At 39.2% G+C, this 102,308-nt stretch overlaps 10 protein-coding genes and 1 long non-coding RNA gene across 16 annotated transcripts; 4 read left to right on the top strand and 7 right to left on the bottom strand.

Moving 5' to 3' along the window:
* Positions 1–9,759: 9,759 nt before the first annotated feature.
* On the bottom strand, positions 9,760–20,832 carry LOC148413821 (D(1) dopamine receptor-like). Of its 2 annotated transcripts, XR_015867664.1 has the most exons (3): positions 20,503–20,832; positions 17,326–19,116; positions 9,760–10,571 (listed from the first exon to the last, which is right to left on the bottom strand). XR_015867664.1 is itself a non-coding variant. In XM_088431918.1 (2 exons), the coding sequence occupies exon 2, from the start codon at positions 18,832–18,834 to the stop codon at positions 17,710–17,712; it is 1,125 nt and encodes a 374-aa protein (XP_088288044.1). In that variant the 5' UTR covers positions 18,835–19,116; positions 20,503–20,832; the 3' UTR covers positions 14,173–17,709. The 2 variants fall into 2 exon arrangements, 1 of the variants encoding a protein (XP_088288044.1); XM_088431918.1 differs by lacking the exon at positions 9,760–10,571 and having other exon boundaries at positions 14,173–19,116.
* Positions 20,833–24,139: 3,307 nt separating this feature from the next.
* Positions 24,140–27,410, bottom strand: LOC148413820 (uncharacterized). Its single transcript, XM_088432201.1, has 4 exons — positions 27,194–27,410; positions 25,759–25,803; positions 25,539–25,670; positions 24,140–24,437 (listed from the first exon to the last, which is right to left on the bottom strand). Exons 1-4 carry the CDS (start codon positions 27,341–27,343, stop codon positions 24,339–24,341), a joined length of 426 nt encoding a protein of 141 aa, XP_088288327.1. The 5' UTR covers positions 27,344–27,410; the 3' UTR covers positions 24,140–24,338.
* Positions 27,411–33,083: 5,673 nt separating this feature from the next.
* On the bottom strand, positions 33,084–35,768 carry nek12 (NIMA-related kinase 12). Its single transcript, XM_088431934.1, has 2 exons — positions 34,774–35,768; positions 33,084–33,289 (listed from the first exon to the last, which is right to left on the bottom strand). Exons 1-2 carry the CDS (start codon positions 35,759–35,761, stop codon positions 33,084–33,086), a joined length of 1,194 nt encoding a protein of 397 aa, XP_088288060.1. The 5' UTR covers positions 35,762–35,768.
* Positions 35,769–36,844: 1,076 nt separating this feature from the next.
* On the top strand, positions 36,845–37,829 carry pin4 (protein (peptidylprolyl cis/trans isomerase) NIMA-interacting, 4 (parvulin)). Its single transcript, XM_088431712.1, has 4 exons — positions 36,845–36,992; positions 37,176–37,243; positions 37,331–37,450; positions 37,636–37,829. The coding sequence occupies exons 1-4, from the start codon at positions 36,956–36,958 to the stop codon at positions 37,792–37,794; spliced, it is 384 nt and encodes a 127-aa protein (XP_088287838.1). The 5' UTR covers positions 36,845–36,955; the 3' UTR covers positions 37,795–37,829.
* A 1,328-nt stretch (positions 37,830–39,157) lies between these two features.
* Positions 39,158–44,153, top strand: faf2 (Fas associated factor family member 2). Its single transcript, XM_088432264.1, has 11 exons — positions 39,158–39,246; positions 39,890–39,958; positions 40,793–40,927; positions 41,002–41,078; positions 41,150–41,288; positions 41,508–41,593; positions 41,738–41,829; positions 41,996–42,173; positions 42,454–42,625; positions 42,708–42,851; positions 43,120–44,153. The coding sequence occupies exons 1-11, from the start codon at positions 39,184–39,186 to the stop codon at positions 43,300–43,302; spliced, it is 1,338 nt and encodes a 445-aa protein (XP_088288390.1). The 5' UTR covers positions 39,158–39,183; the 3' UTR covers positions 43,303–44,153.
* A 39-nt stretch (positions 44,154–44,192) lies between these two features.
* Positions 44,193–56,713, bottom strand: rnf44 (ring finger protein 44). Of its 4 annotated transcripts, none has more exons than XR_015867661.1 (12): positions 56,424–56,713; positions 53,166–53,361; positions 52,823–53,045; positions 51,612–51,779; positions 50,305–50,478; positions 50,065–50,226; positions 49,752–49,867; positions 49,533–49,620; positions 49,179–49,300; positions 48,286–48,385; positions 47,730–48,202; positions 44,193–47,638 (listed from the first exon to the last, which is right to left on the bottom strand). XR_015867661.1 is itself a non-coding variant. In XM_088431902.1 (11 exons), exons 2-11 carry the CDS (start codon positions 53,270–53,272, stop codon positions 48,140–48,142), a joined length of 1,323 nt encoding a protein of 440 aa, XP_088288028.1. In that variant the 5' UTR covers positions 53,273–53,361; positions 56,424–56,713; the 3' UTR covers positions 44,193–48,139. The 4 variants fall into 4 exon arrangements, 1 of the variants encoding a protein (XP_088288028.1); XR_015867663.1 differs by having other exon boundaries at positions 51,660–51,779; XR_015867662.1 differs by lacking the exon at positions 56,424–56,713 and adding an exon at positions 55,073–55,471.
* A 2,874-nt stretch (positions 56,714–59,587) lies between these two features.
* cdhr2 (cadherin related family member 2) lies at positions 59,588–72,482 on the top strand. Of its 2 annotated transcripts, none has more exons than XM_088430898.1 (31): positions 59,588–59,715; positions 61,096–61,152; positions 61,243–61,302; positions 61,378–61,517; positions 61,619–61,669; positions 61,746–61,835; positions 61,912–62,001; positions 62,101–62,223; positions 63,592–63,738; positions 63,850–63,922; positions 64,003–64,112; positions 64,219–64,440; positions 64,518–64,667; positions 65,473–65,637; positions 65,721–65,782; positions 65,879–66,122; positions 67,135–67,374; positions 67,451–67,520; positions 67,602–68,186; positions 68,629–68,700; positions 69,046–69,095; positions 69,167–69,318; positions 69,403–69,499; positions 69,599–69,687; positions 69,811–69,882; positions 70,052–70,187; positions 70,566–70,687; positions 70,771–70,884; positions 70,985–71,068; positions 71,261–71,321; positions 71,397–72,482. In XM_088430898.1, exons 2-31 carry the CDS (start codon positions 61,098–61,100, stop codon positions 71,547–71,549), a joined length of 3,879 nt encoding a protein of 1,292 aa, XP_088287024.1. In that variant the 5' UTR covers positions 59,588–59,715; positions 61,096–61,097; the 3' UTR covers positions 71,550–72,482. The 2 variants fall into 2 exon arrangements, with proteins under 2 accessions (XP_088287024.1, XP_088287022.1); XM_088430896.1 differs by having other exon boundaries at positions 71,394–72,482.
* gprin1 (G protein regulated inducer of neurite outgrowth 1) lies at positions 72,173–78,093 on the bottom strand. The gene is made up of 2 exons (XM_088430899.1): positions 77,766–78,093; positions 72,173–76,947 (listed from the first exon to the last, which is right to left on the bottom strand). Exon 2 carries the CDS (start codon positions 76,924–76,926, stop codon positions 75,136–75,138), a length of 1,791 nt encoding a protein of 596 aa, XP_088287025.1. The 5' UTR covers positions 76,927–76,947; positions 77,766–78,093; the 3' UTR covers positions 72,173–75,135.
* LOC148413811 (uncharacterized) lies at positions 73,292–101,342 on the top strand. Its single transcript, XR_015867565.1, has 4 exons — positions 73,292–73,468; positions 77,917–78,032; positions 78,524–78,701; positions 101,223–101,342. It is a non-coding gene; the product is annotated as an uncharacterized LOC148413811 (long non-coding RNA).
* On the bottom strand, positions 78,793–80,704 carry adirf (adipogenesis regulatory factor). The gene is made up of 3 exons (XM_088430901.1): positions 80,547–80,704; positions 80,402–80,464; positions 78,793–79,093 (listed from the first exon to the last, which is right to left on the bottom strand). Exons 1-3 carry the CDS (start codon positions 80,623–80,625, stop codon positions 78,990–78,992), a joined length of 246 nt encoding a protein of 81 aa, XP_088287027.1. The 5' UTR covers positions 80,626–80,704; the 3' UTR covers positions 78,793–78,989.
* sncb (synuclein, beta) lies at positions 80,929–91,797 on the bottom strand. The gene is made up of 6 exons (XM_088430900.1): positions 91,628–91,797; positions 90,686–90,819; positions 87,112–87,141; positions 86,864–86,949; positions 83,871–83,957; positions 80,929–81,746 (listed from the first exon to the last, which is right to left on the bottom strand). The coding sequence occupies exons 2-6, from the start codon at positions 90,804–90,806 to the stop codon at positions 81,717–81,719; spliced, it is 354 nt and encodes a 117-aa protein (XP_088287026.1). The 5' UTR covers positions 90,807–90,819; positions 91,628–91,797; the 3' UTR covers positions 80,929–81,716.
* Positions 101,343–102,308: the final 966 nt, after the last annotated feature.

The following is a 102,308-nucleotide window of genomic DNA, read 5'->3' as shown; positions in this document are numbered from 1 at the left end:
CACAGAATTTGCCCTTTAGCTTCTACTTTAGCTTTCATTGACTCGGAAATTTGTGCTTTGCTTGTGAACATTTGACCTTAGCATGCAGTTCAGGGGGTCCCCCGCCTTGTGCCCAAAGTCAGCTGGGATAGGCACCAGCAAGCCGACTTGTGAGGATAAGCGGCTCTAGAAAATGGATGGATGGAAGAGTAGAATGGAATAAAATGCCTTTATTGTAATTGCACACAGATTTACAACAACATTTCTCTGATTGTTGCAGATTAAGAATATCAACAATAAATAGAACAAATCATATTCAAATAAAGAATAAATATATATTGTTAATTTTGTTAGTTTCACAGGAGTGCAATCGTTATTTTCTGTGTTCTTGTTTTGCTGTTATTGAGACTCTCTGGGGAGAAAGGACAGCAGTTGCTTAGCCAGCAATTTTAATAAAATACCAAAAGAACTCAAAATGAACAGCGACCTGAATCAGACAGCTGAGCAAATTAAATTGTGCATCAAGTAAGAATAGAAAAAAAATCCATCTACAAAGTGGAGCCGGGCTACATGGTAATCAAAGGTGTCCCTGGCTACCCCTTGGTCACCACTCTTCTTAACTCACTTTAGTTATAGTGATTAAAAAAAAAAAAAAAAAAAAAAAAAAAAAAAAAATATATATATATATATATATATATATATATATATATGTTATATAAATTTATGTCATATTTATTTATGTTACGTTACGTTATGTTATTCGATTGAAAGGCTGTATGAAACAATGACAAATATGCTCCTGTGAGTTTTTCTGCCCCAATAACAGGGGTCCGTTTCACCTCTGTATAAAAGTGCTTGCCTTGCACTAATCATTTTGTTTGCAGATCTGAAACGTTTGCAAACTTCAGCTATTTGCTCATCTGTATCAGAGGATGAAATGTATTCAAAACATGCATCCATCCAGTAATATTCTTCCGCTTATCGAGGACAACAAACATAGACTGTTCATTCTTGATGTCATGGTTTTGCTCATTTGACATCGTTGCAACTTAACAAAAACATTTGGAATAAAACAAAATGGTAGCACTTGTACAGCCATCTGACTGGAAACCCCAGGATGTATTATTCAGGATGAACATTTATTACAAAGATTGTGCTAAATAATTAATCGATATGGTAAACGTGAGCAATCACGCAACTGATCAATGATCTATTTTTATAACTTACTGTTGAAATATTGACACAACTACTGCACGTGTTTAGTCTTCTTTGCAGCAGCAAGCCTGCGACCCTTGAAAAGATAAGCGGCTACAGTAAATGGATCGATGGATGTTTTTTCTGCAACAGCACCGCTAGATGTCACAACATCCCATCTATTTCTCCATCATTTCAGTAGAGACTTCTCAGACTTCTTTTTTTCTTCTTCGTCTTTTATGATTAAAGTGATTGTAATCCCGCTAGGGACAAAGTAACCAACAAGCAGAGAATTAAATGTGATAGGTGCTAGATATGTTGCAAACACACTTCATACCAGCACAGAAAAACTGATCTATTGATCGCTCTCTCAAGAGAGGTCCTACAATCGGGGGTATGATGAAAAGAAAACGGAGATGGGAGTCAGGTTGTAGCTTCATACACCGTGAAAACATCAGTGATAGAGAAAATGTGTGTGCTTTTATCTGCTCTTCAAAGCTGAGAACAGGTGTGCGTATGCCCTGTATGATCCTCTGTCCTTCATATGTTCGTACTGACAACTACTCGACATTATTTTCCTTTTGAAAGTGAAGATAAATTATTAATAGTCAGATCCCACGGAGTGTTAATATCATGCATTTTCTCTAGTGTTTTACACACTACTGAGAGATTTTGTGGTTAGTACAACGGCTCAAAAACATTCAAGGTAAGTTAACTGAAGACTCTAAATTGCCATTAGAAGTCTGTCAGCAGAAATGTTTTCGTGTGTGTGTGTGTGTGTGTGTGTGTGTCTTTTTAGAAGTGCAATGATGATCGAGGGTGTTTCATAATCTTGAGCACATTTCATGCCCTCCTATCTACTGAACGATGAATGGAAGTAGGTTAAAACTAATACATTTAAAAGAGAGTTTTTTTTTTTTTAAATAGATTTTCTCTGAGACAGAGTTGGTGTTGACTCGAAGAAAAGCTTTTTGTGTTCAGGATTTTTGGCCTGAATTAGACTCTTCGCTTGATGTGTTCCGTGTGACCAGCTGTGCTCACATGAAATATCTTTGAACATCCCATGTCAAATTTGAGATTAAATGCTTTAAGAAGAGGTCTGGCGTTTTCTTTCTTTTTTTTTTTCGTTTTTTCAATACCCTTAAAATATTTCCAGATACACACCATCAACATGTACTCAACCGTAATAGTTATAATTGCAAAGTTAATTGATTAACTTTTATTTAATTATTAAATTAATCACTGATTATCTTGGATAGTTAATTAATCGTTTAGGTAATTTTCAAAAATAAAATATTCTCAAATTTTTAATGTCTTCCTCATTCATGACAGCAGACTGATTACTTTTGTGTTGAAACTTAGATTTTCTTTGAAAGACCAATCTGCATATTTGCCTTTTTGTTTTTTACCTATGTTACATGACACAAAAGCAACGGAATAATGGACTTGTGAGTTTTTGCTCAATTGCCGGTCATATATAATGATATCATGTTTTGTAAGATGTTGGAAATCAAATGGCTTTCAAAAACCGATTCATCAGTTAAATGACAAAGGCAGTAACAAATAAATACATTATCAAATTAACATTAGTGATTACTGAGAGACGTCACAATATTATAATTATTTTTAAATGACAAACTTTCAACTGCCGCACACAAAAGAATTTCCTCAAGGCAATGTGCTCTCTGCTGGGAGCATGTGGTACTGCACCCATTTCAGTCCAGCATGTGGAGGACATCTTTTGACCACGACTTTTGAATCCAGTGCCCTACACACTCCGAACCTACATAGACCCCTCCATTTTTAAAGCCCCAGAACACGCTGGACGTGCTTCTATGGCTCTACGACCCTCTATTTACCCAGGATGGATATCAAAATGGTCATTTCAACCACATCTGGTGGATGGACTTAAATGTTTGGTGGGCAGAGTCAAAGGTTTTACTCCACTCTCACATTAAGCCAGGCTTACTTGCTGCAATTTGTCACCTTGCAAGAGATGCATTTTGACAACCAATTTTTTTAGGTCACGAAAATGTTAAATTGTTCAAGTACCCAGCAAGGAATGCGCATGCTTGTGCAAACACAAGCAGATCTCCCAATCGCACCTCCAGCACTTTCTTGTCTATTGTGTAGCTCTTTTAAGTGCATCCAAGAGACGGCCCTCGTGATGTGGCTGGCCAGATATGACCCATTTCAACATAAAGACATGCCTAAATAATGTGGCTTTGAGGTCCAAGTTCCAGCCAGCTGTAAAATATTATTTATTTATTTTTATCTCGGGTTGAAAATCTCCAGAGAAGCAAAGGCATAGATTTGTTCAATGGCTTCCTGCTCTGCTGTTTTTTTTTTTTTCAGTCTCTCCTTTCAAAGATGTCATTGATAGGGGCAACTACTCACAGATAAGCATCCAATATTAGCATCCATGACCCCTGTGGAAAATTCCACTGAAAGTTGAACGTTTCCTGCAATAGTCTATATTTCTTACCGCTAGCTGAAGCTCTGACCACTGTGAACGTGTCTTTAGAGATGCGTGTGTGCAGCTAATTTTTGTCCTGACTTACTCCCATGCGGCTTCTATAAAGTGAAACAGAAGCCCCCACCCATCTCTCCAAGAAATAATAACCACACATTCACAAGAGATTAAATTCCACAAATGTGCTGACCTCTGTAGTTGTAGTTACAGTAAATATGAGCGGGAAGAAATGCGTTAAAGCTTTCCGTGCAGAATTGTTTTGTTCTCAAAAAATGTATAATCAAAGCTTCATTATTTGTATTCTTGTGGGCATGTTAATAGTTGCTTAATTTTTAGTATTGGCCAACAGACAGCAATTGAGGTTCTTGTGAAACATATTTATCCATTCAAAGCTTTCATATCCTTTTTGGCTTCATATTGATTTATTGATAAACAGGTGGGCCATGCAGGGGAGCAGACTTCCAGATGGGACAATTAAAGAGGATTAGCGTTGTATTCAGAATAAGCAGTCATGTCCACTTCCGCTCCCCTCCTCCTCCTCCACTACCATCAATGTTTATGTAAAGAGGTTAGAAGAGGCAACTGAATGATGTGTGTTTTAATTTCACAGTGTTTTTTAGCCTCCGCTCTTGACTTCTTTGACTCAAGTCAACATGTGTTCATTTTGGAAAACTGGTTTCATCAGCTAATCGATGTTGTGGGTTGAGAAATGGTTGGGATCGGTGGTGGGTGCTTGTATTGTACTTGTGAACTAGTTTGCGATCATTCCAGGGGCAGAAGACACTGAAGCAGCTACTAGCTATCTTAACGTGTTTTTGCCTTTTCTCTCACAGTGATTGAAACCAAACACCACATGAACTCTTTGTAATCATCCCGCCTGCTCTTTTGGTCCACAGTAAAGCGAAAAACTCATTTTGTGTGAGAAATACAATTGTTTTGACGGTAGTCCTGGAGTTTTACTGAAGCATGTGTGATTTGTATGTGATTTAAAGATTCAGATTCAAATTTGCGTTAATGGGGTCAGCACAGTCAGAGGCCGATTCCGACTTCAAACTTCCTGTGTGGAGTTTGCATGTTCTCCCTGTGCTCGATCGGGTTTGCTTCGGGTGCTCCGGTTTTATCCCTCATTGCAAAAACATGCATGGTAGGTTGTTAATAGATGTGTTAGTGAGTGTGAGTACTTGCTAACCTGCAACCCTTGCGGTTAGAAAAGTGGATGGATGTCTAAATGCCGACGTGTCAAATTGGCCCCTTTATATATTTGAGACCTAAAAGGGTGGTTAAGGTCAGCGCACTGTTGTTGATAATCTTTATGCATTGACATTATCCATACATAATCAATTTTCTTCAATTTTCCCATTTGAATCATGCTGTAGACTGTGATATCTTGCCAAAAAGAGAAGGGCTTTGTTCAAAATCATTCACTTAATCGCGACGTCCTAGTCATTTTGCTGTTCCCGCGCAATGCGTCATGGGATTACTTACTTATCTGCTGACAATCGGTTGTTCACATTGTACAGAATTTACCAAATCTTCAAAGAACATAACAAAACAGCCAACCCGCTTTGTTGGAGACGACTGTGAATTGTGGCTAGCGAGTGAACACAGCCAGGGACTTTGTGTAGGATCACACCGTGTCACAGGAGACTTTACTGAGTGCAAGCACCCATCCAGATAGTAATGATGAGCAGACAGATCCTTACCAGTACAACTCACTCTTCCATTAGTGAGCCTGACCTTTGATTTCTGTGCGCGGAATCCGCAGGGAGACATGAGATGTTTCCAGCAGGACTCGAATTACACTGTTCCATGCTGAGTGTAGCCCAACATGGCTCACAGCAACTACATGGGTTGGTTTACAGCTCCATTTACTGTCATGTCATTGCTGGGGGAGTGCAGTTAGATGCATGGCTGTTGGCTATTCTACTGCCATTGTTGTATTTCAGCACTACGCAACAGGTATCAAACGTGTGGGTGCACCCATAATGCTCATTGCAACAAAAAATAAGAGAATCTTAAAACAGATCAGCTCACAATGTTAAGGGATTAATTACAAAGAAATAAAGAGGGTTTGGATATCATGTGTTTTCCTAAAGAGAGTCTTTACACCATATAGTCTATGAGAGAGTCTACACACCATATTTAAATATGCATAATTTCCATTTACTTTAAACTAGAGATCACCATTGCTGGTATTCTAGGGTCTAATCTTGTGTAGCCTATGTGTCATTCCAGCAGAAATGAGCAATGCGGCAAACACCATCGGTGGCTCCAATCAGCGTTTGTCATTTCATAATTGCAGAGCCCTCAAGTGCAGGATTGGTCCATTTTTTCTGACAACATGGATAGTTCAAATGATACACAATTATTTGAGGCACACAGGCAACTCTTAACCCTTTTGTGCTATTTTGTCCAATCCTTCGGCCTTCATATCAAAAGCCTTACACATCTAAGGGAAAGTATAGCAGGAAGTAACTAGGGAACTGAAATTTTACCCAGATGGTGACAACATGTCAAAGTTCAACATGGCACTACCAGTCAGTTATTGTAGTACCAGGAGCATGCCAGCCAATGGCTAAAATACTGCAAGAATGATGAGGAAGAAAATGACACAAGAATAGTCAAAATACTGCACAAGGGTAAATGGAAAACTAACCCAAAAAATTAACAATACATTGTACAGTATGTTCAAGCCAACCATTGAAAAATTGCAGGAGTCCAATATTATCTGTACATAAGGAAGGCAAAGTATTGAAAAAAAACTAAGAAAAAAATGTGGGTTCTCTACGGGGTCAGGGTTAGTGTTGACTTCAGTTAGCTTTTAGCATTCTAGTCATTGCCCTCAAGGAGATATCACATCGACCACACACACAGACGAAAAAATATATATATATTTTTTACATTAAAGATCTATTCAACATGGCCAGGCTTGAAATGCCACAGGCTAAGGTTTAGCACCCACATAAATTGAAAAGAATGTGGTACAATATTTTGGTCCACTGGGCATGTCCAAATGGAACTGATGCTTCCAGCCTTGTTCAATGTGCATGTCCTTGTGGTGAATGGGCGCATCCTGACTTTTCTGAGGATTCACAATGCCTACTGCTATGCTCTTGTGTGACATATACCCTCTCCAAAACAGAATAAATTGTTTTGACTGTCTGCTCCGCTCCTATGGAAGTGAAAAAGGAGCACAAATGCCCAGCTGCAGCACCATCTTCCCACAACAATGAATGTTTGAGGTGTTTCTATTCTTGGCCCATCTGGGGACACCACTTTCTCCCTCTCCTCACGTTATCCGGACCCTCCTCTCTTATCATGTCTTTCCCTCTGCTCATCCGTAGACCTGCCGTGATTCATGGCTTCAAATATCATTTGGCCGCAACTGAAGTGAACAAATCACAAAAGAAAGCTTAAACAGTGGTTTGGAAGTACACACCTTCCAGCAAATAGTCTCCAAATCCCTCTCTAGGGACAATTACTACTTTGTACATTATGGAGCAATTCTAAGTTACATAATCAGTAATATTTTAAATTTATAAGATACTCTGTCAGCACACTGGTGAGTACTGACGCTACAATACACAATTTCATGCATGACAGAGCAGGAAAGCAACCTGGAGAAATGGTGATGGTGCTATGCTGTACCAATGAATACAAAGTACAAGGGCTTCAAAGAAAAACAAACCCATTCTGGCTTTTAAATCAACTATGACAACCTCAAACAAGACTGCTAAGCCTACCAAAATATTCATTGAATAAAACACATTGTTATCCTACTAACCTAGACTAAAGCTTGTCATGCTTTTATCTCAATGGGTTTCAGTGTGAAATGGTTACATGGCAATCACAGTATGCTAGGGGGTTAGCATGTCTAACCCGCAGTTAAACAATTCTTGGATCAAACCTCAGGTCAGGCCCTCCTGCGGGAAGTTTACATGCTTCCTCTCACATTCTAACAACATGCATGCTAGGTTCATGTAACAGTCTAAATTAGATGTGAATTGTTTATTTTAAACATGCCCTGCACAGAGTACTCTGACTCTCACCCCCCCAAAAATTGATGCAATGTCTTTCTCCCATAGTCTTTCTTTCTTTCATAGTTTCTTACTCTCTCTGTGACTCGGCTGGGGATGTTTGTTCAGCTTCACACAGCTGTGAGATGCTGAGTGCTTCAGCACTGCTGTTCCACATTTTCGATCAACACAGCAGGATCTCCAAAATGCATCTAGCCAGTATTGTCTAAACTTCTGCTCACTTTTGTGATATACAGTGTACTGTGTATGTACATTATTCATGATATGTATACATATGTATACATTGTAACATGATCAAAAGAGTTTGTATACCTTTGATAAGGGCCCTTTAAAAAATACATACTATATATGGTCTCATCTTTCTTTTAAAAAAAACATGTACCAGTAATTTCATTGTGAAGAGTGCCTTTGAAGGTTCAGCACATAATAAACACATGCTGTTTACAGTGATTTAATGAAAAGAGACACACTCCAGCAGTTGGCACTTTTCTATGGGAATAAATAAAAAGGTCAAGGTTGTTAGCTTGAGTCATCAAGCCTCAAAAAAGATCCTAGACTTGCCATAATGTAAACCAGTGTCTCTACAAAACTGTGTTAAATCAATTTTTAGTTTTTTCCTTGTATTAGAAGAGAATCTTGATTAAAATCAAACATACTATGCTTACTATGAATACAATTCTAGCTTCCACAATTAGGTGTCCAGATAGATAGATAGATAGATAGATAGAGAGATAGAGAGATAATATAGCAAGAATGATGAATATTCATGAACTTTTAAAGTGAAAGTCTAGTGATGTAAAATGCCGAAAAAATGTATTCGTGTGAATCATGACTCAAAAGCACATGTAGGTGTTTCACTGAAAAATGAAAATGTGTCACGAAGCCAAGCTCCCAGTTCTCTGCGAGTTGCTGACATAATCATGCATCGAGTTTCCACAAATAGCTTTAAGCAACAAAGCACCATGTCACATGCTTTGTTTGTCACTTTTCTCAAAAATATCACTAACCAAAGTTTTTACACCATTGTGTCTTAAATGAGCAGGTCTCTACACCTTTGATGATGGTGATTCAGCTCCACTTGTAATGTATTGCATATTTGAATGTGCTTTTTTTTTTTTTTTTTACATTGCATGAATGTCCTGATTTGACAAGTACTGGAGAAGTTCTCCCAAGATCGTGAGCTGTATGAAAGCTGAAGCTGCATCACTGCACCAATTGCAGACATAATGACACGAATGCTCTGTGGACATAACAGTTCGGCACGCAATGCTTTAATTTGCCATGATTTCTAGGCAGTTGGTTCGGGCTTATCATTGTCATTTGGCTAATGGCCTCTTCAAGTCTAGCACTACACTCTCTGATCACGTTTCATCAAATGCCACAAAAATTTGTTTTTTCCATGCTTCTCAGTGCATGAACAGTAAAGAGCCTCAAACAAAGCCCTTTCCTTTATTTGAAGCGGGAGAAAAATATTATTTGATGTAGTAAAGTGAAAAACAGTGGGGGCCCGGCAGTGCGTCTTTATTGAAGAAAGAACTACAGAAAAACTCCTCTACAACGAAGCATGTGCAAAAATACCGAAGTAAAAATACCAGAAACCGAAGACCGGCTGAAAAGTATGTCAGTAAACAAACCACAAGAACAGCTGAAAGGGTGAAGAGCGGCTCCTCAGAGAGACCTGACTCTTATCGTTCACAGTGCCGTTTAAAATATTCTGTCACATCACCAGTTTGGACCACTTATGTACCATTTTATACAATTCTCAACCATGAACAATATTAAAGGATTAAGCCACTTGTCTCAAAGGTTCACTTCTTGGAAAGTTCAGTGCTGGCTTAAGTACAACCATAGTGGGTTTTCTATACAAACATTTTTAATTTCTTCAGCACATTGAGTGAAAACACATAAAAGAAACATGCTATTTATGCCTGTTTCCGTTTCTTATTCTTTTGCAAATTTTAAGAGAGGGTGCATGATTACGTCACATGAGAAAGTCTCTGCCAGGACATATGGCTAACTGTCAACAAAGGTGTATTGCAGCATATTGATTTTTTTTTTTTTTTTTTTTTTTTTTACTGCAACTGTTGGTCCTGACTACCAGTACAAACAACACTACATTCTTCTAAAATCATATAAAAATGCCAATTTAAGGCTGTAACAAACAACTTTAATCAGCTAATATTGACATTGGCGTACGGCACATGTTGCTGGTCTTCAATGGTGGCTCGATCGATCTGTCTAGTATGAATTAGCCACTAAGCTAGCAGTATTATTTCATCTGCATAAACATGTTAGACTTCAATGACACTGCGCACTTTCTTGCTGACGGCCTGACACTTACTGGTCCTACTGATCACATTTGAACAAACCATGCTGTCTCAAATATGGTCTTTCAGCCAGCAAATCAGTCTCATGGACAACAATTCTTGGGAGAAACTTGAAGGAGGAGGCGGAGGAGGAAGAGGAAAGTAGTGTGCTGCTCAGCATTGTTGAAATTGAAGTTAAAAAATGTTCAATGTATAAAATGTGGTCATATACAGTAAAATGGAAATGTTTTATTTAGTCTTCTGTGCTTATCATTATTTTTCACCAACATTAAGCATCTATTTTTCCCAATCAAGTACACTGTCACAATTTTCCATATGTAAGGTCATCATTCTCGCTATTCTTCAGTCATCATCATTCCCACAGACTGATTGGTTCTCATAAAATACGACTGCCCTCATGCACCACCCTTCATCAGCTACTGCATCTCCTTTTCTGTTGTCATTTTCCTCTATGGTCCCTTTGCCCTCAATCCCTTGCTCCTTTCTCGGTGGCGGGGTCACAGGCGCCGTCCTCTCCACTGGAGCCAGAGTGACGAATGGCGACGCGGCACTGCCAGTGGGCTGCAGCGTAAACAGTAAACAGAGAGTGGGTGGAGGAGGAAAGTGGTGTCATAAGCAAAGTGAAGACCAAACTAGGGAGCGCAGCGGCTTGCTGCAAAGGACAAGAAAGGTCAAAATGTCTTTTTCCACTGCAATATTCAAGCGCCCTGTAATGAAGAGGAGTATTTACCCAACACGTAAAGCAAATTCATGACTGACGCACTTGGGTTCAAATCGCTAACATGCACCCTCTTAATTATGCTTATCTTGGGTGTTATGTGAGTTATTAAAAATGCATTAGGCTCCAGCTCAATTATGATCTGCCAGTTGTGAATAATACATCGTTAATTGGGGGTTAATACAAATATCGCAAATTGTTTGATTGCGTTTGAATCCCCAGAGGATGTGCCTGCGGAGAGTGAGTGATAAGGAAATCATTAAGTGCATTAGCAAGCTGCTCGCATGGCCAGCTGTGCCTATCTATTAGCGGCAAGCAAGTGACAACACAAGATGCTTGGTGATGGACGTGACAGCGGGCCGACCTTGCTGGTACTTGTGGCTTATGTTATATTTAAAGAGCATCCTCTCACTTTCTTTTGCCCCTTCTCCAAGCTGCCATTGTTTGATACTTACATAAGATTTTCTTTCCTCTCCTTGCCCTGTCTCAGTAAATCATTTCCTCAGGGCGGGTCGTTAGCATCATGCGACATCGCCATGTCTGACATCACTTCGCCGATGTGCCAATCCAGGACGACAGCAGCGCTTTAAGAAGCCTTTGAGCTCTCCGGGGAGAACACAGAGAGAATTTCTCCCCGTTTACGCACCGTCTTGGTGACATTGTGAGGATTCTGGGTCAGGCTCAGCAGGTGAAGTCGCTGCAGCGTTGCAGTCGCCACCTCGCTCAACATTCCGAGTGATATCGATCATGTTAATTGTTGATCGCTTCTGGCAGCATGCTTGGGGGGCTTTCATATGGCAAGGATAGTCCAGGGCCCTCTGTGAGAAGTAACTAGTCATCCAACCGTGACAGACGGGGTGAACCTTGGATCGCTGGCGAATCAATCAGGGTTGTATTAACTAAGGCTATACGTTCAGACAGCAGAGCTTTAGACTCAATTCTGATGTTTTTGTAAAATCGATTTCTGTGTGAGGTCCTTCAAATTTCCAAATAAATTTGTGACCTGTATGTGACCTGTGTGTGAATTATAAATGGCCCAAAACTGTCCCACATATTTGCTTGCTCGCTTGCTGTAGACATCACCGTTGAACAGGGCTCAGTAAACGACCAATTACGGCTCATTTGCTTTCATAGTTTGGTCATGTGACCTTTGCAAGCTGACCTGTGATTGGCCATTAAATGAGCAGTGAGTACGATGTCATTTGCAGTTGACAGCAAGTGGCAAAATATGGCTGCCCCTTGAGATGGATAAAACGGTGGATTTTGTTGTTAAATTCCTATTGTACAAACACAATATTCATTTTAATGCTGTGTTTGGATCAGTGGGGCTGAATAGAGCATTTTATTGATGTTTTATTTTTTTTCGAGGGGGTTGATTTGTTATTAAAAAGGACAATATACAATGTTAGATTTTCGATACAGTTTATTCTTTTTATTTTCCATGTTGATTTGGCTGAATAGCTAAAAGCCAATGGTTTGTTTATGTTAAGCTTTTGATAAAAGATGAATGAGCTCTTCTGCCATGGTTTGAGGACTAAGCAAATGTGTTGGCGGTTTTCTGCGTTTCAGGCAGACTGGCTTCTGTTTTCTGGAAAACAATCACTGTTCATGTGTTCACTGTTCTAGTTTCAGACTTAGCATGAAATTAAAATGACTGTTGCTGGGTTCCAAGTCACAGATGCACAAGACACATTTGGCCAGCTTTGCCAGAAGTGGGACAGACGATAAATAACCGATGAACTTTGGATCAATTTATCGCTTCAAGGTTGTCAGTTGCACAGTGACGGATTTTGTTAGGGAACTGTGTGTGAACCTCCTCATCATTCAGTGTCCCCATCACACTTCTGCTACCTTCACCATATCAGCACCTGAATATAAAAGTGCAAAGTTTTTGTGGCTACTGTTACTGATGCACACTAAAGTCATAACTCTATGTCAGTCCTTTAAGGATGAAAAATAGCTTTTGTAATAACTCCAAAGAAACAATGGGAGTTGTAGGAATAAAGCGGCCCCACAGTGGGTGTTCCAGCTTTATTATTCCGGGCTTTTCACTCCTCTAGCTTGAGCCTGTCACGTTGTTAATGACGGCACTACATCACCGGATGCAAGTGACACACGAGCACCGGAGTTATTTGAGAGGGAAATTTTAGATGTGAGACACAGCTGGGCTTGTTAGATTTTGCCCTTTGGAGTGAAACGCGCAACGGCTTGACATGTAGAGGTCATTGTGGTTCAACAGAACGTTGAAACGTCCAAATAGACTTTTATTAAGAACACCGAGGCAATTCCACTTAAGCAGACATTCTTTCGTAAGGAAAATTACCTATTTGAAAGATGTGAGTGCCTCTAATCAAACCCAAATGAAACATGATAAATTTGAAGCTCCAAATCAAGCCATCCTTACATATGTATTTTGGATAGATAGATAGATAGATAGATAGATAGATAGATAGATAGATAGATAGATAGATAGATAGATAGATAGATAGATAGATAGATAGATAGATAGATAGATAGATAGATAGATAGATAGATAGATAGATAGATAGATAGATAGATAGATAGATAGATAGATAGATAGATCGGCATAGCTCATCTGACAACTCAGTGAAAGAGTGGTTAGCATGTCCGCCTCCCTTTTAAGGGACCCTAGTTCAATTCCAGTTGGCTCCGGACTGCTTGTGTGGAGTTTGGATGTTGTCCCTGAGCACTCCTTCCTGGACACACTAAACTGTTACTGTATAAGTTTTAATAATGTAGGATTTATGTAAGCATGTGTACTGCAGTAGTTCGACATCCGAGGAGTGCCCATGGGATGTGCATTTACAGTTAACTCATCTGTCAGACATGCAGGGAACCTTCGCAGCACGTCTCTTTGAATGCTTTTTTTTTAATTTATCTTTTTTTTTTATGATAAATGCACTGAGGGCGCGATAGGAGACGCGTGAAGTGGCGAGGAATCACTGTATATATATATATATATATATATATATATGGTGATCTCTAAGTGCCCCCTTTATAATACATTTACAGTCTTTGCATTTTTTTTGTATGTGTAAACCTTCAAGTCTTAAAGAACTTAAATTACTTTTGTTAGTAAATATAGCGGTTATGCACAAAAGAATCCCCAAACGCAACTACAGTCCACTCGCATGCCAACCTTAACTGAACTTTAGAAACTTTATACCATTATTTTCCAAAGGTTTTACTGGCCACGTTAATTGCTAATGCTAATCTGTTCCAACACAGCAGCCCCTTGCAGCTTTGCCTGTGATTGTGCCGCGACTGCCGCTTCACAGTGGTTCTTTTGCTAAGGAACTGTCTATCCAAGTCATTAGTTGACAATCTCGGCGTGAGGTTGGTTGTTATGTTAATTAGTCCCACTGTTTCATAACAGCGGGACGCAAGTGCAAAATGACACGTTTTCAGAAACAGGCATAGGGCTAAAGACTTACATGCTTGTTTAATGTCATACTTGAGAGGCGGGCAGGCACTGGAGACACACAACTATATAGTTGTATACAAGACACAAAAAAGTCAGCTTTAAAGTTGACATATAGTACTGTATATGTGAGTGATGCCCAGCTAAGTAAAACCAAGCTGCAATAATCCAAAAGTGGTGTTAAAATAACTGTGAGAGATTTAAGACATAAGCGGTTGAAATATAATTCTGTTTTAGACCCCAAAGACAAACACAAAAGCAGCACATAAGGTTGTCTTTGACTTTTCCCATAATACACAGCAATGTGAGACACAGTTTGTAAAACCACTTCAAACAGAGCAGCAGACAAGATAAGGAAGAAGAGGGAACTGTAAAAATCATATTTTTGGGTGAGAACAACGAGACCCAACCTGGATGTTGTGACGCACTTACAGCTTCAAAGGAAAATTCAGATGGCAGGTCTGAAAAAGCTTATGAATAAAATTACAATGTTGTTGTTAAATTTTACCAGATTTTTTTGGGACAGTAGGCACACGTCAAACCTTTTTAATTTCCGATTATCTAATGTATGGACGTTGAACTGAAGATAAATAAAGCTTGACACATTTGCTGTACTGGTTTTTGCTTTCTTAACCCACCGGTGCTTCATAGCTAGAGCTGAAATGATTAATTGATTCATTAACAACTAATGGATTATCAAATTTGACTATTCTAATCCTCTGAATTGAAGTTTCACCCCAGTAAATGTTGTCCTATTTGTGTAGCCCTCCATGCAAGCAGACTTATAATCTTTGTGTTGTGTCAAAGAAATAATAAATTTGAAAAGATATACCTTTACTTTTGAAAAAAGAAACGTTTCTCTTCTTGGGTTTTTTTTTTGTGTGTGTTACAAGCCAAACCAGTAACTGAATCTTAGTTCATTTATGTTTATTTCACTGGGAAATTGTGGTAAGGTCTTGTTTTAAATAAAGGGATGAAAATTCAAATTTTTAATCTGATTTAGCGATTAATTGACAAAAGGAATGGCAGATGAATCGATTATAGAAATAATCGTTATTTGAAACCTTGCATATAAGAAACCTGGTGCACCTGAAAACCCACCGTTCCTGATAAATGGGAATTTCCCCAAATAGGTAAATTCAATAAGATTTAAATTAATAATTTGGTGTGCTTTATGTTCCAAAAAATGTGTTTTTTTTTATCAACATTTTCCAGTGTAAAAGCAGATTGCTGACATACTTTCTTAATCTACAGTGTCTCTCTGTTGTAGTGGACATGCTGATGCAGACTGGCTAAAACGAACAGTGTCTGGCAACGTTAGGGCGTGCGCTGCCCAGTCATGGGATTATCTATTCCGCGGGGCTCTCAGTACCGCAGCGCTCCCTGGCATAACCGCAAAGAGTCTTAATCTCAATCCCCAAATCCCCTGTTCTCATCTGCGCTCTCTTGCCATGCAAAGACATGAAATAAGCGGGCTCACTCTGACAGTCTGACCGCAGTCGTAGTGTTGTCGTTCTCAAAATCATTCTTAAGACCAGTTTTACAGGTTTTCTGTCTTGTCTCAGCATCAAAGGCATTCTTTCTCTGTCTTGTCTCTGTCTCGGATTGGACAGACTCAAGATTTTTTGTCACGCTCGGCCAAGACCACACAACAACTACTGCTCTTATCAGTGAGAAATTGAAACAAATGTGAAACAAATTCGCTTAGATTTGTTCCTTTGTAACTATTTCACTACTGTTTTGCTGCAAATGCAATAAAAGAAAATATTTATTTTTTCTGATTTCTGTTGGCTCCGATTGATGCAGTCTTGGTCTTGCTTCAGTCTTGACCTCCGAAAGACCCAAATTTTGTCTCAGTATCAACCTCCAAATATCTTGGTCTTGTCTCTGTCTCAAGTCTCTCTAACCGCGAAGCACCACATTTTCAGCCTCAAAAACATTTGGGCCAAAAAAATGTATTTTCAGTTTTTGGCCAAAAGGCAATTAAAACTGGAACAAAAAGTCTAAAAACTGATATTTTGATGGCGTGAAAAACAGCAAACATCTGTCTGAATTTCCCATGATCATACAGGAGAAGGAGTGGAGAAGAATTAATGTTAAGGATTTGAGCAGGTTGAATTAAGATCACTGTCAACCTTCCATTTCTTTCCTGGAACTAGCCCAAAATGATCAATCAAGAAAGACAAACAGCATGACGTCATATGTCAATAGCAACACACCAAAAAATACATGGGCATTTAAAAAAAACAAACGTACTCAATCACTGATTAAGGACGCTAAAAATGTGTTCATCAATCACGCTTTCATCATACGATGCAGATGCAGCAGAAGTCTCAAGCCGCAGCGCAACCCGCTAACTGTGTATATGGTTCATTCAAATGCAGTTGGACATTTAAGGAAAGACCACGAAAGGAGCAACACCACATAACAGGCATTGTTGCAAAAGCCAACTTCAAAATAAATACACCAAATAATACATGCAGGACTATGCAATAGCCATAGTAGGATTTTATTCTGAAGTTGGCCTTAGCTGTGTTACAAGAGTGGCTAGCTTGTGTCCTTGCAAAATTTTCATTGCCAACACATCATAGACAACATCAACATATGGCCATAAAAAAAAAAAAAAGTCATACTCAATTGTTGATTAGGGAAATGCTCTGAAAACGCAAATGGATTACACTGCCATTGTATGATACAGGACAAGCCTCCAGCATTAGCATTAGCTGCTAACTATGGTGTAATCAATTGCTTCAAACTCAGACAGAAAGTAAGTCCATCAATGAATAAACCATTATTAATGGAAAATGTTTAAATAATGCAGCCCCCCATCAATCAATTAAAGCGGACTACATCAAGATCGATGGGGTGAACTTACTTTGATTTTTTTTATTACTTAATTACAATAAATGGTCAATACAGTCACTAATTTTACCCAATCAAATATCCTGGCATCTGTCTTGCATCCTACGGTTGGCATGTTGTGAAAAAAAAAGACTAAATCTGCCATTGTTATATTTAAATATTATAACATTTACCACAAAAACAGAAACATTTTAAATGTGTGTCCTTGAAACAGGTGTTAAAACACCCAACAAGAATAATCTTCAGAGCTATAGTATGCAGTTTTATTTCATTTTCATCAGTCGTTTACAGACCTGTGAAAGACGCTGCTTGGGTTGTTACAGTCCGTTCCCAGAGTTGATTGACTGTGGAAAAAGTTCCATTTTTTTCCACAATTCGGGTTTCTCATTTTCGAATTTCGGTTTTGGCCAAACAATTTCATTTCGGTGCGTCCCTACTCTCTAGTCCCAATAACGCGTCGGTCCCGGTTGGTGTGATCTTGACTAGTACACTACAGAGTCAGGCCACTTGCCCGGTACATCCAGGGTCCACGTCGGGTCAGCGCCTTCAGTCACTCTAACACACACAAGATCAGCATCTCTGTTTGCCGGCAATCAGAGCGGCCTTAGCAGGGGAGGGGGATTGCGGGGCGCCCGGACCCCTCCGCGGATGAGTCAGTGCTGCGAGCGAGTCATGAGTCATTTTTTGTTGAGACTAACTGTCTCGATGTTGTGGCCTCCTGGAAATTGTTTGTGGCAGCCCAGCAGGATGGAGAAGGCCTTGCGAAAATCTGCATTGAAGGCATAGATGATGGGGTTGAGGGAGGAATTAGCCCAGCCGAACCACACGAACACATCGAAGGTGGTGGGGCTGACGCAGGGGAAGGCCTGGCCGCCGCTCGAATGCTCGCAGAAGGGCACCATGCAGTTGAGCACGAAAAACGGCAGCCAGCAGCACACGAACACACCCATGATGACGGAAAGCGTCTTCAGCACCTTGGTCTCCCTCTTGAAGGTCATCTTGAAGGAGCTCTCCGAGTCGGCGATGCTGGAGCCCCCGCCCATGCTGTCGTGACGGTTCTTGGCGCTCTCGGCCGCTCGCTCCAAGGCCGAGATCCTCCTGATTTGCCTTTGAGCGATGCGGTAGATTTGGGTGTAGGTGACCAGCATGATGGCGACGGGGATGTAGAAGCTAATGAGAGAGGTGGATATGGCGTAGGTCCTGTTCAGGCTAGAGTCGCAGTTCTCCGACGTGACGTTTGCTCTCAGGAAAGATGAAGGGGGAGAGGAGAGCGAGCCGAAAGACGTCGATCGGGCCTTGTGCCAGTTGAGCTGCACTGGAATGAAGGAAATGAGGACAGACAGCGTCCACGCCGCGCTAATCATCACGAACGCCACTTTGGGTGTCATCTTGCGCTCGTAGCGAAAGGGGCTGGAGATGGCCCAGTAGCGGTCCAGGCTGATCACGCACAAGTTGAGGATGGAAGCTGTGGAGCACATGATGTCGAAGGCCACCCAGGTGTCGCAGAAGGAGCCGAAGGGCCAGAAACCGGCGATCTCGCTCACCGCCTTCCAGGGCATCACCAGAATGGCCACCAAGAGGTCCGACACGGCCAGCGAGATGACAAAAAAGTTGGTGACTTTGGTGCGCAAGTGGCGGAACTTGGTGACGGCCGCGCACACCAGCGTATTGCCCAGCAGCGTGGTGAGGATGAGCAGCGAGAGGAAACAACCGGTCAGGACTCGACTTGACGAAGCCTCGTCCGAAGAACCGCTCTCGATGGCCGTTGTAAAGTTCGTCGCATCCATCCCTGAACGTCTCATTCAAGTCATGCTGTTGGGAGACGGCGACATCGTCGTCGCGCGTTAACATGTCTCCGGGCTTCCCTGCCGCCGAATCACTTTATCTTCCGATAAATGATGAAAGAGGCGCCTCTCAAGGCCGAGCGGCTCGGGGAGCGGTTGGGGCACTTGGACTTGGAGGATCAGATTTGACATAGTTTTAGCTTCACTGCTCTACAGGTAATGGTAATTCAATTCCTCAGTGTAACCAAACCTCTGCAGGTTCAGAGATCAGTTCTCTGCTTGATGAGGTCATCAGCCAGCCTGTGGACCGACAACATCAATGAAATTACACTTGGTTGTGCCCAAACATTCACACAGACCGTTTCGTTCTTGCCTTAAGACGACAATGTTCAGTTTATAAAGCACCCTCTCATTCAGTGTGTGTGTGTGTGTTTTTTAATATTGTTATTATTTTACATTCCCTGAATTGTATTCTAACACAGTACTTTATAAACATGATGAAGAAATATTGATGTCAAAACAGTTTTAGCTTCATGATTTTTTTAAAGTAAGTGCCATTTGCACAGATAACAGCTTTGCCCATATTGGCATTTTCACAGTTTTCAGGATGATGTTGACTCTGCACTCTTCACAGCTGTTGATGTGAATTTTACAGCACTTGAATTTAAAAGTGTTTCCAAACTTTTGATCGGTGCTTTGGAGCAGTGGCTTTCAAATGTGTGTACACAAAGATTCTCCAAAAGGGCTCATTAAATTTTAACAGGAATTCTTCAGAATTCAGCGAATGTAATATTTTTTAATGCCATGACAGGAACAGTGCATTTTTTTCAAAATGAGAGCAAACTAATTGGAATGTGATGCAACTTATAACCAAATTGCGTTATAGTGACTACTTTGCAAAACATTAGATGCACGTTTTCATTTCTGACATGATTTTTTGGCAGATGAGCCACAAATAAATTAAAAAAAAGATGTTACAGGATCTATCTTCTGGAGTTGCTGAATAAAACTGATGAATACAAAAAACAACAAATGTAGTTTTGATGTTTTCTAAATAAGGCATTTGCTGCACAGTTCTCTGTTTAAGTCTTTTTTCCCCACTCAAAAAACCTTGTTAGGGAGTGCTTGGCTGAAAAATATTTCACATAAACGTTCTCAGCGGAAAAAAGGATGAGGACCACTGCTGTAAGTCAATGAACTGGCAACTTAAACTCAGTCAAAATCGAGAAAAGGTCTCTTTTTAATTAATGACTATAGTCGATATTCCTGCTGACAAAACAATAATTAAGTGCTACTTGTGGACCTGTTTATTATCAATAATGATGTATTGATGAATAAAGACAAGAAGCAATGAACAAAATTGCTTTTGTAAACGTCAGATTTTTTTTTTCTTCTTCTTGTACAGTATATTCAAATTCATTGATTTCTGTTTCAAATAATTTGGCTACCTCATTTAATGAAAATTAGGAAAGTAAAACACAACAGTCCAATGCATCTGCATGCAAATTCCTGCCACAATAATATTAACACGTGTTTTGATCTCACTGACAGTTTCGACAAAAGTGAGCATTATCCTTGCACATAATAAGGAACAGCCTGTTACACTGCACTTATTTGAGTGCATGGACATCTAATGAAGTGTCATTTAACAACAACATAGTGCACAACATTAAAGATCCCACATACCTTCATCCGCATCCTCTTGGAATCGTTGGATTCATGGCTCAAATCTAGTACAAAATATAGTAGTTTCTTCCAAAAATCTTCCGCGTCAAGTCCGCGCTGTCACCATCCGCGACCCCGCTCGTCCTTAACACTCCCGCTGCTTGAACGTAAATAAGATCCAATATCGCGGATTGAGGTCTGCGTGCTCCCGCGGCTTCAGTGCATCTCTGCGGACAAGCACAGTGACATGTGCGCTCTTTCACACACTTTTTTTCCCCCCTCTTCCTCTCTCGCGCTCTCTCGCAGGCACGCTTGTTGTCTGCTGACCGCGTCCCATTTAGACACGGGGGAAGTCGCAATTAAAGCATCCTCACTTTGCCTTCCCTTTTTGTTACATACATAAAAACATAAACATTATACACGCATATATAAATGTGTGTATATTTCTTTTTTCTTTGACCAAGCTAAATGTGCTGTACAGTTTAGTTTAAATTAAGATCCAGGTGGCATAACAGAAATCAGGCCAGCAATCCAGGTAAGGAGGGCACTGGCTCACTGTCGTCCTCTTGCGGACAACTTAGTCAACTGCATTAAATAGACAGTACAAATGAAACAGATTGAAGAGTCGTTGAGATTTCATGATTTTACTTATTTATTTTTTATTTTTTCGCCACAATGATATAATTCTCATTGCCGCATGACAAAAATGTCCATAATGTCATTTTAAAATCCTAGCGATATCAGTTGGCATCACGGCAGCACTGGCTTGCTTTATTCAGTGCGTTGCATTGCATCGCATAATGGAATTCGGAACAATCGTGACATACCAGCTGTCGCCCTACATCGATGCAAGTAGTGATGGGAGCTGGAGCGACAGCTTTTAGCCTTTTCCTTCTCAAGCATCCACATTACAAGCAGTTTACAAGATTGACCATGAGGGCAGAGGAGTGATGCAAATAAGCAGGGCTAAAATTAGAACAATAGCTTACAATATATCTTAATCTTCCGTTTGGCTTTCATTTTCAGTACAAATTACGCACGACAGTTAATTTGCATACAGTACAGCAATTTTGCATGAGAGAGTGCATGCTCGTGTCGCTTTACAATATTTACACTAATTAGTGCAATAGCATTCCCGTGAACATAGTGCAGCACGAATAGCAGAAGAACACATGCCTTTAATAGGGCTATGTTGGTTGGCCTGCACGCACACACGCACACACAAGATGCTTCATTTTGCCTCAGACATCCCTGTTTCCTGTCTACTTCTAGTTTCAGTAGGGGGATGCCATGGTGCTCCCAGACCAGCTGTGACATAATCATCCTGGTCCACTCCACACATCTACAATCGTCACAATCATCAGAGTGGACCTTTTCACAATGATGTCATACATGCTTCGGGGTGGTTAAAAAAATAATTAAAAAAGCTTTCTCTGATGTCAACCTTTATATATAAAAAAAAATACATAATTTCACATATATGAAGCCATTACAAATAAAGGCTACATGGCCATATTCATTATTGTTGCATCAATTATCCATGTTTTATTGACCCTTGTTCCACACCACTGGATGCATTAAAGCACGGGTGCTAAACTTAAGGCCTGGGGGCCAGATCCAGCCTGCTGGATTTTGTGTGGCTCCGAAATGCAAAAGCAAATCAAGTAATGCAACTTCCATGATGCTTGATGAAATCGGTAACAAAATTTCAAATCGTCATATTGCAAGTAGGGCTCTGAAAATCGATCAAAATATCGATAGAATCAACACTAAAGTTATCGGTTATCTGCCTTCCTACAACCTGGATTCTTGACTTCTGATTTCATCATTTGTTAGCAATTCCTAATTTAATACAATGAGAACGAGATTAAACATTTATTTGGTTTCACAGTCATAATTAAATATTTTTGGTATACTTGATGTTTTTTAAGTGTTTGAGTATCTGTAGCAGGGTCATGCTTTAGCAGGCAACTATGTGACAGGAAATAGTGTGCTGTGGAAATAGATAATCCAAATTAGGCCCACATTTTTTTAAATCAATTTTGAGGGTCTTTGGCCTCACCCTCTGAGTATACCGGGTGGGATATATTTTTTTTTTTATGCAGTGACGGTTCAACTATCAAAGTTGAACCAAATATGGGTGGAACACAAAGCTGGGAGAGCGATGCTGACACTCTGTGGTGTTAACGGGTTTTACAGGTATTAGTGTCATTAAAAAGTGACATTTTTAGCATCGAAAAATACGTGCTTTGGAGTTGCTTCATCAGTACTCACAGTAAATTATTTATGCTCAACATTATTGTCATGCGTTGCAAATAACAATACAATGAAAAAAAATGCACTATTTCAAGTTTGTTTACAGTGTAGAACTTTATGGTTAACACGTCTTTTTTACAGGAGGTCCCGGGTTCAAATCGCAGCTCAGTACTTCCCGTGTAAAGTTGGCATGTTCTCCCCATGCTTGCGTGGGTCTGCTGCGGGTACTCTCACTTCTTCCTACATTCCAGAGAATGTTATGATGTTAAGGTGGAAAAAAAATAATAAACAGACACAATACTTGCACAAGCACATTTCTTCTGCTATTAGGTCTGCTGAATGTGCAGGATGCTGAAGTTTTTAGCAAACCCTCTCAATGATATCTTTTTTTGCTCTTACCATCTCTCCATCAGTCCCTCCTAATTGTTAATGATCAACGTTTTTTAACAGGTTTGTTAAAAAGTGACCAGTAGAAACAACAACTGTGTCATGCTGTGAGTAACAAAGCCATTCACGTCAATCATGACAGCCTATATGGAGCACTTGAGTTCTGGTAACTAGCGGCTAATTTATTCTAGACACAGTTATAATAGAGTATGGACCAAAGGGCGTGTTAGACCACAGCATATATTTTTAATCCTTTCTTTTCTGAGTCAATTCTATGATAAATTAAAAATAAAAAATCGGTGGTCATTGATACTATTCTGCAGTGGTGCAAATGAGATGAGAAATTTGGTTTGATTTTAGAGGAATAGTTCTTAAGATTTTTGATTCCACTACCTTAATAGTAATAAGCACTAAGTATCGATTTTTTGATTATCTCTTCTCAAGTCTTTTATTTTCAGTTTATAGCAGGGCATAGCAGTAAAAGTTGACTGACTGCGTTAAGACATGATCTTAATGCGAGGACATGCCACAGCTGGAATACTGTTTATCTAGCATAGATGTTTTGCACGCAAATCTTGTAATCAAACTCCATTCTTACAACAAAAAAAAAGACCTGTTCAAGAAAGGTGCAGACGCACTCATTTTTACTTTTTCTCTTGTAAATGATATTTTAGTGTGGGGTTCAGAAATGTGGGCAAGGACACCTACTTAGCTGAGAGCTTCTTTTTTTTTAGATCGTGTAAATTCCGTTTTCCGCCTCTCTTTGCTGCAACACATGCGTGTGTGTGTGTTGTGTGATCACTGTTTATGTCAGCATTCACTGTCAGAATTACCACACCAGCTGCGTTCTAGATGCTACATATAAATACAAGATTAATGCTCACTGCAGAAGCACAAGACAAATGCATGTCGATTTTACAATGATATTATTACAAACCATCATTAATTATTAAACATTTTTTATTTAAAAACAGCAATAGAAAAATAGTTTTCCAGCATATTAACTGCAGATTTTCGTCTGTATCACATTTTTATAATCACAGCTTTAATGATAAAATAAATATTTTCAAATAAATAAATAAACAAAAATGAATACATTCATCATATTTCTTTTTTTTTGTTAATCTTAGCATTAGACTGCCTTACTTTTGGTGTCTTTTGACAAAACACAATCAAAAACTGCACTGCAGCCGCATTGCATTCATAAGAACACTTCATCTTCCACTTCCATTAAGTTTCCACAGAAAAACCGAGTAGGGCTTAAAAGGCGTCCTGCTTCGAGGGTTCGGTTCCATTTTGCAATGGTCGTCAATCTGGAAAAGGAAAAGACGTTTCATGTTACTGGTGCATACAGAGTTCCTAATCGAAAACACCTTATGGAAATACAGAAAATGTATAACACGACTAAAATGCTACATTTGATTTAATTTATTTATTTATTCATTAAGTGGTTAGCACTTATACTGTAGTTCTGAGGTTTGAATCCAGATTCCAGTATCCCTCTGTCCAAAGTAATTAAAAAGTGAAGCACAATTAACTCTTGTAATAGTGTCCGTTTTTTTAATATTTGCTGCATTTGGAAAGACTCCGGAAAATCAAAAGAAATGGTCTGCCTTCTTGCAATGTTATTTGTTTGAGATTCTGAAAACAAATGTTCATTTATTTTCCCCAAAAGTTGGTGGATGGAAGTGAAACATGGTAGAATTAACAACTCAGTCAGTTTTCTCCTTATTAATTAATTAATCAAGTACTTACACACACATACATACATATATACGTGTGTGTATCTGTGTTTGAACTGGGATTGAATGAACCATTAAAATCAAACAAAACAAAACAAATCATAATGAATCATAATTACTTCATACTAACCTTGACTTATTTTTCTGTCATACATGAGTGGACTTCAGATGGTGCAGTTGGAAGGTTTTGTTTAAAAAAATGTAATACATTTTATTGATTCACTTTTTATATTTCTACTTCTTATATTTCACAATATGTTCAGTATTTAGGACATGCAGATCCTATGTTTTTATGGCAGTATATCATTGTGACATGACATATGACATATGATAAAGCCGCACGTCTTTGGTAGAATTTTGAACTGTTGTCATTATGGATTTATAAAACACTCAATCAAATCAAGTTAAAAACTCTAATTGTGGTAAATAAACAAACTGTCTTTTAAATGAATGCATGCTTCATGGGCCTTTATTCTATGGAATTGAATACAGTAGAGTGTACCAGTTTATTGCGTCAGTCAAAAAGTACTTGTGTCCAGATTAAATCGCAATATTGAGAAAAAAAAAACATGAATAAAATTGTCTCGCTATATGAGTGTTGTTATGACTATTGTGATCATTTTTTATTGGGGTAAATGAAAAAAAATTGCACGCATGAGTTCGCTGCCAAACCTGTGGCTGCCGAGGCCTCAGATGCTGCAGATTTGCTTTGAGTTCTGTGAGGATGTGCTCATTCTCTTGATGTACTGACACATTGCTCAGAAGAGTCCCCAGCTCCCGCTTGAAAACATCCACGCAGAAGACCTGAGATGGACAGAGGACAGCGGGGGGCTTTAGTCATCAAGGTTTTTTTTTTTTCCTCTGCCAAGTAGTGAAACAGAAAAGAACTCACCGCATTTTTGTACATGCGTGAGGATGGCATCCGCACTGCGTCTGGCTACGGGGACAAAAACATAATAGACACATGTGACGTTTTAAATTCTCCAATGAACCCAACAGATATTTTTGAAGCACGCACGTATCATACGCAAACTTCACACCGGAGGGTTTAAGCCGAGCTTTGAATGGACGTCGTCTTTACTGTGAGAAAAGCGTGCTAACTTCTAGTTTATTTGTGCTGTCGTTGCCCCATTTAATGATAAACAGGTTCATCGATAAAATGTCGCACATGTCTGTAACCGATTAACTCAACAGTCATTCCTAAAGTGGCTTTGTGTCATCGATTCTACTTTGCCTGCAAAAATATGATAGGGATTATGACTGCAATTAAGGATTACTTTAATACTAGATTCATCTGACAATTCATTGGTGAATGTGATTACTAAAAATACTTTTAATTTTCATCGTTTTGTTATTCACCCTACATGATTTCAAACGATTACAACCTATTTTCAATGTTGGAATACCAACCCCAGTACAAGTACCCCCTAACCAGTGCAAAGCATTTTTAGATTAAAGTAAGAAATAAATAAAGATTTAAGAAAGTTGTGCCATCTATGTCTCATTTAATAAACTTCGGAGCTACATTTGCAGCGGTATCTTGACACATATTTTATTTCAGTAACTGCAGAGTATAAAATAGATCCTGTAACATCCTGTTATTTTGTTTGTTTGTTTGTTTTTTTGTTTTCTGGCTCATCTGCAGGAAAATTGTCACTAATGACAATGCTCTCCATACAAAACTTAACAAAATAAAAGCATGCAATATTTTGCTAACAAGTCACTTTAACACAATTCAGCTTAAAGTTGCTTAATGTTCCAATTCATTTGTCCTTAATTTGAAAAGAAAAAGTATTGTTCGTGTCACAGTCACTGATTCCTGCAGAAATATACAGTAAGAGCACTGTCAAAAAGTTGTGTGCGTGTCAAAAACCCTGTTAATATTTCACACCCCCCGTAGTACCTTCTTATACCCTCAGGGGTATTCATACGTCCACAAGACTACTGCTGCAATAACAAGGATTTAGTTATAAAGACGGAAAATGTTGAATGTTTTTTCTCGAAATAAAAGCAAATGTTTGCAGATGTTTAATTTTGATTAAAAAACGAGTGATGATAAATCTGCCTACATGGATCGTTTAAAACTAAACTAGGTCTCAAACATTCGATTATCAAAGATGACCGTCAATTAATTTGCGTATTGATTCATTTTCGATTAATCGTTGCAAAAATTTAATGTAAATATTTGACTTTATTTTTTAACAGTGGGTTGATTTCCAGAGTCCACAAGGTCAATGTGATAAAATGCAATAAAGTGTAATTCCTTGTACCTTTTCTGACATTGTAAAATAAACATGCAGCAAATTGAAAAATGTATTCTTACTTACAGATGTTATATTGAGTTGTTTGGTCCTGTAGAGTTTGTTGAGTTTGTCCAGTCTTTCGATCATCTCGCCGTGCAGGGTAAAGTTGGTACTGTAGCAGAAATGCAGCAGCAAGACAAGAGCAAACACGCACTTTATCATACCGTACTCCATCTCAGGTCTATCTTTCTCTCTCTCTCTCTTGCTCTCTCTCTCTCTCTAATCTGGTCCGCCTTGTTGTCTCAAGTGCCACCGCTTACTAACAAGACCAGCATCGGCTCATTTTATTTGATTCACAGAGTCACTGCGGAAAAGGAAGCCACTGATGTCATCCCTGTGCACCTACACAAAATGCAAATGTATGGTCAAAATTTTAAATTGCTCAACAGGTCACACGGCCGCATTCTCGTTCACCCGATGAGATTAGATCAACTTGTCGCGAAATTTAAGAGGTGCGATTTCTGCGAATAACTACTTGATATTGACTGTCTCGTGCAAAAAAGCAGAAAAAACACACTGCTTAGTGTATCCTGCAATAATCATGTCTGAAGCACTACATGTGGAAGTCATCAGGCAGAACATAAGAACCGTTCTTGTCACTTTAATTTACACATTTAGGTTGCATGTCATGTCAGTTTGTGCTTGAAAAAGAGGATCTAAGAGGGGGAACCCCTCTGCTTTTTTCACTCAACTCTCCAATGAGTCATCATACATCAAGAATAAAAAAAGTGTAAAAACACATTGACAAATTCAAGCTGCTATTGCCTAATTTATATTGGAGATGATTGTATCATATTTCGCTGGTTGTCTATCTGCTGATGAATAATGGGCCTCGAGGGCTTTCTGATTAATATTTAGAATGAGAGGCTGTTTATCACACAATTCTAAGCAATTTCATTGGCTCTCTTGGTATATATTTAATGCATGATTAACCATTTATTATAGATTGCGATTGTCACATTATATTTTGACTTTGATTTGTAAAGCTTTTATACTAGCGTAATTGTCCAGTTTTAGTCGAGCTGATGTGTTCAGTCTGACTAAGTCCCTCTGGAAGGGTAAATGGCAGGTGCAACTCAAACTTTTATTGCTCTAACTTGTATGCGATCATGCATGTGACATAAGTAGCAGTAGTAGTAGTTTGGCAATGGCAGCAGGTCGCAAACCATCAATCCATCCCGGTCCCAAAACTGATTGAATCAGGTGACCGCTTGCAGCTGGACACTGACATGTTTAAATAGAGCCACACCCACTGCGCATGCACAAACCTGAAATCAATTGTAGGCAATCACCCCACCCACAATAAAATCTTCATCTAGAAGTCTCAGGTAACTCAAATGATCACAAAAACAAAATAAATTGAGGTTCAGTCAGCGGAAAGTTCCACAGTAACGATTCTATCCCAAAGAGATGTTTTTTTACTCAACTAAAGAGAGTCCAATGTGTTGGAATTTATGATAATCCTTTCGATCATACATGGCAACAGAGTCCACGGAAGGCAAATTGCGTTGGAATATTTGTTACCATGCTGATGGAGTAATCATTTCAAATCAGCTCCATTCTCCCATTGGTTTGCTTTGTTTCTCAATTATACTTTGCTAAGGACCCTTATAAAACTTATATACCCCCCCACTCGACCTTAGTCTAAAACAGAAATATAACCAAGTGCATCAAAGTGCCTGAAACTAGCCAGGAGGCTGTGGTCATGCTATTCTATTGGAAAACACACTAACCAAAGTCAATCAGAGTTGATTTTAAAATATGAATCAACATACTTAGTTCTGCTTTTACTCAGTCATTCTCAGTATGACACACGATACGAGTAGAAGCAAATATATTCCTGAAAAGACCAAAAAACATAACGAACCCCAGTGTTACCCTCGTAATTACCGTATTTTTCTGAGTTGACCCTCCGTTTTTCAATTTGGGGGAATTTTACAAAAATGCGAATATAAGTCTATCCCCAATAATAGACGGATTGTGTAACGAATAACATACAGTTGCGGTTATGAGAGGGGAGGGTGTGGGGCAGAAACAATACAAGTGCAAAGTAATGAGCGCATGCGCGTAGACGTAAATGCTGAAGCTAATGTTGCAACAATAAAATGATTTGAAGTTTCAATGCTTTCTTTTTGTTTACACAGCTGAATATTAATATCACAGAAAGCACTAGAAGTTATCATCACTATCTGACACACAAACAATAGCTACTCACACTTAACTCCCTTATGTCCTCTCCCATCTCCTCGTCAGATGTTCAAACATCCTCGTTACTCTTCCGCGGGAATATAATCTTTGGACCCATCCTATTTGCCTGAAATGGAGGTCTTTGGATATAATTTGCTGATCATCTTACTTGGGATATTCTTCACCCAAGTGATGACTGTCCTGAGATCCGAGCGTGGAAGGTTACCCTTCACTGTTTCGACCCTACCTGCCGACATCCATGCCGGCTTGTTTCAAGCACACGTCTCAAGGATGAAGGAGACAAGTCGAGCTGTCTTTTCCTTTTCATAATGCATCAACGTCCACTGAAAAACGTATCCACGCAGCCTCGTTGTTGACAACAAAGAGACGATTCCTTCCGAAAGTGCATTTTTTGTGATGTTTTGTGCAAACACTCTAAAATGGATGCATTTAGAGGTATATATCATCATTTTAAGCCTTGTGAATGACTTGATATTACTTATTTCACACTCAAATTAATGTTATTCGAACACATATAAGTGGAAAAAATTGGTATGTTTTGAGCTATTTGGTTATAAGTTGAACTTCCCTAATATGGGGGTTGAAAATGAGAAAAAAAAAAAACTCGTATTTGGACAACTATGAAGTCTTATTGTGTTCTATCTCCAATAACGTGCTGTATTTCCTTCCATTAGTTCATGGAGTCGCTGCTTAATGACTCATACGATGCAGCTGCTGCATTTGAGTGTCATCCGGGAAACGTGATGCATTTGTCTTGACACCATCACTTTGAGAGTTGTGTGTAAGGAGGGGAATATTTGCAGGATGTACTGACACAACATTTACACTTTTCACACATCTCTAAATGCCCCAAACAACCACCTATGCAAAGTCCTACATGTTAATAATGTGTGGGTTTTGGGCAATGACTGGTCACTTATATATTAAATATTAAACACATTTTCACACGTATAAGGAAGTTTAAAACACTATAAAACAAGCTGTGCGTTTATATATGTATTAGGGTGTCAAGTTAAGGCATTAACTTTGGAGATTAATTTTGATTTTATAAAGCGTGACAATAATAAACTCAGTTCTATTTACTTTCTGTGGCCACTCCTAACTTTGCAATCAAACTTAGAAGAAGGTCACCGGCACAAACACAGATCCACTTAGTTTTCCTTAAAACAGTTGATTGATGACTCCATACTGCACTTTGCAAAGCCAAGTTCACACACACATGCTCAAGGCCCTTGTGGGGACATGCGTTTAAGGAGATGGAGATGTTTGTCAAAAACTTGGTTCAATAAAGCAAAGTGATAGTAAACAGCTAATCATTTGGACGTACTCACGTAACAGATACAAAACCACCTTAAAGTGATTTTTTTTTTTTTAATCAATGTACCCCCTATGAAATATGTAATATGTTTTTGCATCAAGTACTCTTCTAATTAGCAAAGCACTTTTGAATGGGAAAAAAAATATTAAAGCAGAGTGCTCTGCAATCCGAGTCTGAGTTGACAAACTTTGGCTCTATGTTTACTGTGGTATCTCTTGTTATATTTTATTCAGCAACTCCAAAATATACCGTAGCTCATGTAACATCATCTGTGAGGAATTGCATCAGTAATGACAATATGCAGTCATATATTTCTGATTGGACAAAAGAAAAATCCAATATCCACAGAAATGTATTGAAAGCAAGAAAAAGAATAGCACAGACTGTTGTGAATACATGAAAATAATTCCATGAAGTACAATAATATTGTATTAGAACTTAACTTGTAAACATAGGTGGGAACCTCTAACAGTGTTTAGCGTTTTTGTTGTCCTCATTCTCACCCGTGGACCTAAAAGAAAGGAAATGACTAGCTATTCAATCATTATTTACAAAACATGTGGATGATGGATGACAATATGATGACTGAGCTTCTTCATTGAAATTTTGGACTAAAATTGGAATAACATTTTGACTTGAGTACTGTATTCCAATTCTGGGGAGCAACGCAAATTGATCATGGATCACACCGTCACACTCACATGATGACGCATTTGCCATCATTGTGGACACACTCGGCGCCGACACACTCGCCAGTTTCATAAAGGAAACTATGTCTGCTATGAATGATGAATCGTGATTGTATGGAGATATGAAATGAATACATTTTCCAAGTGGGTGAAACTCCCTTAATCTCTTGAGAGATGGTGTGGTGATAAACCATCAATTTCCGTTAAGATATCCAGGCCAGGGGATGGCACTACATACAAAGCTGATGAAATCATCTTAGTGTTTTTGAGACATGAGAATTATATGTATATATATTCCTATATGCGTCGATTTTAATGAGACTATGGTCTATAACTATAATTTATAGTGTGAAATAGTCTCGAATTCCAGCTTTAAGAAAATGACAAAGTGTTTCGCATTAACGTAATTTTGGAAGTAGTGGTATCATGCCTGCAAAATGCAAACCTTTTTTACTTGCAGATGTAAAAGACAATACCCATCATGGGAAAATCTGTTCACGTGAATTAGAATGTTTGATGTTATCTGTTGGATCGCATTCACTGTATAGAAACAGGCTGTCCACCTCACGTGACAGGCGCCATCTTGCAGCCCAGCCAACGTGATGCCCTCAAGATGGCAGTGCTCGGCATGCGACAGCATACGCTACAGTTTTTGTTTGTTTGTTTTTTGACACCCCCCCCCCCCCCCCCCCCTTCTCTCCGCCTTAAATTATTCCAATTTCATCATGAAAACTACTGTATATGGACTGAAGGGCAACCTTGGCGCTGGGTTTACTTATTTTTCCAATTAGAGAACATCTATTGAACCAACAGATGGAGAGTTGCAGAGTGAAAATCCACTCCTTTATTGTCTGAATTTTAACATTTCTCATTTCAAATTTTCACTGTACCCTCTACACTCACCTTACCCTTTTCAGCCATTGTTATCATCTTCATCTAACAAGTTGGCCGTGAGATTTGACAACAGCTTGTGATTTTGCCTGCATTGGATTGGCATTTTTTATACACATGTACAGGGGTACAATAAAGAATGTTCTTCGAAGTTTGTCTTGTATGTCATGACAATGAAAAGTTGCCACGTTTCCGACAACCGTCTCTTTGGCTGGTCGGCATAAAACAATAATTAAAAAAAAAACATGTAATATACCATCACAATTGAACAATCCAACAAAATGCTTAGTGAACCTGTATGCCTTGACTGTTCATTTTCACAGTTTTTTTTTAGCTGACAAATAGAATAAAGACACAATAATCTTACATGGCAAAGAGGTGTTTTTGTCCAACGAACCTGGGGACGCACTTTCTTTGCCTGTATTATTAAAATTTTCAGCAGCGTTTTTTTTTTTTTCTTTTTTAATGGTTAAACGCAACGGCTCGCAAAAACAAAGCAATTCAGTAAAGCCCACGCGACAGCTTGTGATAAACTTCAAGAATACGCGTAAAAAAATCATGGGATCGATTTCGGCCAATCAGCGTTCATAGCTTCGAGGAGTTGCGAGAGCTGTAGTTGGCCAGACTGTTTTTAGGCGATGCTGGCCGTGAGTTGTGTTTGACGCCATCTAACGTTAGAACTGTAACAATGCAGGCCTCTGACCTATAATGCCCTTTTCGTGATGAACCTTTTTTTTATTTTTATTTTAATTTTTATTTTTATTTTAACTCCTCACTCAAACTTCACAGTCTGTTCCGAAATGCAATTTTAGCCCTTCTCCTTCAAGGCCTTCAGCGTAACAAGCATTCCTCCCGCATCACAGAGCTGGAATTCATCCAGGGAATCTTCTTCGACAAGAGAGGAAGAGTGACTTCCATAAGCCACATCTGCACACTCATCCTTTTCCTCATCTTCCTCAAAGTCGTCCGGATACTCCACTTGGTCCGCTGCATCCTGACAACACTGTGAAAACACTGTAAGAGAGAATGAAGAATAGTTTGCTACTATACCACCCAAACTCCCACCTCCAAAGATTACTTAGAGTGACTTTTTGACCAACACCACAGAGAAAACAATCAATAATTTTTAGAATTGAAAATCAAAGGGGGATATACAAGAGCATTTCAAATATTAGTGTTTGAATGACTCAAAGTTATGAAGTAGCTTATGTAAATTCTTGCGCTGTGACGCAGAATTGCATCAGCAAAGTATTTCTTCGAACAACGGCTGAAAAGAGGTTAGCTTTCTTGTTAGAGTGACATAGTTTCACAGGTTTTGAGGAACTGGTGGTTTCAAAGACATTTCCATTTCATTCATGACATATATATATATATATATATATATATAGCAGCAAGCAAGTGTACTTTTAGGTTGAGTTCAAGGTCAAAGATAAATTTCCCTTAAAAAGGGTACTTTTTTTCTGTTGAGACAGTTTTGAGTTCCCCCTCAAAACCTCTAAGAATCTTTCCCTTGTGTAACTCATTTTAAAGCTGTCAAAAGCCAAGACAACCATGATGACAAGGGAAAACCCTAATCGCAAACCACACCCAAATTTAGGAAACAGGTGTTTAGTGACAGTCGTTACCTGGGCCTTTAGCAACGTGATGTCATTTTCAGGTTACCCCAAGGGGCACTACAGGCAATATGGCCACCAAAAATACCACATTTTTCCCTAATGTGGAGGTACATAGAACATAATGTAAAGGCATTTTCAAATTGAGTTCCCGTTTAACTTTTAAGTACTGTACAACCAACCCAAGCAAAAACTGGTTGGAAAAAACATTTACAAGACATCTCTTCTGTCCATCTAAAAGATGTCAGAATCTGGTTGAAAAGAGAAATTTGAAAAGAGGTCATTGTCAGATGAAAATAAAAAGTCTTTAAAAGTGATCGTTTTATGGTCTAAATTTGGTTGAAAAGTGCAATGTCATCGCTGTCTTTTTCAAGTTTTTTGTGTTCATAATGCCTCATATTACATATACAGTAGCCCATGCTCACCTGTATGTCTTGGTTTGCAAAAAATTGGCAAGGAATTTATTGATCTGAAAGGACGTAAAGGACTATTTTGGACCAAATTTGGAGCACATTAGGCAGATTAAACATAACACATTTATGAATGACTATTTTTGTCCTACATCTGGACTACATTGGATGCTAAGAAACACAACACAGTTTTCAAAATCTATTTTTGGGCTAAAGTTGCACCCCATTGGATAGGTTAAACACAACCTTGTTATCAACAACTACAGTATTTTTGGACTACCACATTGGACAGACTATAACACATCTCAGTTTTTGATGACTTTTTCTGGACTAAGTCAAGTATAGGACAGACTTGATTTCTGGTGCTGGGTGGGAAAGCAAAGAAAAGTATTTTTCGAAGTGATATTTGGTGTCAAAACTCCCAGAACCTAATCTGTTTCCCTTCTAAGGTGTTTAATGTTCCATAATGAATTACCAAGAAGCTCAGCAGAATCCCTCCTTGTTGATAAGAACGGATGTTGACTTTGTTCCCCCAAAGAAGAAGAACTTATCACCTCGTCCTCGTCAAAGTCATCAGGGTAGACGCAGCCGCAGTTACTCTCTCCACAAGCACTTGCATCCTCGTTCATAAGGACCGGCTCTGTAGTGACCATTTCATTGCATTGAATGTGTGGTAAATGATCTTGCACAAAGGTGCTGCCAGCTATACAAGCTGCACTTGGTCTGTTTTGGGGTTCAATGTTGAGCATTCTCTGGATTAAAGAGGAGAGGTTTTCAGAGTAAAGTTCAGGCACTGGGTCGTACTCTCCCTTGGTGATCTTGTAAAACAGACTGAGGAGGTTGGAGGCTGCAAATGGGGGTCGAAGAGCACAAAGCTCATACAGCAGGCAGCCTAGAGCCCAGACGTCACACTCGGAACTATAAGGCACATCTTGGCAAAGTTCCGGGCTCAGGTAACAGGGAGTTCCCACACATGTGGAGGCCATGTCAGATGTGCTCGTCATCACTCTGGACACCCCAAAATCCCCCAGCTTCACCACGCCGTGTTTTGTTAGCAACACGTTTGAGGTTTTGATGTCCCTGTGAAGTATTTTCACATGGTGAATATAACTCACAGCCAGAGCTACCTGAGCAAACCATCCCATGACTGTAGCCTCCATGAAGAAGTCATTTGGTTTTCTCTCCTTGACTCTGTCATCTAAGGTCCCGCCATCACAATAGTCCATCACAATGTAAATAAAGCCATCAGCAGGACTTACGAAAGCCTCGCTGCAGTTCACTATGTGAGGCTGTCTCAGTTTCCTAATGATCTCCGCCTCTTGAAGAACAGCCCTCCGTGTATGTACGTTCTCCAGTTTGATCCTCTTCACAGCATGCAGCCTCTCTGACTCGACGTGTCTCATGAGGAAAACTTCTCCTGATGCTCCTCGGCCCAAAGACGTCACCTTCTCGTACTTGTCCATTGTCACAGACCCGTCGGGGCCGTAAAGCCACCTGCTCCATGCAAGACTGCTAGGAAGGTCTTTTGTTTTGCAGTTGCTATAGTGACCAGACGCTGTGAAAGTTGAGAAGAGGGTCCTTTTGTTCTGGTAATAAATGTTTATAGAGTGCTACCAAATAGAGGCTTCTCGAAAGGTGAATACGCTACAGCCAATTGGGTTCACTTATTAACTCAATACACTTATTATTAGATAACTATATGCTGCACCATAATTCATTATTTTTTAAAAATGTCAGAGTCTGGCACTTATGGTAAGGACATTTTTGTGTCACACCACTATTTTGTTTAGTTAATAGAAAAAAACTACGTGTATAAAAAAAAACAAGAAGAACTTGCTGGACCATTGAATGAATAACTTATAGCATTATGTTTTATCATACGTATGATATTGATACTCCTCAAATGGGACCATGTGGAACGATATGAAATAACTTTGAATGATGTGGTATGATGATAAAAATTTAAAGATATAGACAAAAAGTGTAGAATTGTATTAATTGATATGGAATTATTTGAAAAGATGGGGAGTGACAGATACTGATGTAAAATTTTACTGGTAAAAATGCACAGTATGATTGTAAAAATGTGACATGATATGGAATTATGTGTATATATTGGCGAAAAGTAAGTATTATGTTTGTGGAAAAAGTATCATTTTTGATGTATTAGAACATTGAAAATCCTTCCTAAGGTTAACGGAGTGAGCTGACATTTATTATTTCAAATGAGAACGTTGTCTAATCCGTCATTGGCATTGAAAGAGAAATGTTAGTGTAAAAAAATTGGCTTAAAACCACAATAGCCAATGCGGTATGGCTTTTCGGAATATGATGACATTGGAATCAGAATCAGTCAATAAATGTGAATGTTGCATTAAAAATAAATTGTGTGTAGTTTATAGATCCGATAGCGAGGATTAAAAAGCGTCATAAAATAAATCATACAAATATTGAGGAATCGTTTGTGTCGTATGTCAACAACACGTTGTACACTAGATGGCAAACAAACGCGAACAGGCTTCATGATAGCAAAGTGTCATCGTAGAAGAAGACAGACGCCTACTGCGCATGCACAACATAACAAACATGAGCCTTAGCTAAAACTTGCAGTTTACATTTTCCTCCCATTTGTTTTTTTTCGTAGACACTCATTTAAAATGCCACCAAAGGGTAAAGGCGGCAAGGGTGCTAAAGGTTCGTGCTCTTATAGTAGTATTTTTTGCTAAAAATATGTTAGTTTGTCTCAAACTCGTATTATGACCGTATCTTGCTGCTGCAACTTTTATTTCATGCATCTACTATGTTATGTACAGCACACGGGCTGCTTGACAACTGTTACTATAATTTATATTTTTTATTATCCTTATTTCCGCTCAGGGGGTGCATCGGGAAGTGCGGAAGCTGACAAGAAGGAGAAGGCCCCAAAAGGAGGCACTGCTGTTAAGGTTTGATATTTCTTTTTGTTATTTCTTTCCTCTGGCTATCTGCACCGTTAGCCTAATCCAATTTACTTATGTATGCATTTTCCTCAGGTTCGCCACATCCTCTGTGAAAAACATGGCAAATGCATGGAGGCAATGGAGAAACTCAAAGCGGGTGTTCGTTTCAGCGAAGTTGCATCACAATATAGTGAAGACAAAGCGAGACAAGGAGTAAGAACATCATATGTTCAAGTCCTCCCTCAGCATTAATTGCTATACAGCATTTGATTTCTGTTCATGCAATAAGTATGCTTTGTTACACTCTAATCAATGTGCAGACGTTTTGGAAAGGAAAGAGAACTGAAAATTGAATTCATGCTGAAAATATATTGGCTAATGTCAAATGTTTTGGACAGGGTGATCTGGGCTGGATGACACGAGGATCCATGGTTGGACCTTTCCAAGAGGCTGCTTTCAACTTGGCCATCTCTTCCATGGATAAACCTGTTTACACAGACCCTCCTATCAAGACCAAATTTGGTTACCACATCATAATGGTGGAGGGGAAAAAGTAATGAGACACATCAATAAACTGGGACATTTATTTTTACATTGTGCTTTATTGTGAACTTTAAGTACTCCTCTGATGCAGCGCTTCAAGGAAAAAAAGAAAGAAAAAGAAATTATTGCTTACTGCCGCTTTTTCTTTTACACTATCATATTATTCGGTTAACCATTTACATACACATGACTCCAAAGTAGTGAGTGAATAGTAGAGCCCATTAATCATATGCTTTTGCAGAATATGCATCCATCCATTTTCTAGAGCCGCTTTATCCTCACAAGGGTCGCAAGATTGCTGGTACCTATCCCAGCTGGCTGCGGGCAGTAGGCGGGGGACACCCTGAATTGGTTGCCAGCATATTGCATGGCACAAAGTATTCACTCACCCAGTCATACCTAGAGGCAATTTAGTATGTCCAATACACCTGCAATGCTAGTTTTTGGAGTGGCGAAGAAAGCCACGTGGGCTCGGGGAGAACATGCGAGGCTGGAGCCTGCTGGATTTGAACTCTGGTCCCTTATCTGTGAGGTGTACGTTCTAACCTCTGTGCCACTGAGCTGCCCCTTTTACAGAATGTGAATAAATGAATAAAGGTTGTGCACAATAAGAAATTGAGTAGGTGTGTTAACTAATATTAGATGGAATGAAAAGTGCAAAATAAAAGGATGGGGGTGTCCATGAATCATGGAGCAAGCTGTGCTTTGTATGGGCAAGATCTAGAAATGCTGACGTGTGAAGCCTCACTGGCTGGCTGGATCACGTGACTGCTTCAGGAAGCGGTCTGATGATTGGCGCGCATCGCAAATATAAAACGGCTGCAGAACGCAATGGCGATTGCCTATGTCATCTTTTGTGCATTTCGGGCTGTAGTTGCACCTTTGTGTGCACTGCAATCGTTTTTCAGGCATCGTCTAGTGTTACAATGCAACCCACGCGAAAAGGAAGAATTTTGTCTTGGTTGCTTCTAATAAGGTAATGTTAAAAAATTGGAAAAGTTCTGAATGACAATGAGTAACACATTATCTAAAAAGCACTTGTTGTATTCTGTTTGTATATAGTAATATAAGCATATTCATATCATTTTCTTCAACAAATAGCCACAAAATTCTAAACACATTTGGTTAATTTATTGTGAATTATACAATTATTTATAAATTAAATAAATGTAGATTCCTTTAGTAATTGGCTTGTTAGTGGTAATAATGGGTACTCGGGAAAATGGGTACATTTTACGATGGACAAAAGATTATTACAAGCTGCCTACAGCGGTTTAAGAATGTTGATGGATCTGACAGACATTTAGGCATCCAGGCCGCTAGATGTCAGCAGCGCACTTTTCAAGCTTTGCGAATTCTTGCTTTGACGTTGCTGAGCCTTGCTAGGTGATTGGCGAGCTAAGATGGCGGCGCCAGAGGAGCCAGAATTATCGCAGGCGCAGACAGAAAAACTCCTCCAATTCCAGGTGAACCACGACTAATATACGATCCTATGCCAGTTACTTTCCGGCATCAATCAATAGGGCGTCCTCGGCGAGCGCAAGCCGCCACCGTTTGGTTGGACTGCCACTGTTAGAAGCTTTTTTTCCCCCACACAGTCAACTTCGATACTGGTCAACTTCAGAGCTAACGTTAGAACCATAGCTAGCGCTAGCTTGCATATCTTACAAGTAAGCGGACTTTAAAGGGGATTGGATCGATTCGCATAGCAGACGATCGGTTGTGTCTTCACCAGACCCGCCGACACAATGCTCTAGTGTTAAATCAAACATTATTTTGAGGTTGTTGATTTACATCTAAGGTGTCACTATCGCCGACTCCTTGTTTCGATTTTGATCAGTTGATCACTTCTGTCGGGACCGAGCTGTCAATAAAGTTTCGACATTTGTCTTTGATGTCATTGTTCATCCATTTTAGTGTTATTATCTTATTGTAATGCCAATGTTCCCTTGCAGTCGTTTAATCGAGCAAGGTACTGCATTTTCCTTCATATACAGTTAGAAGCTAATACATGTGTTCCCCTCTCGCGCTATGAACTTTAGTTTTATGTTATTTTTTAATTTTTGCTATTTTGTTTGGATACGTCATACATTATTCTGTTTCTGACAGGACCTGACTGGCTTGGAATCAATCGATCAGTGTCGACGCACATTAGAGCACCATAACTGGAATATTGAGGTACATTTGTCAAAGCATGTCACAACATCAAACATTTAGCTATTATAAATAATTTAATCTTGTTTGTGTAACATGTTATTGGTGTAGTCTAGCTTGGTGTAGAGATGTGCAGCATTATGCTGAGAACTACTTTGTAGGTTACCAAAACGGTACAAATAACCTTTTGACTAGCAATCATCAAAATATGTCATCCTGGGACCTGCATCATCTTCTTAAAGATCTTCTTCAGCTATTATTTTGAAAGCCATTTCAAATGCTTGTGACAGTCCTACAAATACCATGCACACATCTTGAAAGTAGGCATGGGCTGATAGCAGACCCTGACAATATGACAATTTAAATGATAATTTAAAAGCAAAAATATCTTGGCGTATCATGGGATTAAGATTAATGCTCTATTTTTTTTCACTGAACACAATCTATTTTTAAACCAAAACTTGAATATTTGATACATTAAGAGATGTGTATTATTTTAAATACAAATAAATAAATGATTAAGTACATTCACATCCTTCTTGTTTTTTATTTGTTCCTTACAAGTCACAATGTCCCGGGCCACCCACGGGGTCAGTTTCTAATGATATAGCCAGGTAATTACTTTCAAAGAGGCGGATTGTTAACTCTGCTAGCAGCAAATCGTATTCTGCTCCATTTTAAATGCTCCCTTTGTTAGATTAAGCAAAAAGGGAAAGCACTCATTACCAGCTATAGACAGTGTTAGCGGTTATAGAAAACTTCTTTTCAACGCCACTGTAAAGCGTCAACCTGGTTATCTGCCCACGCCTAACCACTTTTGCTATGACTGCTATGACACCTGGTGAGTGTGGCTTTCAGGCTGCAGTACAAGACAGGCTCAACGAGGAGGAAGGAGTGCCCAGTGTGTTCAACCCTCCGCCGTCTAGACCGTTACAGGTCAACACAACAGACCACAGAGTATATAGTTATATTGTCTCCAGGCCACAACCCAAGGTAGGCCTGCCGATTTTTAAAGCTAAACTTTTACTCTTTGGCCAATCATTCATTCAACTGTTTTTGTATTTCAGGGCTTGCTAGGATGGAGTTATTACTTGATAATGCTACCTTTCAGATTTACATATTACACACTTCTGGACATATTCAGGTAAGAAGAATGACAAATGAGCTTGTGGATGGATCACATCACGGACGACGGGGGCAATGTTTATCTTCCAGGTTTGCCCTGCGGTTTGTGAGGCCGGACCCCCGCGGTCGTGTTACAGATCCCGTTGGGGATGTTGTTTCATTTATACGTAGTTTTGAGGAAAAGTACGGGCGCTCGCATCCTGTTTTTTACCAGGGATCATACAGCCAGGTGAGTTCACACATTTCCAATATTAATTGATCACCTCTCACACAGAATATGCATAATAAACAAAGAATCATCAACTCGTTCGGTAGAATTTTGTGACTTTGTGCTAGTGAATGCTACAAATCTTGACATCCTAGATGTTGGATCATTATTGAGCCAAAATCTTTTCCGGCAGAGAATCTAATCACTATTTACAGTAAATCCCCTTCCACATGTTGACAGGCATTAAATGATGCCAAACGGGAGCTCCGTTACCTGTTAGTGTACCTTCATGGAGACGATCATCAAGACACTGATGAATTTTGTCGGTATGTGTCTTCATTTCTCGATGATGTTGACGCTTGTGTTAGTCATGTACTTGTTAGCCGTCTGCTGTTTACCGATGTTCTAAAAGTATATCAACCTTTTTTCGTTTTTAATTTTTTTTATTTTATTCCCCTGTGCCACTCTAGCTCCACTTTATGTACAGAAGAGGTAGTAACCTTCGTCAACACCCGGATGCTGTTCTGGGCATGCTCAACGAGCAAGCCTGAGGGCTACAGAGGTAAACCGATTGGTTCTTTTTGGTGTATAAAAGTTGGAAAATTTGTTGCTGAGCCATGTCTTAAAAATTGCATGGAACACCTCTAAAATGGGATTAGGATTATTATTTGTATTTACTATTATAACATCATTATCAACTAGTAAATACCTTTGTCCCACCCATTTAGTCTCCCAAGCGTTGCGGGAGAACACTTACCCATTCCTGGCCATGATCATGCTGAAGGACCGCAAGATGACAGTCGTCGGCCGCCTTGAGGGTCTCATCCGGCCCGAGGATTTTGTCAGTCAGCTCAACTTCATTATGGAGGCCAACCAAACATACCTGATGTCTGAGCGCCTTGAACGGTAAAAAATAAGTTAAAAAAAAAAAAAAAAATATATATATATATATATATATATATATATATATATATATATATATATATATATATATATAGTACCTGCCTAACTGCAATTACTTTCTGTAGGTTTAAAAAGTCGGATTAGAGAGAATGAACGTTGTGGCGAAATAGTTGTTTTACATTAGTCTCTAAATAGTGTGCCTCCCTCTAGTGGTGGACAGTATAATTGCATCCAAAATAGAATGTCAAAATCTAGCTCACAGTGTTAAGTTTGATGTTTTCAGGGAAGAGAGGAGTCAGACCCAAGTGCTAAGACAACAGCAAGACGAGGCGTACCAGGCGTCCCTCCGTGCCGACCAGGAGAAGGACAGAAAAAAGCGAGAGGTTGAAGAGCTGCGGAGGCAAGAGGAGGAGAAGGTCCGGCTGTACGCTCTCGCCGAGGAGAGGAGACGACGAGTGAGTCTCGCTGCGTATCACGACTCTAGCCTATTTTTGAAAGGAACAATCCGGGGGTCATACTACAACTGTATTTTGCCAGACACTGGAAGAGGAAAAAGAGAGGAAGTCGGAATGTCTTCCCCCAGAGCCGCTTGTAGACGATCCCGAAAGTGTCAAAATAATGTTCAAGCTGCCCAATGACACACGAGTGGAAAGACGATTTCTCTTCCGGCAGTCGCTTACAGTGAGTTCACACTCAGGGACATGTCCTCATGTGCATGCCAAAGCTTATTGCTTTGTAGTCAAATAAATAACACTTTATTTTCCCCTGGGAGGGGAAAAACAAAACAAACAACAACAACAAAACTCTGAAAGCTTTTGTACCCACCTACTCATTTATTTTCACCTAACAGGGATGTTAACATCATTTAAAGCTGCAAAATTGAACAATTTTTGTGTCACTTCTGACGGCACAAATCGCGTCCTTCAATTTTTCTTTTTGTCCCCGTCAGGTCATCTATGACTTCCTGTTCTCATTGAAAGAAAGCCCAGAGAAGTTTCAGATTGTCACCAATTTCCCTCGTCGAGTGCTGCCCTGCCTTCCAACCGAGGAGCAGCCCAACCCCCCCACGCTGAAAGAGGCGGGACTCAGCCGTTCCGAGGTCCTTTTTGTTCAGGACCTTACGGACGATTAAAAACAAACAAACAGAAAGACCTCATGCCGCTTATGTGTGGGAACACCTCCATTGCCCATCCGTAACCAACCATTTTTTTCTTTTTTTTTGTTGAATGGCCTCTATGGGATCATTGAGTTAAAAATCTGGAATAATGTAAAAAATCCTCTTGGGCAGCCATTGTTCACCTGTGTTTACAGGGTTCCCAATAGCCTGGAAAGTCTTGAATTTTATTAAATAAATATTTCTTGAAGTTCTTCCTTGAGCCCTTTCCATCCATAGAGCTTATCTTGACCCCACAGTTTGAGTAGTCAGCGCAGAAGCCGTTGATTCCCCTACTTTAGAAAGTATTCCCAACAAGTAGCTGAGCTTTTTGCTAAACCAGATGCATGACCAAAATGATCCTAGAGTATCTACTGATCCACTTGGAAACAAGGACTTTTGCCTTGGCAATTAGTATTGTAAAAAAAAAAAGTTTGGTAGATTGGACACTCGTTTGAAATGCCTTTAAGCATCCTTTTTTTTTTTTTACCTCTGTAATGACTCAAGCTAGAGTCGGAATTAGGCAAAGGAAATATGGGAACCCTGTTTTAAACGAGTGACATGTACATAAGTGTTCATAAAAATGGAATTCCTCCATTACTCGTCTGTGTCATATAATGACCAGATACATGTTGATTGTGCAAAGCAGACTGAAGTTACCCACGTTTCACAAAAGGGGCCACAGCTTTTTTCCATGTGGCATGCTCTGCTAGTCTGCCATCGCTCCCCAACATTTTACTTGTAACATCCCGATGTGTTCTTGTAAAGATGTCATTTCCATCCCTAACTATAAATTAAAAAGAAAAAAAATTAAATGTGGGTTTATTGAACGCTTGTGGTTGCATCAGTGCGAAATGAGGCAAGTGTCATATTGGTATACGTAATACATTTATTAGTGAACAACCCTCTCCAATCAGCCACAACAATTGAAAAAAATATGATTGCACTACTTGGTAAAGCATAACTAGCAACTTTCATTTAAAAAAAGTACAAATCTTAAAAAGTTCAAACAGTATACAGATGCATATAATACACCGACTAGTTCATGTTAAATGCTACAAACAATGATTCCGATGGAATGAAAAATTAAAACAACCATTTCCTCTATGCAATATATATATATGTGTAAATATATATATTAGTTTCCGTCCTCCCACCCCCCGCAATACAAACATGGAAAAATGAGGTAACTGTAAATGTGCAAGTACCAAAGCAAAATATATCTGCCTAACACACAGCACGTGCCCCTGGCTCTGTTGGTGGGCGGGCTGAGGACCCCTTTGACGACCAGGGAGGGGTAAGAACAGTAAACCGCCATCCCGCCACAGCAGAAAAAAATTGGTAAACCATAAATGGCATCTACAAAGCAATCACAAATCCAAACAATTTTTAGCTGCTTATTGGAACACTTTTTTTTTTCCTTTGTTTTTTTTTTTTTTTTTTTGCACCAGACAAGCTGTGAGATTATTGAAGTTAACAGAAAGACTACAAGACTCTATTCTGTGTTGTCTTTATCATAAACTGCTTCAGTGGGAGGTTCAATATTTTTTCATAATTAGTGGGGTAGCTGAATCATGTCAATTTTAACAAATACTCCCAAAATAAGCTCTAATATCAACATGAAATACATGTGAACAATACATTTTAAGATATTGATACACTGAGAGCAAGTGCCTGAGAGGCAGGTACAGTACTACACTGGAATATGTATGACAACACTTAAGAATTTTTTTTTAAACCCTTAAAACTATAATTATGATTTCCACTGGGATATTAGTATAACATGCTTCAAGAATACATGAGATCAATGACAAACTATTGCATTCACGCGAGTGAGTTTTTGTAGCTAAAAGCGGAACATCTAGCACCTTGTCACTATGGCTTTTTCATCAAACTACAGTAGTCTCAGAGCAGGTTGTTTTCAGTCATTAGGGCAAGAACAGTAACACAACGCATGTTAACAATTGATGGACCTTTTTTTTTTCCCAACAAAATGAAGTTAGCGCAATAAAATCTTGTAGTCATTCGGTTCTATTAGAAATATGTGCAGTACGATGCATGGCAGTTATCAGCTGAGCGGTACGATCCGAACCTCCAGAAGCCAACTTGGATGACAAGCATGCATATTGTGCACCGTTAAATAGGTCCCCAGCAGATCGGAAGCGATCCTTCGCGCGCTTGCTCGTCTTTGTCTTATTTTTCTTTTTTTTTTCTAGTTGTAAGCATGCAAACACCTTCTGGAGTGATTAGGTAGGAGTGTGCGCACATTGAGAAGTTGGACCACAGCAAAATAGTCAAACTGGTGTGTAAAAGGACATTTGTAAGTTGCCTCGCTATATTTTATTATTTTTTTAAACATGCCTCATCTTTAAATGGTGTACTATTTCAGACAGAGGATATCATAACCTGCTTACACTAAATCATTTGCGGTCAGAGGAAATCGACCTATAAACGACGGAAGCGTGGGACTAATTTGGAATAAGCGATTTTGACTGGTAAATATTTTCAAATGTACTTTTTAACAAAATGTATTTTCCCCCAAAATAATGAACATTTCACGCCCTTTATACCAATACGCTTGAAAGTTAAGGGAGTAAACATTGTTCATTTGTGATTTTTACCATCTAGTCTGCTATGTAAGAGTTGTGCGTGAACATTTTCCCCCCATAGTACCAGGGGATATTGACTGGAGAATGTGCATACCCCCTGGCATTATGGGAAAAAAATGTTGCACGGAATTAATACATCACAGACAAAATAAAAGCAAAAAAATCACAAAGTTACCGAATTCATTTTTGGACGTATGGTATAATGTAGCACATTTACGCAAGTCGCTACCTCGTGGTATTATGGAAAATTATTTTATATTTCAGCATTTAGCCAACAGGTTCAAAAGTTTTTGCATATACGTTCAAATGTACTTGCAAATACATGTGTACATATTTGCAAATAATTTCCAACGAGTTTGCAAGTAAAAAAAAAAAAAAAAAAAGGTCTCCACCACATTGGCAGTTCCACGCTTCCGTACGAAACATAAATTCAGATAGTTCCTTTTCATGGCATCCTTCCTATTTGACACAGACTCGTCCTGTCCCGTATCCTCATATACCGAGTGGCCCTGAGTTTTTTTTTTTTTTTTAAACATACAATATAGCCTGCGAATAGATATGTATGTACACGTAGATTAATTCTCAAAGCTGTGGGTAGAACTCATTAAATGGCTTTTTTTTTTTCTTTTTAAGATGGCACACACGTTAAAGACTCACATTCACTTAAGACACTGAAGTAAAGAAAAAGGCAAGATCCCTTTTACACGTAAAAGCAACGCTTACGACCGCCTGTTAGTGCTTACTAGTTTTTTCCATAAGTCTCAAAACAAGCAAGAAAGTAGAAGTCCAACAGTGTTTTCGCACTTCTGAACACCAGTGGCTTCTACGACATTCTTCTGTCTTCAAATCTAAAAGCATTCACGCGCAACTTATACATACAATTGTTCTAGTTTTTTTTCTTTTTTCCATTTTCTCTTCAAACCCCACCATTAAAACTCATTCACTGCCATTGACGGCTATGGATGTCACGGATCCATTTGAAAGAGTTAAGCTGATGACCACGTTACCGGAAGATAAACACAAAACATTGTTAGTGCTCCCCAACGCGTTCCTTCAACTCGTTTTCTCAAAAAAGATTACAAAGCAATAAATAAAACCTTTTTAGAAACGGTGAAAATGACACAGTATTTGTCAGGATTAGTAATAGGTTTGTGCTTGTCAAGGTCATATAAGAAGGCAGGTCTAACATCTGGAAAAGTAGGCGATATCTATATATTGGATTTGGCTCACAAACAAACAAACAAACAAACATTGACGGCCACGTCTTCCTCAAACAGGAAGATTGAAAAGTCCATTCAAAAGTTGCCCCTTTGCAACGTATTGCTTTCGGACAACGGCGACTTGCATCCGTTTGAATGCTCGTCTTCTCACATAAGCAAGCCGTTCTTTTAGTATGCTTTTTTTTTTTTTCTTTGCGATCATTTTGGTGGTAATGCTTGGCTTAAATATTGCTAGTCGGAATCAACAGTTCATGCAAATCCCAGCATGCCGCCCTGTTTCCAGTGGTTACACAATACATTGGCTCTGTGAAAAGGATAAATGCACGCACGCGCGCAAAGGGTAGCCGTAGCACTTGTGCAGTTATGCTCGATGACCTTGAAATGATCCGGTCCGTGAATCCAAGACATCTTTTTTTTTTTTTCGTATACGTGTTCCAGAGAGGATCGTGTGGCAGATGCGCATCACTTGCAGTCTAAAAGCTCAGGCTGAACAAAAAAAAAAAAAAAAAAGGCCGTAACAATCAATCGAGTATTGCAGAACAGATATAAGACGAAGTCTTGTTTGGCCAATACTAACATGCATTTATGGTGCTTCGCCACGCATCCGGCAAGTCTTTAATCGCATCCGGCCTTCCGTCCTCCAACGATTCCGCGAAACTCAACTAAATGCAACCCTGTAAACAAAAGCAGCAAATAATGCGCATGGATGGGGAAACTCTTTGGAATCTGCGACAAGGAAGTGCGGTGGCCAGAGAAAGAACCAGCTGGTGATCCCGACGCTCCGCTTTCTGGCTGCAGCGTATTCTTTTGTTTTTTTCACAAGACTCGGGACTAATGAAGCACAGCAGAGGTACTGGGAGCTCCGAGAAGTATCCCGGATTGCTTATTATTTAGGAAGTGGGTTGTTAGCTGTGGTTAGTTAGTGGCAGGTGTCCACAACTTTAGGGCTAACTCTGGCGCGGGCGAGGATTTTTCCCGCCCCAGCTCTCACTCCGTCTCCCGGTGCACGTCCGACGCATCGGCTCGGCAGATGGGACAAGTGCGATTGGTCTGGAAATCGAGCGGATGGAGGTCACGCACGAATATGTCAGCGGCAAAAATTAATTGGCGCTTTCTTGATGACGTCATCTTACCTTCAACCATTTGTCCACACATTTGGCGTGGAACTCGTGGTTACAGGGTAATACCCGAAGTAGCTGCCGACACTCAAAGTCACTAAAGCACACAACACACCTGTGGATAAAAAAAAAAATAAAATACAAATTGTGTTGATAATTTAAAAAAGAAAAACAACATATGCTTACTAGGGGTGTCAGATGAACATATAATTGCAATCAGTTAATCAGAGTCTATTAAATGATGCAATTTATTGTTTAATATTTTATTGTTTAATAATTTATTGTTTAATACTTAATATGCATCAATCGGAGCAGCAAGCCCAATTTCTTTGTATACCAGTTAAAAACGACAATAAAGGCATTCTACTCTATTTTATTCTATTCTATTAATTTTAAGAAATAACTTGCTCACAAAAGAAGTAGCTCAAGTTTAGCCTACCACATAAATGCAAAGTACCTAGCCTGGACCTTAGCCACAGTTAATGAGCATAACAAAGACACTAATGTAGCCAAACAAACAAACAGTTTGAGCAAGTCTGCGGCGGACAGAATGGACAATAAATAAAGAATGCAGTCAGAACTTGGGACTAGTGTCAAATGCAGAGTAAATAAATGGTTACGTCTACCCCAGTAACACAATGTCTCTACATAAAAACAAAAATGCAAACACAAAAACAAAAGAAACTGGTTGACTTTTAGCTCAAATAATCACTGATCTTAATCTAAAGCTCCCAATTTTTAAAATTTCTTGACAGCACTAATGTAAGTATCTTACATGCTATACATGTAATCACTAAAATCATCCATTTTAATGACAACCCCCCCCCTCCAAAAATCAACGTGATGAAGCGGAACAATCTTTACACTATACACACTATATTGAAAAATATGACGGAGTGGAGGCTTACAGCGTTTGCTCAGACAGATGATTCTCTGAGCTGAACCTGTAGGATGGAAGTTGCTCAATGTCGGCCTTGGTGAGTCCACGTGGTTTAGCTTCACCCAGCCTCTCAGCCAGATTCAGTAAAGCCTGCAGAGAAAATACAAGTTTCTTGAAAGTGGACGCGTCACCTGGGCAGTTTCTGTTGTGATTATGATTAAAGTCATTTATGGTAGTAATTCTACTTTATGGAGATTCTAACCATGTTATACAGTTAATTTCTCACCCTAAACACCCAAAATGCGAGTACTCGTATCGGGCTGAAAAAAAAGTGGACATCTCTAATCTTAATATAAAAAGTGTGGCCAACTGGTAAACTAACCTCATAGTTTTCCATTTCCACATCATCCACATCAAGGTCGAGACTGATGGCTGGGCCTACTGTGGTTGGAGGCACAGGAAGCATTGAGCTGCACAAATGAAAGAAACACAGTCTTTGTTAAAGCACTGGTAGGGCAGTAAATTGTTATCTGTGTGTATTGGTAGCTGGACTTGATCCTGTTTATTGTAGAAATGAACATGGCCCACACTGTAGACTTACAGGAAGTAAGGAAGGAAGCCTGGGTAGTAGGACGGTGGCGGCGGGGGAGGAGGGAGAGGCTGCTGCAGCCGGTATCGCTGTCCACTTGTTCGCCGGGGCAGCATGTGGGGATATGGCTGGAAGGAGAGGGGAAAAAAAAAAATCATGTGCATTAAAACACATATAAACATGGCAGTCATTACAGCATATTGTAGAATTGGGAGTTGCATCTAGTCAATAACAAGAGCTTACAATTACAGTTACATATGGAAAGTGCTTCGATATAAACGTATGTTGCGAATTTGTGCAACAAACGACATGAATGACTGCCTACCACTCCAAAGGGAAGCTCCTGATGCAGAGGCTCTTGAGGAAGATACTGTATGGGCAGAGAAGGAGGCAGCGCTGGTGGGTGATGTGAGGGAGGGTAGGAGAAAGTTCCTAAAGGGTGCTGGTCCCCTCTTAGGTCAACTTCATTCTCTACCCTCTGTAGAGGCTGATGAGGAGGAATATAAGCAATTGAATGAGCAAACAGCGACTGCACAGTTGGTGTTGTCTGGTGTGGACTACTCACCATGCGTGGGTGCTGAGGCTGTAAAGGGACAAACTGGCTCAGAGGAGTAAGGTGCGGCGGCTGGTGGGGGGGTACGGATGGGCTTGGGTGCAATACAAAATGTTCGCTGGAGATCAAGGGCGGGAAGGCTTGGTAAGACACCGGCATGTGTTGCATGGTGCATGCCTGTATGAGCTGAGAGGAGACAAAAGCATAGGACGAGACCCGTGTTTATGCAACATTCTTCACATGTACTGCGTGTGACACATCCTCCACCTGATCAAAAGTTCAGTTTTCTAACAGGTCTCAGGTCGGGCCGGGCAATCGGAATATTTTAATTTTACTGGAACAAGAGATTCATCAATCAACTGATGACTAACCATTCTGAAAAGTGGGAATAATGGAGTACACTACTTGCTGCATTTAGTTCCATGTAGCTGGGTTGACATGAAGAACAACAAACGATGTGGTCATTTATGGGAAGTTGACCCACATCTACTCAATGCCAAAACTTATTTAGAGATTAGTCTGCTTCAAATGATACAAAAATCTACACGGTTGAATTCCTTGTAGATTCTCTGATAAAAAATATTAACATGTTTATGTGTTCGGGCGGGGTTTCTGCCGAGAGCGCAGAAGGGAATGACACTTTGGGGGTGTTTAGTGTGATGAATCAACATTGCAATATAGTTAAACTCTCCAAAATGTTTAACTGCCATGATGCAGCCCATTTAATGGTATCAATATTACAGTGTAGACACTATAGCCACGAGCCAGCACCGCCTCTTGATCTGACATTTGAGTAAGTAAATCATCAAGTCGGAAGATTTTAGTAACAGTGGGCTGCGTAGTTACTTTTTTTTGTTATGTAACACAAAGTGGTGGTGAAAAATGTTTCGGAAATACTGCCGCAAATGACAATAACCTCCGGATGTACACCTGAGTGTTCTTGTACGAAAAAATGTAGGATGAGGACCGCAACACAAATGTCCCTCTGATTCCGATTCACATCCACTGATTATTATACTTCCTGAACAATGGATAATTTTCACGTTTGTAACATCGCACAACTCAGGTGAAAAGCATGTGGTAAACACACAAAGCGACATACTACATCAAACCACAGCACCGACAGTGTTGCCAAAACACCAGGCGTGTTCAGGCAACCGACTCATTTTCACCGACACCAAATTCATGCCTCTAATTTTGCTATTTCACAAGACACATAGCAGTTTAGCAGGAACTCCCGCACAGAGAAAGAATACACGCTTGCTATCGCGTGTTACATGAACGCCACTGACATTGGGGCTTTCCCCTTTCAAACTCACAGGAGGAGGAAGGCAGCAGAGCAGAGACAGCTGTCCGCTGAACATTACCGAGCATGCTGGGAGCTGCTGAGTGTTGCACCCTGGTAAAGGCTGCCCAGTGTGGATGGGAAATCCATGTGTCGTCACCGTTGTAACAGTGTATGATATTGGAACAGATCCCTGCGGCATCTGAAATTTAAAATTAAAAAAAAAATCTCAATTTTCTTCAATCATTCTGGACAATTAAGATTTTAATCAATTTTAATGGAAGAAATAAACCCAAAAGACATTTATTAAAAGGTTTGATTTGTTAAATAAAAATCCAGTGATAAATTTACAGACAAAAATAATGAATACTTATTTAAAATAGTTAACTTTCATAGCTTGTTCATAACATGCATAAAGGGATAATCAAATTATGTTGCCATTTTTTAATCAGTAAAAAAAAGTATTTTTTTCTCTATTTTGATCATTGAATTATTTTTCATATGCATACGATTAACACCTTTAAAAACACATTTCTGCTTACTGTCGACTGAAAATTGCATTACCTGTGCTCAAGACACATCTGTTGGTCATGTGACATTCGTAAACTGAGCCGCCATTGATTGGTCCTTTTCTGAGGCTTCAGCACATGATGTCATTTTCAGTCAACAGCAAGTGAAAAAAGTTTTTTAAGTATTAATTGTACCTGAAATACAATTTAGTGATCACATTCACTCATTCAATCCCAAAGATGTCACTTTAGATTTTTAAGTCCAGACATGCAATCCTGGGTACTAAGTTATATTGATTCAAATATTTTCAAGATATAGGCTAAAGGAGAGTCTAACAATGGCTGGCTAGTTATTTATAGCAAAAATAATATTTTAATGTGAAATACTGCTAAATAAACGGACTATCCCTTTAAATACCACAATTTAGTTCGTACCTACTGTAAACATGTCTTGTAAACCTGCAATTCCACGGTTTTAGCTAATTTTCCAATCTTCAATTTTTAAAATGACAAATGACTTCAGAGCCTGAACTGACTTTGCTGTACACCTGTACAACAATAAAGGCATTCTATTCTTTTTTTATTCTTTTCTGCTTGAAGTAATTCAATTCATAACCCAGAGATGAATGGCAAGCTGCCCTAAATTCCGAGCCCTAACCTTATGCAGCCCAACTTCAAAATATAGAATGCACCTCAAATATATTTAAGAAAAATATAAACTTTTTTTTTGTGCTACCTGCTCATGTAAATCCAGCATGATGGGGTTCTGCTGGGGCAGGTGGGCCGCTGGGTGAAGCATGCGTGGCGCTGTGCTGGTGTGGCTGTATTGTCTGGATTCATCTAAAGTAACCTGTTGGTGATGTTGGGAGAAAAGCAGATGATGGAGATTTTCATCGTGGACCAGGGAGGTGTGCAGCACAGGCCGGTCTCGAAGACCCCACTGGCGTCTCACTGGTGGGCTGTAAAACCGGGGGAAAAAAAGAAACACACTTTACGTGAGCCCATTTTTAATCTACAATAGGGATGGGCACCAAACCATGGTACCAGCTGACTTTACCATATAGTATATTCAACTTTACCTTCTCCTGAGATGCACAGGGGCGTTACAAGGCTCTCCAAGGAACCTCCTCGGGTTCAAAGGGGCTGTTGGGGGCAGCCTATTTACTGCTACTTCCCATGGTCGCATTGGTGACGTCGTGCAGACGAGTCACTCTCTGGGAAAGGAAACTACACAGTGGAGGAGGCACTTTTACACTGCCTCCGATTGTCTTAACCCTGAGGGAAAACAGAAAAATAAAACTCATACAAATACTGCAAAAATAACCCAGGGTGTAGCACAACATTTTGGGGCAAGGGTTAGACATGATTTCTAATGATGATGGCCCGACTGATATTGATTTGATGTCTTTTAAGACCAATTCCAATTTTTGGCATGAATGATTACAGAATAATTGGCAGATTCCTTTTATAAATTACAAAATACCATTTGTTTCCTGCAAATGCATTTCAAACTGGCATCAATTATGTTTGAATTTACTCTATTCATGACCTGCATGGTACCTATTCGCTGTGCTGCGCTGGGGTAAACAGAATATATTGCCTAAAAAACGTTTTCAGAATGCATTGCGTGTTGCAATAAATGAAGTCATAAGGACATTCATTCTTAACAGGTATACAAATACGCCTGTTATGTTGCCTATGTGTTTTATTATTTTTATTTTGAATCAGTCATTTAACACATATATAGCAGGTATTTTATTATTTCTTAAAACAAACTTTAATTTCAGACTGTGAGTAAAGTCCACCAATTCATCTTCTAAAAAATATTATCCTTATCCTCACAAGGGTTGGAGGCTTGCTGGTGCCTATCCCAGCCGTCTTCAGGCAGTAGGAGGGGGTCACCCTGAACTGGTTGCCATCCAATTGCAGGGCACATAAAGGCGAACAATCATCCAGGCACCCAATCACACAAAATGACAATTTACTATGTCCAATACACCTGCCATGCGTGTTTTGGGAGTGTGGGAGGAGGCCGGCGTGAGCACCCACGCAGGCTTGGGGAGAACATGCAAATGTGCCTTGTGTTTTATTTGTTCTAATGCCCTGAATGATTGGGTTTTCGTGGCCCAGCAAGCAATTTTTATAAGGCCAAACTCAATAACAGGTGCACCAAGATAGGTTATGATCTGAGCAAATTAGCATGTGATGCTATAGTAAACAACAGGAAACATTATAGATCGCCCTCTTCAAATAGGTAAAAACGGGTGAATTTTGTGGCTTAATTCATATTCCACAAATGCAATATTTATCAGAATGTCTTGTATAACAGGAGCGTATCAAACACTTTTTATTTGAAAAAAAAAAAACGTCTCGACTTCTTTGAAACTGACACACGATTACAATACGCTGGTTTTCTTAATAAACTCAAAAGTCAATAACAAGACAAACAAGACTGAAAAAAATATAACAAACTACGCGAATTTAAATTCTACTGTATATGGATTTATCGGTGTGCGAAGTAATACGTGTTTTTAAACAACACCACGTTTGTCGTGGGGGTATAAATAGGGGTCGCTGTTACAAGCCTCAACAAAAACATGGAAGCCATGTGCTCACAAGACAAAGCAACAACAAAAGCTCATGCGGCGCTAGTCTCGCTTCCACTTCACCCAACTTTACTGTTAGAATGTTTTTTCAGAGTTTGGCACGAAGACACCAGCGGTCGTCTTGGAGACAAAACTGCAGCGGAAGCTAAGAGCTCCTTTCTGCCAGGGACAAGTCGACGTCCCCTGTTGAAGGAGAGATGAGCTAACTACGTTAGCTAGCTATGCTAACGCTTTGTCCAACGGGCTCGGGCAAGCAAGCGCGTAACCTCGGGGCATATGCGCTCAAACAGAAAATTAGATCTCAAAATAAAAGTTGCACGAGCGAGTTGCATGGACGGACGGAAGTCATAATTACGAGTCGGTGTAGCTTGAGCGCTTACTTTGGTGGCTAGTTCGTGTGCTCGGTGACAAGATGAGATGGCAGGTGTTCCAGCTTGCAAAATGCCATCCACGTATCCTTATGTAATTGCAGGCATCGAACGATATAGTGTTCTCGATACGATAGTTCCCGAACTTGAGTTGACAATCGTTTCTTCTGATGTAAATATAATCCCAAAAAGTGCCCAACGGTCCTGCTTGCTAGCACCAGACCGCTATCAGACGCTTTCCTTTTTGCTACGGAGGGGCGAACTTTTCTACAGCAACCGTAAAAAATCCAGCAGTTAGTTGTAACGTATTCCGAGTACAATTAACGATGCCAAAAAACACACGGGTCGTTCTTTAACAAACGAAGAAAGAAAATCCCGATTGCCGCGTGCACGTTCCCGACACTGCATTGTTATGAGGAGGCCACGCCTCCCGCTTTGTATTGACCAATCGGAGCGCGGCAAACGCAGACAGCAGACGTCCAGACAGTAATTGCTACCACGTAAAAACAAACGTTTGTTTTCTGACACGGAAACAAAGGACATTGCGATAAACAAGTGGCTCAACGACAAATGTGGCGTTTGCGTGTGCATATTTGTTCAAACAACGCGTGAATGAAAACTGAGCCTACGTTAAGTTAATATACAGTATTGCACTTTTGTTTAAAATTGTACTTCTGAGTACAGTTCCATTAACTACTGTACAGTTAACCGTTATCTGGCACACAACATGGTTTGTTAACAGGTTGAGGTCGTTGCAAAGGTGTCACAATAACACAATATCTTTATACAATAATACAGATTGTTTTGCAATTTCCGCGAGAATTTGTGTGGTTTTTTGTTGTTGTCCAAAATAGTCCAACCGACAATTCATGTTTGCGTGAGTCTTGTTGAGGCCACGATGTCCTATGAGGACAACTCGGCGAGTTATGTAATTTTGCATTTGCACGACCAAGCGAGCTAAACAGCTTCTATTTTCTCTGAGCAACGTTTCGGCTATGCATATTTCACACCGGTGAATGTAGCCCGGATGGTTTACAACAATGTTAACAATCATCGCTATGGGCCTTTTCAGTAGCGCTGCCAGGCCCAGTTTGTATGTTCGCAATTAATAAGTACAGCCTCTGCCAAGCGTTAGAGAATATGCCGCTGTTGGGTGTTATTAAACTTAAAGCTAAAGCTCAGCGATGACAGCCTGTTTTGCTCAATGTAAACATTACAACATCGCACTCAACAGCAAAACAAGGAGGGGCTGTGGAGGTTGAGCCCAATGAGCGCCATAATAACAAACACGTCTTAAATTCTAGCCTCAGACAACATATCTAGCAATCAACTTGAAATATATCGTTTGGATAAGCGTCATTACCTGATTGTTAATGTGCAAACATCCAATCGCTGCTATTTCCCTTGTTCACATCTCGTCATGCATCCTGTGGTCAGATGTTCCCGCTTGGAACATTCCGTGATTTTCACCACTGCTGTAAAATAAATCGCGCTAAATTACAAATCTTGTCAGGCATCTCGTAAGAGCTCGCCTTGACTGTGTGCATATAATGCGACTCGACGTCTTCGCAGAACGTCGCCTTCATTCTGCACACGCCATTTTCTGGTTTTGAAAGTCGTAGTCCAGCCCACAGGGTCTAGTTCCTTCTGCACTTCCTCCAACTGAACGTCTGCATGCCTTAAACTCAATAACGATACAGGATTATATTAGTCGACTCAACATAGACTTTCGAGTACATTTAAAAAATAAACACATGCATTTACCGGTAAAATCAAATATGTGGAAATGATTTCAGTTGACTCGCGTCTATTTGGAGTAGATTCCCTCAACTAGCAACTAATGACTAAAATCTATTACATTTGTCCGTTTTCCAATTGCTGAGCTCCTAGGACATTTATGAAAATTAGGAATAGTGTGTCGGCTTAATTTCAAATATACCCTTTGTTTTCACATCGATGTTATGTCTGGATGATAGAAGAGAAACAATACTCTTTATTGTTTTATGTTTTCCCTTGTCTTTGTTGTTAAATTAGTACAAAGGGCACACTGTATGCTATATACTGCGAATGTAATAATTTAACGAAGCATGAGCACATTCATTTGGATCCACTTATAAATACAATACAGTACATTAGGGCCGTAATTGCTATTGAGGCACAAAAGGGTTTTATTTGGGGACCTCCCCCTTTAAAGATGTAAAGATCAAAGTATTGGTAATCAATATCAAACATAGCATTATCTGGATCACATTGATACAAAGAACCTAGTATTGATCATTTACATTCATTATTTTATATTAGTTTCTCATGGGTTCCTCACCCATACAATTGGCCTGCCATCTATTGCAACAATCATTTGTATTTTCAATGTTGTTTGATAATATTTTTGGAGCCCAGTTTGAGTTTGTTGTATTTTTTATTTCTGATTTGGGTTTACCGAGTACTGTAGTCATATGCTTTGTTTTTTTATTTTTTTTTATTTGTATTGAATTCATGCTAATTGTAGAGAATAAATGTAATGGCAAGCTTGAGAACTCAACACAAAAGTTTAAATTGAAAAAAAACAAAAACAAAAAACAATGCTTCAAAATAGGCCAAACTATTTAAAATACCATAATATTTTGCCTGCAATTGGCTGGCAACTAGTTCAGGGTGCCACTTGCCTACTGCTCCAAGACAGCTGGAATAGGCACGTGCATGCCGGCAACCCTCGTGAGGAAAAGTAGCTATAGAAGACGGAGGAATGGATGAAAGAATCATATTTGGGAACCTAAAAGTATTTTGTATCGGTATCTGCGATAAGGACACTAATAGTTATTTGGTATCAATCCATACCAAAATCTCATTTATCGCACAGCTCTGACCTCCATCAGAAATTTATGTACACTTACAAGAGAAATTAACATTTTAACATTGCCTTATTTTAACATTCTTTTTGACTTTAAATTTTGAGTCAACATCATTCGTTTGAATACAGTACCGTACTGTATAGGGATAATGAAGCTGGCTTTTAGCGTCCCCTAGTGTCTGATCAGGTACTAATGGAGAAAGTGATGCTTTGGATTCACTTGTTGAACGTAGATATAGCATGGGCATTGAAAAAATCCTAAATTCATTAAATAAAGTTGAGTAGATCAAAAAGACAATCAAACCCTAAAATACGAGGTAAAAATGGCTAAAGAGAAATATCGATGCGTCAAGTAAAGTTGGACACCTAATTTAGCGTCATACAATTGGGTATATTGGCGGATTGCAATTCTCATTTCATTGTACGTGTATTCTCATGTTTGTGTTTGCTTCAGTGCTGCTGTCGTAATTTCATATCAGTGATAAGGTTAGTAGCATGACAGGGAAAGATTTGAGTTTCTCTTTATAGCAAGAGCTACGGCAGTCTTTTATAACTGCCACACCCTTTTAATTTGTATTTGTATTGCACAGGTGTGCCTGTGATGTGTTCAGGACTGAAAGTCGTAAACCAAAGTCTATTGGATAAGATTAAGAGGAAAATACGAAAATGAAGGCCCGTCATCCATAATTCTTGTCTTGTTTCTGTCAACGTAGAAGACAGTGTTTTAATTTGCAAATAACCTTGATAAATGTTTAGTTTGTCATTTTATATTGACCATCATCTGAGGTAACTAAGACATTTTGATATTAATAAAGACGGGTCTAAGCAGAAATGACGAATTAAGACCCATAAACCTCCTACTACCCTCTGTTATTATGTAATCCGTTTAAATTAAGATAAAACTTCTAACATATAATATGACATGTGGTATTTAGGCTCGTCATCATAGAATACTGTAATTTCTTAGAATTTATTATTCAATCGCTTAATTAAGTATTCAGATACAATTTGCTATTAAATTGTATTGGAAAACTATTTATTCCCGAATTACTGTTTATTAACCAATTACTGTTCAACAACAATTAAGCAATGCCACATGAGAGATAAATGTTGTACTTACCAAACCTTCTGAAACCAATTATTGGCAACGTCATAGGTGACACATTTTCACAAAATCACCCTTATGTGTAAATAAAATAAATTTATCGTAAACATGACATGAACCGGCAATTGTGGCAAAACAATACACTGTCATAAAGAGGTGAAGTATTGTTTTGAAACAAAATGGTGGCCTGTGAATGAAGCCAGTGTGTTGCAGTGCAAAGACTGTGTGAAGCTCTTTATTTGGGAGAGCTTTATCAGGAAGAGCTCATTAGGGAGGTCCTCTGACAAGTGATTCACCAGAATGCTTGAATGATGATACATATTGTAATGAGCCCAGTTCCCATTGGGTTTGACCAGTACAGCCCTTTTGTTGGGGGGGGTTCTACATTGGTTGTTGGAGACCCGGTATGGAACCCTGCCATGCAATCCCGCTGACAGGGCCAGTCTCTCACGATTCCCCTCCCACATACGTGTTAGAGAAAACAACCGTGGAAAACCTAATCAGCTGTCTAGTTTTATGTTCCGCGAGATGCTTTTGAGCGTTTTCATTGCCTCCGCACCCATGGAGGAGGACTGCCAAAACGTCATTGGCTCTTGCTGGTGTTAATCATTTATATTTATCGAGAGTGTTATCACCAGAAGGAACAAGAGCCAAAGGTCTGCTCATAATATTGGAGGAAGATCGCCTTCTGCGTGTCGCCAGGTAAGTCTGATTACACCAACTTACAATTAAATATGATTTAATGCTTAATGTTCTAGTATCTATGTACTTACATTTGATATGGTCAAAAATATTCTTTAACACAGATGATCAAATCTTCTTCACCATCAAAAATTAGTTTTCACTTATTGTATATGGTGATATAGTATAATATGCCCAACTTATTGAAAGATGAATTTAAATGATTTTACCCATGAAAGTCAAAAAATACTTTTGTAGCAAACGTTTTGAAATTTTAAGAACAGATTTAAGTTTAGCAGTCAACATGGACTATGCTAGTCTCAGGTATTCTATTGCACCAAGCCGACATGGACGCCATAGCCTTAACAAATTGATTTAATTTGCATTGCAACATGCTTTTTTTTCTCCATTATAAAATCCTATAAGTGACATAGGGCACTTTTTCTTGAAAATAAGGTTGTTTTTAAAAAAAAATCTTCAATATTATTATGTATGTATGTATAAACAGAAAACAATTCACGCTCACATTCACACCGTCGCTGAGCACATGCTGCTTGTGCTTGCACTGAGGTCAGCTGACTGCTCTTACAGCTTTAGTGACATTTTTTTATATAGACTTATATAATTATACAATGCAGTACAGCAATGGTTCTTAAATTGCAGGTACATGTACCTCTAGGGCTATGTGAAGGTCGGTCAATCGGAATTCCCTCCTCGTGAGTGAACGCCGGGCAAGTGTTGATCCTTGACTGTCTAGTTTAGCTTATTTTCTTTTTTGTCTCCTCAGAAAAAAATATTTCATTCATTTGATTGTTTCTGTAGCTTTTGCCATGACTTATGTAATTGCGTGTAGATGTTCAAATCAGCCCTCATCCTTGCAACAAATAAGGGAAAAGAGGATGTGACATGTGCCGTACAGCAGTCAACATATTTGTAGTATTTTGTGTGGCGGGGTTCCTGCCACCTTCCTTGAAATTTCTTAGTTCCAGTAAAATCGAAACAGACCCCATAAATCCATGACAAAATTAAAATTCAACTCGTAAATCCTTGTTTCATCCAAAGAGAAAACGTTCATTAGTGTAGATACAATGTATTAATTTCCGTGAAAGGAACTGCACATTTTTCTTTTCAAATTAATTGCAAATTTATTGGAACATGAAGCATTCGTTAAATTCCGTTATTGTGAACCCTTTGTAAAACAGGCCTTTTTTGTCTAGCTTTATACAAATGCACATTGTTGTTAGTGATGCATGTTTTGGGCAGACAAGCCAGAAATAAAATGGCAGACGTCATACCATCTTTCTTTTATAAGGTTTTTAAAAGTCTAATACCTGTCCTCTGATTGATGTACTGTATCAGTCGTTATAAAGGAGAATGTATATCTTATTTGTTTGTTTGCAGCCATGGAGTGGATCCTTGGAGGAGTCATGCTTTTTTGTTTCAGCAGCCTGATCAATGGTGTGTATTGGTGCATTAATTTAAGACTGTACAGTATTGTTTACGTCACTAAAAATTCTGTTTTTTTTTGCTTTTTTTGTTTTTTTTTAGCAAATAGCCAGCCTACAATTCACACTTCATTCGTTAGAGTGTGTGAAGATACTCCCACTGGTAAGTTTTCCTACAGTTAGTTAGTTAGGACACTTTTGCCACACTGTTGCTCTAATAACCACAACATCTCCACAGATGCCCTTGCCTTCAAAATAAATGCAACAGATAATGATAATGACCCTCTGACATATTCACTCTATGGGGAAAATATTATGTACTTCAGTGTGGATAGTAAAACCGGAGATGTGACTGTTTCCAGGAAACTTGACAGAGAGGTACACATTTTATTTTATTTATTTTTTTTACATGATCATAGTTAGAATTCAATGGAATCAGTTTTACAAATTTAATTCATTTTCTTTATTTCTTTTTACAGACTGCTGATTCGTTGACATTGGGGATTTCTGTTTCAGATGGTGCCAAATTTGTGAGTTAATCTGAACAATTTTTTTTTTTTTAAATCAGTCCGACATCACAATGACTTGTATTGGCCACTGTTTCAGGACCAGAAAGACATAGACATACTTTTAATGGAAGCCAATGACAATAGACCCATATTTCAAGGGTCCAATTTTGATTTCCCAGTGAAAGAGGTAAGTCAGACATGCTTTGACTGAATTTATATAGAACAACACAATATAAATTTTTCCCTTCTATCTTCTCTCATAGAATACTAAAACAGGTACGACTCTGTTTAAAGTGACGGCCACTGACGAGGACTTTTTCCAAGGTGGTCAGGTTAAATACAGCATTGATGATGTGGGTATCATCCTTCATTTACAATATTTTTACAAAAATATTAATATTTCAGTTTTCCTGAAACCTCCAGTGATTCCCAATGTACTTTTTATTTTCTAGGTTACCCCGAATAATGGATTTAGCCTCTTCAGTATTGCACGCCCAACCGGGGATGTCATATTGACCGGGGCACTGAATTACACTGGACTGAGTTCTTATTATCGCCTGAAGATAAACGCAACTGTGAGTATTTATTTTATTGGTTGGATTGCCTTTGCAAAAGGTGGTGAGGGATTTATATTGAGGCTTTGTGCCATGTTTACAGTTGAGGACCCAAAGTGTTACAAGCTTCGTAGAAAATAGTTGTTGAAAAACGCAATTAATCGTGATTAATTACAGATTTTTTTTGTGATTAAAACATTGAAAATAGTAATCACTTGACAGCACTAATATGTGTATTATACATATACAGTATATTATTATTATTATTATTGTTATATACAATTAAAAGCTGGTATAGTAAAAAAATAATGTTGGTTGCGTAGTTATAGGAGTGAACACAAACGACGCTATTCCCTGCCAATCAAAATGTCTCCTCCCATTCCCTTTAAATGTGGCACATTCATATTTTGCATGTTTGTGTGGAAAAGGTTGTAGTGTTCCACGCGTGACCCGAGCATTGTCACTTCTCTTGGTCAGTGTGGCAACAGACAACGTAAACGGGTACCGTATTTCTCCAGGTAAAAGTCAACCTTGCTTATAAGTAAACGCGATTATAAGCCTATCCCCGATTTAAGTGGTTACATAGATCTTGGCTGTTCAATTTGCTCATCATCTTACTTGGGATATTACTCCAAACTTTCTTTACTCAAGTGACGATTGTTGTGAGATATGAGCGTGGAACATTGCCCTTCGCTGTTTCTTCCCACACCTGCCGACATTCATGCAGGCATGTTCAAGCATACGTCAAAGGAGACAAGTCGATTTGTCTTTTCCTTTTCATAATGCGCCCAGAAAATTATCCATGCAGCCTCGTTGTTGGCAACATGGAGGCAATTGGGCGACGCTTGTTGAAAGTGCATTTTTGCTATGTTCTCTGTAAATGCTTGAAAATGATGATTTTCAAACATAGATATATGGCAAAAATTGGTCTGTTTTGAGTTTTGCAGTTATAAGTCGATTAGCTGATCATTGCTAGCGACTTAAATATGTTCACATGACTCAGGTGCCGAGGCCTACCCTCAACTGAGTATACTGAGTGTGTAACTACGGTAGTCTAAAACAAATATCAGGACGAAATGGGACATTACCATGTGCATTGACTATTTTTCCAAGCATGGAATTCCTCCTGTTTACATTTGGTGTTTATCTTCTACATATTGTATACTAATTTGATTTGTAATACACTTATCCCTTTAACACATTTTTACAATTTTTTAGCATGTGCTTTTGGGCAACATGGACCAATTCATTTGAATGACATGGTTTTTAATTAAGAATGAATCATTTTAACTTTACTTGCCTATGGATATGTGCATTGCTTGAAAAAGTAGATAAAAAGTTGGTCAAAAATTGCATCAGAATTTTAACTTTTTCCATTTCCAATTACAGGATGGCGGTGGCAAATGTTTTTATAATGAGATTAATTATCACTCAAGCATTGCTTATTACTTTGTTACGGTTTTGGATGTCCCAGATCTCAACCCCAAATTCATAGGCCTTCCATACACTGGGAGTGTTGATGAAAATTCTGTGTTGGTAAGTTCCTGCACATTTGGCACATGCATTTTGGAAATGAGCCATGCTTTCTGAATTTACGGTCAAAGACATTTTGAACTCTAATCTGAAAATGTATTTTAACTTTAATAGGGCCTTTCCGTTTTTATGGTGATAGCCATAGACCAAGACACAATCAATGACAAGATCATCTACAGCATTGAAGGTGAAGTTTAAAAAAAAATTATGGTCAATTTTCAATAACGAAGAGAGAATTAAATGAATCTTCTCGCAAATGTTTGGCAGATTCCACTGCAGACGGCCTCTTTGAAATCTCGAGCGACGGTGGCATTATTTCTGTGTCGTCGGCAATTGACAGAGAAACAATTGGTGATTTTGTTACCATGACTATCAAGGTATGTGATGTTGAAAGTTATTAATAACGTATCAATAAAATTTGCCAGTCCTCTAGCTATCGTTATTAATTCATCGATCATAAATCCGCATGCTTTGTGATTTTAGGCTACTGAGTCCCAGCTAGACATCCACGGGGTGTACGCCAGCACCACAGCTTCAATACAGATCAACATCAATGACGTCAATGACAACAAACCAGAGTTTTACATGTGTGAAGGCTCAGGAGAGCTGAAAACATGTGAGAGAGAAAGTCAGTTTGAAGTGGATGTGGATGAGCACTCAATGGGGACTATACCCATTAATATGATGGTCAAGGATGCAGACAAGGTATCAACTTCTCACAGGATCCGTCACTCAGAATTCTCCTGATGGTCAAATAAACCCTCATTTTTGTCATTTCCTAGGTTAAAAGCTTCCAATTAACCCTGAACGGAGCTAACAAGGACGTGTTCTCTGTTGAGCCACAATTTTCTACGATCGACAGCGTCGTTCAACTTGTGGTCAAAGAGCCACAAAAACTGGATTATGAAGAAACACACCAAATGGTTGTAGAGGTAAGATAAGTAGAAAAAAAACCCCCACAATAACAGGGATAAGGAGATGATGTTGGAGCATTTTCCTGGACATTTAATTGTTATGACCTTCAAGTGATGCACGTCAATCATTGCACATCATCACATTTCAATCTGTGGTCTTAAATATTTTGATGGAATGATTTGGTAAACGTAAAAGATAAGGTAAAAGATAAATGCAATCTACTGTAAACAGAATAATGTTTTATAACATGGATTTTTCAGACATCTTTTTTCCTTTAATAACTGCTCTGCACACCTTGGTATTTCCTTTGTTAGCTCATTGATGCTTTATGACCTGAAACACTGAAACTATTAAAGGAATACTAAAGTTATTTACACATTTTCAACAGTTATGAGTGAATATTAAAAAAAAAAAAAAAAAAAACTTGCTGGATTTTGAAAGGGAATTAATTATTTAATTAACAGTTGTATATGGCTGAAGAAGTTATGTAACCTTTAAATCTCACACTTGGTAGGTGGGCAGACACTTTATAAACACAACCATGTTTATACAAATATGAAATGGTAAATTTGCCATGCTATTCTCTTCTCAACTAGTACTGACACTATTTGTGCTTTCATCCAGTAGCAGTGGGGTACAATTCATTCATTCATTTAAGTTATGCATCATCGATGAACACCAAACAATAGAAACGTTCATGCACTGAAACTTCCTCAACAATGGATTTTGGACACTCCACTTAAACAATTGTGTATCCTTTTTCTTTGTTACCTATGTACGATATTTGGAGTGAAATAAGATATTGATTGTGTCATGCTACAGGTGATTGCCAGCGATCCAGATGAGGTCAGCTTTGTCTCCACTGCCACAGTGACTATTATGATAAAAGACATCAATGACAACAGTCCCAAGTTCCCACAGGATTCTTACTTGAACTTGAAGGTGCCTGAGCACTCTGATGTTGGTACCATAGTGGATATCATCACTGTAAGTCCCCTGATCTGTTGTTTGGTAAGAATCTTCATGTACTGGTAAAATAAGTATATAAATAAATAAAAATCTATTTGCAGGCAGATGATGTAGACACAATGGACAAAGACAACATCACCTACACGCTTCTCCCAGAAAGCATGTAAGCCTCAGTCAGCTTCTCATTTCACTTACTTAAATATAGAGAAAACGTCTCTTACAAAGGGACTAATCAAACCAAATTCTGTCTTTGTTTCAGACTGACTTATTTTGACGTGGAGCCAAAGACGGGTGCGATTTACGTAAAAAACAAGACGCTGTTGGATCGTGAAGTCAGACCTTTGCTCTCTGCAACTCTTCAGGCTAAAGACTCAGATGGCAAGCCTGCCACTGCATTACTTCAGGTCACGGTGACCGACATCAACGACCAGCCTCCTGTCATCAACAAAGAATATTATCAGGCATTTGTAAGAGAGGGTTCACAGCTAGAACTGCAAGTGGAGGTACGTGACAATCATTTATTTATTTATTCATTTTTTGATAGACCTAGTGTTTTATTGAAATGAAATCCCGTGTACATTCATGTATTTATCATGAGCATGTGTTTTCTGCATTCATGTTTTCAAACATGTTTTGAGGGGGCAGGTTTGGATGGTGAAAAACAAAAGTCTTGCTTCCTAGAATTTGTTATTCTTTATTTTTCTAGGGCACAAAAGGGCAGTTGCTATGACACCAATATTAAAAAAAATAATAATTTTTTAGCCTAAAACAGTAAGTTTCAACAGCTTTCAACGACAAAAATCTTTTAAAAATAATCTTCTATGCAGCATCATTAATCTAAACCACTGGTGTACCCTTTGCAAAAAATTGATGTAAATTGTGAAAAAAGTACTTCTTAATCAGCACAAACCATTTTGGATGAAAAAAAAGTCTTAAAGCACAGTGCTGTGTCTTATTTATTAAACTTTGGAAGTGGCATCTCTTGGTGCACTTTGTTCAGTGACTCTAGAAGATTAATTGCATAACATTACCTGGTTTATTGCTGGCTTATCTACAGGAAAATTGTGTCCCAAATCACGATGTGCATCTGTATGAAACTTAACAAAATAAAGGCATGCAACATTGTTCCAAGTTATTTGTTCTTATATTTTCTTTGCTTGATTGCCAACCTTATTATTTGCTCGATTATGGAATATAGTCTGCTCGGGGAAGTGAACAGAATAAGGATTTCAGTGTGTGGTATTGCTATGCATATGACAATAAAACTCTTGAATCTTGAAAAGAAGTACCGTTCCTGTCACAGCATTAAAAAGCATTAAGTGTAATTTACAGATACCTGCAAAAATGTTGTTAAATTCTCACATACCCTCACATAAGAGCCATTACATACCCCCAGTTGTACCCGTGCCATGAAATTTTGATCTTGAATCTCCTTCTCTCGAGGTTATTTGCTCTAACTAAATTAACCATTCCAGTAGAAATATATTGTTGTTCATTATCCTCTACTTTCAATAGGCGACTGATGCAGACGAGCCCAACACATTAAACAGTCAGATCCTGTTTGCAATACTGCCAAGCATCTACAGTGATTACTTCATCATGGACCCCGATACTGGAGTGTTGAAGAACAGGGTTGAACTGGACCGTGAGGCTTTGGATCCTGAGCTGAAGGGCAAAATTGAGCTCAATGTCACTGCCACAGACAAGGGTAGCCCTCCCCTATTCACCACGGTCAGCGTGATCATCACTGTGGAGGTATGCATGCAGCAGGTAGATTTGGAATGTTATGCTATACTGGAACACTTCATTAATGTCAGCTATTCCTTGTTAGGATGTCAATGACAACGCCCCAGAATTTAAAAACTCCTCATATAAATTCAGTGTCAAAGAAGGGGAAAAAGGTCAGTATTTCCTGTCAAATCACTGTATTTCAGTGTTTCGTAACTGCAAGTTCTAATTGGTGAAGCATTTCCTGCAACTAGGTGCTTATGTGGGCACGGTCCTTGCTGAAGATTTGGATCAAACAACAGACTTTAACCGGATAGCCCTTCGAATCATCTCTGGAAGTTTTGACAGTTTCACCATTCTCACCACTTCTGAAGAGCAAGTTTACATCGGAAACATCACAGTGGATCTGGGCGTTGACCTGGACTATGAGAGCATTCGGCAGAGATACACGCTGCAAGTAGAAGCCACAGATGTGGGTCAGAAAAAAGCAGTGGTGACGGTAGAGGTGGAAGTGTTGGACGTGAACGATGAAAGGCCTCAGTTCTTGCCTTCAGAGCCTGTGAGGGTTAAAGAAAACACAACACTGACTGAAAGGATTGGCAGATTTGAGGCGCGGGATGAAGACGGAAACCACTCGCTGACCTATGAGATGGAGTCTCTCAAATGCAGGTGCAACGGATCTCTGTCACCTTGTGACTGGTTTGTCCTAGAGCCCACAGGAGACGTGCTGGTCAATCGGGAACGCACGCTGGATTATGAACTGTGTGACTGGGCGGTGATGGAGGCTCAGGTGATCGACGAATACACTGAGAAAGGGGAGAATTACAGTCTCGTTGCAGGTTTGCTCACTTAAGGCCTATATATACTCGAAGAAATTTGTTCTTGTTCCAAATGCTGTGAGATTAGAATCTCATTTTTTTCTCTTAGACCTATTTTGATGTGATTGCCTCGTTATTTGAAATAGTGATTGCTAAAATGTACCGCTTCAAGGTATTTATGGGTTTATTGGAGCAATATAATCATACATTTTGATACATGTCTAGTTAGATTTCTAAATTTCTAAATTCTTTTTGATAAACCATCTAAATTTGTCCTCCTAAACGCAGAAACTACACTTAAAGGTGGTAAAGCGGGAATGTCTTTTCATTATATGTGGGAAGCAGCAGCTGTCAAACAATGGAATCAAGAACAAATTCCTCTGTTTTGTTAGATACATATTGGTCTTTGCGCTTAAATATCATTTGTTAACATCACCCTGGAAATTTCTTTGTAATATTTCAGGACAAATGGAGATCACTATTGAAGACATAAACGACAACGCCCCAGAATTCATCAAGTCTGATTCTATCTTTGGTGAGTGATTTTTTTTTTTTTTTTTTCTGTGGTTCGTGTTTTCAAAATGTTTTACATACAGAACCAGTCAAAAGTTTGTAGACACTTTAACACTGTCGTAAAAGGTAAAGAAACTACAGTAAAATTATTAACTTGATAATGCATAGCTGTGAACTGAAAGTCATTCCACATTCCACACAAAGCTTGAGCAAAGCTGTTATCTGGGCATATCGGGCCTGGTTCAAAGAATATCAGTTGTAAAACATATTTTGTTTTGATTAACATTTTATTGTTAACAATAATTCCATCAATATTTCATCATAATAAAAAAAAAACATTGCTCAAAGTTATCCCTTTCTTCTTTAGTTGTGGTATCAGAGACTGCAAGCAAAGGGACATCAGTTGGTAGAGTCACTGTGAGTACAAATGAAAATATACATTGTTCTTGAATGAATTGTAATGTTGTCCAATGCCTTTTTGCTTCCAGGCAACAGACCGAGATACAGAAATTAATGCACAGCTTGAGTTTAAAATAAGCGAAGTGCTATTTGAGGACATCAACAAAAACACAAGTAACACAAGGTCTCTGTTTGAGGCTGTTACCACACAGCAAAAGGACATTTATGTCGGAATAATTCAGTGAGTGTTTAGACATCAGCTTTTCTACATGTACTGGTTAAGTTTGGGCCTTCTCATATAAATATGATGATATGCTGTATCCAGAACCACTGCAGGGCTTGATGTCACTTTGAAGGGAAAATATCTGGTAACAGTGTCTGCAACTGACTCTGGCGGCCTCTCTACCAACACGACGCTGGAGGTGAGTAAATGGATCAAGAATCCTCGACCAGAAAATATGCCTAATTGCGTACATTCACGGAAACGCCAGCATTTCTAAACTTAAATTTCAACTTTACAGATTTCCACAGTTGACAATTCTTATAGAGTTGACCTTAAGTTCAGCAAAACACGAGAGGAGGTCGCACAAAATGAGCCTGCTATCATCAGGTATATTGACATTCTTTATAGTTCACCAACAATCCAAAAGGAGACAGCATAGAATCAGATGTCATCCCTCTCAGTAAACTAATTTCCTTTATGCCCTTTTTTTGTTTGTTTATATCGTTCCAGAACACTTACAGCTGCTACCAACGCTGTTGTTGAGGTTATTACCATCAAGGAGGATACTTCTGAAGAATCCAGGTAAATTGATAATCAAAACAGATTCATGTTCTAAAATTACAGATAGATTGGGACAATGATTAATTTTTGCCCAGTAGGGGATGCAAGTGTTCTTTTAATCAATCATATTGATGTTTAACGTCAACATATTGTTTTGATATTAATCATGGGTTTCATTATTTTGGCACAGAGCTTCCGTCGGTGCAATAATGGTGGCATATTTTCTCTTTTCCAACGGAACTGCGCTCACTAAAACTGAAGTGGAACTGATGATTTCTGTACCTCAGTATGCTCATGATTTAAACCAGTTAGGCCTCATGTACATTGTAAGTATTGGGTTTGTTTTGGAAATGTCTCTTGTTATGTATCTGTATTTTTTCCAAGAGTTTCTTTCAGCAAAGATTCATTGGAAAAAATAGAAAAACTAAACCCCTTTGAATTGCGGGTTCTAGGTTAAAAAAACCAAACAAAAAAAAAACATGTTTTTTTTGTACAGTTAACTCTATTTCGGTGTCTCTTTCCAGTAAGGGTACTCTGTATATGCACTTTATACCACTAGATGGCAGCACACTTCGTAATTCTGAAATTGCACATGGACGTAGACCTATTTATTTATTCATTTAAAAAAATAATGTTGTGATTTACTCTCAAAAACATCGCATTAAATAATAATAATAATAGAATAATGTTGTGCCCTTTCTCAGACTGATTCATCAGTAAAACCTCCAGAGACCAACCCTCTACAATACCTCCCATATGGCATCATGGCAGGTCTCGTAATTGTGCTTGTTGTCCTCATCACTTCACTGGTTTGCACTCGAAGAAAGTAAGTAGTTTGAAAGACTAGGGTCTATTTATTCATTCCTTGGTCTGCAAAATCTGCGCTCATCAATTCTCTTCACACGCCAGCTACCAGAGGAAGCTCAAGGCAGCGAAAGCCATGAACTCTGCAACCACGGTGGCCTCTGACAACCTGAAAAGTGGCCCTGTGGTACCAGGGACCAACATGTACACGATGGAAGGGTTAGAAGACAATACCATCACCCTTAAATCAGCTATTAACAGTGAACTGTAAGAAAATGTACTTTGTTCCTTACGCCATGCCACCATTTTACTCTTTTAGGGCAAATCCAGTTCTCAATCTGAACATCGATGCAGCCATGGTCTTGGATATGGATGGGGAGAGCTCAGATGTTGACAAAGTCAGGTACATTAATGACAAAGTTATTTTGTAACATTGAATTGTTCCATATTTTGACACGATGAAAACGATTAAAAGTGGAATTAACTCAACTGAATGACCAATTCAGGATTAGGATGTCTGTCTGTAAACTGACATCATTTTTCAAAAGACTAACGTTACATGTGCTTTTCACCCTGGCTTTATCTTCAATCCAAGCCTTGACTCCCTGGATTACAGTGATGACATGAACACATCCGAGGATACAAAACCTGTCCTGGTAAATACCACATTTAATGCCATTTCATTATGTGTACGACACTGATCTAATGTTCGAGCTGCTCCTCATCAGCAGAAAATCCAGGAAGAAACAGAACCAGAAGGCAACGGACCTCCCGAGTACATCGAACCTCTGAGCGCAGCTTTGGCCCAGCGGAGTGAGAAAAAAGGTTCCGAAAGTCACAAAGTGGGTGTTAGCAACCCCACATTCAGCACAACAGATCTGTGACTTGATCGTGGACATGCAACACATGTGTGACTGCCTTGCAATCACACAAGCAAATTGACAATCAAACACAACTTTGATGGTTTTGAAGACCTAAAAACTACCACAGGAGATGTTGCTGAGATTCTTGTATAGGATGTAAAGATTTAAATGGTGGACTGACTCTTGTGAGGATTTCTTTTCAGCAAAACTAAAGGGAAAAAAAAACACTGAGTTAACTATGTTCTTCAAACAGTTAATTAAGTTATTTGACTTTGTTCCCTCTGTTTTGGGAAACAGCTGAAATAAGAATTGTATTCATCGTATTTATTGTATCATGTTCTCCATTCATTCATGAACTTCATTCAATCTTGGTTTATTTTCCATCTGGAGCCAACTGTAATTACCCATTCCACTGTAGGAATATGTTTTTAGAGCGTTATGAAAGTAAATGTGCAAGCTCATTTCCAATTGGCTCCCAAGTAACTCCTGATTTGTTTCATATTCAATTTCAATCAATTTTTTTCAACCCACTCTTACTCGTTCCTGTAACTTATAAAAGTATCACATGGTGTTTACAACTTGTGCCATTGAGTTTGCTTCAAAATCTTCTTAGAAAATTAAAAGACGGGAAAGGATCAAACATGTTTTGTGCAGACTGTAATCTTTATTCTGGTCAATATGTTATAAAGCATCAATTTGACAAATGTTTTTCTTTCAAATGAACCGTGTCATCAGTGAGAGCAACAGCCAATGCAGCTGAGGCCACCCTTTGACATAAAAAATGTGTATTGCATTGCCTCTGGATGACAGAAGATTGTATCTCTGACAAAATGTGTAAATATACCTTGTTTGCTGGTGTTTACATTGACTTTTTCTGTCTTCATGCATTACAAAAAGCATGAAAAAAATTGTCACATCGAAATGAATGTGTAACAGTGCAATAAATAAATGAACAAAGAATTCCAATGTAGATGTGACTGTCTGCACAACTATATCACAGACTAACAACTCTGAAACCAAACTACATCAAAGATGAGAATTAAATAGAAGATTGCTTCATTTTCAATTACAACTATATAAGAATAAATAGCAAAAATGGCTGTGTGTACGACCCGCAAATTTGCGGTCATAACTTCTGATCACGATTGTGCATTTGTGCTCTGACTGATGCATCCAAGTTTGATCCACGTTTCCACAAAAAACAACAAGTCAAAAATCGGTGCCATATTTAAAAGCAGAGTACGAGACACTACACCATAGCATGTGCTGACAATATAGACTCCTTTCACTCAAGATTTAGATTTCAGATACAACGACCAAATGAAACCAGCCCTCATTTCATGACATGAAACTCTGTCACCCCTAAACTGACTGTTTCAGCAATATGGTGCAAGTTGCTGAATGGTTTCCTGTTCATGTATGAAGTGCTTTGATCATTTCAAATTTAGGGAGAATAACAGCAACAATGACATTAAAATACAATGGGACTTCTTATGTTGAACGTGAAAAACGTGTGATGTAATTGTAAACATTCCTGCTGTGAAGGCGCAATTCCTTGTATATCTATCTATATGTGGCTAGCTGGCATACCCTCACCCATCCTCGACGTGGCCCTAGAAAAATATTTTTTGACGCTGAACCTTCAAAATATGTAATTCTAGTTTTAACCACAGGGTAGCAGCAATCTGTCACAAGCGCCTCCAAGGCTCTGCCTCAGAGAAGAAGAGCATGCCGTGGTCTCAAGAGCTGTCCCACAGGTACATCAACCATTTTCTACCCTAACACTGAGAGTTTGTTTAAAGTGCATGACGAGTAAGTACATCTGTGCCCTCCAAAAGCATTAACATCTTAAACGCTTGATGGTGTTACAAATGCGTTTGTGGGCTTGATTGGATGAGCACCTCTTGTTAATGGAGCTAGACCAACTATGCTTTCAAAAGGTGAGTTAGCCTACCTATTCATTTGGGCATTCCTTTGAAATTTACAGCACTTAAGATGCTCTTCTGTACATACGTTTGATTTCAAATAAAACAAACATGCACACATTTTGGGGGGTCAAAATGATCTTTTGTCAAATAGAGATCTATCTATCTATCTATCTATCTATCTATCTATCTATCTATCTATCTATCTATCTATCTATCTATCTATCTATCTATCTATCTATTTTTCTATCTTTCTATCTTTCTATCTGCAACAAAATTATACTAACTACACAAACAAATGTTTACTGAGGAGAACTTGCCAACAAATAACACACATCTTATTTTAACTTTGCTGAAAACATACATTCACAGTTCTTCAATACCAACAGTTGAGGATGCACTACGTATACAGTACCTACCATAAGCAACCGTGAAGCACAAGATGTGTTCCAACAGCTGACACAAATGCTTATTGTCCATTGTTATAAGAAGCTGGAGCCTATCCCATCTGACTTGGAATTAGAGTCAGACTACTGGATATTTACTAATAGATGAGCACAAATTTAAGAATTCCAGCATCAATATAAAACTCCCTTTTACACACTCTCTGTCTATTATGTGTGGTAGCATGATGTGAGTTACGCTGGCAGTAGTTATCATTATCATGATAAATTTATGACTGTTCAGAATGCTATGAGGATATTTTAATCTATGAATAGATAAAAATTTAACCATTATTGGTTATCACCTGAGGCCTGAGCATCTGTGATGTTATTTTCAGTTAGGCAGCAAGTGGCAAAATGGCCACCGCCTGAGATATCACAAAAACGGGTAATTTTGTTGCATAATTCATATTCCACAATTGCAATATTAATTGAAATGCTGTCTTTGATTAGTGGGGCTCCATAAACCTCCCTCAATGCTTTGAATCGAACCATGAAATTTATTTATAAAAATAATGGATTACACGCCTGTTCTCAATTTTTCTGTTCACCTTCTTTTTATAGAATATGTAGTTGTTCAAAAAGTACTCAAATTTTGAATAGTGCCTGTTATCTTCTCGGAATTTTCTAATAAACATAGAATGAGTACTTCAATTTTTTTAATAAAACACCAAATTATAGGTAAATAAATTGATTTGGAAAAAAAGCTTTAGTACATGATTTATTCTGCTCACACTACTTTTTCCACCAATAGTCTGCGCTAGTTGAAGTTTTGGAGCAAGTCTTGCCGTTTGAAACATGACACTAATTTTGGCTTGCCCAAAAAAGGGCAGGATATTTTTAAGACTAGCGGAGAATGTGGGTCCCTGAGTAAGACAGAACGTAAGAATTGAGGAGAATGTTGAGAAGTGATAAAGTCATCGTGAATCATGACAGATTTTCATTTAAAAAAAAATCTTTTCATGTTGCTACTTATAAAGAGTGTAAGAGATGTGATGTTCATCCTAGTTTTTTTTTTTTTAAGTGGTGTATATTTTTTCTTTTTGTTTTAACAAGGAAACAACTTAAAAGTGATCCAGCATGATGGAATGGATTGTTTTCAACTTTGGACTTTGCATTTTATCACATGAAAGTCCCATATGACCCTTTGTCCCCAAATCCCCTGGAATAGGCTCCAGCTCACTCAAGACGCTGAACACGGTAGGCGGTCATATTGTAAATAAATAGTTTGATGGCCCGTCACTCTGTGGTGTGCGCTCGAGAGCAACAGTCTGGCTGCTGCATGTTCTCCATCAGAAGCCGAAATGGGTTTCTTCTGTTCCGGCCCACTTTGTCGTCTTGCTCTCTCCTCTTCCCCGCCCGGCACCTCCCCGATCCTCCCTGGGCTGCCTCGTAGGTCAATGGTGTGGCCGAGGGGTTGAGGGGCGGCGGTGGAGGTAACGAGGGCTGCCTCTTCTGCTTCTTCACCTGTTTCTCCAAGTGCTTCTGGATGGCCGAGCCCAACACGGCCACTTCTACCACCGCCCCGTACACCTCCCATGTCATGCCCTTCTCATCCCAGCTCACCTCCTGCACCACCTCCTCACTCTTTTCCTTGCAGTCGTTTTCCTCTTCAGCATTTCCCACTGTATTTTCCTCAGTCACTTCTTCAACTTTACTTTGTCTTTCCGCCTTTGCCTTCTGAACATCTTCCTCTTCCTCATTTGTCTTCAAAGTGCTGGATTCTTTCCCGGTTTCTGGAAAAGTCGTAATGGTGGGCGTCCTCGGCGTCATAGGTGCCGTAGCAACTGAGCGATACTCCACTTGCGGACACACTTGTATCTCAGCGTCTGTCATCTGCGCCACCGATGTTACACAATGACTTGGAAATAGGAAGGCGTGGTCTCCCTCAGGGGGGGTCATCGGGCTAGTGGCCACTGACTGACACTGCACTACTTCCAAACTCACCTGTGTGCGAATGTTGTGGCAGCCGTCAGGAGCAGGAGATTCTGGGACAGTCGGCTTGGATGCTCCTTTTTTCTCGTGTATAACTTGTTTGATATCTGCTTCGTGAGGTGCTTGAATGGTGCAAGGTGATGTCTCGCCTGTTTGCGTTTTTCTTTGATTTGCGTTCGATTCCTGATCAGTATCAGCACCTTCTGTTGACACATTTTCCTCCCTCTTCAAATTCTTGTTGAAATTTTCTTCATTTTCTGTCTCGATTGTCTCTAATGTATTACATGATGATGCCTCCTGCTCTCTTTCTTCCATCTTGTCGTTATCGTAGTGTGTCACTAAGATGGTAATGTCTTGGTCCATACTTCCCATTCGTTGTTGCTTACACTGGTGATCGCTATCTACCGCTTGTGACTCTGGGGCGGGAGAACAAGCGCCGCTTTCTGAGTTGACAATTGTGTCAGACTCCGCTTCTGCTGGGCTTTTTGTAATCGTTTGCACCCCACCCAAATCTCTGCCAGCGAGCGCCGGGAAAGCTGTGGTCGAGGGTGTCTTTGGAGTCATGGGAGATGTTGCCACTGAGCAAAACTCCACTTGCCCACCCACTTGCATTCCTGCATCAGCTCCAGACCTCCCAAATGAACTCGGGAAGATGAAAGAATGACCGCCCTCAGGTGGGGTCATGGGGCTCGTGGCGGCTGAGTGACATTGGACCACCTCCAGGCTGACCTGCGTGCGCATATGGTGCTGGCCAAAAGGAGCAGGGGAATTTGGGTCAGATGAGTCCGCAGTTGATGGCAAAGAAAATTGCTGTTTCAAATGACAACCTTCAGTCTGCTCACTGTCTTTCAAATGTGATTGCATATGCATACTATTATCACAAACCTTCCCTGATTGTGCTTCCTCTATTTTCTCCACAAAACTTTCAGCATCAACGGCAGTGCTGACATTATGGAGCAATTCTATCTGACCGCCCCCTCGCTCTGTTGATTCTTGATTAATGCTCGTGAGCGGTTCTTCAAGCATGGAGTCTCTCTCTGAATGCTCGGCGTTCTCTTTATCAAAACCTCTTGTTTCATCTTTAAGACTTCCCATTTTGCTCTGTGGAAGATGTTCCTGCAGGGAAAACACAGTGCTGATCAACATGGTTTTCAAAACCACCACGTTATGCAATCAGACAAACATCTGATCTATAATGTTTCCTTGCAATTTTTAATCATGCAAAATTTGTTAAAGAAGACATTTTGTCATGCATTTAGGTACACTGCTTTGTTTGTGTGATTTTACCATGATAGTCTGTTTCATTTGATATGATATGATCATATTTATATTTGATATTCTTAAATAAGGGTAGATAAAGGCACTTAAGGGGTAACATGACATTTTAACAAAGTTTTTGCTTGTATCAAGAACGCTGATGTGAAGCTTTTTAACCTGTGACAGCAGTGTTTTTTCTTTTCAAACTAAGAAAGCATAAATTGGAACATCAATCTGCCAGTTGCTAAATTGTGGTAGTGACTGCTTTGCAAAATGTTGTATGCCTTTTATTTTGTCAAGTTTATATGGCTGCACATTGTCATAGTAACACAATTTTCCAGCAAATTAATTTGAAACAAAACAGATGATGTTAGGTGATTCTTCTGGAGTTGCTGAGTAAAATACACCTGAAGGTAGTTCTTATGATTAAGAAGTAAGAAACAGGTGGCACTAGGTGGTACGTGGCTGAAAAAAATATTCCACAGGGGTTTCATCTTTGAAAAAAGGTTGAGAACCACTAGTTTCAACCATAAACAACTTGTTAAATGGTTGGCATGAATAAATTCAACCAAGGGTTTACACAAGCGTAACTTGGAGCAAATCAGAATACAAAGAAAAAAAAACAAACACACTGAAAAAGAAACATAACACGATAAAACAAAAAGCAGGAGACCTACCTTAGCAGTCAATTAAGACTAATGCAGCCGCCGCAAGATAATCTGTCACATTCAGGTCAACCATTGTCCAAACTTCATATTGATGAACCCTTTTTTTTTTGCTGTGCTTGGTCTTCCTGGTCTTGACTTGTCCTGACCGCTGTTGCTACAGGTTTGTCTGTAGAAGAATCTGTCTGAGGCAATCGTCGCTCTTGAACTGTGGCTGCTGTGCCTGTTGAAAAGCTTCACATTTCCAGTTTCCCTGGAAACCACACTTGGGTTCTTGTGGTGAGTGGGGGAAAAAAATCTATGTTCGGCTCTCATCTACTCGTCAATTCATAGTAATTAGGGTCTCATTCAGAGGCTGGGGGTCTTCAACAATGCGATGTGCAACAATATCTAGGGATAGTAATTGAATCATCTTTTCAAAGAAAAGTGAGTAATGCACAAGATGGATGTGTCACATTTAACATGTGTTTTGGAAAGCATGTGTAAAGCAAGCTCAGTGTGATAAGATGACAAACTGCTTTTTTTTCCGATAATGTGATATTGTTGTTGTAACAAACATTCAAAGCACGGTCTAGTTAAAGCTTGGTGAATTTGCTGCACACAAAAGGAGGTTAGAGCCTGAAGGAGGCTGAAGGAAGCCACCCACACACACTTGCACACCACTATGTCTTTTATACGGCAACCATGCACTCCTATTTAAGACTTTCAAAGCCATGCTAAATGTGCTCATTGAATGTCCAGGTTTATGTTTACGTTTCCCTAATTTGCAGGTCTTACATTTCCTGATGGACAGGAATAGTAAGTCGCAGCTTGGCTAGAACACGGTGTGCTGACTGAAGTATTTTCACCACTAATTCAAAGGCCTCCACCAATCCCTGGCCCCCGCGGAGTTCTGTTGCCTAGTAACCACACAGTGTGATGGAAGGAGGTGTGTTGCAGAGGTCCAAGGTAAACCAACACAGTCTCATGAGCCTGTCAAAGGGCATCTTATTAGCAAGTGTTGCTTGTAATGGTTTATCAATAATGAAGACTAGCCACATTGTTATTTCGACTCATAGAAAAGAGAAATGCTTCTGTTTTTATTCCCCAAAAGTCACAATTACAAAATATATAATGGTTAGAAAAACGGTAGAATCAAGTAAACGTAGGGCATTTTTTGGAATGTTAACTTGTCTAAGATCTGTTGATGATGATAATGATGAGTTGACTTCAGATTTAGCAAGATGAATCAAGGAATCATTTGGTTTCCCCTTTCTCTCCTAACTCCTTGATGGCGTCTGTGGCCTTGCCAGCTGCTTTGCCGATGGCTGCTTGGCTCTGTTTGCTGGCCTCTTGAGCAACTGCGTCCATTTGGAGAAAAATATGAAGCATTTTAGATAAGATCAACATGTTATCACTTTGCTAGGTAGTAAAAATATAATCCACACTGGATCAGTGTCTTCCAACTCAAAAACAGCGCCAAAACCATTCATTTCCAAACATGACAGGTCTTCGATTTACAATCAAAATGGGGTCAGTGTTAAACATTTGTGTGACCGATTTCTGAAAAAGATTCACTTGGGGATATTTTGGGGGATAACACTTTCTTCTAGTTTCATGAGACTTTTTGAGTCCAAGTACTTGTGGTTCAATAGAGCTTCACAATTGTCTACTAAAGACTGTTTCTCATAAGTTGTCCTCACATTGCTAAGTGTATTAACCAAAGTACTCAACCTAACAAAGATACTATTACATTATAATTTGTGAAACTAAAATAGATACATTTCAAAATTAAGTTCTATAGACATATACACAATACTTTTCAGAAGACTAATTTCGACTGATTTTGTGTTTAAATGAATTAATTCATAAATGAATACATACATACATACATTCATATTCATACTTCTTTTTTTTGTTTTTGAAATACTGATTTGGGGTTTTGATTAGCTGTAAATGAATCATGACATTAGAAAAATAAATAGTTATCTGTTTGCATACTGAATATACTTTGAGTATAGTACAGTTTGAGTTTTACTTCTTGAACTGAACCCATCCATCCAATTTCTAAACTGTTTATCCTCACAAGGATAAACAAGTGTGCTTGAGCCTATTCCAGACATCTTTGGACAGTAGGTATGTGGTACACCTTGAACTGCCAACCAACTGTAGGGAACACAGAGGCAAACAACCATTTGCACTCACAATCACATCGAATATACCCACTATGCATGTTTTCGGAATGTAGGAAGGAAACGTGAATACCTGGAGAAAACCCACACAGGCATCGGGAAAGCATTCAAACTCCACACAAGAAGTCAGTGTGGCACCACCTCACACGTGAGGCCGACATGCTAAGTCAGGCACCGTGATTTGAACCACTGAAATAAATTGTATTTTTTATCCATGATATTCAACTTTATGCACATGCACTATTTCACTTCAACACTACACTATGGTTGCAACCAATTTTCACAGATTTATTTCTTCTATTTTTTCACCCAAATTTGTTAAGAAAACAAAAAAAAAACACACACACACACACATTATTGGTTCTCAATTACGGGCATCTCACTATAGATTGCTCTTGCTTGGCTTCTAAACGCGCAAGGCATATTCCAATGATGTGTGTACAGTGAAGAAAAAAAATATTGAAGTGTACACAGTACCTGCATTGACTGTTTCTTTGGATGAGTCTGCCACCTGCTGCACAGCATCCTGAGCTGCCTGCACTGATAACACAAAATATTGCTTAGTGTGTTTTGTGTATTTTTTTAAAACACGCAAGTGTCATCACAGTGTAAGCGTATTTACCAGCTGTTTCCGTGACGCCTTTGACTGCAGAGTGGCTGCTGCCTTTTAGGCCTTCAAATGACTTCTTCAACGAGGCCATGGCTCCACTCTAGCTCCCCGCGGGGTTCACTTCATGGGTCTGAGCAGACCATAGCCCGAGCCGTTGTTTAATACCCTCGGTTTGAGCCAGACATTGGTGAGCTTGCACGTTCCAGGCGGATTAGCCCGGACAAAGAGCACCTCAAAGAGGTCCAGTCGGACTGGCATCCTGGCAGCTGTGCCAGGAGCGATCGCAGCAAATTCTGCACATCCTGACCCGTATGATAGAAAAGTTTTAAAAAAAAGACAACCCTGGTTCAGTAACAAAACTGGTTACGTGAGTAATGAAACAGGCTATCAAGACTGTTTTTTTTTTTTCTCTTTTTATTTACAGAGGATTTGCATGTCTGGCTTAACACATAAACCTTTTTATTGACAAGTCCTGCAATTTAAAGCACATTTTTGATATGACAACCATTATGATTTCAAGACATAATATATTGACTTTAAGTTGTTAAAATCATCAGTACACACAAACACGCCCACACACAAACATGTATACCGTTCATGTCCAACATATAATTTACTGGAATGATTTCACGAGCAACTAGAAAGATACAAAGTAAAAAAGAAAACAAACAAAAAGAAACCTCTTACTTTAAAAACATTCAAAAAAGTTCCGAAAGGAAACGCAAAAAAAAGAGAACCCCACAAACAGGCATTGTCGACACTTAAGAGAGGATATCGTATTAATATCTGCTTGCAACTTTGACCTAAACTTTTTTCTGCTCCCAATGTCCATTGGAAGTTGATGAACATCGATTACACATTTCTAAATGCATATACACACAAAGTACACATTCACAAGCCCTGCTTCTGGTCTCATTTCATTGGGAGGGAATCAAGGAAATGAGACAGTGAAGGACGATCCTACAGCTCAATAAATACAGACACCCAACACATTACATGAATAACATTTACAATATATAATCATAAAAGATTTGTCTTGAAGGAAGAACATTTTTCAGTGGGAATTCTTGTCTTTTTGGAGGGTTTTTTTTGGAAACAGGAGAATAATTGGAATAGTATTTGTCCTTTATTATTATAAATATTATTGTGCTGCTGGTTGAATGGTGGCTCGCACTGACGCTTTTATGCTTCTGGCTCATAGTCTTGGCTCTCCTGTGGGTGAACAAACACGACGTGCAATGAATCGTTAGTTATGAATAATGACGTCAGTACATAATTTAGATTGTTTTTCACTGTTCCAGAACAGCCTGTAGAGGGCAGCACCAGGTTGTACAAGCGCTTCAAGGACGAGTCGTGAGCTCTTCGCCCCAGCATCTTTCTAACTGCTCACGCCTCCTCACATTATGACAACCTTCACTACACAGGCGATTCAAATTTAGAGTACTTCTTTGGTCATTTGAAGCTTTCATTAATATAAACAGTGGCGTTGGGGCTACATCAGTTAAGATGTTTAATGTAATTTTCCCCAAATCACAATCCACATTTACGTCAATGCAGGGAGAAGCTGACATTACCCACAATGCACTAAAATTGTGGACGTCATCGCCCCACCCATTTAGACCAAGAGCGTGTGCATTGCTGGGATGGGGGAAGGGAAGGACCCGCGTAAGGAGCAATAAAGGAACAGAGATGGGATGTGCCGCTGCAAGGCAGAAATGTGAATTTTGAAAAATGCAATTATTGCTCATTTCACTAACTGAAGCCACATTGTGAGCGAAATGGGATCCCTGGGGATACTTCTATTCAACGAAATAAAGATTCTAAAAAGGAAAGGAACTAACAAAATCAGAGGAAAACAAAGTACTGTTTAACATTTGAATCCTCTGGAATATAAAAATAGAAATATTTTCTCCGGCTATTTAAATCAATACAATTAAAAATAAAACATTACAACACGAGCTTAAATGCCTTTAAGGATGCTTTCATAGAAGCATGTTCAGGATATGCTGAGTTGATCATTTCCCAAACTAAACTATTTGTGTCACACTTGCACTTAGTATTGACAGTTTAACATTGGCAGTGTAACAAGACTGTGAGTGCATTTATTTGCAGTGACTGAGTCATACTCGGGAGTGTTTGAAATATTTGATCCCTCTTGTGCAGCTAAGTGAGGTAACTAAAACATAAACACCTCTCAGTATGATTGTAATCAACAATCAACTCAGACAGCGTAACTCAAGCTGCATGTTCAGTCGTGCAGAAATAAATGAGTGCAGCAGGGCCGGATGTTTGTGGGGGCCAGTGGTGGCAGTGGCCAACTCCACATTTGGGCTGACTGTGGTACAGTTAATCACTGCCATTTACAAATGGTTGCATTACACTGAAGCAGTTCAATGTTCTGGTATGATATGGATGAATTTTTAATAAAAGTGAAATATTTGATGAATGTAGTGTTAATCAGCATACAATCAAATATATCAAAGTTGTCCAACACACTCATAATGTAATCAATACCAAAGTAAACTGTGGCATTTAGGCTTGTGAATAATTGAGAGCAAGTCATGTCATTGTGCCCCTTGAATATGATTCTGGCAATCAGCAAGATGGTTGCCTGCTCTTGGTGGACGTCATAAAACTTTATGGACAAATAATGTTAAATTATTATTAATTATTTTAAGTTTTGGCAGTACCACTTATAATGATAAGTTTTAATTTCTGATGCGGGTTTGTTGATGTTTAAATGCTCCAGAAAATAGCGTATGTAGCCCAGTAATGCGTACGTGTGCTTCTGAGGGGCATTTATTCGAATTGAAACGCTGAAGGCCTAAGTGTGAAATGCACGGACCGCCACTGATAGTCAGTGAATTGGACTATGAGAAAGTGCGCAGAAGTAAAGCAAAAAACAAAACAAACAACAACAAAAAAACTATTAATTTAAGTAACTTACTATAATTTTTTTTCTGTTTGTATAATGAGTATGTTGGGCAAGATAACATTTATATGTATTTTTTTGTTTCATGAAGCTATAACTTTGCTTCTTAAGCAAGTGCGCTGCATAACCAAACATGCATAAATATGTTTGTGTGAATGTGCACATCATCTTAAAAAAATGTATTGCCTCTTGCCTCTGAATGGACATGATCTACCAGGTTGACTACGGAAAATAAGAGAGTAGTGTGGGATAATGTGCATATGGAGCCCATGAACACTGACGGGCTTCTCATCTACTGGCAGTTAATGGACCAACATCTGATCATAAAGTGTTTCAAAAAGCATGTAAGCATACAAAAATACATGGGACTGATATAGTGTGAATATGTGGTGAAAGCTGTTCACCTGCTGGTTGTCATCATATGTCTCCCCTTCTGGCTCCATCATTCCCTCTGACTGGCCCTCCGTGGCCTCCTGCCCATACTCCTCAGGCTGCATTGCACAGAGAGAAAAAGAGCACAAAGGCTGAAAACATGCAGTGCCGAATACACTCATGTGGACATAAACAAAGTACACCAGCATAATCAAGAACTACTGTATGTTATGTAAACTAATTAATTGTGACCCCCACACCAACTTAACCAAATAAATAAATAGATTACGGCCTATTGTTGCCAATAATAAAAGAAAGAGAGCAAGTCATTTTCAACACTTCAAATTGGTCAATAATTTGTAAAAATTACATCCACACGTGGACTGACAAAAAACACAGATTTTTTTAACAAAATGTGAAATTCATCTATATATGACCTATGAGGTTTTGGCGCAATGTCCCTAATATAGAGTATAGATCTCTGCTTTTTAAATTCAAGTGTGACTAATGTTTTGCGGAACAAAATCATCTTTCAAACATTCATTGCCAGGTTATTGAAGATAATCTGATACATTACTGTAAAACAGGTAATATGTTGCAAAATCTTAATTATTTATTAAGATTATATTATTATATAAGATATAGCTGTCAGATTAAGATTTATTACTTAGTTATTAATTTCCAAGTGGGCAGCCATTTTGATTTTTGCTGTTGACTGAAAATTAAATCAGAGTTGCTCAGAGTTCAGGTAAAAACCAACCATGGCTCAGTTTGCAAACAAACATCACATGAGCAAACACAGGAAACAGGTGAAGTGTGATTCTTTGTTACCTGAGCCCAGAGCTACTGTGATCTCATTTTTCTGGCAATAGCAAGTGACAAAATGGCCACCTCTGAGATTGATAAAAACAAGTGCATTTTGCTGCACTGCAATTCATATTCCATATTCACACAGCAATATCAATCAGAATGCCGTATTTAGACTAGTGGGAGTCCATAGAACATATTAATGTAAAGAGAGGTTTTGGTTGACTTTCCCTTTCACAAATCAGAAAAATTACTATTTTTCATAGTATTCACTTAAATGGCCTCACACTGACACAATAGGATATGAACAATGCATTGTCTGTGCGACAATGAGACCTGAATACAACACTAGTGGGTCACCACTTTTATTTTTAAACCTCTACTAATCAAGTCAATTAGGTTGGAGTACAGGCTTTAATCCTTTGTGCTCAATCTTTCTGAGAGGGAAGACACTGCAGAGTCTCCTGGAGTAAAAGTAAACATAAACAACTCTCTTTGAACACCAACCTATTAGCAGATTCTGTTGACCTCTAATATATGAGAAAAGTGAAAAACTACCTGCTAGAGAGGCAGTCATGTAAAAGTGTTTATTATTGCTACTGGTTGCAGTGCAGAACTGGACTGCATCATATTGAGGGTTATCACATTTTTGAGGTAGGAAAAATTATTTGGAAACACCCTTGTGTATAGTGCAGGCCTTTAGCAATATACATTTAACGGAGGACTTTACTTTAGTTTCACAGCATTGGAATAACCATGGGATGTTTTGTGCATGTGCAGGCATGAACGATTTGAGCAAATTTTGTTAAGCAAACTTTTGTGAGGTTATAAAAATGAGCAGCGGTGTTTCCCTCTGACCACTATAAGCCAGTAAGGTTTACTAACTTAGCCAGGCAGTGCAGAGACTCCGACTGTGAGGATGAAGGCTTAGAAAAGGTCGAGTAACTCGGTTTCACTCACAGCCCGCCAGAGCTCGACAATATGTCAACATGTGACAGCACTCGTGCATGAAGAGGTCATTTAGGTTGAACTGCATGATTATGAACATGAATAGATTTCTGGTGTGGGTCAGATTCATACTCACAAACACACCTATGGACAATTTGGAGTGTCCAATACACCCATCATACATTTTAGGGGGATTGCGGGAGTATTACCTGAAGAAAACCGACACGGGCATGGGGAGAACATGCAAACTCCACACAGGAAGGTCAGAGCTGGAAGTGAACTGGGTATCACAGAACTGTGAGGCGGATGTGCTCCACTCCTCCACCGTGCTGCTCAGCATACATCACATCTTCTCAACGATCAACTCTTTAGCTCATTAAAAATGATGAAACGCTCAGTTTTTGCCCTGAATTGTGTTATGGACCATACAGCGTTTTTTCTTGACACTATGGTACACATGTCATCCTAACAGGTGTCATGTCGGCACATGAGTTACAGTAAAAAACATTCAATCGTTTGCCAGCCCAGTTAAACTTGATTTTTGACAGCTTATTCGCTGCCAGCCTAGTAAAAATGGATCTTTGACGTTTATAGCTGTCACTGGCAGTGAATGAGTTTTAAAAGGCCCCTTTATGATGTTATACAGATACTTAACCAAACAATGTACTTAACAACTACCAGGGAAAAGCTACACTACAATACTACCTGTATCTGGATTAGTCGTGTTAGATGTTTGGTTTAAAGAGTAAAATACGATAAGAAAACAACCAAAAAAAAATCAATTCAGATTTATATTGCAATATAGAAATTGCAGTTAGATTTCATAGATTTACTTAAATTTAAATGACTATGTTTAATGCCATTGACAGTAAAATAACATGCTTCTTTTCAAATTGAGAACACATTCACTGAAACATCCAGAATCACTTTATTACTAAACTGTGAGTTGTTGGATGCCTTTTTTTTTTTTTTAATAGTTTTTATACTGATGCACATTGTCATTAGTGATGCAACTTTCCAGCAGAAGAGCTAACACTAAAATAGATGACGTAACATGATCTGTCTTCTAGAATTTCTGTATAAATTAGGCTGAGAGATCCTACTATGAACATAGTTTTAAATTTAATAAATCAGGCATTGTCGTTTTTTCCCATTCAAAAATGCTTTGCAATGTTTAGGTTGAAATATTTTACAGAGGGAAATCATTGGAAAAAACATGTTGAGAACCACTGTCTTAGAGTGTGGCCTGTCTGTGGCATAAAGTACATACGTTCATGTCAGAGGGAAATTCATCTTTCTTCAGAAGGCCAGTAGCGGCAGCAATGTTCTCCATCGCTCCAGTGGTCTTCTCGGCCACTGCACGCACACACACACACACATAAATGATTTACCGGTAAATATTCAAAAAGGAATATTTTTGAAAGGGCACATGATAAAGATTCCTTGTACACACATCAAAACCTTAGAACAGTGTTGGAAGATTGAATCAAATTATGGCAACTGAAATAATCAACTCACCTGTGCCAACACTATCTTTGGCCTTGTTACCTAGAAGAAATACAAAAAGATAGAAATTTAATTTAATACTTGCTTTTAAATTGACTTTAAAGTTCTCTTTGTTCTCTTTGTTTTGTCGTCACTATGTATCACTTTGTTATTTCACCTGTACTTTAAAGAAAAAAATTGGCAGGGCATTTGATAGCCATCTAAGAGTATGTTAAACCACAGTAATAGCAGGTTCAAAATAGGGATGTTTGATACCAATTTTTTCCAGACCGATGCCAGAGCAAGTCCTCAAGTTTTAAGTAGTCACAATACACATACCAAGTACTAAGACCACTAATGATTTTCATACTTATAATTTGAGTGAAAGGTCTTTCTGTCTTATACCAGGTCATCTCAGAATGACAAATTTTAAGATATAAAAGGGGTTGGCTGACTATAAAAATGACTATTTTATATGTGATGATATTTTATCTGGTCTGCTTTTGGACCGGGGCTTCGTGCTGGTGTGGTGGACGCTTTAGCGCACCTTGTTGTTGTTCGCGAGAGGGAAGAAAAAAGAAGGCAAAAAGTCAGACGTGATTGCTAGAATGGAGAAGCTACTTTAGAGCACCTTGTTATGGGCATGGGGGGTATAGGATTCTGTTTGTTTACATCCAAATACCAAACATCCGCTTCTCCTTGTACATATTTCTGCTCATATTATGACAGGGTTGTATTTCTAAACGTGAGGTAAGAGTGAAGCAAGAAACTGTCACTTGGCATTTAGAACAATGCCCATTTGCTAACTTGACACTGTAGGGCATTAAAAATCTTGTTACAACTAGTGGCAGCAATTTAGGATTGTTCTACTCATGTAATTATGAGCTCTGTGTGAAAGTACTGGGCCATGTAATGATTAGTTTCAAAGATATTTAAAGACTCCCACATAGCTCATGTCTCCAAACTGGCCACGGATGTGATGGAACCAGGGAGCAATCTATTAAAGAGACTTCATCAACTTTAGTGCTTTAAAATACAACCACAACATTGTTCAATTGTTTGACCTTTTGGCAGCTCTCAGCCATTTGCACTTTACGCCACTGAGTTATTTGGCCAATCTACTACAGTATGTGCTTTGTGGTCCTGAATCTGCTCTCGCGAGGCTCTGGAACCTGGTAGCATCCACATGCATTATTGGTCCCTGGGGACAGTTAAAAGCCACTGGAGGAGAAGCCAAATGATGAAGCTTTCTACAAACGGCAGCCTTGGAGCAAACCTAAATCGAGGAAATGCATCCATGTGAAAACAACACACTATTGCAGTGCACTGGAAGAATTACTACTCCAGTTCCACAACTGATGGCTATTGCGAGAGAAGTTTTTTTTTTAAGATGTGGTCTATCTGAAATACAAACCCCAAATCAAACAAGAGGAGCAGTGCCACAGTTATTTTCTCAGTGAACAAAATCTTTAGGTTCTTTTGATGATCAACAATTATGATAACAGTAACACATTAGGGTACATTTCAAGTGGATTAGTAACAGGTACTGCATTTTTTCAGAGCTTTCACTGTTTGAATACATCATCCATCCATGCATTCATCCATCCACCAACCAAACCACCCACCAAATTCTATCTCGCTAGTCAGCTGGCCATGATGTATTTTGTTAGCAATTGTACTTTAACTTCTGGCTGTCACTATACATCATTGTCCTAGATAGATGAAGATTGTTTGGGAATTAGTTGTGCAGTGGCCCCAACAATAGGTCTGCAAAAGAATAGACACACGAGCAGGGGTCACCAACGCGGTACCCGCAGGAACTGGGTAGCCCCCGAGTATCACATGAGTAGTCTGCAGCCCTGTTCTGCAAATAGTTTACAATTGATAGAACATTGTGATGTTCTCTCTTTCTCAATGTTACTAACAATTATGCATATACATTACATATTACACTTGATTCATGTATTTACTACAGCTCTTTCTCAATTATTGTGAGAAATCAATAACATGGTCAGGGTCTTCACATAAACTGCTAGCCCTTTGTATTACTTAGTACCAAAGAAGTAGCACTCGGTTTAACAAAATTGGTGACCCCTGCACTAGAGTATGAACTGTGTTCCATTTTGTACTGTACATTGCAACAAGCATCCACAAATGTGGAGGATGTGAAAGGGAGCCGGAATGCAGTTTGACTACCATCATGAGTGACAGGCACACAGTAATTGGATTTGAGCTAAGAGCTCTTTGCGGATACATCCGACAACTTTTGTTCCCGCGTTATGTGTGATTGCACCTATATGGAACACAGCGTGTTCATATTAGTGGTGACAACGACCAGGGGTTTCCATTTTGGGCCTTGAAGCATTTGGGTAGATTTTATGATTGACTTAATCATGATTTGATTAATTTTGGCATTTTATGATCAGCTGCAATTTGTAGAGCAATCAATGATGCCATCCATCTATCTATCTATCTATCTATCTATCTATCTATCTATCTATCTATCTATCTATCTATCTATCTATCTATCTATCTATCTATCTATCTATCTATCTATCTATCTGTATAATACATTGAAAAATAAACATTATATTTCATTGTGTACCAATTTCCCTTGTCATACTTGTCTATCAATGAAAGATACTCGACTGCTGATAGAAAATTGGAAAACTACAAATTGCACAACATAAAACAAATAACAGTGTTGGATGGAAGTGTGACGTGTACTCTGTAGTGATATGTTCTTGCAGGCAAAAGGAGCTGTCAAAAAAAAATTGGAAACCCCTTCAAATTCAAACGTTATTAAACTACCGGTGGAGGACGTCAAGAAATTCAACCAATTAACTCTTAAAAAATGTGGAGCTGTGAACTAAAAGTCATTCAGTCATAAAGCATTATCCAAATGATGAACCTGGTTGAGAAAATACCAAGATCTGTAAATCTGGGTAAAAGGTGCCTACTTTGAAGAATCTTTATTATTTTTCATAAAACGTTTCCTTTTTGATTACCATTTTAGTATACTAAATAGTTCCATCAATACTTTTTCACAATGTCGATAACTCAATCTTCTATTCAGGAACATTTTACAGACTGTATGTATAGCCTACAGTACATTAATTTCACTCGCCAAATGGCTTTGCCTGCCATCAAGTCCACAGACATGGCATGTGTTGCCCCACCCCTACCCCACTTCCAGCTCGTGGCTCTGTCAAGTGAGGCGAAACGCCATAAGGATATTTAGAGCATTGCATCAGCTTTGAGAAGTGCCTACCACAGTGCACTACATTTTACAATTACAACTACTGATATCGATGCTATTTAGTAGCTGGTTGTTAAAAACAGCCTCTATAATTAATGGCACAGTGCATCGTTATGCATACGTTAAACACGAGCATTGATCATTTGTCTGGCTGAATGAATAATTGACTTCATGCTGTGGCAGTAACAGTTTTTTGCCCTTGCAGCCATCCTTTACATATGCATTACATATTGCTTTTAAAAGCTAAATGGACGATTCAATTTACAAGTGGGACAACAGTGAAGCCAATTAATTACATACAGTATCTCAATAACCCCACACTGAATGCCAATTCCAGATTCATCTTACCTACGAACATAACTCCTTCTTTAGTCTTCTCAGCTGCCACTGCAACTCCTTCCTTGGTCTTCTCTGCAGCCACGGCCACGCCTTCCTTGGCTTTGGACAAACCCTTCATCAACACGTCCATCTTGGCGGAGCAACTGTGTGCAATTAGAGAACACGTGTGCCGTCAGTCGACATGCACAGGCCATGAAAAGGGTCTCATGCTAATAAAGAGGCCACTGGTACAGTTAAATATACTCCACGAATTAATTAATAACATGCAGTGGGCCCATAAAGACTGTTGGAGAAACGAAAGCCGTAACGCCCCCTGTGGTGGATCCTGACAGCTGCAGTCCGGCCAACAGGCTTGTGGGAATATAGTCACGGAGTTCACTCATGCATTCAGGGCCCTTTTCACCATCCTCCCCCATACATTAAATATTCAAAAGCGAAAAGATTTCAATGAAATGGTTAATTGTGGAGGGAGGTCATTAATTATTGCTTACGTGTAATGCTACGCTCAGTAGTGGGGAGATGCCTGCCTGTGAACAAACCCGGGCCTTTTTTTTTTTTTTTTTTAATGGGGACAGCATAGCATTTTCATGGAGGTGGCATTTATTACTGGGGGATGGGAACACTGCCATTTTTACACGCACGGTGTTAAAACATACAGTACACGGAGAGTACCTACATGGGGCTATCCAATTTGTGCAAAAAATAAAAAAATAAAATAAATAATATGCAATTGGGATTTAAAGCGGGTACATCCGCGTATGTTGCAAATGAATTATTTATTGACGGTTTAGTTGGTGGTCATCTTTTAAGAGCAACATACAGAATAACACCTTAAATGCAACAACGCTACGTTGACGCCGATTCTGCGGCGTCTTCTAATGGTGGCGGTCGCTAAACCCGCAGAGAAATCACACTTGTGAGCCAATGAATGAATATTAGAGATGTTCTTACCTATTTACAAATAGCGTCGACTTGTCCGCTTGGTGGTCGATCGTGTGCAACTGTCTTCTTTTAAGAGCAGGGGATATCTAGAAATGATCACTACGGTGGGCCTTCCTCACGATGATCTCCACCAACAGTGCGGCTGAGACCGTCACGTACCCCTTCCTTCCCCTCCCTTCCCCTACACGCCTCCACCCCCATCGTCAGCCTCCTCCACTATATCGATCATCCCCGGCTCGATGTCACCTGCTACGGCGAGCAAAATGGCTTGAAAAGGAACCATTACGATATACAGTGTACGCTGCGTGATGATTTTTTTTTTCAAATCAACAAATCAAGTAAAAGTGATCGTTGGATATGCCTGTATTAAAAGAAGTGGATACATACATAATCTTTAGTTGTATGAGTAAAACGATTCCAATGTTAATGCAAGGAAATCCAGTTCAAATGTTAAATGTGCTCGATGATTTCTACATCGAAACATACAGTGCTTGAAATGCAATCCCATTCGCTCCATGGGGCTTTATTATAATTATCTGACACCATTTTAATCCACAGTACCTATTCATTGTCACCATCTAGCCTTCGCACAATCTGCATTGGGCAAGATCTATTCATGCATGAGGTTGCACCATTCCGTGTGTTCAAGTCGATGAATCATTTCCTTAATATGATGACTGCACTTTTTCCTTGCAAAATAACAACATAAATATTACATAGACATGCACAACGATATGCGCCATTTTTTCTGTGATTTAGTATTAGTTGTGAAGACTAGTGGGAAGTTGTTTGTTAATGTAATGGCCTACTGTGTTTGCCTACTAAAGAGGTAAAAATATTCTTTACTTTGCGTGTACTTAATCATAGTAAGAGTTCAGTAGTGTTAACGACTATGTGACCTTCATATTGATGCGTTTAATGACCATTAGGAGAATGTAATACACGCGACTGGGGGTTTGTGCTAATCCTGTGGGGATGCACGTTACAAGATGATTTTTTTTTAACAAGTCGATACAACCCCCACCCCTTGCACCTCTGACGTGCATATAGTGACGCAGTCGTCGGTGTGATCGCGAAATCCTCCCCTAAACTTCCCTCTGGTGTTAGGAAATCCCAGCTAGACAAGCTTTCCTTGCGTATCCAACCTCGATTGTTGTAGTGTGCCACGATCGGCAAACAAGAACCGCACGGCCGCCATGTTGGCCTACATTCGATAAATGCAGCCGAACCAAGGCGTGAAGAATAACACGCGCTTAAATTGAAGATCGTCAAACAATGACATCTGGTGGTTTTATTATTAATTCTGTGGGCTATTCGAGCTCTGTCCTTGGTCCTGATTAGACTCTGTCCTTGGTGCTGAAATAAATGAATAGCGCACGAGGATGTCACGGAAAACGGGATGACCGTCGGTCTAGATATTTTATATATTTTTTAAATTTTGCTTTAATTTAATATTTTTTTACCTGGGTGATATAAATACCATTTAACCATTTGACTTTTCAGTAACGTTTTAACGGAAGTACAGTAGTGTAATGTATATCTATAGCAATTGTAAGCCGAAGATGCCCTCTTGTGGTCATTTTGTAATGATGCAAGTCATGTGAGATCAACAGCATACACAATAAGCCGTTTTAACAAATGTTTTTTTTTCACGTATGTAAACTTTAACTGTGTCTTCATCTTGGGTCAACGTTTTGCTTTTTCTCCTTGTATCAATAAATCATGTCGATATTTTGTATTCCTATTAGGCCCCCCAAACACACACAAAAAAAAAGATGTACAAATAAAAAATATATTACTAACCTATGATCTCATTTAACAAGAGTTAGTGTTAAACGTAATAAGCTAACATTAATTGTGGTGAATTGATTGTGTCTTGTGCCAGCCCACAAACTAGCAAAGACTGAACACACAGTTTTGCACACATTAAAAAATGTTCTAATGGTCAAGTCACAGCTTAAGTAAAGTAGCAACACGTTGGTTTTGATAGTGTTCTGCCGAAGTATAAAATTGGGCATTGTATACTGTACAAAAAAAAAAAAAAAAAAACTGTTCCATTTCAAGTAATGTGTTTGGTGAGAGGTGGAAATCTATATTCTCAGGCAGCGTAGGCTTAGTTCCTACTCAGTGACTGTCGAACGTTTTTTGTCTGTGTTCTGACATGGAGAACAGTAGTCAGCATTTTGTCCAAAGTCAGCTCAAATATACTCCAACTAATACTATGCCACTCTGAGGAAGATAAGTTGTATATAAAATTGATACATTTTTTTCAAGATATGCGAAGCTAATGGGAAAAAAAGGCTGTGTTTGGCATAATCAAGCATTGGCTAATCTGTGTCCTTAAAATAGTGCCAAATTAATCATGTCTGAGTCATACAATCCTTCATTTTAGTGGGCTCTATCTTTTCACATCACTCATCTGTTTTCGTAAAGAAAGTGTTTGCAGTATAGAAAAAAAATCCAGAAACATCCTGTAGAGGCTCCACAAACGAACAGGGAAAATTTGCAAATGCCACACTAGGAGGTAAGAACACAGTGTACTGTATTTCATTTACATATCTAGTGGCACAGCTGCTAAAATGGTCCACTTTTTGCATGAATGTTCTGTTCCTTGCTTTGACTTACTTTTTGAAACTTATCAAATGCATTGGCTCAGACTTTAATTCACACTACTGAGTCTTCGGGGGAAACTATAACGTTATTTTATGTCTACTGCAAAGTCATCACTTGATTTTGGAGCAGTGAAGGTAATAAGTTGAGAACATCGATATAAAAGCTATGAAACAACTCTAATAGTTTATTTAATTTAAGCCAAAGCACGGCAACATTATTTTTAAAGAGTTCATACACAGGAAGAATCAATGTGCGTCACACATTGAAACACAAAAAGAGTCTAGGAAAATTAAAGTAAAATAAAAAATAGTTGAGTAGAATTACAAAATATATTATTACAAAAGTATATTTTGGAAAACATGATTTTAAAATAGTTTTTATTGTTTCTAATCATGGGTTTGGAAAATAGCATCGTTTTAAACCTGGATTGAAAATCCCTCTGATTTAAAGAAGCGTGAACAAGCTATCCATTGCCTGCATATTTACCTCACATTGATAATTATTTTAATTTTAATTGTAAAGTATCAAGTGGTTGTAAATGTCATCACAATGAGATTTTGCATGCAGTCCCATAAGTCTGAAGACAGCTTTCTGAACACTTTTATTTTTTTAGAATATAAAACAGGAATCAAAATTGACCCATTTTCTTTCTTTTTTTTTTAATAAATCTTGCTGTCCACTGAAAATGACTGCAGTCGTTCAGAACGAGGGTAACCAACTCCGACTCAGCTTGTGAACATGACCTAATTCAGAAAACCTGTGAGCCATGGTTGGTACCCGAACCCTAAACAATTATGATGTCATTTTCAGGTGACAGCCAGTGAGAAAATGGCCACACCCTGGGATGGATGAAAACACAATAGATTTTACTGTTTAATTCATATTCCAAATACAGTACACATTACTCAGGTTGCTATGATTAGACTAATGGGGACCTATTGGACATTATTGTAGAGACCTTTTTTGAGGTGACTTCTCCTTGAAAGGTCATGTGCTTTGTATATATGGTATTTATTTTTAACCACAATTTCATTTAAATTGACTTTCACACATACCGATGATCAAACTTGATCGTTTTTTCCTCCTTTCCAATCAATGTCTGTAAAGATCCCCATTGTTAATGTCTAAAATGTTATTCTGGGTTAAAAGTGACTTGCAAATGTTAAAACTTTCAGTATTTACTATGATAATTGCAATGAGATCATTTATGGTGATAAATTGGCTCCAGTTCAACTGCTACCCTCATGAGGAAAGCTTTTGTAGAAAATGGATGAATAGCTTTTAATGAAGTCCACCTCATAAGAGCTTTTCTCAGCAGGTTCTTTATTTGACTCAGGAGCTTGTCTTATGCTCCTAATAAGTCTCCTGTCATTGAGGACACTTTCAGGTTTTGCGGTCCATTTCACAAATACCTCCTTTACCACACTACATTAACTTGCACAACACTTCTGATGAAAACGACACACATCCAAAAATGTGCTACACGTGAAATCAAAAAGCAGGCGAATGGAATCATATTAGCGCGTTAGAATTGAACTTTGGCAGATACTATGCCCCCCCCCCCCCCCCCTCCCCCCCACCTTCACAGCAGAATGGCGTCCAGTTGTTCAATTGCCAATGGGCACATTGCGGTGTAAAGAGTTCAAGAGTAGCATGGTGGTGTGTTCAAGTAACCCTGAAAAGTAGGTATTTCAATGAGAAAATGCAAGCGCTGCATGAATTGTAAAATAAAATGTTAGAGTGCACTCCAATTCGTTTCCCTATTTTGATTTCACAGCCTCTGCTGGTGGCCTTTTTCCTCCCAACTAGAGTGAATTGGCCTTTATATATTAAGGTGCTTTTACGACCTACGCTCCCCCGGGAAGCTTCCCCTTTACAGACTCAGTGCGTGGTGAGCCAGTCGCCGGCATCATTATATAATTACAATCAATTGACGTTATAAAACATTGTCACGGACTGGAAAGCTGCACTGCCGCTTTGATTCACATCAATTGGGCTTCAAGTCATTTCCATGCCATGAGGTGAAGATGAGTGAAATTCCAACGTGCATGTGAGACCTTGAATCCACGGTAGATTTCTAATGTCGTTTTGCATTGTGTTTTACAAACCCGCTACGCATTTGAAACGTGAATATAGAATATATTATAGCATCAAGATTCACTGCCAATAGATGGCAGCAGAGACTGTATCTTCAGCAGAGGCCATTACTATTCACCTCACACACTAACCACGCTACGTATACTTTGTATACCCAAGACACCCATGCATCGATTGGAATTAATGTACATGCCCACAAATACACACCGTTCCACAGATTGGAATATTTACAGTACACAGGTCTTCTCTATAGCTTTCTGGGAGGTGTAATTACACACCAAGAAGTCGTCCTCCTCTTGAAATGCACGTCTTGAGCGGGCCACCATATTCAATACATTAAAGGGTGAATACAGCATGCAAAATACATGAAATAATCTTTTGAAATTCCTCTCTGTTTTGTTTGGCACGTCAGCCTTTTTCCTTTGGGATGCACTGAACGTCGCCTAAGAACACACACTGAAGATAATAGGTGTTAATTTATGTAACATATGTTGTTAACATATTTGTTTTACTAATCCACTGTATCTATTATACTAATCGCATGCTTGTCTATAGTCTGTAGATCAAAATACCCTTTGGGCATCATAAAAAGATGAACCCAAATGAAGGGAATTATGCAAATAGTACACACAAAGTGCTTGCAGCTATTCTCCATCTTCTTTATGCATGCAGGCTTAATTCAATACATCTGTGTGAGAGCACTTTCCCCAATGATTGACCTATGAACAGGGTAGAATGTAAACCACGCTACACAGATTAGCAATGTCACATACGGGAAGCAATATTACAATCATGTCGGAGCAATTTGTTAAGCCGTCTCTGGGCCTGGTAAGGTATGTTTTTTGTATGGTAGAGGGGCATGTTGCACCCTGCAAGGAAAGAGTGACCATGATTCTTTGATTTGCCAATTTTTAACAGTTATATAAAGCCATCCCATCTGGCTTCTTGCCGGCACAATTGCTTGCTATTAATGCGGATGCCTAATTGCATTGCATAATGTGTTGTCCTGTCTTTTGGAGAAGTCAAACAGCTGCCGCGGACTTAAAAGCAAGTCTCCTTTATCTGAGCAAACAAACACCCTCCATCATAAATAGAGGCCGTCTCAGGTATCTGTCAACTCGGAGCCATATTAATGGTGCTTTTGCAACTGCTGCTACACTCCAATATATTTGGTCAGCTAATTAGAAGACTTTAAGCCCAAGGAGATTTGATTCATTTATAGGGTTTTATCAGACTGCTGCTAATTTAAACCCAGCAGTTATACAATGTCATCAGTGACAGACAGATAAATCAGTCTGGGGAGAGCGAGGGAAGGAAGGAGGGAGGGCGAGAAGGCGCATTGAACGTTTGCCACGAGTGAGTCTGCCCATGGCTTCCCCACCAGATGGTAGTGCGGCATCGCAGAGGAGCCTTTCTCTAACTCGAGAGGAAATGGTGCAGGAGGATGAGGTGTCGGAAAATGAAGGCTGCACATTCTGACGTGGCCACCTTAATGGGATAATAGGCTCATATCTTACCTCTTCTATTATTGCACGGGGCAGCACATTTTTTTTCCCCCAACCAAAAGACAGAATCACAAATGACAGCAATATATCTTTCAACATCACCCATATGGTGTACCCAGGGGGATGATTCAAAGTGGGGCACACTGACTTGTATGTATGTGCGTATGGCTGCACTTTTGAATCCAGTCACTCATGACAGCAAATCCAGCACCAAGCATCTTCAAGCTTCCAGTCACAGTCTGACAGAAAAACGCGGGAAAAAATGCGCATGTGGGAAGTCAAAATTGTGTTTAGTTTGAATCCCCAACAGCAGAAGGCTTGTACGTAGCAGCTTGCGGATTTCTTGTGGGAGTCAAGAAAACTGTTTACAAGTCGAAGCAGCAGCATGTGTTTTATAGCTACTTTCGCTGTCCATTTGATTTGGCACACCTGTATTATCTTTTCAGACCTTTATACAAGAGAGCTGCACAGAATTCTGCTTAATCAAGAATAATGCTCAGTTTCTGAAGGTACTGAGATGAATAATGAAATGTCTTTTACAGTCTTAACTGCTTTCATTAGGGCACACACTTCAATACATTATATTTAATTATCGTCTGTACTGAAAGAAATTTCACATGTACTACCTCATAGGTCTGTAAACCCACTTAACGTATAAAATACGACTCGTTTTTTTCATTCTAACATTTTGGTTTCGATCACCGGCATTCTAGGGTCAGAACTCTGGGAATGCTAATAGTTTCAGAGCCCATCAAATAAGGACTCATTCGTTCAATGGATTGGACTATACCCCTTTTAGACACGACTCCAATTTTGCTGTCTAAGTATTACATTTCAATCAAGTACCAAATGGTTTTAATACTTTTGTATCCTTAGGTTTTGGGATGCATGGATTCACCTTAGGTTTGCTTGAGCACCCCAAAGTTGGACCAGCCATTCTATAAAATACTCTGCTTTGGACTGCAAGGTCATTTAAATATTTTGGTTATAGTCAGAGGCAATTTTAGGATCTGAGGTTTAAGAGCGCTGATTGTTTCAGAGCACGTCCGATAAGGGGACATTCAGCCATCGTATTCGACTAAACAAATTTTGAGCCAAATGACTATATTTTTTTGAAATATCGAATTTCAAACAAGTACTGTATGGCTGTATTGACATTTGTAGCTTGTTAAAATGACAGTTAAAAAAATCTGTAGATTGCTCAAATTTTGGGGATAGTACGGTACTTGGATTCACATTAGGGTTGCTTGGGCATCTCATAAATGGGCTATACTTTCCAGTTAGGGCAAAATATGAAATCTTGCCAGTATCATGCAATATATAAGTGTTTCCAGTGATTGTATAATAATCATATGCTCAATACCAAGCCGTATCTAAAAATGTGAAGACATTCACTGAAGTGGATTTCAAAATGAGTAAAATCCTTAGATCCATCTGCATCTCCATTGCCACTCCGTGCTGTGGACACAAAGTCAATTATTGTTTCTGGACTGAACTGTGAGCCTTTTGGGAAATATCCTCCCTTATAGCTTTATTATATTAGATGAATTAAAAAAAACCTTCACACTCTCCAGTGTTCCAAGAATATTGCAAGGAAGGATGTTAAGCGCTAAAGCAAAAAAACAAAAAAAAAAACAAGCTGAGAAGAGAAAATGTCTATTCATAACAATGCTGCACTCTCTGTGCTCATGCACCCAAATGGAAGAGGTGTACCATGAGCTGGTGATGGAAGTGTCAAATTCACCACATAGAGAAGAAGCTTGTCACCTATATTCTAATCAAATATATCAGCTCAAATTCTGATGGAGCAGCGAATCCTTTGAAGTGGCACAAAAACTCTCTGGTCGCACAAGAGCCCTGCAGACTGAGACACCCAGCAAATGGAAAAAAAAATGATGTGATTGAAAACCTGGTAAGCTAATGAGTTTGTGCTTTTATCTCCTCAATTTCTACAGGCTTTTGTGGTAAAGCCTTTGAGGCATCTCTGTGCCAAGTCCCCTAATCATGTTCTCATTGTCCGACTGTGAATCTGACACTTTTTCGTGCGAAACTTGGGGGAATCCATCCAGTAACTTTTCCCCATGAGAGCAACAAGGAGGCCAGGAAAACGGATTTGAATTATGGATATTGTTGCGGGGAACTTAAAATGACAAAGAAATGGCACTGGGTAAAGGGATGCTGCGTTAAAAGACAGGAAATAGATTTCCTCATTGCATCTGAGCTGCGGTAAGACGTACCACGCTACAGCTCATGTTAAAGACTGAAACTGTGCAGTTGATTCCTCATCATCTTTTCTGTCATTCCTGTCTAATTTGGTTCTAAACACCAATTAGCTCTTGGTTCCTTAAATAAGGTGTGTACTGTATTAAATGTCACTTTGCAAATGTGACTCGTGACTCGGAGTGAGATCATCAAAGGTGGGCTGAGAGGAAGTCATCTTTTTTCCGCTCCTCTGCTCTCTTCCAAGCCTGTGTCTTGGCACGCTGCACAGGGACGTGAGATAGTCGCTATCCAAACAAAGAGAGACTTTACACTTGGGAGTTATTCAAATTATTGGCAGGGCAGTGACCGCAGTGCTTATTTGAGCTTAAGATGCTGGCTGTTGAGATTTGCTGGCAGCAAATCTCGTGGCTGGTCGCGTCTTCAGGCACGTCCAATCCGATCCGTTCAACCATTAATGCCTGAGAGTAGACTAGAGGAAACATCACAGCCCTTAGAGAGACCAGGGTCCCTTTCCTCCTCTGCACTCACTGATTCCTTGGCTAGGCCTCACTATGCATTCTTACACATGACAAGACAGTACAGTACTGTAGAGTACGCCATCCCAGTAGGTGTTCCTCCTCCACATTCAGTGCTAGGAAAAAGTAAGTTGCCGCTAGGGATGGAATGAGACAAAAACCCCATGAGATATGAGATAATAACCATTAAATTTAAAGATACATATACCACATGATAATTCATGAAAACATCTGTTTTTTATTGAGCAAATTGTGAGAGAATTAACACTTTAGTGTGCAAATGTAAACATAAAGAGGAGAGTCACTTTTGCGACTAATTTCTCAGCTGCAGCCGATCTAGTTAAAATGCTCGCCGCTTGTTTGACTACACCTATTGCGTTTAAAAGTAATCAGTCGCAACACAATCGTGTCGGGATGTCAGCATCAAAGTGTGCAGTTTCAATTTGCGTCTATTTTACTGTGTGTGAAAAGTAATCTGATTTGTGGGCTTGTGAAGACTGCTAGCTAGCGGCTAATTTATGCTAGACTGTGCTAAACACCGGCAACAGACGCCGTACAATAAAATATCCGTGTAATTTTGTTCTTTTAGTGCCCTGATTTGTTGATTGAACATTATTTCAGAACAACTTATGTGTTCTTTGTTTACAACAGGAATTGCCGCTCGCACCAGGAGGGAGGAACAGTTGTGCTGTAGAAAGAAGAATTCACATTTTGCCAGGGGTGATTTCTACCTTGGGTTCAGATGCCACTCAGTGATGATTTGAATGTGAGTAAATACATTAGTTGACTTTCTCAACATATTTGACCAGTTCTGTAAACTGCGTTTTGCCTGATTCATGAACAGCACCTCAGCTGGTTGCAACTTATTCATGCACTTCATTTGCCCTCACTTTCTTCAAAACAGGAGTAATTAATTCAGCACAATCAAAATAATTTATAATGTAATCAACTCAAATAACTAACTTATTATTCTCCTTCCGGCGTTATGAACATTCTTATTTTCATTTGATAATCAAAACTTTACACAGCTGGAAGAAAGCCGAAGTAATGTCTTTTCAAGTGTGAATTCCTGTGGTGCGTCGTAGCCTGTACAGTGCAAGAGTGAAATACAAACCACCCACCTCTGTGTGTAATTCACACAGGCACATTTCCACGCATAAACACGCTGTAATTCTATGAGGCTCAAGGTTGTCGTGGTTATTGAATATATCAACCTAACCACTGATGTCATTGATCAAAAAGCCAATTCCAGTTCTATTATTGCGTTAGAGGTTAAAACAATTGCCAAATGACTTTGTGAAGTGCACTCACTTGGTAAACAGATCTAAGATCCATTAAAAAGCTTGGAGATTATCAAGACCCAGTCCAACAATTTGTGGAGATTGCTCTAAACACCTTGCAGGTGACCTTGCTCCCACACGGATGAAAGTCAATGAGAAAGACAGCATGAAACCCACAAGCCCCCCCCCCCCCCCCCCTCGCACTTTAATTACACTGCAGCTCAATGGCTGACTACGTCCTTCCCCTCTCTTCCCGATGGCACCGCATGTCCTTATCAATACCTCGGACTCACTCCAATAGTCTACATGTGCCAGAGGCTTAAAAGCTGCAGTCACCCTAGTGGCCATTTTTTAATCGGGGGTATCTTTGTTCGCTGATAGATACGGCATAGCATGAAGTCCATCTCATCAATATTGATGTCTGGATGTGCTTTGTGATTTGACTGTAGCTGCTTCT

This window comes from Hippichthys cyanospilos, chromosome 13 (genome assembly GCF_059441005.1).
Source record: "Hippichthys cyanospilos isolate Australia breed blue-spotted pipefish chromosome 13, RoL_Hcya_1.0, whole genome shotgun sequence".
Taxonomy (NCBI): domain Eukaryota; kingdom Metazoa; phylum Chordata; class Actinopteri; order Syngnathiformes; family Syngnathidae; genus Hippichthys; species Hippichthys cyanospilos.
This window is presented reverse-complemented; position numbering and strand designations above follow the sequence as displayed.

Coding starts and splice junctions, on each gene's coding strand:
- LOC148413821 (XM_088431918.1), bottom strand. CDS start 18,834: ATGAGACGTTCAGGGATGGATGCGACGAACTTTACAACGGCCATCGAG.
- adirf (XM_088430901.1), bottom strand. CDS start 80,625: ATGGCCTCGTTGAAGAAGTCATTTGAAGGCCTAAAAGGCAGCAGCCAC. Junction 80,465..80,546: donor AGGCGTCACGGAAACAGCTG/GTAAATACGCTT, acceptor TTGTGTTATCAG/TGCAGGCAGCTCAGGATGCT. Junction 79,094..80,401: donor CAAAGAAACAGTCAATGCAG/GTACTGTGTACA, acceptor AAATGGACGCAG/TTGCTCAAGAGGCCAGCAAA.
- sncb (XM_088430900.1), bottom strand. CDS start 90,806: ATGGACGTGTTGATGAAGGGTTTGTCCAAAGCCAAGGAAGGCGTGGCC. Junction 87,142..90,685: donor AGAAGGAGTTATGTTCGTAG/GTAAGATGAATC, acceptor TATTTCTTCTAG/GTAACAAGGCCAAAGATAGT. Junction 86,950..87,111: donor CAAAGATAGTGTTGGCACAG/GTGAGTTGATTA, acceptor GTGTGCGTGCAG/TGGCCGAGAAGACCACTGGA.
- gprin1 (XM_088430899.1), bottom strand. CDS start 76,926: ATGGGAAGTCTTAAAGATGAAACAAGAGGTTTTGATAAAGAGAACGCC.
- LOC148413820 (XM_088432201.1), bottom strand. CDS start 27,343: ATGGAGTACGGTATGATAAAGTGCGTGTTTGCTCTTGTCTTGCTGCTG. Junction 25,804..27,193: donor AACAACTCAATATAACATCT/GTAAGTAAGAAT, acceptor TTGTCCCCGTAG/CCAGACGCAGTGCGGATGCC. Junction 25,671..25,758: donor CACGCATGTACAAAAATGCG/GTGAGTTCTTTT, acceptor TGTCCATCTCAG/GTCTTCTGCGTGGATGTTTT.
- pin4 (XM_088431712.1), top strand. CDS start 36,956: ATGCCACCAAAGGGTAAAGGCGGCAAGGGTGCTAAAG. Junction 37,244..37,330: donor AAGGAGGCACTGCTGTTAAG/GTTTGATATTTC, acceptor CATTTTCCTCAG/GTTCGCCACATCCTCTGTGA. Junction 37,451..37,635: donor AAGACAAAGCGAGACAAGGA/GTAAGAACATCA, acceptor TGTTTTGGACAG/GGTGATCTGGGCTGGATGAC.
- nek12 (XM_088431934.1), bottom strand. CDS start 35,761: ATGGACAAGTACGAGAAGGTGACGTCTTTGGGCCGAGGAGCATCAGGA. Junction 33,290..34,773: donor GGATTCTGCTGAGCTTCTTG/GTAATTCATTAT, acceptor TCTCTCTTACAG/TGTTTTCACAGTGTTGTCAG.
- cdhr2 (XM_088430896.1), top strand. CDS start 61,098: ATGGAGTGGATCCTTGGAGGAGTCATGCTTTTTTGTTTCAGCAGCCTG. Junction 61,836..61,911: donor TTGATTTCCCAGTGAAAGAG/GTAAGTCAGACA, acceptor CTTCTCTCATAG/AATACTAAAACAGGTACGAC. Junction 68,701..69,045: donor CAAGTCTGATTCTATCTTTG/GTGAGTGATTTT, acceptor TTTCTTCTTTAG/TTGTGGTATCAGAGACTGCA.
- rnf44 (XM_088431902.1), bottom strand. CDS start 53,272: ATGCGACCATGGGAAGTAGCAGTAAATAGGCTGCCCCCAACAGCCCCT. Junction 50,227..50,304: donor AGCCTCAGCACCCACGCATG/GTGAGTAGTCCA, acceptor CCTCCTCATCAG/CCTCTACAGAGGGTAGAGAA. Junction 49,868..50,064: donor AGGAGCTTCCCTTTGGAGTG/GTAGGCAGTCAT, acceptor CTCTCCTTCCAG/CCATATCCCCACATGCTGCC.
- faf2 (XM_088432264.1), top strand. CDS start 39,184: ATGGCGGCGCCAGAGGAGCCAGAATTATCGCAGGCGCAGACAGAAAAA. Junction 39,959..40,792: donor ACCATAACTGGAATATTGAG/GTACATTTGTCA, acceptor TGTGGCTTTCAG/GCTGCAGTACAAGACAGGCT. Junction 40,928..41,001: donor TCTCCAGGCCACAACCCAAG/GTAGGCCTGCCG, acceptor TTTGTATTTCAG/GGCTTGCTAGGATGGAGTTA.